The 139,244-nt window shown below is 38.4% G+C and overlaps 15 protein-coding genes and 1 long non-coding RNA gene across 28 annotated transcripts in view; 10 read left to right on the top strand and 6 right to left on the bottom strand.

Annotated features, from left to right (window-relative positions):
- The window catches only part of LOC131321879 (uncharacterized WD repeat-containing protein C2A9.03-like), a 5,192-nt gene extending 2,242 nt beyond the window's left edge, over nucleotides 1–2,950 (bottom strand). Inside the window, exons 1-5 of one of the 2 annotated variants that reach the window (XM_058352863.1) lie at nucleotides 2,714–2,950; nucleotides 1,268–1,425; nucleotides 932–1,099; nucleotides 737–823; nucleotides 1–123 (exon numbers count right to left, since the gene is read on the bottom strand). The exon at nucleotides 1–123 is cut by the window's left edge and continues 12 nt beyond it. In XM_058352863.1, the coding sequence (XP_058208846.1) occupies nucleotides 1–123; nucleotides 737–823; nucleotides 932–1,099; nucleotides 1,268–1,405 (516 nt within the window). In that variant the 5' untranslated portion in view covers nucleotides 1,406–1,425; nucleotides 2,714–2,950. The remainder of the gene's footprint in view (nucleotides 124–736; nucleotides 824–931; nucleotides 1,100–1,267; nucleotides 1,426–2,713) is intronic. The other variant, XM_058352864.1, reaches the window with a different exon arrangement.
- A 5,662-nt stretch (nucleotides 2,951–8,612) lies between these two features.
- LOC131321878 (high mobility group B protein 10) lies at nucleotides 8,613–15,217 on the top strand. Its single transcript, XM_058352862.1, has 6 exons — nucleotides 8,613–9,007; nucleotides 11,715–11,793; nucleotides 12,808–12,970; nucleotides 13,063–13,143; nucleotides 13,456–13,817; nucleotides 14,927–15,217. Exons 1-6 carry the CDS (start codon nucleotides 8,805–8,807, stop codon nucleotides 15,014–15,016), a joined length of 978 nt encoding a protein of 325 aa, XP_058208845.1. The 5' UTR covers nucleotides 8,613–8,804; the 3' UTR covers nucleotides 15,017–15,217.
- Nucleotides 15,218–20,134: 4,917 nt separating this feature from the next.
- LOC131322572 (uncharacterized) lies at nucleotides 20,135–21,652 on the top strand. Its single transcript, XM_058353932.1, has one exon. It carries the CDS (start codon nucleotides 20,135–20,137, stop codon nucleotides 21,650–21,652), a length of 1,518 nt encoding a protein of 505 aa, XP_058209915.1.
- Nucleotides 21,653–25,649: 3,997 nt separating this feature from the next.
- LOC131321877 (WPP domain-interacting protein 2-like) lies at nucleotides 25,650–29,448 on the bottom strand. The gene is made up of 3 exons (XM_058352861.1): nucleotides 29,244–29,448; nucleotides 27,832–29,042; nucleotides 25,650–26,528 (listed from the first exon to the last, which is right to left on the bottom strand). Exons 2-3 carry the CDS (start codon nucleotides 28,934–28,936, stop codon nucleotides 25,792–25,794), a joined length of 1,842 nt encoding a protein of 613 aa, XP_058208844.1. The 5' UTR covers nucleotides 28,937–29,042; nucleotides 29,244–29,448; the 3' UTR covers nucleotides 25,650–25,791.
- A 7,858-nt stretch (nucleotides 29,449–37,306) lies between these two features.
- On the top strand, nucleotides 37,307–43,182 carry LOC131321873 (uncharacterized). Of its 6 annotated transcripts, none has more exons than XM_058352853.1 (9): nucleotides 37,307–37,411; nucleotides 39,419–39,908; nucleotides 39,981–40,082; nucleotides 40,236–40,317; nucleotides 40,436–40,455; nucleotides 40,584–40,644; nucleotides 42,477–42,556; nucleotides 42,783–42,890; nucleotides 43,006–43,182. In XM_058352853.1, exons 2-9 carry the CDS (start codon nucleotides 39,432–39,434, stop codon nucleotides 43,066–43,068), a joined length of 993 nt encoding a protein of 330 aa, XP_058208836.1. In that variant the 5' UTR covers nucleotides 37,307–37,411; nucleotides 39,419–39,431; the 3' UTR covers nucleotides 43,069–43,182. The 6 variants fall into 6 exon arrangements, with proteins under 6 accessions (XP_058208836.1, XP_058208839.1, XP_058208837.1 ...); XM_058352856.1 differs by having other exon boundaries at nucleotides 37,340–37,411; nucleotides 39,423–39,908; XM_058352854.1 differs by lacking the exon at nucleotides 37,307–37,411 and adding an exon at nucleotides 37,447–37,554.
- A 3,295-nt stretch (nucleotides 43,183–46,477) lies between these two features.
- Nucleotides 46,478–57,409, top strand: LOC131321867 (chloride channel protein CLC-f). The gene is made up of 9 exons (XM_058352840.1): nucleotides 46,478–47,257; nucleotides 49,263–49,665; nucleotides 53,013–53,207; nucleotides 54,013–54,467; nucleotides 54,562–54,666; nucleotides 55,455–55,688; nucleotides 56,147–56,359; nucleotides 56,536–56,768; nucleotides 56,925–57,409. Exons 1-9 carry the CDS (start codon nucleotides 46,895–46,897, stop codon nucleotides 57,004–57,006), a joined length of 2,283 nt encoding a protein of 760 aa, XP_058208823.1. The 5' UTR covers nucleotides 46,478–46,894; the 3' UTR covers nucleotides 57,007–57,409.
- Nucleotides 57,410–57,938: 529 nt separating this feature from the next.
- On the bottom strand, nucleotides 57,939–63,844 carry LOC131321869 (probable WRKY transcription factor 2). 3 transcript variants are annotated; one of them, XM_058352842.1, is made up of 6 exons: nucleotides 63,505–63,844; nucleotides 62,007–62,502; nucleotides 61,328–61,513; nucleotides 60,325–61,040; nucleotides 58,807–58,965; nucleotides 57,939–58,679 (listed from the first exon to the last, which is right to left on the bottom strand). In XM_058352842.1, the coding sequence occupies exons 2-6, from the start codon at nucleotides 62,415–62,417 to the stop codon at nucleotides 58,142–58,144; spliced, it is 2,010 nt and encodes a 669-aa protein (XP_058208825.1). In that variant the 5' UTR covers nucleotides 62,418–62,502; nucleotides 63,505–63,844; the 3' UTR covers nucleotides 57,939–58,141. The 3 variants fall into 3 exon arrangements, with proteins under 3 accessions (XP_058208825.1, XP_058208827.1, XP_058208826.1); XM_058352844.1 differs by having other exon boundaries at nucleotides 62,007–62,204; nucleotides 63,505–63,811; XM_058352843.1 differs by lacking the exon at nucleotides 63,505–63,844 and adding an exon at nucleotides 63,349–63,498.
- A 6,579-nt stretch (nucleotides 63,845–70,423) lies between these two features.
- Nucleotides 70,424–73,006, top strand: LOC131321875 (putative 4-hydroxy-4-methyl-2-oxoglutarate aldolase 3). Its single transcript, XM_058352859.1, has 2 exons — nucleotides 70,424–70,602; nucleotides 72,376–73,006. The coding sequence occupies exon 2, from the start codon at nucleotides 72,381–72,383 to the stop codon at nucleotides 72,879–72,881; it is 501 nt and encodes a 166-aa protein (XP_058208842.1). The 5' UTR covers nucleotides 70,424–70,602; nucleotides 72,376–72,380; the 3' UTR covers nucleotides 72,882–73,006.
- Nucleotides 73,007–74,159: 1,153 nt separating this feature from the next.
- Nucleotides 74,160–77,896, top strand: LOC131321870 (F-box protein At-B). Its single transcript, XM_058352845.1, has 4 exons — nucleotides 74,160–74,479; nucleotides 74,922–75,127; nucleotides 76,105–76,195; nucleotides 76,331–77,896. The coding sequence occupies exons 1-4, from the start codon at nucleotides 74,285–74,287 to the stop codon at nucleotides 77,717–77,719; spliced, it is 1,881 nt and encodes a 626-aa protein (XP_058208828.1). The 5' UTR covers nucleotides 74,160–74,284; the 3' UTR covers nucleotides 77,720–77,896.
- Nucleotides 77,897–83,886: 5,990 nt separating this feature from the next.
- LOC131321874 (COP9 signalosome complex subunit 6a) lies at nucleotides 83,887–89,607 on the bottom strand. Its single transcript, XM_058352858.1, has 9 exons — nucleotides 89,116–89,607; nucleotides 88,727–88,815; nucleotides 87,967–88,060; nucleotides 86,802–86,863; nucleotides 86,643–86,721; nucleotides 86,431–86,523; nucleotides 85,853–85,953; nucleotides 85,390–85,445; nucleotides 83,887–84,161 (listed from the first exon to the last, which is right to left on the bottom strand). The coding sequence occupies exons 1-9, from the start codon at nucleotides 89,384–89,386 to the stop codon at nucleotides 84,080–84,082; spliced, it is 927 nt and encodes a 308-aa protein (XP_058208841.1). The 5' UTR covers nucleotides 89,387–89,607; the 3' UTR covers nucleotides 83,887–84,079.
- Nucleotides 89,608–91,401: 1,794 nt separating this feature from the next.
- On the top strand, nucleotides 91,402–109,646 carry LOC131321868 (peroxisome biogenesis protein 5). Its single transcript, XM_058352841.1, has 15 exons — nucleotides 91,402–91,794; nucleotides 92,933–93,061; nucleotides 93,136–93,310; nucleotides 94,704–94,897; nucleotides 95,902–96,153; nucleotides 96,705–96,827; nucleotides 97,692–97,856; nucleotides 98,744–98,937; nucleotides 99,583–99,829; nucleotides 99,927–100,011; nucleotides 100,264–100,373; nucleotides 100,534–100,758; nucleotides 108,059–108,124; nucleotides 109,047–109,141; nucleotides 109,229–109,646. Exons 1-15 carry the CDS (start codon nucleotides 91,675–91,677, stop codon nucleotides 109,305–109,307), a joined length of 2,259 nt encoding a protein of 752 aa, XP_058208824.1. The 5' UTR covers nucleotides 91,402–91,674; the 3' UTR covers nucleotides 109,308–109,646.
- A 670-nt stretch (nucleotides 109,647–110,316) lies between these two features.
- On the top strand, nucleotides 110,317–114,691 carry LOC131321872 (uncharacterized). 2 transcript variants are annotated; one of them, XM_058352849.1, is made up of 4 exons: nucleotides 110,317–111,239; nucleotides 111,576–111,860; nucleotides 112,959–113,204; nucleotides 114,090–114,691. In XM_058352849.1, the coding sequence occupies exons 1-4, from the start codon at nucleotides 110,814–110,816 to the stop codon at nucleotides 114,267–114,269; spliced, it is 1,137 nt and encodes a 378-aa protein (XP_058208832.1). In that variant the 5' UTR covers nucleotides 110,317–110,813; the 3' UTR covers nucleotides 114,270–114,691. The 2 variants fall into 2 exon arrangements, with proteins under 2 accessions (XP_058208832.1, XP_058208833.1); XM_058352850.1 differs by lacking the exon at nucleotides 114,090–114,691 and adding an exon at nucleotides 113,501–113,897 and having other exon boundaries at nucleotides 110,354–111,239.
- A 228-nt stretch (nucleotides 114,692–114,919) lies between these two features.
- Nucleotides 114,920–124,620, bottom strand: LOC131321871 (uncharacterized). Of its 2 annotated transcripts, none has more exons than XM_058352848.1 (9): nucleotides 123,466–124,620; nucleotides 121,412–121,541; nucleotides 119,153–119,643; nucleotides 118,697–118,777; nucleotides 118,461–118,559; nucleotides 118,078–118,191; nucleotides 117,919–118,002; nucleotides 117,314–117,385; nucleotides 114,920–115,664 (listed from the first exon to the last, which is right to left on the bottom strand). In XM_058352848.1, the coding sequence occupies exons 1-9, from the start codon at nucleotides 123,793–123,795 to the stop codon at nucleotides 115,392–115,394; spliced, it is 1,674 nt and encodes a 557-aa protein (XP_058208831.1). In that variant the 5' UTR covers nucleotides 123,796–124,620; the 3' UTR covers nucleotides 114,920–115,391. The 2 variants fall into 2 exon arrangements, with proteins under 2 accessions (XP_058208831.1, XP_058208829.1); XM_058352846.1 differs by having other exon boundaries at nucleotides 121,376–121,541; nucleotides 123,466–124,595.
- Nucleotides 124,621–126,292: 1,672 nt separating this feature from the next.
- On the top strand, nucleotides 126,293–127,961 carry LOC131321876 (photosystem II 10 kDa polypeptide, chloroplastic-like). Its single transcript, XM_058352860.1, has 5 exons — nucleotides 126,293–126,584; nucleotides 126,870–126,928; nucleotides 127,360–127,415; nucleotides 127,551–127,603; nucleotides 127,697–127,961. The coding sequence occupies exons 1-5, from the start codon at nucleotides 126,455–126,457 to the stop codon at nucleotides 127,789–127,791; spliced, it is 393 nt and encodes a 130-aa protein (XP_058208843.1). The 5' UTR covers nucleotides 126,293–126,454; the 3' UTR covers nucleotides 127,792–127,961.
- A 4,406-nt stretch (nucleotides 127,962–132,367) lies between these two features.
- On the bottom strand, nucleotides 132,368–137,788 carry LOC131321865 (NAC domain-containing protein 21/22-like). 3 transcript variants are annotated; one of them, XM_058352835.1, is made up of 5 exons: nucleotides 137,650–137,788; nucleotides 137,259–137,358; nucleotides 136,218–137,164; nucleotides 134,211–134,485; nucleotides 132,368–133,023 (listed from the first exon to the last, which is right to left on the bottom strand). In XM_058352835.1, exons 3-5 carry the CDS (start codon nucleotides 136,381–136,383, stop codon nucleotides 132,586–132,588), a joined length of 879 nt encoding a protein of 292 aa, XP_058208818.1. In that variant the 5' UTR covers nucleotides 136,384–137,164; nucleotides 137,259–137,358; nucleotides 137,650–137,788; the 3' UTR covers nucleotides 132,368–132,585. The 3 variants fall into 3 exon arrangements, with proteins under 3 accessions (XP_058208818.1, XP_058208819.1, XP_058208820.1); XM_058352836.1 differs by lacking the exon at nucleotides 137,650–137,788 and having other exon boundaries at nucleotides 136,218–136,375; nucleotides 137,113–137,164; nucleotides 137,259–137,559; XM_058352837.1 differs by lacking the exon at nucleotides 137,650–137,788 and having other exon boundaries at nucleotides 136,218–136,375; nucleotides 137,113–137,587.
- Nucleotides 137,725–138,010, top strand: LOC131321866 (uncharacterized). The gene is made up of 2 exons (XR_009198644.1): nucleotides 137,725–137,796; nucleotides 137,861–138,010. It is a non-coding gene; the product is annotated as an uncharacterized LOC131321866 (long non-coding RNA).
- Nucleotides 138,011–139,244: the final 1,234 nt, after the last annotated feature.

Raw genomic sequence — 139,244 nt, 5'->3', positions numbered from 1 at the left:
CACATGTCCCGATACATTGAGAACCTCAGACTTGTTGCAAGTTAAAGATGACCAATGCACGACTTGAAAATGTGACATGAGGTAAACATCGTGCTTCGATGTAGCCCATACCAAGTTTCTCAACTGCATTGCCAAAAAACAAATTCATCAATCTGCCAATCACGCTCCAGATTAAAGAATCAGCTCTACATGGAACAGTAAAAAAAAAATGAATGTGGAGCATGCCGATGTATGTATGCAATCGATTGAACATTTGTCCAGAACCATCATATTGTTGAGCCTCGCATCCCACACCCACGGTGCTCAAGAAGTCTTACCATTGATGCTTGCTCCTTAAAAATCTCAAATGTTGCTGCCCCTTAACCCATCCAAGTTCTCAGTGATTTCAATAGTTCAACAAATGGCATCAGCTTGCACCTAAATTTTGAAAAATTCCTAAAGCTATGAACCGACTTCTACTTTCAGAAAACACATTAGAATTCAGGCAAATGACTGTAAACTCTATCAACACATGTCACATTAAATTATACATAGCCAGCCAAAAAAAATTAAATTATACAAAACCCTGTGTGTCAAGCATGATGAAGAAATACAGGATTTACTTGTAGAAGAATCAGTTAAAGGTAGCGATTAGAAACTTGTATAACTGGAGGAAGCTAAAATCACAATCAATGCACAAAATGCATATAATCAATAGGCTAAAATAAAAATGGGCAAGGAGTAACTGACAGCTAACCTGGAAATGAAGTATTGTCGACTTGACAGATCTAGAATTGCGTCTGAACTCATAATACATGCCCCCTTTCTGCGTAACTTTGCATTCCTTTTGACAAATATCAACAAAATTAAAGATTCTAGACCATCATTGGCTCATTGCAACCAAATGTGAGGTATTATCAATTGAGAGAAAAAGGAGACTTAAACAGCTTACTTTCTCCGAACCCTCACCAGATTGAGGGATGTTCTCATAGTTCTTGTACTGTTCTAGCCTAGTTTGCCGATACTTCTCCCTTGTGATACTAAGCCTCTCCCAAGGAATTCCTTGGATATCTTTGCCTCTCCTTGCTTGAGCAGCAGAAGTATCTGCCATCTTAGTATTCTAGGTAGATAGGTACCCAATAATTAGTAGTTCACACATTGTAAGTTTGATTGAAAACATCTAAACACAACTTCCGAAATAAAACAACACACCACCAAGAAGAAGAATCAAATTAGCAGTTGTCAAGACAAGCTACCATTCTAACTTAAACAAGTTTATAAAACAAACCAAGTAGTCATATTCATCCACATCAGAATCTGAGCCAACCATCTCTCTACCAAACTCCTCGTCCATTTCGTCATCCACATCCTCCATTCCATATTCATCATCCATGTATTCAGCATCATCCGCTGGTTGATGGGACATGGTCTTGACAACAAGTGAACCTAAACCCACAAAGATTCGAGCAAGAAACCAAGAATTAAGAAAACAATGTGAAGAGCTTCAGTCAAGAGTCCAACAACCAAGCTATCATAGGCAAATAATCATGAACATCAGCCCTATAAACCTGGCCCTATGCCACTCTTGGCAAATTACCCCCTATGTCTACTGCTATTGTTTCATCCTGGCTTGTAGCTTTTTTTCTTCTTGTTTTTCCTTTATAATAATGGAAGGAATGCCGTCATTGTTCCTTCTATTTGTTAGTTCTTTCAATAAAACTATCAGTTACCAAAAACAATTACTATACACTCTAATTTCTGCACTGTCAAGTTGGTTTTAGTTCCACTGAATACAGCCACAGCACGATAATGGAGATAAATCAATCAACTTCAAATAGTTGACTAAACTTTACCAGCACTCTGCAGTCCACTCACCACAATACCAAAAATCAGTGGGCTGCAACAAGAAATGCACTTTCCTTTAGGCATGTGGAAACATAATCTGATTAGTACCCAGTACCTTTCTAACCTAGGTTATGGGAAGCCCGGACGGCAACATAATTTTGCAGCTATATGGGCAGTTTCTGGGGCCATCGATCCGACCCAGCTGTAAGAGGTATGCTATGAAGTTCTACTTTACAATCTTCCTTGTCAACTGCTACTTCCAGTTTAAATTTACAGTTCTCCCTGCACTTCACAAAATCTTCTCGAACAAGCACCTTGTCCATCAAACAAAGCCTAAACACTACAGTTTCCCATTCCATAGCTGAAGATACGACTCAAAAACGCACAAGCACATAATCCTTATTATTACCCTTTGCTCTCACTCTCAATCCTCTCTCCCCAATTTTAGTAGTTTGGTATGTTTCCGAAAGTCGCTCTTGTGCTGCCGCTCATGCACGCTGATTATGTAACTAAGCTCACGAGTCTACTTCGATTTCTAAAAGACATCAGTCGTTCTTCATACATGTTGTAGCTAGCTATACAAAACAAATGTCAATGGAGAGGTACATATATCAAGCAGGATTCCAACCGTGTGCAAAAGACACAAAAACCTAGATTGTGCACAGCAATAACAGGATTATTGTCTAAAGATGGATACTTTGCGTGAATCCTGAAAAAAATATATATAATAGAAACAAATTCATTTCCATGGCATGAACAGTAATAAAGATGGATACTTTGCATGAATCTAGGTGCCCAAAAAGGGTCCAGCTTTCGCATAGCAAAGGTCGCACAAAGATCAAACACATAAACCCTAATTACGTGATTAATAAAAAATATATATTCTGACCTTCCAATAAGGCGGATCGAAACAGTGATCGAACTCGTTCGATCTGGAATTAGTTGTATCAGAGATTAATCATATCATAAATTTTTCCATGAAGACAACAAATTTTCTGGAAAATAGATCCCGATGTATACCGAGGAGAGAGAGGTAGAGAGAGAGAGAGAGAGAGAGAGAGAGATCTATCTCTATCCAGTGGTTCTCAGAAATGTGAACGAAAGGGATGGGTCTACACTTTACGGGTTATTAACGTGAAAATTAGAATTTCGGTTGTTGATTAATGTATTTCCTCATTAATGTGTATACCTGCTGATATTTTCAGTACCACCAGATTGCTTGTAACTTGCGAAAAATCGTGTAATTTTTTAATTGAAAAATTGAATACTTTTGTTCGAAATTATAAACAAAAGTATGTTTATTTTAATTCAAAAAATTAAATTATTTTTCTTGTGAAACAAACAGTTTGAAATGGAGGTAGTACTATTTTAGATTGTTAGGCTTTCGGCTAACAATGATAGGTAATGTCAAGAAAATACTTTAAGTTTTTAAATATTTTTCTAGTTGGCATTTTTTTTATCATAATCTGTTTTATTCTAGAATTTTGTAATGCGGTTGGGACATTTTTTTTGTAGAAAGTCAAAGCTAAAATTAAATACAGTAGATGGATAATATAAAGACAACTCCGCTTCACTCTTGTAATTTATATTCATAAAATTCCATGGTAAATATATACTTCTAGTGTTGTCAATGGAGTCATTTAGATGGTATTTGGCGTAATTCATATTTTTACTTGAATTTAAATTATATCTATTATTTTTCACAGTCAAATATAAAGAACTTCAAAGGGATTGGGGGGGGAAAAATCGTATGGCTGTGAGTATAAAATAAAGACTACATAAAAATGTGAATTGTGTTATTATGTCACCCTCTATTTCTGGTGGCAGAGTAGTGGAGAGGGGGAGGTGGTGGGTCACCGTGGCCTGGCCTATGCAGCTTAAACCTTGATTTCGAACTAGATATTCTTTAGTAGTTCTTAGTTAGAAGACCAAATTTGAGGCCAAAAGTAGATTTGATCAAGAAATGAAAATGGATAAAAGATAATTGAACAAGTTGTTCCTCTCCCATAACTCACTCGTAATATCATGTGAAAAATAATCGTAGCTCACCTTTTGCTTATTTTGACCATGTAAAAGTACTGAGTTTTTTTTATTTGTTTTCCCAATTTTATCCGATCTTCTGATTTAGTTTGAACTAGTGTTAGCCCGCATCCCGGTTGAAAGGGGATGACAGTTGTGTGATTTAAGTGAAAACCATGGGCACTTAACCGGAAAGTGGGATGATGCACTACAGCCTTTAAATCAAATGAATCTAAGCCGTTCTAACAACTTGTCCTCACACCCTTCTGTTTTATAATAGAGATAATAAATGCCTCGGAGGCAAAACTTTTCTACTCTCCCTCTCTCTAGAAATCTTCTCCCTCTCTCTCTAGAAACAGCGGCCGCATCTGGTTAGGGTTTGGGGGAGGCTCCGCCTCCCCTGGTCTCCTCCCCTCTCCTCTCTCTCCTCCTTCTCTCTTCCATCTCTCTCTTTCTCTATTCTCTTCTCCTTTGTGCTACTGTTTTTCGCCCTTTGATTTGGGGGTTTTGTGCTGGTGCGACCAGCATGGTGGTCATGATTTCTGCCAGGGATCCTCCATTTGCTTGGTCTTCTTCGGGCCTTCTAGATCTGCTGGGTGTTGGTGGCGGCGCTGGGATGTGGGTTGTGGGATGGTGATGTTTTGGGGGTTTTCGGTGGTGGAGGTGAGGGGGTTGGGGTTTTTTTGTTTTTATTTTTCTCTGGCGTTGCCGGCTCTCACCGACTGGTTTCCCCAGTTCGGTTTTGTTACCAATCCGAGGCTTCCTCAGATCTGGTGGGTAGAGGTGGTGGGCGAATAATGCTTACGGGGTTTCACTTCAGAGTATTCGGATAAGGGCGGGGGGACCGGCCCTGGTGCTCGTCGTTCCAGTTTTCAGCTTGGGGCAGCATCGACACAGGGAAGATTCACAGTCATCGGCGTCGTGGGCCGGTGTTTCGGAGTTTTAGCCCAGGCGGATTTCTTCTTCGTTTCTCCGTGCTCGGAGCCTGCTCGTGCCAGCGGGGACTTGCCGGAGAGTTTCTCTCCACTGCTCCAGCTCAGGATCCAGTCGGTGCCTCCATTTTCGGCGGCGGGTGGTTTTTCCTCAGCCGGGGTTTGGCCGGGATGCATCAATGGTAGTTTCCATGGTGGTTGTGTTTTTTCCTTGTTTGTTGTTTACTCCTGTTTCCATCGGTTCAGTCTGTGTGTCTCTGATTGGGTGCGTGCTCCAGGCCGGGGCAGCTAGGGGATTCGCTGAGGGCCCCTCGTGACCCGACCCTTTGAGGCGGTGAGACGTGCCAAGGCCTGTCCCCTAGTGTTTGGTTAGTTTTGCCGGTGCCCCTTTGTCACCTATTTTCTTAGCTTTTCATTTGTGATGGCTTGTTGTTCGTTTTGCCCATTTTTTGTTTTCGGATGGATTCGCTGTTGTAACGATCCGAATTTTTGACCCAATTTTTTTAATACAAATTTATATTTTTAAATTCCTAATTCAATAATTAATTAGATTGAATAATTAAAATATATTATTATGGGTATAATTGATATTATTTGTATTATTGTATAAGATATGTATTTAAACTTTAGATATACAGGGAATCAGTGATTCATATTCATCTCTTATCTTTTCTATCTAAACCCTAAGTAGAACTCTATTCAAACTAACTCTCCACTTCTCTATCTCTCATCCTATACATAAAAGCGTCCAGATACATTCTCACCATGTACATACATGCGTCCCCATACATTAGAATTGAAACACCCTCCCCAAATGTGGCACTTGTCCCTTATCTTTTTATCATTATCAGTATCACTCTCCTTCCTCATTCCACCACTTCTACACTTATCATCTCACATTCTCACTACTTTATTCTCTCTCATTATACATACCCACATAATCCGAAAATTGAATACCAGTATATTATTTCACTCCCAATTTTATTGTTGAGTCTAGAATAGAGAGAGAGAGAGAGAGAGAGAGAGAGAGAGTTGTGGCCGTAGGTGTGTGCACACCGCTGATGCGGGCCCTGTTGGAATGCCGCCGGACGCTGCCCGAGATTTCAAAACCACCATGGCGATCTACGGACACCGTACAACACTTATCCGAACTTAGAATCGCGTTTGAGGTAGTTTTCCGAAAACCCAAAACCTTTATTTGCATTTTAATGGAGTTACTTAGATTTAAAGTTTATTGAAGATGATGATCTGCTGTTAAATTGTTAATTTATTTTTAGTTCTGTTTATATTAAAATTCAGTTCAGCTGTGCTGGAATGATTAGTGTTATACCCTGTGAAAATTTATGATCGTTTAACAAGTGTTTGATTGTGAAATTATTATTGATGTTGCATTGTTAATTTGTATTTGAGTGGACGTTTACGTGTCTAATAAATTATTGGGGTAAATAAATATTTATGAAACATTAACAAGAATATTTTATAAGTAAAAATTTATTTAGATTGTAAACAAGAAATATTTTAGATTATATATTAGTTAATCTTTAACTCTAATAAATATTGACTAGAATAGCTTCGCATAATTTTGTTGTTATAAAAATCTCATATTAATATTTAATATAGTTAGTAAATACTAAATTTAGCAATAAGTATTTTTTAAATAAAAAAAATTTGTTTGTAAAATTTATAAATAATATGAGAGTTAAAGAAAATGTTTAAATAGTAGAAATGTTTTATAAAATTTCTAAACGAGAGAAATAGACTTAATTTTAAGTGTAATAATTAATTGTTTGACTGAATATTATTTTATTACTCGCATGATTAATTCTATGACATGATTAATTTTATCGCATGGTTATGTGTTGTTAGTACTTTTAGTTGAAATGTTGAACCGTGTAATATTTTGTTGTGGCTGTAGATTGGACAAATAGATTCCCTGGGTGGTTACGAGTAGTGACTCATGTAGACGATGTTAAGTAAATGGAAATTGATAAAGTGTTGGAAGTGTGATTGTGTGGATTGTGATTTGAGCCATGGTGATGGCAAGGGTAACCTATGGGGCCCTGTGTTGAAATGGGTTACCTGAGGGGCCCGGTGTTGTGACGTTAACGTATGATACGTCATGGGAAGTTTCTCTTCGAGGAAGAGAATGGGTCCCATGAGACGATTATAGTTAGTGAGACGTTAATGTATGATACGTCATGGAAAGTTTCTCTTTGAGGAAGAGAATGGGTTCCATAAGACGGTTATAATTAGCGTGGGGTAGTGGATGTCCGACCCTAATGTACGATACGTCATGGGATGACTCGATCCTCCTGTTATGGTCTTAAGTGAGAACATACTCGGTACATAACTTAGATGGGCTCACCTAGGACCCTGGTGCAGGACAAGCAAGAGGAAGGGTGGACCCATGAGACGATTGTAGTTAGTGGATGTGGGAGGAAAGGATCTCGCGGAGAGAATCCTTAGATTACATGTAAGATGATGGATAGTAAAGAAAAAGACGATGTGTTATTATTTTGTACCTTCGGTGTATTATGAATTATTATATTGTTGATCTGCATATTGTGGTATTGGGTTTTAGGATTTCTACTTAGTGAATTATCACTCAGGATACGTTTGTATCCTGGCAAATCGTTTGCTTCGGCGTTCAATTTGCCAGAGTGTGCAGGATTCCACAGTGGAGCAGTTGATACAGGTGGGACCCCTGAAACGGAGTCTGGGCCAACATTGCTTGAAATTTCGTGTCAAAACTAGAGGCGCTCTGGAGTTGCTTTTGTTAAATAAATGTACATAGATTTTTGTATTATTTTGAAATTGTAATTTTTGTATAAGGATAAATAAGGGCCTAATAGTTTGTAAAATTCAATGTATTTTAGGGTTAATGCTTCCGAAATTTCTTGAGAAATCGGGGCGTTACAGCTATAATCAGCCTTTTTTGGCTTTAATGAAATGTGATTCGGATAAAAAAAAAAAAAATGCTCCGGAGGCCAAAAAGGTAACACAAACATTAAGATTTAAAGTAATTCAGGCAAAATTTAATTTTTAAAACAAAAGACAAGCTTATCTACATTTTTTTGTAACGCAAAAAAATTTTATTTCAAAAATCAAACAATAGTTACCAGGGATTTTAACATAAAACTATGACGGTACCTACGTAGCCAATCTAATGGAAAACCCTCCCCTTCAAACTTGGGCGCGAGCCTCGTGCTCCTTTCTCAGCACATACTTCTTTCGTCTCCTTTTTAAAGTTTAACGTTCTATTTTAAGTTGTCCCTTAATAAGTATTATTTATTTTGTAAAGTTAGTGGATAAAAATTAATACATTTTCTATTTTGTCCCTAAAAGTAGATCTCATTTTAAAAAGTTAGTGAATAAAAGTGTAATGACGATGTCTCCGTAGAGGGTAAGTAGAGAAAGTGAAGGTAAATGATGATGTTTTCTTAATAAGTTGGACCGGGACATTTAAAAAAAACGGAGAGAGTACGTGACAAGCCTATCAACACTAAATTTCATAAATCATTAGATTCACGAAATAATTTTTAGTGTCTTTGATTCTGTCTATCATACAACAGAACACCTCTTGGAAATATAATCCAGAACACCTCTCGGGATAAAACAGAAATATAATCCAGGCAAAAACCTAAGGTCACTATGTTTGCAAATCAAACTATATCAATTTTACACAAGGTTTTAGACCATCCGGACCGTCCAATCCATCATCTACAACTCCTCTCGGAACTTATCCCACTGGTAATTTTGACGGCAGCCATGAATTATAAATCACTACCCATATATGGTATAAAATCAAAATCACAAATCTTTCCTTATAATAATAAACTCCATCGTTATCAGCGATTTATACCCAAAATCTAGCTTCAGATTCTAATTTATATGCCCCTTCCGAGTGAAACAGGGTTCATCCGTGTATTGTTAATTGGTTATCTGCTTCTGTTATTTACATAAATAGATCTACAAGTATATCATACCATCAAAGTATATATAATCTGTTGATTTACCTCTAGAGTAAAAATGTCGACCCTTTCGTCCAACGACCCGACAACAGTCTATCCATTACAGGGCGAGGGCACAGAAGGGCAACCCAACTCCTCTAATCACGAATACAAGAAGTCTTATCCTCCTGCTGAAGCTGAGTATGAAGAAATCGCTCAAAACCCATTCGTTTTCAACGAAAAGCTCAAGGGTTTTCACGAATCATTCGGTACCAGGTTGAAGTAAGTTGTGGGTTTTTTTATTTGCTCTTTTTTATTTGTTCTGGGTTTTCAAGTTCTTGTTTGATGATTGATCATCTGCGGGGTGTAATTATTGGGTATGATTTCAGGTAGATATGGGTTGTTCCCAAATTGTTCCAACACATTTTTCGCGTGCGTAACTAGAGTAATTGATCCAGTGTGAGGTGCATCTCTGTGGAAATGTCTGAATTTGCACCTGTGTAAGATTTTGTTGCAACCATAATAGAGAGAAATTATATATTTCCGCCAAACAATGAAATGGCCGAGGGATTGATGAAAGGATTTGTCTAATCTTGATTTATCTGTAAAAAGCGTATTGGTGAAAAATGTGTAGAAACATGTGAATGTGTACGAGTACAAGTGTACAGAGGGTACGAATTGTTTTGTCTTTCTCATTTCAGAAAGACCCTTGGTAAAGTTAGAGACTTTGAACTGATGTTAGTTATGATCCCTTACGCTGAAAAAGAAATTTCCTAAATTGTATAAGTCATTAGTGGTGCGGTGATATCTCTCGACTCTCACTTAGTATCGACGTTTTTAATACCAACTTTGTTTCTATTGTAGAGATGTGCATAAATTTTCGACTCATAATGCTGTTACTGGAGAAAATATCTTCTTGCTAATATCTTCAAAATACAATATTGAGATCAGAGTTGCCTTTTCTAAAAGCTAGTTGTAAGTTTTTCCAGTGAGTATAATCATCTCTATGACTTGCTACAGTTGCTTCCCTGCACTAAGCCCTTGGACACAGGAAAATAGATTGTGTTATATTCTCAATATATTTCACTCACAAGGTCATTGCACGGTACATAGATGCCACAGAAGATAACAACAGGAGCGGAGCACAACGGAATAGGTTAATGTGGTTTGCAATTCGAATTATGTTCGTCGTGATGCATTTCGGATGCTACATTCATCCCTTTGTGGTACTGTGATTTCTGGATCTTCTACATTCTATTGTTTGGCACAACCAGTTAAAGGCTATCCATTAACATCTGAGAATCGTAAAATAACTGTATTTATTATCTTTCCCTACAGCAAGAAATGTCTGTTCGGCTGTTCCTTAGGAATTGTGTAAGATATCGTGAGAAGGGCATTTCCCTGATGTAGTTGGAGTCAGGTGACTCAGTTTACCGAACTGTCTCAATAAGGTGATGTTGGAAAAATACATTCCCTTATAGAGGTGCAAAATTAATAGCCAATGTATGACCATTACCTGGCTCCATGGTTCGTTCCTTCCAATTAAAACGTGGCGTGTTCTAGTTCTGACCCACGTGAGACGGGACCGCCTGCTTGGCCTCTGTATTCCTAAATGACCTCTGGCGATAAGTGAAAATCCCTTTTTTGCTATCTAAATACTTAAACAAGCAAAATAATAGGAATTTAATAGCGATAAACGATGAACAATATTGAACACAAGGATATACATGGAAAACCCCTTGAACGGGTAAAAAACCACGGGAAGGAAATCATGCACTATAACTCATTGTACGGTTACAAACAAACCTATACTTACGACCTAGAATCGCTCTCGGTTGACTAAGGTTGATTGCCGAATCACTCGTTCACTGCACCCAGTGCTTGATCGCCGCTGCCTTGAATCGCTCAAGCCTTCCCAGATACTTCCAGAATCCACCGGAAGAACAAATCACTCAATAGAATCAGAGTTTGAAAAGAGCTGTTGGAGTTATTCTGAAAGTCTAATGATCAACGAATCATATGTTTACTCCAAAAGACAAATAAAATCTCCCTTAGGTATTTCTCAGTTTGGGAGCAAGAGAGGAGCTGCACTCATATATTCGGTCGTCTTAAAAAAATGACTAAACCGTATATAAATAGGTAGAGATAGAGCTGTCAAGTTGCTCAAGCAACGGCAAGGGCTTGTTCGGAGTTTTCTCGAGCAATCACAACTGATACAGTTCCCTTATTTGCATCCCATAGATTTGAGATCCCCTTGATTCCCTTGATACAATTCACTTGATTGCTTCCATTTCCATCTTGCCATACACACGTGATTTCACCATCCCATATTGCCTTGACAATCTTTCCTTTTCCTGATATGGATTTTCTTCCAAGCCAATTTCCTAAACAGTCTCTACCACACTAAATTACATAATGTTTGATATCCTTCCACTTCCTAAACAGACACTCTAGAAATAAATAAATAAATAAATTACAACTCGATAAATAGGGATACAATTAAATGTGTGTTTTGTTGTGGAATTCGCCAAGTTGCCAACACAAAGAGACCATGACCCATGGTCCTAACAATAAGCATGAAAGTTCTTTGAGAGATCTCAGCACGGAGTATAGCTCATGGCATCAACAGTTGTCCCTATCATACGAGAAGACTGGGATGTTAAGAAAACTGGGACATTTCCACTTTCCTTATAAAGAATTCCTCTTTAAGTGATTGGATAAGAGTGGGTTGACCTATGGGAAGTTGTTGCCTTGTGGTCCAGGGGAGGGGCATAAATATGGCCAAATGACCATATGCATTGGTCTTATCATGCTCTTTTTGGCTCTTGTCACGGTCTTAAATATTAATTTCTGTTGTGCTGCATAATACTAACCTGTACATGTCCTCTCCGCCATGCCTGCAAGAAGAAGGGGTAAGCCGGATATATATAAGAAGGGAGTGATTAAGTGAAGGTCATGATTTAAGTTCCTCATGTTTATGTTCTCTCAGGGTTCCTACTATTGGAGGGAGGGCTCTAGATCTGCATCGTCTGTTTCTAGAAGTCACATCTCGAGGTGGCATTGAAAAGGTACGTGTTATCATCACTCCTGTAATTTAACTCCAAGTCCAAGAATCCTTATTGGGTGGTTAGTTGTGATGACTGATGACACGTTTGATATCAGTCCGTGATTCATTTACACCTAAAGATTATGGTTGTAGAAAGCTGAAATCTTACAAGCCGAGGATGGTACAGTACAGGCATGTGTCTGTGCCCTTTCCTGTAACAGTGGAAGAAAATATCTCGATCCACTAAGAGTTCTATGAGATTCTATGATAAATTTTTCATTAGCTCAGATATTACAGATGAGGGTATTTTCTCTATCAGCATTAAACACTTTGGTACATTGGGAAATTTGGAACTTTAGCATTTATATCAGGTCTTGTGTCCTAAATGTACGAGTTTGCTAAATTTGGTGGTGAGACGAGTGCCTATTATTTGGGAATCTTGAAAACCTACTTGATTTTGCATCAAAAGCTTTTGCTTGGATTCTTTTTAAAGTTTATTGGGGTGTGTTTTTATAGATCAAATGTTATGCCGCCTCAACTTCTATATCTTGGATATTGATTTGGTTGCATGTCCTTTGATTTTGTGCAAATTATCCACGAGGAGTGGAAACACATTTCTTTGTTTGAACTTGAGATTCTCGATGGTTTTCCGGCATTGGGAAGAGTTCCGGTATCTTTTATGTCATATTTACAAGGAGGACGGCTGAGTTGAAGATCTGGGGAACGTGACCGGATATAAAGTTCTAGCTTCATCATTCATATTTTCCATAGATACATCTGGGGCTATTCTCAATTTGTTTCATGTGATTTTATATACCTACAAACCCCTTTATCAGCATCAAGTCAGTAAGTTCTAAATCTGTCCACACTCAAGATATGCTTAGGAGTAGTTACCCTGGGAGCTTCCTTTACGGCATGTCTGTATGCTGCCAGGTCAACCAAAGACCGTATATACGTTTAGTTTTCCTATGTGTGCTTGTTTCACCCTGTTTTTGAGTATTTATAATGCCAATGTTTTCCTTTGAACTTATTGCAGGTTATCAGAGATCGTAAATGGAAGGAAGTGATTGCAGCCTTAAATTTCCCGTCAACAATAACAAGTGCATCATTTGTCGTACGGAAGTACTATCTATCGTTGCTCTATCATTTTGAGCAGGTTTATTTCTTCCGGAAAGAAATCCCTTCTATTCCACTGGATGGTATGCCAAATTTGAGCCTTACATATTATTTATGTTGTTTTAAGTTTCTTGCAGACTCATATAGCGATATTTCTGTTTATTCTATCCCACAGATCCTGCAAGCAGGAGTCCCGAGAATGGATCACCAGCCTCACATTTATTTGAGGAGGGCACCACTATGAATCAATTGGCAGGTCAGCATTGATGTGACTAACACTTCAGTTCACCGATTATTTGACCATGTAGTTTCACTTTCACCATGGTATCTCAATTTCGGAATTTCCCTTTACATTGACTTCAATTTAAAATCACACAAGATTGCTGAAACTGCTGTTGTTACCGCCATCGTTTCTATTGTGTTCATTTGTTATCTCTATAATGAGAAATAAGCCCTTTATTACCCTCTTATGTTCTGCTTCAGTTGTAACATCTGGGGCAGCAATGGTTTGATAAGCTTATCATGTTTAATTGTAACAAGTTTTTTTTTTTGTGTGTCTCTTATACAGTGAATTTCATTGTGGAGCCTGGGAGTTCTGTCACTGGAACCATTGATGCAAAATTTGACAATGGGTATCTGATAACTGTCAATTTGGGTTCCGAGAAGCTGAAAGGTGTCCTTTATCATACTTCTTTGCCCCCACATGTGTCTCAGAATTCTAATGCTTCAGCTGAGCCTCCTCATCAGAACCCCAAGAGTTACCAGCTGACATTTAAGGATCCCTCCAGGCCCAAATCAAATAGGAGTGGTTACAACTTTTTCTTTGCGGAGAATTACAACAGGCTCAAACCTTTGTACCATGGGCAAGAAAAAGAGATCACCAAGAAAATTGGAGATTTATGGAACAGGCTCACAGATGCTGAAAAACAGGTACCATATACACATTTCATCATTATATTCTACAGCCCTAATTTTGTGAGTGAAATTTTCTGATGTCATTGGCCTACTGAATCCCGTAAAATTCGTAGTAGAAGGGAGATTGGTAAATCTGCAGTCTTTATTGTTGCATTTACAGTCCTCCCTCACAAGGTGGGCCACGTGCTATGAGAGACGGTGGTGTAGGATGAGTAGGGGATAACTCTCCTTCAAGTAGTGTGCCCAGAATGGATATTCTGGCAGTAGCAAAAAGCAGGCTTCGGGGGTTGGATTTACTGGATTTTTGTGGCTAGAAGAGTGGAAAAAGAGTATAGGGAAAGTAGGGTTTTGAGAAGAAAACAGAAGGATTTATGGGGCTGTTTTGGGTCCGTTCTGGTGCAGTGAACAGTAGCAATAATAGAGTGCAGAAAATAACATCAAGAAGAAGAAGAGAACTAACTCTTGCAAGAGTTCAAAAACAACACCGGACCCGACCCTTTTTCCAAAGTGTCCTTTTCTTTTGGTTGTGTAGGAGTATATGTTTTTTGTGATGTTTTCTTTTCCTTGTCAAAACTTTGAATGTGCAAAGTTTCTTGTTTGGGCATTCTGAGATTTCTTATAACTTGAAACGGAAACATGTTTCGGTTGTGTATCCAAAATTACCCTTTTCATCCCCCTTTTTGGTTCTCAGTGGATATATTTTCAGGAAAAGCCAACATATTTTCTTTTCCCTTATCAAAACCTGTCCTAGACAGGTTTGCATTTTGGGTGGGTTTTATTTCGCTTTGTTTGATCTATTTTTTTCCTAATTAATTCTACAGCTATTCCCTATAGTGTTTGCATCTAGTTTTGTCAAATTGATTAAGAACCATCTCCCCTCCCATCGAAACTCTCATGCGTAGAGAGTTCAGCTGATTGCTTCAACAGCTTTATTACCAGATAGTACTTGCTTCTTAATTTGAACTCACTCAGTATCTCTATGATTTTACGGGGCTACTAGTCCATTTCCTGTTAAGTGTTTCTTCACAAATATCTAGGAAGCTGATGCTTAACAACCGACACACAGCACGGTAATTCTCACTATTTTTCGGCAACTTTTTGTGATATCTGGTGTTGCATTGTAGGTTTATCAGGACCAAGGGATGAGAGACAAGGAGAGATACAGGAGCGAAATGTTGGAGTACAGATCTTCCAACAATTCAAATGCTCAATAGTTTAGACGTCTTTAGGTTAATTTTGGCCACATATTTCTCTGAACATCATCAACCTTCTCCTCTCGTTCCTTGCTTGTACTGTGTTGTGTTGTTGTTTTCAGTCTTATTTCTCTGTTACTTTGGAGTTCCAACAGACAAATTAGTCCCTTTATGGGAGTTTTTAACGGGGAAATTCATGTAAAATATAGGTTAACTTTCCTATCTGACAAATGGTGTTTTTGCATATTTTCTTTCTGTTTTCTTGTATTTTGTTCGGACCTACGGGGTCCTTTGTTGTATCTGTTGTTTCTTATGCCTATGGGCCAGGCAATTTTGCATATGATTTTATCAATGTAAGTTGCGTTTTCTAGTAAAAAGGAAAAAATAAGGTATGCCGATTCACCCGACTCTTCTAAAAACTGAAGCAAAAACCATGTTCTCAGGTGTTTTTAAGACTTAAATACTAGTAATATTTTTCATTAATATTCGTTGAAAACAGAAAAAGAGGTTTTGTTTTTATACCAAAACAATTTTTTTATTCTTTCCAGCCTCTCATAACACACCTTCGGCTGCCAGCAATCGCCTCCGGTCACCTCCTTCAACTTCCTTCCGCCCAACAACCACCAGTACTCCACTATCACCCCCGCCTTCAGTCGATGAATTTATTTTTGCTAGTGATCATCTTTCTAGTATACCCTCGTTTTCGATACAATTCTTGTTTTACCGAATATAAAAAGTATGTGGAGATCAATTTCTCTCCATACCCCAGCATACTGGCTCTCACCCCTAAGCCGATTGACACTAAGAGTCGGAACTGTTCACCTTGGAAAACTCGCAGTTTGCTACGCGTAGGAAAAAAAATCATAATCATCACACTTATAAATGTGTAAACAAATCACATTTTGTTGCAAACATTGGACAATTTAACTTTATAGTCACGTAGCTTTCCATTTTGTGAAACAAAAATACAGTTTGTTTATAAATTTATATAAATGTCCAATGAATTTGATTTTTTCCACAGACGTAAATAACTGTGGATTCTACGGGATGAACAATTCATAATATCGGCATTGGCTCGGAGGTATGGAGAGGAATTGATCCTGATATTAGGCACCTTTTAATCTCCCTTAATCTGGGCCCAGAGTAGTATATCGAATTTAATTTACAATTTTAAAAGGCCAGAGCAAATTCTCTCTCTCTCTCTCTCTCTCTCTCTCTCTCTCTCACATAAAATATGGATTTTCAAGAAAGAAAGGAACGCATCTCAACATAGTAGTAATAGCTAATTACATGTTCAATTGAAATTGAGGGGAAAATAAAGTGAGATCGAAGAAGCAGCAATAACGAGGGTGCATGCATGCATGTCTTTGAAAATCCTGCACAAAATAAATCATTTTATTTGCAAATTTATGTCATGCTTATCAAGACATGCGCCTCAAAAAAATAAAAATAAAATTAAGGATCCGCATGTAGAGTTCAGTTTGGATCACCCTCCTTCCTAGTTTCTATCGGTTGAAATGGTATAGATCTTACCACAAGGTGATGTCGTGCTTATCACAAAGTTTATTGCATGGGTGAGACTTACACTGTTTCAACCTATAAGAGGGAGGGTAATGTGAACAAAATCGGACTCCTGCATGTACGTGGAATATAAAGATTGAAATTTCATAAATCGAAATGCCATTTCTCAAAGCAAAAGACAATAAATTGGTCAAAGGATATACTCCTGCAATTACGCCTGCAATTACATCATCGTATTTTGTTGAGGGCGTGGAAAGAAAGAAAGAAAGATGGAAATATCGTTCTATTAACTGGACTTAATTCGGGTTGGTTGCAGTGAGGTGCCTAGCACCGTGTTACGTACCTCCGAGCCGTCGGATCATGTATCTAATAGCTCGGATCTCATCTCGGTAACCAACGATCGAGAGCTGTTCATTGTCGAAATGAGATCCAAGCCGTCAGATACGTGATCCGACGGCTTAAAAAGTGCGCAGCACGGTGCACCGTGTTGTGCACACCACTGCGTAGCACCCTCCCCAATTCCTATTAACTTGGGTTTGATCCCTTTTGTGCGGTGTTAAATGTTAGTAACACGGTTAGGGATTGCTTTGTTTTCATTTGCCTTTAGATGTATTTACTGTCGCACCATCGTTTAAAATACCAAATTATGCTGAAATCTTGAGCCATGTTACATAAACAAATGGACGTGAATGATGCGGGACACCCTGTATTACTAAAAAAAAAAAAACACCAGATAGACATGAATATTTGGAGATACTCAATGGATACCGCTAATTCCACATGCCGATTCATAGGGACGATGAATGCATGATATACATCTTTAAAAAAAATTGTGAAAAGAATTTTGGTTACCCAAAAAAATAGGTAAATCACATTGGAAAAAAATGCGTAACTAATTAATTTGGGGTGTGCGGTACACCATTGTTCGCAAGATAAAATATAGTAAGTCAAAAAATATGCGTACCATACACCAAAAACACTTGTAACAGGCACAAAAGATATGCGTATTGTCGTCCAAAACTATCATAGCCTTTCAAGGTGCACTTGTTTCCCAACTTAATTATAACCGAAAACAAATGTAAAATATATGCACTAAAATTACGCATAACATACACCCAAAAAAAAAAAAAATGTAACATCCTACCTAGCTTTCCTCAATGATTTTAGGTAGTTTTCAAAAGATACTGGGAGTGGCCGGTGAACCAAAAGAATTTCAAATATTCAAGAAAATAGTAGAAATGGAAATTTCCCGAAACTTGAGGCGGTGGTTAATCGTGGCCACCCTTATTTAGGTCCATTTCTTGGCTACAAATATGTTTGCTGGTTCTGCCTCTTTCGTCTCAAGAGTAGTTTGTAATTTACTCTCTACTCATTTGAGAGAATTCGTCTCCAGCTTGAGTTGTGTTTGCCAAATTAATACTACTCAATCTTAATTGATTCGACTCGCGTTCGGTTCGTTAAAAACTTGTTTGGAATCAGTTCATTGTACAAACAAGCAAAACTTGAAAATATTTGGAATTATGTTCATCAATTTTCCAAGCTCAACTTCATGAATAAGCAAGTACTTGATTCGAATAATGAAAAAAAAAAAAAAAAAAAACGTGTGCCCCCCCCTATAAAGAATTAAATCATGCAATGCCTTCCCTTATTTTCGAGAGTTGGTTTAAAGTTTGAAACCAATTAGTATTATCGTAACTTTGGAGATATAACAGTAGGATACATCTAGATGATGTATTTAAGAAGTGGCAGAGATTTTCTTTACCTCTTTTTACATTGAAATCAAACTATTTTTGACCCAGAGATTTCTATAAAATATCCCAAAAAAAGGGACTAAAATTATTTTATTTCCTAAAAAGTGAAATATTATGTAGGTATTTGATCCCACTGTTCAACAATAGTGACAGTGCTGCGCAGGGTGGAACCATGTTCCCCTCACTTAAATATCCTCTCATTTTCTAATTTCCTTCTAATTCACATGCATCACGGTTTCACGGTGAGAATGTAAACGAGTTGAGCAAAACCAAGTTCAAAACCGTGTGGAAGGAAGTACAGTAACTACGATATTAAGAGGCAATTAATTGCGGTGTTATCGAATATAATTAATGCACAACGCCATAACTGAGCTGGTATAATGGTTTCTAATAAACAAATTCCAGGGCGGATCGTGACCGTGGATTAACAATCTACGTCAATTACCACATGTATAATGACAACTCATGCCTTAACGGAATGAATCTGAAAACAAACCACAATGCCATATATAACTTAAAACTAGTATAATGGATCTTAATGAACAAATTTCAGAGCAAATCACGATCATTGATTAAGGCGTAATCATAAAAAAAAAAGTAACATATGTATAATGACAATACACGCCTTAATAAAATGGACCCAAAAGAGAATATTACCGTGTAGAAAAATAGTTACGCCTTGTAGATAGAGATAAGATAAGCACTAATTTCCAAGTTGAAGACTTGACAATTTTTATGGGTTTCCTTGATAATAATTATAATTTTATGAAAAAATTCGTTGATCAAATAAAACTGTGTGAAATTGTGGAACAATCTTTTATTTTGGAAATGCATATGGAAATCTAATGGCTAATTACAGGACTAATTACACAGAGAGATTTTCGGGTAGGTGACGAGGGCTATCCATAAAGGTCGTCCACTCTCCTTACCCTAATTCTCAAGTAAAAAATCACTAAGTACTTTTTAGTAGCATAAAAACGCAACTTTAAAATACAGCAACATCTAGAGCCGTTCGATACATGTGAACCCTCACACATCATCGAAAGGTTCACATGAATCGAACGATTCCAGATGTATAGTTTGTGTTCGGAATTGTGACCAAATGTTGTGTTCCTAGAATTTTTGATTTTTTAATTGGTTATCAAAAGAAAAGTTAGAAAAGGAAGAGGAAAATCCTTTCCTTTTTCCACATAGAGGAAATCTTTTTCAAAGTCCTTCCTTACTAGCACTGGCATATCCTTCCGTTTTGGTGGCCATTGTATTCAATTCAAAAGTGTGAAGTCGTAGCTTATTTTTGGGAGTTTGAGGGGGAGAGAGAGAGAGGGGGAGAGAGAGAGAGAGTCTCTGAGAAACCGGAATAAGAGGCAAAGGGTCGAAGAACGTGACAGTCAATTTCCACACACTAGCAGTTAAGAAACAAAGACCCTCCCCACCCCTTGAGCTTCCTTTGATCTTCTTCTTCTTCTTCTCACAATTTCTCTCTCTTCTTTTTCCAGCTTCTTTTCTTGATTTGACGATCTGTGTTGATTTTAAACACTCTCATATTCTGATTGGTCGCATGACGCTTTTGGGTTTTTGGAGTATAGCTGATTTTCCGAGCTGGGTTTTGTGAATTTTCGTTCATATTCTCTTTCTATATTTCCCTAGTTTCCTTCTCCTGCTTGGTTCCTTTTGAGCTACGGAACCGCCTCAATCTTGATCCGAATGTTTCTCTCCCCACTCCCTTAGTCTTTTTTCTCTCTCATCAGTCTTTTTTAGCTTACTACTCGCAAGATCATTAGCTCTTTTCACATACGCACAAAACCCCCCACATACACACATCTTCATGAGCTGAGGTCGTTCTTCGTTTTCGATCCTTTCTTCTACAATGGACGATAATGATCAAGAACAAACCCACCTCCCACCATTCAAGAAACCCAATCAGAAACTCAGGGTAAAGCTCAAGTTTCACAAAATCAAACAACAAGAACAAGATCAAGAACAAGGGGATTTGGGAATTGGGCCACAGATTGGGCCGCAGAAGAACGACGAGCCACGGGTGTGTCACGTGTGCAACAAAGGGTTTAGCTCCGGCAAAGCATTGGGGGGTCACATGAGAGTTCACGTCCAAGCCAACAAAGAGGAGCAACAGATGAAGCACAATGACGATAGTGCCCATGCTGGAAACAGAGCAATCTGTTCCCTCTGCGGGAAGAACTTCCCGTCAATGAAGTCGTTATTCGGCCACATGAGGTGTCATCCAGAGAGAGAATGGAGGGGTATCCAACCACCGCAACCACCTCCGGCTCCAGCCCCGGCGGTGGCCAAGAACAGCTCTCCGGCGTCCTCTGTTTCCGACCAGATTGACTTGGCTGAGTCTTTGAGGGGTTGGTCTTCCACCGCCAAGCGCGGCCGGAAAGCCCTAATCGCTGATGATCCGCCCGCGGAGGAGGAGCGGTTACACGAGGCCGTACAATATCTCATGAAGCTAGCTCACGGCGATCCTTTCGATTCGGGTTTAAGTCCGACTCGTGAAAACAGGGTTGATGATCACGAGGGTGGAAACGGGAATTTAACCGAAATGGAGGTGTTTGAATCGAAGAAGAGAGGAATTGAGGAGTCATTGGGTGGATACAATGTGGGTTATGATCATCCTGTGAAGAAACTGAAAATTGAGGAATTAAGTGGGTCCCCTGAAGGTAACAAGAATCTGGAGAAGGGCAAAGGAAAGGCTATTGAGCTGGGTGATATTCAAGATTGTGAGAAATTTGTAGAAGATGATGAAACTGAGAGCCAAAACTCAGATTACAGTATACCCAGTGGAAATCTGATTGTGAATTACAAGGGCAGTGGTCAGATGAAGAGTAAGAAGAAGAGGAAGAAGCTGAAGTTGAGAGATTTGGGCAGTCCTGGTGTTGATAAGCCAAGCCCAGTGTACAAATGCAGCACTTGTGATAAGTGTTTCCCAACTCACCAGGCATTGGGTGGCCACAGATCAAGTCACAACAAAGTCAGGAGCATTCATCACGAGGATAATGATATCCATGTTCCCAATCATCCTCCTGCAACCGGAGTCGATGAGTTGAAGGAGAATGAAGAAGGTGGCGGTAGCGGTGGAGGTGGTGGTTTAAAGGTGGTGGCAGAGAGTCCTACCCACCAATGCAAGATATGTAACAAGAATTTTCCCACTGGCCAGGCTCTTGGGGGCCACAAGAGGTGCCACTGGAGTGGCCCACTTGAGGCCCCGCCAAGTCAAGTCGGGTCACCTGGTGAGGCAAGTCATACGGGTCGGAAAATTCTAGGGTTTGATCTCAATGAAGTCCCTGCCATGGAGGAGGAGGTTGAGTCTGAACATCATGCGGCAGCTGGTTATGGTCATGCTTCTTCCTCATATAACTCTCAGTAGCTCAGTTCTTAGCTTAGTTGAATTTCGCCAGTCTCTTGCAGCTTGTAGGACTTGGAACTTTAGTTCACTGAGAGGTCAGTTCCTGAAAATTTTAGGCATGTTCATATTTCATTCAAATTCTTTCTTAGTCTGATGATGCAAAAATCTCGAAAATGCGACTATCGAGGTACAATTGCATGATTGAAGTGCATTGAGACAAGGAAGCCAAACGATCCAGTGAAGAGTAGTGGATACACAATTGCATAGATGAACCATCTTGGTTCTTTCTTGTTTTCCCCCTAATAGGGTACTGTCTTTTTGTGATAATATTTTGTTCATGGAAATCATGATGGTCCCTGTGAAGGGAAGTTCCAAAAGGTCTTTTGTTTGTTTCTTTGGTAGGATTTGATGATCTAAAGAAGCTGCATATACAATATGGTTTTTTGTAACTGAGGCCTTTTGCAGAATTCTTTTTCTTCTTATAATGTGAGTAGCAAGGACTGTTGAGAGCTCTGGTATTGATGAATGTGGGCTTAGAGAGTTTTCTGACTGTTGAGAGCTTTGTTCTCTAGTTTAATGTCATTTCTAGTTTGTTTTTTCTTTTAAGAATTTTCCCTCATGAGTTTGTTATATGATTTAGGGTCGGAAAAATATGACACTCTAGGAGTTCCATTTTGATGCTTTTTACTTCAATTTTTCTAAAAATATTTTATGAGAATTTAAACCGCAACAGATACTCACTTCAATGTTCCCATTTCTTTTGTTGGTTTTGATGAATTTAGTGGAGGGATGTGACACCAGGAAAATATAGAAGTAAAAGTGGGTAGTGGAGGGGTCCAGAACAGAGACTGTCACCTGGCTAAGAAGGAAAAAAGGATGGGGCAAAGTCAAGAAACCCCTCCATTTGCATAAGCCTCACCCTTGAAGGTTTCCTTGCAAGTATCACCTCTTTTTCTTATTAATTACTACTTCTACTCAGAAATGTAAAAGGGTTAAAAACAGGAAACTCCTGCAAAAGGTCCTTTGTAGAAGAGTTCAGGAAGTTGGTAGTTGGTGCATATTCCTCCAAAGAAACTACATGTGGGGTCTATTGAAAAGGTCTGGTGAATAGACAATGACATGGGTATAGAATTATCTTCCAATACTAATACTAAATGATATACCAGGAAATGGGAAAGACCATAAGTCAACCTAAACAAATACTAGTTACCTGAGGACAATTGTTAGTTGGGTCTTTACTTCTTGACTTGTGCCAATTATTTTTAGTGCACAAGACCTAGTGTCTTCAGCCATCAGCCAATTATTTAGTGCACAAGACCTAGTGTCAGTGCCCCACGACACAGCTTCTCGCTTTTTATGATTTAGCTTGATCTTAACCTGATGATCATGTCACAGTTGAGGTATCCTAACAGATCGGAGGGCTTGAGAACCCACACTCAAAGGAGGACCACAAGCTCGGGGCTCGACATTTCTTGCCCATTTTTTCTTCTTGAATTAAGTGAAAAAAAACACATTGGCTTGCGCGCAACCCCGCTTGTATGTTATGGAAGAATTTAGCTTCTTGCTCTCGGTTATTAAAAAAATCAATTGGGATCTATTAGATGAATGTTGTGTTTGCTAAATAAATTTATTAAATTCGTATATTTTATATATGCTATCATAGTAGGAGAGAGGAGCAGGGGGGAGGGGGAGTGGTAGGCAAGACAAAAACACATACCACAGCTGCTTGTTATAGCTGTGATGTGAAAGAGTTGGAAAGCTCAACTGTTTTCTTGATGCATTCTCGTGACCAAATGAAAGCAACTCTATTTAAGTAGTACATATGAAATTATTTTGCTTTTAATTACATGGTACAACCTTTCTCACCCATTTGCTTTACTTCCATTTTCAAAAGAGCAGTACTATACCTTTCTCACCCATTTGCTTTACTTCCATTTTCAAAAGAGCAGTACTATTACCACTTCTTTTTTTGCTAATATTGCGTACGTTGGCCGGAATTAACGGGGTGTTAATAGATTAGTTCATAAAAAGATTTCAGAAGTTATCCATAGTCCTAAATCACAAACGCCCACGACGGGGCTCGAACCTTGGCCTCCCACATGAGAAAGACCGGAGTTACCAGCTAGGACAGGAGCTCACTGTTGAGTAATTACCACTTCAACTTTACCGGTCTTTACATTTACATCATTACTTGTATATATGGTTAATCTTCAAGTATCTTTCTCATTTGATGTCACCCAACGAGATTGTGTGGTAAAGGTTTTGTAGGAGGCTTTGGAGTAATATGTGGAAAGGGGCAGAGAGACACGAATAACAAGTGGAGAGAAAATTTATTGAAAATTGTGCTAACGGAAACCCTAAGTGAACAAAGCCACCGTTTTCTTCCCATTTTGTCTAAAATGAGTTTGTTTTATCCTTTGACACTATAATTTTCTCTCCCCTACCCACTAGATATTCAATTTCTTACGTCCCAAAACTCAATATTTTGTCAAAAATGGTGCGATTGATTTTTGCTTGTGTTCTCCGAACGGTATATGCAGAGAGAAGGATTTTTTTATTTATTTATGTGGGGCAATAATCTAATTACCGAAATTGTGGGGATATGAGATTGTAATCTGATTCCTCAAAATCTCTTCCTAGGATTTTGCATCATGAAATTTCGGTAGGATAATTCTCATGCAACAGATTACTCCCAACTCTATTCAAGTTTGATTTTTTATTAAAGGTGATATATTATGAGAGAATAACTTGTTTCGTAAAGCAAAAAATAAGTGCTTAAAAAATAAGAACCTTAGCTGAATAGGGCCTACAGACAACAGTTGCTTTTCTATGTTTGGCTATGCAAAGAAAAAGGAGGAAAGAGGGAAGGAAACAGCTTTTCTTGTTTTGTTTTTTTATAGAAGAAAAAGAGATAGAGCTTTATGAGGTGCCATAGAATAACAAAAGAACAGAAGAAGAAAGAAAATCAAAGGAAAGTTTGGGTGAATCGAGGAAAATAACCTTGCAACTTATTTCCCCTTTAAACTTTTTCCTTTTCTCCCAAAGGTGGAAATAAATAAAAAAAGAAGAAACGAATTTTATTATTTTCTTTTCCAGTTTTCCTCTTAAAATTATTTATCATCAAACGTAGCTGAGAGACACTAAGCACAAAAAATATATGAGCAGTTTCATTTCTCTTGACAAAATCCCATATTCAAACAAAGCCTAAAAGGTGACCTCTTCATCACCAAAAATATAAGAGAAGGGCGCAGCCGGCCCTGACTTTTCCGAGGCCTAACTAAGTAAAGATCAAAGATGAATATACGTTTTTGTTGGACTAATAAAAAGAGTACAAAGTACGAGGAACCCCTAACGATCTATCCGTGGAAAATTTATCCTCAAGCCCCTAGCTCCGTGGTTATAAATTCTTACAACTGCAATTATCTTTTGAGAATAAGTTTTCTCCGGATCAACCAGACAAGTGTGGGCCCCCTTCGCATGTTTTTTTTGAAAAAAATCCGAACCGTGCATCTTGTAGGGTCCGCAAAATAATGTATCTACGCAAAAAAAAATCAGCTTGTCTGAACATCGATAGATATGTCAAAAGTTGAGCTTTTACACGGAAAAATGGACGACTATGAACAGTTTAACTTTAAAAACAGTTGACAGATTACGGTCGTCCATTTTCCGTATAAAAACTCAACTTTTGACATACTTATCGATGTCCGGACAAGCTAATTTTTTGCGTACACACATTATTTTGCGGGCCCTACAAGATACATGATTCGAATTTTCCAAAAAAAATGCACGAATGGGGCCCACACGGGACTGTCCTTACAGCCCCCTTGTCCGGTTGATCCGGAAAGAACTTTTTCTCTTATCTTTTTCCTGTTCATAAAATCTTTCACAGGTACTCCCTAATCCCTATACAATCGTTGATCCAAATTCCAAAACAAAATTCAATAGTCGAAATATTACAAACAACGGTTAACAGGTGACATCTTCAAACACAACAGAGAGTACATGCAAAAAATACACAATACAAAAATCACAAAAGCTATGATTTAAGAGAAATGTGATACGTCTAATCTATTACTCAACTTCGAAAAAGAAATAAAATGTCACTTTAAAACATTCCATTTAGGATGGAATAATACTAAAAGCTGAACTGTTCACAAAATTTAGGTGGGTACAACCCCTTCGTAATGGGGTGATAACTGCAAGAGCAAAAACACAAAGACTAAAACTAGAAGTATCAACTGCATGAAAAGGCAAGAAGTAAGATGATATACCCTATTCTGTAGCCTCAAAACCTCCTCAGTCACCACCACATCTTCATATTTTGTCTCCAAATTTTCAGCTTGTCTCTTTAGCTTTACAGCCTTGCTTTCTACATCTCCGAGCTCATTCAACACCTGAGCTTGCTCTGAAGCTAGTGTCTTCTGTTCTTCGAAGAGTGCAAAGTGATCCGCTGCATCAACTTTCAAATTTTTGATTGTTCTCGATATTGCCAGATACTCGATCTCAGCTTCAATCTTTTGCTTGAAGAGGCCCTCAAGTTCAGCCTCCATCTCATTATGGTTTTTTTGAAGCGACTCTATTTTCTCAATTGGTGATTCATTACTCTTTAGTGCACATTCAAGTTCAATAACCTTGGCTTCCTTCACTTTGAGCTCAGCGTTTGCCTCTTCAAGCTTGTTTTCCAATAGATTCATGTTCTGTTTTAAGCTTACAACCTGGGTTTCCAAGATCTCAGAAGAATTTTGTGTTCTCTCTCCAGAGTGCAACGGATCAGATGCGCATGCCTCGTTGATGCTTGAATCTCCAGAGGCAAATTCTGAAGGTAAAGCAGTTTCCTCAGTTGAACCGTCAAAAAGTGACACAGGTTCTGTCCCTATCTCCCTTAATTTCTGTATTTCTGCAATAATACGCACCTCCATGAGTGGAATTTCTAATGGGAAAGAAAATTACAACCATTCAGTTCAGTACGAAGCAGAAGGTTGGCATTCCTTCAAAGGCCCCTTAAAATAGCAACCACAACAAAATACTCAAAAAACAAAAAATAACAATTACTCCAGAAAATATTCGTGCAAAAATTCAGCACACAAACAGGACCACCAAAAAAACAAAAAACAGGACCACCAATACAGCTTATGAAAATTTCCAACCGAATCCCAAACCACATTGCATTTCTGACAATAGAGATCGGTATAGCAAACATGATTAAGTCATAACAAATTTTATTATGGCAGAGTGAACAAGGTTCACTGAAGAAGCTTTATTTCAAGCACTGACGGCAGGATTTCAAGTGCGTTTACCTTTATTTCAGGAGTTGATATCCGGAGTTTCTTGGCTTCCTACAACAGCCACCACAAAGATCATACCTGGCGCAAAAGCTAACATAATTTTGATCTATCTCAGTAGCCTAACATTGGCCTCAATGTGGACATCAGAGAGAGCCATCAGGTTGCACTCGGGACTAGGGAGGAAACCTACCATTGGCTACAATGTGAACATCAGAGAGCCATCAGTTAGCCTACCATTGGCCTCAATATGCACATGAGAGAACCATCAGGTTGCATAGGATGCTTCTGTACGGTCCTGGATCTAATCTGTTATTTTGATTCATGTTTGATTTATTTCAAAAATAGACTCCCTTTTCTCACCAGGAGCCCGTCCTTGATCCCAGTAAACTCTTCATGCCAAACCAAAATGGATTGAAGCCCTCCATTTACTACGTTAAGCGATTCTCTCTTACTCCGGAACATTTAATTCTTCATAATGAGCTAAATTACCATCTTCATGACTATGCTGTCTTTAATCAATTTTTTCCTGATCTTACCCTCAGTACCTGCTACCTCTACTCTATCTTCTGCCAATGTTACCTCCACTCCACTTCTCGCAAATTCACCTATTCCTACCCAATTTTTCCTCATCCACCTTAGCATCCTCACTCGGGCTACGGTAATATTTTGAACATTTTAATTATGACCCAAAACAAATAAGACAAATTTCATTTGGAAATCAAATGCAATGTTGGTATGATTCTCTAGATAGTATTTTAAAGAGTGGAAATTCTCCATGCTTCCATAGGTTCTTCAACTTCCTTATTTTCAATCTTAGAATGTACCAATGTCCAAGAGTTGCTAAAGCAAAGTGTTGCAAACAAGACAGAGACAAAAACAATCTGAAAATGCTGGCAACCGAGGAAGTATACCAACCTTTTTCAAGTTCTTCCTGCGCAGACTGCAGGGTGTGGATAGACTCAACTAGAGAATCTGGATCTGTTGGCAATCCATTGTTCTCAACCTTTTCTTCTCTAACCTCCCAAGACAAATCAGCAGCTAAATCTTCTTGAGAGAGAGTTTCAAATTCTCCCACATTTTCTTTGTTGTAACCTGTTTGCAGCTCTTCATCGAAGTGTTGTTCACCATCCTGAGCTTCATAACTGTTTGCTCCATCATAATTCATTGACTTCCCACTGTGTCTCCTGTGTCTCCCGTTACTAGTGACTGAAGTGGTGCCCTGCATAAAGACAACGTTGGAGCTCCGCGAGTCAGATTCCATGCTGGAATGAGAGTTTTCCTTCTCAGTTTTGACCCTTTCTCCTCTATGCTTCTTACTGGTTTCAATCCGACTCTTTGCCGGCTGGCTTCGTTGCACTGAATTAACCAAATTCTTCCCACTCAAAGCCCTCATCCTGTTCTTTGGAACACTGGCTGCAGTGGAAGATTTGCTACTCCGATCCTCACTGTTATCAGAATCCGTCCCAGCACCAAAACTAGGTCCTACCACCCTAGAATCTAAATTTGAGCCATGTGTGCCAGAACCATCAGCAGCAACACCCATACTTTTCAAGATTGCGTTTGTTGATGATGAGGAACCCTCGCTCGTTTGCCTCGTCTCAATGGACACACCCTGAGGCTTACTTGAATTTACCACGGATGTTGAAAGACCCCTCTTCAGTATCTTACTAGCATCTACACTACTACTTCCATCCTTACTAAATTCCCTCCTAATCCGTCTCCATTTCTTCAACCCGTACCCCTTTTTTGTGGCCTGTGGAGATGACCCAACAGAAAGAGAATAGCCGGCCGACCGAGGTGAATCACTAGTCGATCGAGGAGTACTCAGTGACTCTACAACTCTACCATCCTCGGCTTTCGAATCAACCAACGGGTTATCATCACTACCATTAAATTCACCACCATAAGATCCATTACTTGCAATCTTATTTCCATCAACATTAGCCAATCCTTGAGGGGTTATTATTACTTCATTGTTTTCCACAGATTCAAGCCCTGAACGCTCACTTCTCAAATCCATCACTAAATTGAGGTTTGCTTATCACAAGATTATGCTATCCAACCCCTCCAGCTTCAGATCAAGATCGAGAACAACAAACCATCATTACAGCTCATGGGTTGGAAATCTAGCAAGAATATGATGAAATCAATTATCTATTCGGATAATTCAGAAGTCAGAATCGAATTTTTAAATTGGATTCAATCACAAAAATTTCACATCTGAACAAGATTCATATACTGTATAACCACGGAAGAACAATTGCAAGTACGTGATCAGTTGAAGACAAATTAGGTGTAAATATAAATGAAATGAATACTAAACGTACCTTTTGCGCCATAAATGAAGCTCAATTGTGTGGGTGGACTGAGATGAAAATCTTTAGGACGATGGAAACCCTAAAATCGAATTGAATTTGGATTTTTATAGCCATGGATTATTTTGAGAAAATTAGAAGTGGAATTGTGATCGGGTGGATCGTGGAAGGAAATGGTCGGGCCACATGGAGATATGGCCCACACAAATATTAAAGCCGTATTTTGTTGAGTAATTATTCAGTGCTTATGGGCAGAGATTAATCCTTTCCCATGACCACATATCTGTGGGTTTCTTTTTTTATCCGTGCAGGGCCCCTCACATGAATGTGTGGTGGATAAAAGTTTCGGGACAAAACCCTGTTTGATTTGAATTTTGAGAGAGATTTTTAAGATTAATGAGTGTAGAGAGATAGATAAAAAATATTTATTGGAAACCGCATACAGAAATTTTGATCCCCTAAACGAACAAGCCCGTAACGTGACGATGCCATAAGATGAAAAATTATTGGATTTTCTTTAATTGAGGCACTGTCATGTGGTGTTGTAACATCTCTTTTAATCACTAATTTATGTGAAGTCCAACCCCACATGAATCCCACATAATTGTATATAGGAGTAGTAAAAGAAAGTGTTAGGTCACCGCCACTTAATAACTACTCTATTCTCAGATGACTATGGGAAATAAAATAGACCATGCCTTGGAGCAATGAATAATTTTCCTAGGATGTGTGTCGTGTCATGGTCGGCAAAATTGGTGTGGCCTTCGAAAGGGACATTCCCCAAGCGGTTCAATGACAAAGGGAAAAAAAAAAAAAAATCTATAATTACAAACACATAAGTGTATAGACACACAAATAAACACACACGTATGTGTATGTGTGTTTGTTCGTGGTTGTAGTAAAGATGATTACAAAAATGTCTTGTGAGTGCGATATATTATACGGTGTGAGCGTGACGGTATGTATTATTGATATTTCTATGTGCGTTTGGTGATTGTTTAGAGCATCCGCAATGTAATAATCAAAATTAGATAACCAAAAGTTGTCACATCATTTTTTGATTATCCATTTAAAACATTGCTAAAGTTAGCAATGTAGAGGTCCACAATGTAATAATCAAAATTGGATAACCAAAACTTGTCATATCACCTTTTTAAACTACAAAATTCTAAAAACTAAATTTTTTGACAATAATTTGAATACTCTTTTTGAAAAAAAAAAGAGTTTTTTTAAGAAAATAGTTTAGTGAAAAAAAAACAGTTTTTTTTTTTTGAAAAACTGTTAGAATCCGTTTTTTTTTATAAAAACACTTATATTTTTTTTAATTTTTTTAAAAGTTTCTGGAAAAAAAAAAGTTTTTAAAAACAATTTTCTGGAAATATTGTTGAGAGAGAAGGTTTTTATGTAATGATGGATGTACTTGATTGAGAAAATGTGAGGACCATTAAATTTGATTATTGGCAAAAAGGTTGCTAGTTTTGATTATTCAAAGGCCAAAATTTGATGAGTTACTAAGAGCATTCACAATGTAATAATCAAAACCAAAAGGTTGCTAAAGTTAGCAATGTTTGCTCAAAAAAGTACTTACATTGTAATAACCAAACTTAGCAACCTCTTAGCAACTCATCAAATTTTGGCCTTTGAATAATGCGCGTGACAACAGTTGTTACCGGCCTCCGCCCGAAATGGATTAAGAGCGTGAAAGAATAACTTGTCTCGTAAAAAAAAAAATTAACTTAAAAAATAAGAATATTAGCAGAACAGGCCTAAGCCCAAACGCAACTTCCGGTTCCAACTGGTCTATTTTGATCTTCTGTGATTGGCTTGTGGTCAGAGCATCATTTTAAAGTTTTTGAAGCTTTTCTTCTGATGGTCATAGCATCAACTATTCAACTAACTTTTTTTTTTTTGAATTGGAAACTGTTCAATTAGGGAAAGACTACAATACACACCTCTTATTAGAGTGTGTATCATATGTACCCCCCAAAATTATGAATTATAGAGAACATGTTACGAATCATATTGCTAAAAAATTACGAATCGTATAAAAGTTACGAGATACACCAAAATGTTATGAATCATAATGAAAATGTTACGAATCGTACTGCTGAAAAGTTATGAATTCTAGGACAAAAGTTACGAAACACGCTAAAATATTATGAATAAACCATAAAATAGGTGCATATGGTACACTCTTTTAAGAAATGTGCATTGTAGACTTTCCCGTTCAACTAACTTTATATTCACTCCCATTAGTTGGAAATTTGATAAGGAGGCAACACTCCAAAACCCATAGTAGAGAATATAACGACAAGGATGAGACAATAAGAGAAAAAAATATAATACTCCGTAGGAGTCAAGATGTTGATGCACTCCAATAATTCATGGGTAAAATTGGATGAAAATAAAACCGATCGACCAAGTCAACGCACATAAAACCGAGCCCAGAAAGATTTTGGGTTCGTTTTCTCCGTGGAACAAGAGCATTGTTGAGCGCATCATTTTCTTCGAAGTAGTACTCCAAAACAGAAGGATTCTAGTCCAGTCTAGTGTACAAACGACAACTTAATAGAATGCTGGTGTTATCCAAGTGGGTGGACAAACACGACTCGAAGACTCTTTGTCTTGGTAGAAAGGTGTCCTCCTCCTTCGGTCTTCCAAATCGAAGATGCTTGTGTCTTTGTCTCCTCCACTACAACAAAAGGGGTATTCCACGCGTTTGCATAAAAACCCAAGCAAAAGCCTCTCTTTTTTTGTCTAGCAGATGTAGGATAGAGGTCCGAAATCTGAGTGGAAAAATACCCCTTAGGAATAGATGTGCCGGAGAGGTTAGAATAGTCTATGGAAAGGAATGAGAGGAGTGATCTAAAATGGTGAAAAAAAAAAAAAAAAAGCAGGGCTGAACAGAGAGGGTAAGCAGTGGAGACCCAAACTCAGAGATCCCGAGGAGGAAAGACAATAGAGTCCATGAAAGAGGATAAGACTTCCTTTAAAATCAGTGTTCACCAACTTTCTCTCTCTAGGGAATGTTCACAATGTGCTCCATCTCTCTGGGATTCAATGAAGAGACGTTCATATTTATAGACCACACGAGCTAATGCTTGGGCACCAAGTGGCACGCTGATAAAATGACACGTGTCCGGTGTCCCTTCTGTACCCTTTGACAGCCGAGGTGTCGCTATCCTTGCGATGACCGCGAGTATGACGGTAAGCGTATTCCCTTATTCGCAGAGAACCTCTTCTTCTTTTACAGCCACCAAGCCACTGGATCCCCTTCATTCCCGTAGGACAAGGTTGTGACCTACTCAGTTGCATCAATACCGCTGCCAAGCCTCAAGGGGCCCCTCGGGTCCTGCCTAAAGGCCGGAGCAGACATAAGAGTCTGGGCAAGTTCTTTGTGCATCTTGGTTAGACCGCGTCATCGTCTCCATTAGATTGGGACCGCGCCAAGCATCCTGTAACGCCCCGACTTTTCGGAAGTAAAATAAAATAAAATTTTAAGAAAATTTGCTAAATAAGTATAATTTTTCAAAATAAGGTTTAACTATTACAATCACAAGATAAATTTGTCGATTCAAAATACATTAATTTCAGAGCTGACTCTAAGCTTGATACAAATCTGAAACATACTCGATCTTCGTTCCTGATATTCTCTCCGTGTTGAACTGCAACATCTTCGAATCATCTCCAGTGAATCCTGCGCCCTCTAGCAAATTGATCGCCGAAGCAAACAATTTGCCAGGATACAGACGTATCCGTGAGTGATAAATCACCCAATAGAATAATCCAACCCAACCACCCCTCTTACATTACAGATAGCAAGCAGCAGGATAATAATAGTGCGAAAAAGCAAGACAATGTTTGTTCCACATAAACCAGTTTATTACTATCCATTAACTTGTCGTGTAATCTAAGATCTCCTCCGCGGGATCTTTCCTCCCTCAACCGCTAGCCATGCTCGGTCCCATGAGATCACTTCCCTTTGCTGTCGCAGATGCATCTAAGTTATGTACCGAGTATGCATCCCAATAACTACAACAATGGGAAAGCTTATCATGCCTGAATCACGACTAGGGTTCGCTTATCTTATGTACCACTTCACAAACCACATCACAATCACCACTGGACACCCGCCAGTATATCAATTCATCACTGGACACCCGCCAGTTTCAATCTCATCACAAATCTCAACATCACGCCTGCAGGCAATCTAGAAATAAAACTTTCCAATTCATCCATTATCTAGAATCGTCTATGTGAACTCTATTCGCATACCACCCCATGTCTCTAGGGTCCAATCTATCACTCAAATCGATGCAATATACAACGAATCAATAATAATTAAAACAATTAATAAACAACGTAATCACGCAACTTATTATGAACGGGCCGTTGCCCTTAATCTTGTATGGTCACAATGTCAATATCAAGTAAGAGTTTTAAAAAGAATTAAAAGGAAAATTTTATGGGCTCTTATTAATTAATTTTAAGATAATATATTAATTAAAAACTAATTAAATACATTAAATAGATAAAAATATTGAAATATTTATCATGACCTTAATAAGAGTCCTAAAGGTTCTATTCAATCAGTTGAGTGCCAAAAGTTAAGTTCGGAGGGTCGCGGGATTATTTTAAATAAAGATATTAAATAAAGTGGCCGAAAGTGAAGTAAATAAATAATAAATAACTTACTGATTAAAATATATTGAGGTTAACAAAGTTTCATCTTTGGAATATAGAGAGTCGAAATAAAATTATTCGGGCATTTATAATAACGTTTATAAGGTCGTAAAGAATTTTTGATTGAAAACGCTATAGAAATAACAATAAATAGTAAATTAAATTAAAAAAAATATTATTTTAACAAGATATCATCTTTGAGATGCAAGAAGTCTAAAAAAAATTAGTTTGGGTATTAAAACGTTGTTTGGAAGATCGCAAAGATTTTTCGTTAGTAGACTTGATAGATAACTAATAAATAATTCAATAAATAGATAATTAAATAAAAAAATATGATTTTAACAAGTTATGATCTTTCAGGTGTGAAAAGTCTAGAAAAAATAGTTCGGGTGTCAAAACAATGTTCGGAAGGTCGAAAAGTTGTTTCGAAACATTTAAAAACAACTAAATCTACCAGATAAATTAAACTGATATTATTAATACGTTTTATACTAAGTTGATATTACATTGTAAGAAATTAATATCAGATCAGTAGTTTTTCATAATAATAATATCAGAAGGATTGTAAAATAAATATCAGAAAGGTCATCTTCTTTGCAAATAATTACAAATAAAGTGTTGGGCTCAAAAATAATATCAATTTGGTGAATACGGCAGAAAACGCGCGGTTAACTATATTTTTTCGTTCGGGACATAGGGTTAAGCATATAAACACTTAATATACTTGGAGAAGAGGTTGGATAGGATTATAATACCTTTAATCGGATCGAATTGATTCAAAAACGAATCTTGAATTTTGAGAAAGAAGACTTCGATTTTGGCGATCGGGGGACCTTGGGTTCGAATTGAATGATGCTTGGGGATGCTTGGGGTTGAGGGAAGTGATTGGAATGATCAATTCGGGTCTCGGTTCGTCGGGGCTATGAAACCCACTTTTCTCTCTCTTTCTTTCTCTCTCCAGAACTCCATGGATTGAACTTGGTTTTCTCTGGTTTTTCTCTCTCTTTTGGACTGGTGGAGCGTGGGGAATATTGTGGTGTAAATTTCGTGGGTCAAGGGGGTGGGGTATTTATAGGAGAATTTTGGTAGAAGATGATAAGAGTTAATTTAATGGGGTTGGGTTCATGGGATTTGGAATGGACGAATAGGGCTTGATTTTTGGGTTAGGGAGGAAGTAGAGACGGAGTAGGAGACGGGGAGACGGAAAGAGTTTGAGGTGAGGGAAGAGAAGGAGTATGCATGTACGCATGTATGTGTAGGAAAATTAAAAAAAGAATGCATGTATATATTGTACGCATAATTATATTTAAAAAAAAGAATTGCATTAAGGAAAATAATTCTAATATTATTATATTTAGAAAAAAAAATTGGGTCAAAAATCCGGGTCGTTACACATCCACCTGAATAAATGTAGTTCTCTCCTTAAGGGAGGAATTTGGGCTCGCGACCTTCACATGGGTGCAGCATAGCTATGGGTAGCGCGTGGCTCCCACGCGAGGGGCCACGTGTCGCGTGACTGAGGCGCCACGTGGCGAGCTAGGGTTCATCGGTCAAACCGTCAACCTCGTGAAGGATGAGTACAGGTGTCGCATGCCCATTGGCTAGTCAAACGGTCAACGGTCGCGCCTATTGACCTTTCCTACAACAGAAAACAAAAAATGCACACATGACTTGCCTACTTTTTCCCCACCAAAACGACGTCATATTGTCATGGGCCAATGGGCCTCCATACGGGACAATATAGCCATGTCAGCACATTCCGTTACAGGTTGGACAAACTATAATGCCATGTGCCTAATTTAGTTTTTCGTTTTTTTATTTTGGGGTGGTTGGGTAAGGTATATATAGATGACTTTTCTCTCTCTCCCTCTACTGGTATGTGTTGGAAATATTAGTGAATTAACTTGAAATATTCGGAGGGTCTCACGAGTAAACCAAAAAAAATCCCTCCTTCGTTCATTGTATGCATGTGGACAACGCGCAACTCAATGGCCAGCAGTTTTTGCTGGTTTATTGCCCCATGTCTCTAAAGTTAATTGGCTGGAATCAATTCAGGAGTTTGACGAATTCATGGCACATGCACCATATGTTGTGAAGTTGAGTTTGAATGCAAAAGTTTTTCTATTTGCTCGTAAATTAATATGGGTTGCTAAAACTACAAAAACAATTACCGCTAGAAATGAAGTTTAGAGACTGAAAATCAGCAATGTAAACGGGTTGGAATTGTGTTACTATTACCGCTAGAACTTGAAACTGTACTGTTTAGTGTAGCTGCACTTTGGTGGCTTGAAGTATTGGGTACGTATAAGTGCGGCAACTGTGATTTAGGTGTTGAAAAGTGCGGCAACTGTGATTTAGGTGTTGAAATTTGGTTTGGTGCTTAAATGTGGAAAACCAACCGAACTTCATTTGCGTTCACTTGCTGAAACTTTAATCGAGAAATTAATGCTGATGAGAACTATGTTTTTCTACTTACAGTAATATTTTTACTGTTGCTGCCTATCACAAGGGCCAGGGGATGGAAAAACGACCATGTTCAAGCCGCTCTTCTGCTCCCGCTGCCCGGATACGTTGCTGCGTGCTATGCCTTCTGGAAAAAATTCAATAAAGTTGATGCCTTTGATCAGGTGCATAATAGGCGGGCAGGAGAGTTGACAGTGCACATGCAGTGCATGTCATAACAAATTTAAGGCATATTTATCGGATATCGATAGGTACATCAAAAATTAAATTTTAGTTTATAAAATAGACGGTCATGGATTATTTAACTTTAAACTTATCTACCGTCGATTTTGTAAACCCAAAATTCATTTTTTTTATATACCTTTCAATGTCTGATATAGCTGATTTTTTTGCCAAAATATACTACTCTGCGAGCTCTACAAGATGAACGATTCAAATTATTAAAAAAATACACGGCGGTACCCATAATTGATGGCGGTGGAAAATCTATGGTTTCCACCTAAGGTGAATAGAATTTATAATATATACATACAATTAGGATCTACTGAGGGATCCTGTTTTTCAAATTGGTGCGGGACTGTGTGCTCAGCCCTTTGATTTAATCCAAGGGCCAGGAAAAGAGAAGGGATTAAAATTGCAAAAATTACACTTTCCTCCCTCCAAACCCACACGCCGCTTTAGAGAGAGAGAGAGAGAGAGAGAGAGAGAGAGACATGCGAACCAGGAGTTGAGTTCACTCTCGACGTAGGAGGGTGAACATTACCCTCATTTCTATTAATTGAAATAATTTGGATTCACTACAAAAGTGATGTCATGCTTACCCAAAAGTGTATTACATGGTAAGCATGACATCACTTTGCGATGGGATCCACACCATTTCAACCAATGAGAAAGGGTAATGGTCACCCTCTTAAAAGAGGGGTGAATAAAATTGCACTCCGCGAACCAGTGAATGAACGAAGCAGCGAACCAGAGAACGAACAAAGAACGAAAAACGAAGACGAAGACGAATGATGCATCGATCTCTCTCTCTGGTTCGTTTCTCTAATCTCTCTCTGTGGATCGTTCTCTATCTAAGAAATTAGGTTTTTTTTCTGTTAGGGTTTGATTTCGATTAAGAACAAGATACAAAGAAGAAGAAGAAGATCGACTGGAGAACGTGATTGAACCAAATAAGGTATTTCTCTCTTTCGGTCGTTTGACTGATTTGAGAAACCCCTTTCCATCTTCGAATCTATGTTTATTTTGTAATCTTTGGTTAGGTTTAGAAATTAGGGTTTGGGCTTGTGACATTGGCTCTCTCTCTCTCTGTGGATCAAAAATTCTGGTTTAAAAAAACCCTAATTCTAAATTTTTACATTAATTTCTAGAATGGTGTTAGGGTTAGGTTTTTATTTTGATTAGTATGGCAATTACAGGAGAAAAAGAAATGAGACGCACAGTTGAGTTAGTTATACTCATCTATCCTTTGCATTGTTATTATTAGGAGAATAAGGCCCCATTCCGGAAACGGAAATAAGTACTTATTTTTTAAGAAGGCAATTTCAAGCTCAAAAATCATGTATTTACGTAAATAATTTTTCTATCAATATGGATCTTGTTTGATAGATCTCATTGAGATCTTTTATACGGTGAAAAAAAAATTTGAAAAATAATTTTTCATTTATATTATTTTTGAGTTTAAAAATGTAAAATAAGTATTTATTTTTTAAAAAGATGTTCTGAAACGGAGCCTAAGACTCATGATTTCATAAACCCTTCTGATACAAATCCATGACCAACTGAAGAACTCGATAGCATGTTGGAGGACCGGATAATCGGGTTGGCGGGCTAGAGAGCGGGTTGGCGGATTGGGCTTGCGGGGTGGGCTTTTGGGCGGGCCAAGCTTCAATCACCAAGCCCAACCCATAGCAATCTTTCTACCTTCAATTTTTGCTCATCCCTTCGTTGAAGTATGCGTCAGCCCTTAGTAATCGATCAGAATACCACCCCCAAAATCCCCAACTTTTTTCTCATTGAACAGCTCCTCCGACGGTCCGCGTCTCCGGTGACGATCAGGTATCATTCTCTCTCCTCTCCTCTCCTCTCTCTCCTCCGGTCGTCAATACTTATGTGTGGCATCAATAGTAAACTTAGTAAACTTAAAATGAATACTGGCTGTTAATAGTTAACCATCGTTCGGTATCCGGTTCGAAACCTTAGAGGTGCTATCAACTCATTTAAGGCCATGCCATAGGGGGCTTTGCCACTGCTTCAATTAGGCTCCCGCTAGGGGATGGTGGGATTGGTCTTCGAGATTAGTCGAGGTTCACGTAAGTAGGCCTGGACACTTGAGTTATCAAAAATGAAAATAGTTGACCGTCGTAATTGGGCCTCCACTAGGGGATGGTGGGATTGGTTCCCAGGATAAGTTGAGGTTCGCGTAAGGAGGGCCGGACACTTGAGTTATCAAAAAAGAAAATAGTTTAGCGTCGTTTGTTATGAGTTGGGCTTGGAGCTATGGAGGATTGTAGAATACCATTGTAATTACTCACTGAAGTAGGGATAATTTCTTCTTGTTAAAAACATGAAGGAAAACAAAACTGGAGAGTAATTAGACAGTGTACTGAGTGTAGATTATGAATACGTGTGTACATGCTGAATGCATTCATTATGATATTCTATTTTAGGACTAGAATGCATAAACACTGCTTCATTCAGTTCCTATTATTCTGAATCTTATACTAGGTAGGACTTTACATTTTCGAGAACGCAATACAACATATATACAGTGGAGCAAACAAACTATATTTATCTTCGCTCCCTCTCCCTCCTCTTCCTTTCCTTCTTTTTTTTTTACTCTTTTTTTTTTTTGCTTTTCGTGTATTTTGTTGTATTGCTGTTGTAACTGCCAGCATGTTTGGACTTTAAAAGAATACCTATAAATGTAGTTGTATGCAAACAATTTTCGTAGCCAGTATTTGTTGCGATTGACATTTGAGTACACTGGACTAATACCCTTTTCGTTTTCTGTAATGCCCTGACTGTATTTCCTTCGGAAGTTAGGGCTTCTAAATGGCTGAAGAGGTACATACACAAGAAACTGGAAATGGCCCGAATAAGAGGAGAATAGGGCACAAGAAGGGTGGCAAGGCAAAGAAGAAGCAAAAAGTGTTTCAGGGCTCCAGGGAGAAGAAGGTTAAAATAGACAAGAGAATGCAAAAACTTTATAGCAAAAGGGCGAGGGACTACAATTCTGATGATGATGATGATGATGATGATGATGATGAGGATGAGGATGATGGTGATGATGAGCCTTCCCACGTTGCTAGAAATGGAAATGAACAGTCATATGGCAGAAATAAAGTGTTTGATGGAAAATCTTCGGACGAGGAAGAAGAGGAACCCCAAAATGATGACATGGAACATGAAACGTCTGAAGATGAAGATGGTGAAATTCAGCCAGGAATTACGAAGTTCTCAGAAGGCTGTAACGCTTTCCGGATGGCATTCAAGAAAATTACAAAGACGAATATTTCAGATGATCTGCTGGTAATTAAGCTGCTTGGTTTATGTTCTTACTTTTTAATTCAAGGGCTTTTGTAATGTTCACTATCTTTTCAGGGCCCTGTATTATCAGCACACAAGAAGCTACTGGCAGAGAAGCTTGCTGAAGAAGAAACTGAAAGGAAAGTCAAGGGGGAGGCAAAAAAGGAGAAGCAGTTGGTATTTCGTTTGACTTCTGTATAATGTTCAACTGTCATGACTTGTTTTTTCACCTGTCCTTTTTATGTGCTTTCAGTTCTATGTGCCACATTTGTTTTCTTTTCAATGCAATTATATTTCCTTTCATTAACTTGGTATTTCTTAATCACGTAGATAAGGGAGAAAGGGCACGTGAAGCCTGCTAATTTCTTGGATTCCCATGAGAAGTTTCTTATTGGAGTTGCTACAAAAGGAGGTACTGAGACTTGTTTATGTCAAAAAGATTTATATCATCAGGAAATAAAGTTCTTAGTTGTATTAATTTCCAATGTCAAAACTAATGAATTCCTCACCATGCATTGCTGGAGTTTCAGTGGTCAAGCTATTTAATGCTGTAAGTAGCTTGCGTTCCTTTTAAATCAACATCCTTTTTTGGGTTTTGTTTTATAAGAGGTTTTGCTTTTGCTGCCACATTCAACTTATGCTTCATTTTGAACTGATGTTGATGGGCATCTCATACAGGTGAACAAAGCTCAAATTGCTCAGAAGGGATTGAATCCGTCAAGGTCTAAAGATGCAAAAGGTATGCAGGAGAAGTTGGAACAGAAACTTTGGTTCATTGTGATCTATTGCTTTTTGGGTTAGTGGTAAATATGATTTGAACTGAGATAGCGGTGTAACCATGGAAGATAGTTATTCTACTGAAGTCCTGCCCTAGCTGGCTTTCTGTTCTTGGTTGATAATTATTAATTCCTACTTGGTTTTGCATGCTAAAAGACCTACTTCTTTGTTGGGGCGAAGGCAAGCAAGACAAAAATAATAAGAAAGGGGCTTTTCTTGTAGGCAACTTTACTTGGTGCTTCTTCATTGGTGGAGGAAAGTGGAGTTAGAGAGAGGAGGAATTGACATGGGATTACTTCTTAGTCCTTCTGATATTTGTCAATTAAGAACTATCACACTTCTGAATATTGAAGAGCCACACTTCCAAGGCAGGCAGGGCAGATTTTCTAACCATGCTTTATGCAGTGATTAGGTGAATGTTAACCCTTTGAGCCTTTTTATTTTTGGGCTAGATAAGGGTTTCCATCTGTTAGGTTATTTCTTGCTCCTTGTGTTTGGGCTGTGCGGCCATTGGATGCCTTCTTAATCATCGTGTTGTTTCATATAAAATATAAATTGCCAATCAGAAAACTACAGACCCATAATCATTGAAACCAATAGAGCTTACCACTGCATATCTATGTAATCCACTAGTCCTCATGTGTTATCTTACTTTCCCAAAATGTGTCCTTTGAATTGTATGAGCATGTGGACTATAATTGGTATGGAAGCTGAGAATCTAAAACTTGTCCACTAGTCCTCATGTGTTATCTTACTTTCCCAAAATGTGTCCTTTGAATTGTATGAGCATGTGGACTATAATTGGTATGGAAGCTGAGAATCTAAAACTTGATAGCCATAATCTGTGTTTTGCTCTGCCTAGGAAATGTAACTACTTACTGATACTTAGGTATTTGGTAGTAACTTCCTTTGAATTCGCCAAAACTCGGAAAGGTGCTAAGGGGGAAAAGCTTAGCTAGAAGCAGAGAACTTCCAGGGGTTGTGTTAATGTATTATCTACACTGGATGCTAGTACTTCTCAGATAGTTCAAAATTGTTTCTGTATCTTCTTTATAAATTTGTGATTTGAATTACAAGGCACTATCCAAAGCCCAAACACGTAGCTACTTCTCTGATTCTTTGTGAACATGTTGGTTCACATCTGAAACCTCATTATGTAGCAATTCTAAGATGTAGCCGAGTAAGATAATTAGAGAACAACACAGAATGTTTTTGATACTTGAATGATACTACTTAGTATAAGAAGTGAGATACAGCGAAGGTAAATCATCTTCGACTGATGTATTACTTCATGAATTTTTTATCAATCCATACATATGAGTAATTAAGTACGATTTCATAGCCCATACTGACTGCTCTAAAGTAAGTGTGTGGGTCCCAAAGAGTTGTAAAGTAGGTCATTTACTAGAGAAAAAATTAGTGAATTGGTGCTTGCCGTCTAAAGCAGCAGCCAGCTGCCTCTTAGAGAAGAAAACCATTGGTAACTATAATTTCTGAAGTTGGCCCAAAACCCAATCTAGACCCATTTGCATCCCTTGCACTGGGATTGGCCTATGCTTAGAAGATTAATCTTCCTTATCGTTGCTGATACTAAGCCAGTTGCTATGCTTCTTGGTCCATCCTCTAGATAAAGAAAATAAAAAATAAATTGAATATGTCATGAATTGATACCCTTGACATTATCTACTGAGATTTATTGTTCACTCCGTTTTCCATTTGTTTAAATGACCCACCATTGAGTTTCTGCCATGACTTAGTTCTTTCTGTGACTCTTACTTGTCTCGAACTTGCCAGCAATAAGAAAGCGGAGGAAAGAAGCCTTCTTTTCAGAGTTGGGCAAGACACCATCACAAACAGCTGTAACTCTCGCTAAGGTTGATTCTCTCTCTCTCTCTCTCTCTCTCTCTCTCTCTCTCTCTCTCTCTCTGTACCACTATGCTGGACCTCTTTATCGGTTTTTTTTCCGAGGAATTATGAATAAATCAATAAAATGTTGCAATTAACCATTAAGAGCTGGGATCGTGGGGTTCATTTCTCCTTTTGCTAGTGTCTTGTTGATTCCAACATGTTCCAATAAGTTAATTTTTTAATGATGTGAAGGCTGGTACATCCAGAGGCACAGTTGACGGTGAAGGTCCTGCCTGGGCTCCCCTGCGTGATGGTTACATGCTTACAAATCCCAAGTTAAAGGATTGGGATAAGATGCAGGTATAACTTTGCCATTCGTGTTTACACATTCTCGCTATTTGCTACTCTCTCTCTCTCATCATTGGCTGAGGTTAAATTTTCACCCTAATAAACTCTATGTGCAATGTGCAACCAGGATACAACGGTGGAAGATGATGTTGGAAGGATGTCATCAGATAGTTCATCCGATGATGACTGATGTGTGGAAGCTTTGTTGTTCATTACTCTCTCCTTGATGCCAAAGTTTTGTAATGAGTACTTTGTCATACCGGATAAATTTTTCAAGTAATTTAATCAATAGTTTGGCTCCAAATTTTTTCCCTGGCCTAGATTTCTGTCTTCGTGGTCGGATCACTGTCCACCCCCTGGCGCATTCCATTCGCGATTTACCAGATCGATATAGCAAGTATTTTGATAAATAGTTTGGCTCCAATTTTTTCCCTGGCCAAGATTTCTGTCTTCGTGGTCGGATCACTGTCCACCCCCTGGCGCATTCCATTCGCGATTTACCAGATCGATATAGCAAGTATTTTGATAAATAGTTTGGCTCCAATTTTTTTTCCCTGGGCCTAGAATCTCTCTACATGGTTGGATCACTGGATTTTAGGGTTCACACCCAGCAGCTTACTCAATTTAATGTGTCCACGTCCAACGCAAGAAAAATAAAGAAGGAAATTAGGGCACATGCGAGTTTCTGCAAGGATGATGCACGGATTGAACCATATATTTGTGATCGTGGAATTGTTTGTGGTTTAAATGTGTCCTCCTTCGTATTTTGTCATGGTAGAAAGGATTCTAGTCTATTTTTTTTGTTTGGCAGAGAACAAAAAATGCACAGATGACTTGCTAGCTTATTTCCCACCAAAATGCCGTCGTACCAATGGGCCACTATACGGGACATTGTGGCCATGTCAGAACATTCCGTTACAGTTTGGACGGACTATAACGCTAGGTGTCTAATTTAGTTTTTTTTTTTGGTAAGGTATAGATGTTTAATTGAAATAAACTATAGGTGTATGTGTGACATTTGGGTGAAATTATGTGAGTAATTTGCCCCTTATCTTGATACTCTTGGTCCATCTCTGACAAGTAATAAAGTCCAAGTCAGACATTGCATTATGCATCTCTAGTGAGTTATTTGGGACACATTGTACAACTTACCCAGTGTCACATTTGTAGCAAAAACTTTGTTGAAATTGAACTCCCTTTTTGCATATTTACCCTGCTTACAAGAATTGACAATCATAATATTTTCATTTTTTCCTATAGAGTCCACAAATGACTATCCATCACATTGGCCAAATAGAAAATGGCCAAGACTGAAAAATCAACTAAATAAGTTTGTTTTTCATAAAACTACGACATATTATCTTCAAGATTCAAGATCATCACCTTTTAAATCCTAGACTTGATTGTAGAGTAGGCGGTTTTCCTCAAAAATTTTGTAATATGAAGAAGAGGCCACTTCAAGGTCCTTAATTTGATGTTCTAAAAAATAAAAAATGTAAAACGTTAAATACACATTGAACAATTACTTCAGACTCTGTATAGCTAGGTATAAACACAAAACGCCTGTAAGTTTTCTTACCAAGCTTTGTACATTCTTTCTACTAGCCTGCTCGACTTCTTGTTTCGACTCTTGAAAACATACAAATGTGCACAAGAAACTACGAAGTTAATTAAGAGGTTTTCTCACATCAATCTCAGACTCTTGGCCCACTCTCGTGTGCTCTCATGCGCTACCCTAGGTGGTTTATAATAAGGTCTTGTATGCCTTTTACAAGCATCCACCTCTTTAATAGAGGACTATGATAATTCGCATCCAACGACCCGCATTCTCTTTACATAATCCTCTAACAATATTCCCTTCTTTTGATTTCTATACAACACTCTAATGCTCTCCACATAATTCTAGCATATACTGCAGTCTTCTACAATCTTTTAGAATATTTTGAAGTCTTCTAGAGCTCTCCAAAACCTTCTAAGTTCTTCAGCTTATATAACCTTCTAGAAAGATCTAGCCATTTTCTAACATTTTAAATTCTCGAGCCATTTAGGATTCTGTATCTATTGACTGTCAAGTGTTGAATCTCTTGGCACATCACAAAGTGGACAAATTAAATGGAACCGTGGAAGTAAAACTAAATTACAAAATAAGTATCAAATTAGACGATATAATCTTAGTTACATTGAGTTTGGATTGTGGTACATTATTTTATTTTTATTGACTTACTTTTGTGATAGTAATGTGTTTTATCAAACTACTTAATCTTTTAGATTCATTATTAAATTAAGACGAAACTTGAAAAAAAAGTTCCAGAAAAGATAAAATAGGAAAAAATATGTTTGGACTTATTTATTTTTGTCTTCCGTAAACTTTTTTAGTTTTTTTTTAAAAACTTTTCAATTTTAATTTTTGTGAAAAGCAAGTTTATTCCTGCACCGACTAATAGTTGTTGTGTCTCCCCATCTCTCCTAAACAAAAATAGAATGAGTGTTAAAAATTAATCTAAATTTATTTGAGAAGTTGCACTTTTCGGATATTTTCCAAAATGAATGACTATTTTGAGAACTTGCACTTGTTTAGGTATAATGATAATGTTCCTTTAAATACTTGAATTTTCGGAGAGGGACTAAACATATGAGACAAAAGGAGTAGAAAAGGACCCGGTTCGTCTCCAATTCCATCAATAGTCCAACCACATTTCGGGGTATTTTTTTTTGGACCCACATCAATGATATTAATTTATTTTGGACCGAAAAGGATCTCGTCCAAATGGAATTATTATTATTATAATAATAAATTTTTTTTTTTGGGTAGTGAAAGACTCATCACATTTGTAGCTAATGTTATAAACTAGTCCTTTATTGAGGCTCATGAAGCATATATTTTAAATAGTTAAAATACTTAAAAAATTCCATGCAGTTAGGCTATTATATAAACATGCCGTAAATAAAAAAATCAGTATTAGATGTGGATTAATATCTCAAACACCTTGACATTTACGTAGCTAGTACGGAATATGTCTTTAGATTTCATAAACCTAAACTACTTTTGTTTCGATGATGTTTCGATGATGTAAATGTTGGAATCAATTGATCATTCCAATAGAATATGTAGTTTAATATGCAGTTCACCAATAAATGATCGAACAAATACTACTTATCCCAACTAAAATCATTACTACAGTATTATTTACAATAGTCAAAGAAATGGTGAAGTATTCCTTGAAAATTGTAGTACTAATTTATTTTTACGAGGTATTCTTTTTTGTATTGGACTAGGTATGCTACTCTATCTAGGAATAATTCAGCTGGGGAAATGCGTCGGAGCCGATGGAGTTTGAACCTTCACTTGGTGCAATGAATATGTAATGTTTATTACTTGACTAGCATTTTATCTGATTGTACTAGGTATTCAATTATATTAGTTTACATATTTTGAAAGATCGGTATGCATGTTTGAATATAAAGAAACAAAGCCTCGCATTTTTCATTCGCAACATTAGGTCTCAACTTTCAAGTTCAATTGAGCCACGCAAAAATTAGTCTGAACATCTAATTTATAAATAAAATAATTATATACCCATTCCTATCGACGGCGGGTACGGATATATAATACTATAATTAATTGTGATATCAATGTCCAAAGACAGTGAAAGACATTGCACTATGAATTTCCCATCGACGTGTTTGGTTGCCGAGAAAATATCGTAGAATGGAATCTCATAAAAGGTCGAAGCAACGAGAAAAAACTGTGACAAACCGTCGGATCTACGGATCACATACGCACGCAAAATCATTTTCACATCTCATGCTGTGTTGAGTGTCCGTTTCGCGGGCGGCTCGATCCGAATCAAATTCAACTCTCTGTACAATTAGGGCATTGATTGATTGATTTCAGTGCTACTCCACCTGTTTATTGCTGCTTTACGATCTCACCAGTCCTTTGATTGAAACTTATACACACAGACTTGTTGTATTATTTGTATGTATATATCATACAAACACGCACATGTATAGAAATGTCAGGAGTTGAATACGGCGATCGCGACCTACTGTTGCGGTCGAATTCGTCCGGTTCAGATGCCGATTTGGAAAGCCAACAAGGATCTCACAGGAGCAGTAAAAAAAGAGGCGTCTCAGATCTGCTCAAGCGGTTGGATCGAGGGTTTACGGGGCGCCGGCTCGGCCCCAAGCGGTCGGATAGGGATCATTCCCCCGCCGTAAATCACGCCGCCAGCGGCAGCGGCGGCGGCGGCGGCGGTGTTGGTGTTGGGAGCGATGATATTCTCGCCGATAGCGCGCCGCCGGAGTGGGCGTTGCTGCTTATTGGCTGCCTTCTTGGTCTCGCTACTGGTCTCTGTGTTGCCGCCTTCAACCGTGGAGTGAGTCATTGGTTATCACTCTCCATTTTCTGTTTTGGCGAATTTGAGTTTGAATTGGAAATTGGAATTTTGTTACACTTTAATTAGGTTATTTATTGTTGAAATATATTGCTCGTCGTGTGATGATTACTTTTTGGTATTCGAATATTGCATTTGTATATGGTCAACGATTTCGCTAAATAGCTAAATGCAATTGTCAGTACATTGCATTCATATAGAATCAACAATTTCGCTAATTAGCTAAATGCAATTGTCAGCACATTGCATTTGCAGGGGTTGACATGAGCTTCACAAATCAATGCAAAGTTTTACTAGGTGACCTAAAACAAGGGTGTAGTGATGGGTCGAAGGGGGTGATGGTTGTGAATTTGAAGTTGAATGGCCTGAAATTGGAATTTAGTTATACTAATTAGGTATTTTATTGTCAAAGACTCAAAATATCTTGCTCTTCATGTGGATGATTACTTTTTGGTATTTGAATTTTGCATTTATATACTGTGAACAGTTTCGCTAATTAGCTAAATGCAACTTTATGTACATTGCATTTGTGTGGGGTTGACACGAGCTTCACAAAAAATGCAAAGTTTTACTAGGTGACCTAAAACAAGGGTGTTGTGATGTGATGGGATGAACCGATGAAGTGGACGACGAGGGGGACTAGACCCTCATTGGTGGGTATGGGTATAGTTGTGGATTTGAATGGCTTGAAATTGGAATTTAGTCACACTAATTAGGTAGTTGTTGTCAAAATATCTTGCTCTTCATGTGGATGATTACTTTTTGGTATTCGAATGTTGCATTTGTAAATGGTCAACTCTATCACTAATAGTTTAGTACATTGCATTTGTACGGGGTTGACATGAGCTTCACAAATCAATGCAAAGTTTTACAATTTGACATTAAAAAAAGGGTGTGGTGAGGATCCATGTTACCAGGTGACAATTGCATTGCTTACTCTCCATTCTATTTTTCTGAATTTGAATGGCCTGAAATTGAAATTTAGTTACAGTAACTACTAATTAGATTATTTTTTGTTCAAATATCTTGCTCTTCACGCGGATGATTCCTTTTTCCGCTAATTAGCTAAATTCAATTGTTAGTACATTGCATTTGCATGGGGTTAACATGAGCTGCACGAATCAAAGCATGAGTCTTACTAGTTGACCTAAACAAGGGTGTAGTGGTGGATTGAAGGGGCGTGATGAGGGGACCTCACCCTCCAAAACTTGGAATCCCTCTCCATACAGTGCTAAAATTTATAAGATAATTCCAAAACTATAACGTTTCACACCCTTATTGTCTCATATTCAAGAAAGATGTGACAAAGTTGGAATTTGGTTCCACTATTTAGGTAATTTGTTGTCAAAATATCCTGCTCTTCATGTTGACGATTTCTTTGTGGTATTTGAATATTGCATTTGGACAAGGGCAACTTTTTGCTAATTGGCTAAATGCAATTGTCACTACATTGCATTTGTATGGGGTTGACATGGGCTTCACGAATCAGTGGTGATGGATCCAAGGGGGGCATTCAGGGGGCCATACCCATAAAAACTCGGAACCCCCCTCGATATGATGCTAAAATTTATATGCAAGTTCCAAAACTGTAAGGGTTCGCACCCCCATTGTCTACAAATTTTAGAACGATGGGATGAAATTGCTCCTTCTTTGCTTAGGAATGCTTAAAACAGTCATAATGAAAGATATTCTTACGATTGCAACTAAATATTACCTGGCAATTGAAATTACTAGCCTATTTGAGCTTTTCTTGGCAGATTTTCTTAGCTAGGGGTTACAAAATTTGTTAACCCAAGTAAGTTTGTTAATCTCGTGTCTGTGTGCGGTTGATTACTTACTCGACTTTGATTGATCCTGTAGTTAAGAATCATTGTTTGATCATTTCTTGGCCTTGTGAGCTTGAACGAGATTGAGCATGAGGTGCTTCTTCAAATTGCTTTTTATTTTGCAATTTGCTGACACCATGATATCAATGTATGTACTGTAGGTGCATGTAATACATGAATGGGCTTGGGCTGGTACGCCAAATGAAGGTGCTGCTTGGCTTCGCATACAGAGGCTGGCTGATACTTGGCATCGGATACTTTTAATACCAGTTGCAGGAGGAGTTGTAGTTGGAATGATGCATGGTTTGCTTGAAATATTAGACCAAATAATGCAGTCCAGTTCTTCTCAAGGACAAGGGTTTGATTTGCTTGCTGGAGTTTTCCCCACTATGAAAGCCATCCAGGCTGCTGTTACATTAGGTACTGGTTGTTCATTGGGACCCGAGGGCCCTAGTGTAGATATTGGAAAATCATGTGCAAATGGATGCTCCCTGATGATGGAAAACAATAGGGAAAGGAGAATAGCTCTTCTCGCGGCTGGTGCAGCTGCTGGGATAGCTGCAGGTAATGGAATTTTCTTGTTCTTTGCATTTTATTTTTTGTCCCCCTTCTCACTGTTACCTCTTGATGGCATTTCTTGATGAATATCAGTTTCTTGGTTTCTGTGTTTCCTTTCTCTTTTTCTCTCTGTATTTTCATCCCTAGATGCTGAGTGTGGTATAAGTCTCATTGATAATAGTTTTCTCCTTTCTCTATGACTAGACGTTTAGAGTCTCTAGACGCACACACTTTAATAGAAAAGGATGGTTTAACTACCTCCTTGTCGTGGACTTTGTCCTCATATTGTAATCTATTCGAAATCTACAATATAATTTGTCTCCTTAAATTTCCTTCTTACAGCCACTGTCTTTTCTGGAATCTTTCCGCCCTGTATGGTTTTGGTATTTCTTTTCCTCTACAAGGTGCACTTTATGTTGTCCGGTGAAAATGGCTCTTACTACCTCTCCATGGTTTATGCTGGTAGCAGCTTCAGCTAAGATAACTGTGGGCACGCGCCCCGGAAATTTTGCTTCGGGAAATTGGGGGCGGCCCTTTTTGTGTTTGGAAAAGCGCGGCGGAACGCCTCGATTCAGAGTCGCCACTCGGGTTTTAGCGGTGAAAAACACCCAAGGAACCGAACTCGAAAACGTTTGCCACGTTTGTTTGATTTTGAAAAGGCGTAGACCGGTCCGTCGTCACCTTCGATATCTGAGGTTCGGGAGCCATGTTACGAGAGGGGAAGGGTTTTATGGCACCCCTCTCGCCCGATCCGGAGATCGGTCTCTACTCGGGCATTTTATAAAACATTTGCTTTTTTCTCTCATTTGATCATTTTTTAGCCAGTTAGGGCGGGGGAACAGTTAATGGGGGTTAAAACTATAACAAGTTGTGATTTATGTGGCAAAATGTTTATGGATGGCTTGATTGCAATGCTAAATATAGATTGAAAACAAGCACTGAGCAAACCGGACAAATTGCAGTACGCTGCCCCGCAAGGGCATGAGCAAGTTCTACCAGCATGCACTGGTCGAGCCACTGCATGTTGGTTTGACTTGTGCACGCCGCAGAGAGACTGGCGTACTCCACTCGTCTAGTTTCACAGTCCTTGTTTGCAACCCTCTGGGCTCTGGAAAAGGACCAGCGCACACCCAGGACAAACCATGCAGTTAAATAAGCAGGATATATATATTTACAGACAGATGAGATGGCTTGAAGCCATGAAAATAGACAAGAAACCCCCTAAACAGAGTGGGGACAGGAAGGAGGCCAAGATCACACTAAAATGCAAGGGCCAGCCACTGGGTCGCGGAACAACCGCCGTACGCCAGTTATGGACTGCCGTACGCACGTTTGACCCTAACCCAGTGCTTGGCTTTTGCATCATCTGGGCTCTGGAACATGACCAGAAGGATCCCAGAGGCCTTCTAAATAGACAAAGAATAAGCAATAACTACTACATCTAAACAGTTCTCAACATACAGAAGACAGTAAACTGGTTGTTTAGCATGCAAGGGTGATTGACAGAAAGATAAAACAAAAGAATGACGATCCTTGATCCCCACGCCAGTTGTGCTCGTACTGCCATGACTGGCGTACGGCGTATATAAACTGGCGTGCGCCAAGTATCGTCGCATACGATTGTTGTATTTTACCAGTTTAAGGCCAGGACTAGTATTGTTTACTAGCCTGGGCCTTGCTGGTTCCCCTCAGGGGCCGAAAACAGAAAGGAATGCAAAGGTGGTATACCTTTTGGGTGTTGAAGTTTGAAGGTGGTTTAGAGCGTAGAGGTTGAAGATGGATGTTGTATGGTGACCGGATATCAGTGGAGGTATATGGAAGTGGGCTTCTTTTCTTTCTCTTTCAATGGAAGAAGAGAAAAAGCAAGAAGATAGGAGAGGGGTGCTTTTGCTTCTTGATGATGCTAACCCCTTGCAAATGAATGCAAGGGGGGTATTTATAGGGGAGAGAGACTGAGATCAGTCTGGGACCAAGGCCTTGTTTGGCTGGTTGGAAGAGGAAGGGAGCCTTCCATGCATTAAATGCATGGGACTTGGCTTGATGGGGGGTGTAGGAGAGAGGGAACGTCTCTGCCGGGAGTAATCATCAGGGACGCTGTAGCCGACGTCAGGGTGGCACAAAAGTCCTGCCCAAGTGGCTGAATAAAGTTGATTTGACTGGGTTTGACTGGCGTGCGCCACTATTAACTGGCGTGCGCCAGTAAAAGCTGGGCCACTGGTCGATGACTGACACGTGGCAGATAACTGGCGTACGCCTCTAGGACACTGGCATAAGCCAGTTTGGTTTTGCTGAGGCTGTTTGGCTCTGGTTTGAAGGGTTTGATATGGGTTTGAAAGAGGTTTGGGACGCTCAAAGCTCAACCACACCTTTGTCCGTAAACTGTTTTCGACTAAAATCATCATTGGGGAAAAGAAAGACTGGAAGATAGCGTTATCTGGACAGTCCAGAATGGGGTGTCTACAATAACAGGTAAGGAGGTTAAATTTGTAAGAACGAAGAACAAGGGGAAGAATGGTGAAAGTGAAATAAAGAAACAAATCACATCCTCTCCAAGTTTGATCATCCCGATGTTTATGGGATGTGATTTACGGACAAGGAAAATGGGGAAAAAGATAGTTACAGGCCGTGAATTTGTGCCTACCCTTTTTTGAGTTAAGCCCTTGGGGGATATGGAGGCTACTGAGTTGTGTAGCCATTTAATGACTCGTGGGAGAAAGCCAGAACATCATTGATTAGGTTGGCTATTGTTCATGTAATTCTCCTGGGAAGCAGCCTCCTAGTCCTGCAATGTCACCAATCTGGGCTTGGCAAGTAAATCTTTTCTAGTGTGCACTTGATTGTACTTGCAGACTCAGCTCTCATGTGCAGTTCAGTCAATTAAAAATTTGAGAGCACTATTGCTTTGGTAATTTACACTTTTACCGTTTGCAGCAACGTATTGTTGCAATTGAACTTCCATCTTTTCCATCCGTTTTTGTATGATAAGGAGGAGCTTTCAACATAGAGGGAAAATGGCTATGGATTAACATTGTTCACATATCTCCTCTTTTAACGAGATGTGTACCACTACTTATATTAGTGTGCTTTGACTGGGGATATGAAGCAGTACAGGAGGCCGGTTAGAGTATCACCTTCATTGAATATTTGGTTCTCTAATGGTTTGATTTGATAATGTGTAGCTAGTTTTAGTATTTCCATCTTCTTCATTATGTGCTTATTAGTTGTCACTAATCTGCTTGGCCCTGTCCATATCTTTGTCCTGATGATTTCTTAATTCTAGCTTTATTCTGCTTTTCTACATTTATGGTGTTGACGCGGTGGATATGTCATAGTTTTTTTTTTCTTTCACTCAGGTTTCAATGCAGCAGTGGCTGGTTGTTTCTTCGCCATTGAAACTGTTTTAAGGCCTCTGTGTGCAGAAAATTCTCCTCCATTCACAACTGCCATGATAATATTAGCATCTGTTATTTCATCTACTGTATCAAATGTTGTACTTGGAGAGAAACAGGCTTTCACAGTGCCCACGTACGATTTGAAATCTGCTGCTGGTATTTTATCTGATTCTTGTTCAATTTCATAAGATGAGAACATTCTTGTGAGCTGCTAATTATTTTTGATTACTCGTATACTTCTTGGAATTTGTGTACTGGTATTGAGAGAGTAACTCAGATGGCCCAATATTCCAATCCTTTCCAACTTTGCTCAACTCAGCTTCATTTGCTCTTCTTAAAGAAGAGATCGTAACTCAGATGCCACAATGTCTTATCCTTAGCAACTTGATTTGTTTCCCCAAGCATTTTAAAGTAAACACTCTTGGAAATTTTAAGATAATGTGATTGTTGAATTATTTGAGTACTGAGGGTGGAAATAGTAGCGTTTCCCTGTTGTTGCATACTTGTTTTTGCAATTTTCCCAAAAGTTATGAGTTGTGACTTGGAGGTCCGACTAGATTTCATGTTTCGTGTTATGAACTTGCATTGAAGATTCAGTTGGGCCAATTATTGCGACTAGATTTCATGTTTCGCGTTGTGAACTTGCATTGAAGATTCAGTTGGGCCAATTATTTCCTATCCTGCCCTTCAGCAACATAAATTTTTTGCTGAATGGGGGAGGAGGAAGCAGTGAAGTTCTGTTGAATTTACAGGACAAACACCCTGTTTCTCCAGCTGATCTCTAGAGTTAGGTCCACATCTTCATGGATATTTATCAGAGTTTCTATCATTTGCTGTTGAAGAAAACTCCAGTCAACTTTTTTGCCAAAACCATTGTGGGCTGCATAATTCCTGGAGTAACTTAAATTTCTGGATTTATGGTTGCCTACTCTCCTGACTTTATGCTGTTTTTTCTGTGCAGAACTACCTCTATACCTGATATTGGGTATGCTATGTGGGGTTGTAAGTGTAATATTCACTCGCTTAGTAAATTGGTTCACTCAGGCGTTTGAGTTTATGAAGGAAAGATTTGGCATACCTGCTGTTGCGTGCCCTGCTTTGGGGGGATTAGGAGCAGGGATCATAGCTCTCAAATATCCGGGAATACTGTACTGGGGATTCACTAATGTCGATGAAATCCTTCATACTGGAAAGAGTGCTTCTGCACCTGGAATCTGGCTCCTTGTTCAATTAGCAGCTGCTAAAGTTGTTGCCACGGCTCTGTGCAAGGGATCTGGGCTTGTGGGTGGGCTTTATGCACCAAGTTTAATGATTGGTGCTGCTGTGGGTGCTGTATTTGGTGGTTCGGCGGCTGAACTAATCAATTCAGCTATTCCTGGAAATGCTGCTGTTGCCCAGCCGCAAGCATATGCCCTGGTAAGTGGGCAGTGCGTTTCTACTAGTTTAATTTATCTGATTGGTCAAGATCGATTATTATTCATACATGTTTTACTCTCTAATTGAACTTCAGGTTGGAATGGCTGCTACATTAGCTTCAGTTTGTTCAGTGCCTTTGACATCAGTTCTACTGCTGTTTGAGCTTACTAAAGATTACATGATTTTGCTTCCTCTCATGGTAATTCCTTCATAATCTGGCTTTATAAGGTGTGAGGTGCTGTTAGTGATGCGTTTCTGAGTGTGGAAGGCTTTATTTAGTGAGGAAGTTAGATCAAGCCAACATGTGCTAAGTTTAAATTTCAAAGATTTAAAAAAGTAGGGCAATATGTGTTGTTTACCTCCATGCGCGCAGGCTGTAATTTTGATATTTTATGTATTGACCTTGAATCGCTTGCTTCTTTGTACAACTAATTGCGATCTAAATAAACCAGTTTCTCTAGATTGCGGCTGCAGTTCAAACTTTTTGTTACTTGATGCATTAACTGCTTGTCATTTTCCTGCACTATTGAAAAGTAATACTGGCTTGATTTCTTCCCTGAACTTTTCATGCTTACAATTTGAGTCGACGGCATTGCTAAAGGTTAGTATATTCATGTTTTCTGAAGCAGTTGTGACACTGTAGACAAAAAGTGAGGAGAAGAAAAGTAAAAGAGAGGGTGATGAGAAAAAGGACAGAAATGGAAACAAGAAGAGGGTGTGCATGTTTGTGTGTGTGTGTCTGAGAGAGAGAACAAAAAGTCCTTTTCATAAAACCATTAAAACTCCTAAACCACGATAGGAGAATCAGCAGTGGTATTCCAAGAATTGTAATATAAGCTGTGTGAATTAAGAAATTGTGCTTGTGAAGATTCCAGAAGACTGTGCATGCTTGTCCAGGTCTCCAAATATATGACATCTTTCCAACATGGTCTCTGGAGTCAATTCACTACTTGTTTTAATGCTCCAATTCATTATGTTTGCAAACAGGGGGCTGTTGGATTAGCGATATGGGTACCCTCTATAACAAACCAGTCCAAGGAGACTGAAGCCTCTGATACAAGGAACATGACTAGAGGTTATTCTGCTCTCTCACCAACTAATGACAAAAATGCGGGTATTTGGAGACGGGTGGCTAATGGGAATGAGTTAGAACTGTCTGTTATAGGAAATGTTGAGAACCTTGAAGCAATCGATGAAGATATTATCCTGGAAGATCTAAAGGTTTGTCCTAATTTCTATTTTGTTTCAGTTTTGATTGGAATTGATTCAGGGGGACCGGGCTTCTCTCCAGTCCATACTACCATGCTGTTGGGGCCCAATGACGGGCCCCATTTTGTCCATGAGGTCTGTTCACTTTGTAGGGATGTGAAACAAATCAGGTTGATCCGACAACCATAGCCACATTATTATCAAAATTATATTTGTCCTCTTTTTTTCAGACCAATGTGTTAAAATAAGGTGGCTACTGTTACCGAATGGAGCTAATTTTTGTTATGATCTGCAAACTTGGGGCTTCAAAATGAACAGGCAGACTTCCGAAATTGGGCCCGTGGTGGTGCCCACGGACCCTAACAACATGGTCCAATTTGAGAAGCTTCTTCTGACTAGGATATGGAATGAAGATTTCTGTTTTCTTGTAGTTTTATATGTAGCTCAACTTCTGCACCTTCTTTGATCAGGTTTCTCATGCTATGTCCAAGAACTATGCTAAGGTTCCACCAAGTGTAACCTTGAGAGAGGCGATAGAGTCTATGTATGACAACCAACAGCACTGTGTACTGGTGGTTGATGCTGAAGGTTTCCTAGAAGGAATTTTAACTTTTGGTGACATCAAACGATTTCTCTCGAGGAAGTTTGGTGATGCTTTGGACAGTGATTCATCGCTTCACGAGGTATGTAATGAGAATTCATGTGATTATCTGGTTTGTGGTACACATACAATTTAGTAAACATTTTATGCTTTGAACTTCTATTGGTTTATTGTGTCAATTTATGGTAATTCTATTTGTTTATTTGTGGTTTTTTTTTTTTTTTTTTGTAAAGTTGATTAAATACGAGTTCTTGACAGGTAAATACATGCCTTGTTTCTTCAATGTGCACTAGAGGGATAAGCTATCGTGGGAGAGAGCGTGGGCTTTTAACTTGTTATCCAGATACTGATTTGGCAATCGCAAAGAAGTTAATGGAGGCCAAGGGAATCAAGCAACTGCCTGTGGTCAAGCGTGGTGGAGGTTTCCAAAGAGAAAGAAGACGTAGAATTGGTGCCATTCTCTATTATGATTCAATCCTATATTGTCTCAGGTTAAAATCCCAATCCTTTTTACCCTTCGGATATTATATGCTTTGTTTATGCCACTCTGAATACATGGAGTTCCCCATTTACTCTTTTTTCCGTTGTGTAAGAAACAATATTTCAAAGCAATGCTGATGAATTTTGTCCTCTCCATGCACATGCAGGGAGGAGATAAATCACAGAAAATCAGTCCACCAGCAGAGAAAAGACGGCAATATTCACCAGATGATTGGAAATGGCCACTAACAGGATTAGGAAGTGGTTTTGAAACTCAAGTTTGGTTTTCTGCCATCATACAACCAATCTTGAACTACCGACACGGTGGTAGCAAAGTAAATATTTTTCTTGATATGTGGAATTCGTTATATTTTGCACACCACATTTTGTACCAGGAGTTAACTCCAAATTCACAAGTTATCAGAGATGCGTTTGGTTGGGAACAAAAGGAAATACATATATACTATTAAGAATCAAAAACTTGCAAGTGTACATGCTTGGAAAAATTCTGGGTGGTGTTGTGTTCTTGTATTCCCTCTGAAATTTTGTTTACTTCTTTCGTTGGCCCTGGCAGGCCTAATAAGCTCTTGTATAATGATTTTAGACTTGTATAACATGCATGCTAGCAATTTGATTCTCAATGGTTATTGTATCTTGTCATGTAGAAACTTATGCTGCTGATCAAAAAAAATGTACAATCTATTCATAATTCCTCAGCGCCAAGATAGATGCAATTTCCTTTCTGTTGTTCGCAAATTCCCTTGGATAATTGTACATTCCATATCAGAGTATTCTCAAAGAATAACTCGTGGAAGCTTAGGCTCTCTTCTTGTTTTGTCGGAAGATAACCCGGGTCAAAACTAACCTCGCACAAATATTTCGTGAAATAAATTGCTGAAGTTTTCTGTGTTTGGCGGCAATGTGAATTTTTTTTTGGAGAACTATGTTTCCCCACCACACGAGATGAGAGGAGGGATGGCAAAAGCTTCAAGGGGAGGAGCATTACAGGATTTCAATGGACATTATCATCAATCCAGAAGAGAAACAAAGACAAACTACCAAAGCCTGAAAAGCACAAACAGACGCAAAAATATTCTCAGGAAAATGTGGACAGAAAACCACACCAGAGATACCAAAGCCAAAGAACTCAGAAGAAACCAGCATCCACAGGGATTTTAATATAATGAAATATACTAGTATATTATGATGAATACGGAAAGATAGAGCCTAAACGTCAGTTGCAACAACAAAAAACTCTTAACGAAACCCCGACAAAAATTCATCACCAATGTAATACCAACGCAAACATAGAAACGTTTAATCTTTTCTACTTTCCTTTCTTTGGTAGAAAAACGGGAAAAAAAGAAAAGAAAAGAAAAATAATTTACATCTGTAACCTACTCATGAATTGGCTATAAACTGATGATGACCCATTTGGGAGCTGGTTCAGGGGAGGTTCTGAAAGAGGCTCTACCTTTGGTTCGCCTTTTGGCAACATGAAACCCATTTCATTCACCAAGCGTTGCTGACCTAAATACGGATGGATGGGCAGCATGCCTTGGTTGTGGCCCAGTCCGGCCATTGCCAAATTGGCGAGCCCTGGTTGGTTCATTCCATAAGCAAAGCCATGGGGAGGTCCCAACTGCTGCTGCCTTCCAAATGAACTCATTGCAGGAGTCCTATCAAATCGAGCCATGTTGTTGTGGACTTGAGACGCCTCGGGCCTGTGAAGATGGGCTGGACCGGAAGCACCAGGTTGGGCTGGCCCATTGGTTGAGTTAACATGACTGCTGTTACGAGCAGCTGGAACATCGTGGTTGTGCTTCCCCTCGTACGTAGTGATCACCGACTTGAGGTCATGCGAAGCCCTTTCCACATGTTTCCTTACTGTGCAGCCGGCACTAGTGCACTTATAATAACTCCTGCAACAAACAGTAACCATTGATTTTTCCTTCCCTGTTCCTTCCTTTCAAAAACGGCAATTGAATTAATTCTACAATTTTGTGGCATAGGTATGTGAGGGAGAGATTGACGAAGAATTGAGATGACCTTGGATTTGGATTTCCTTTCACAACTTTCTGCCCGTACTTGCGCCAACGATAACCATCTTCAAGGATATCCACCTCGCTGGTCGTTTGGACCACGACTCTAGGCTCCCTAATAGCTCTGGTGGCCCCACTCATTTCTGTTGCATACGCTTCGATTTTCCTGCAACAAACAAAACAGTGGCCGGTATCACCCACCTGGACAGTATAGAAAGTGGATGGGAGGCCGGATAATATATCACGCTTCTCCTTAATAATCATAAGAAGCCTTGAGGAGAAAATAAATAATTGAACGACTGCTAGGGACTTTGCCCCGGTTTTAATCTGGCCCCCAAGACTGAACGGTGCAAAAATCCATGCTAAAATCTTCTAGCAAGACGTCATGCTCAAGGAATTTAGTTCAGGAAAGTCCAAGTTAGTTTCATCATTTAATTTCCATCCTAGGCTAGACTCGGTCATGTGACTCATGTGTCCTTTTGTGTGCCCTTTAGGGGAAAATGCACTTTATTGAGCTTCGTTCTAACTTCTAAGATTCCTTCTTCTTTTTTTAATAAATTCTATCCGGATCAGCTGGAAAACCAAACTTTTCTGCCCCACCAATCAAGAATCACCAACTCAGCAAATACCTTCTTCTCCCACCCTTCCCTCTTTTCCTGCCCTTTCGCTCATTTCCACCGCCTCTGGGAAGAACCACTGCCGCTGGCATGACCTATCTATCGTCCACCATCAACCTCCTCCACACTACTCCCTTTAAAACATAACCTTTGCTACCAAAATCACAGTTTACCAGCTAAACCAGTAATCCCAAATTAAGCCAACCACCAAGGGCAAGCAATACACACATTCTGCTTCCACCGAACAAAATTCAAACTCTTCTATTCGAACCAAATCGGCACCACTCCGTGCGAGAAAATGAGGATACCAAAAGCCGCTAAAATAGCCAACGGAACCCATATCCCTAACTTACCCACACACAATAAAAAACCCACATCCCTTATCTAAAAAAGGAAACCATCCCTTTAGATGCGTGGACACTAAATCTAACCAAATTGATCATCACCACCGCATCAAACATCAAAAACTGTTAAATCATAAGAATTACGTTCTTTTAATTATGAATCCTAACTTCGAATCAGAGATTTCCATCTTTGTCGACAGTCAATATCCATAGGTATCCCCAAAATGAACAAATGAGAGAGAGAGAGAGAGAGAGAGAGAGAGAGAGAGAGATCATGTGGCAATTGTTGTGGGAGAGGTGTTCAATTGGGGCTTTTTGTCTTAATTTCTTCTCAGATGCAGTGGAAATGAGAGAGAAAGGGCAGGAGAGGAGGGAAGGGTGTGAGAGAAGAAAGTATTTGCTGAGTTGGCGATTATGGATTGGTGGGGCGGAAAAGTTGGTTTTCCAGCTGATCCAAATAGAAATTACTCTCTCTATTTTTCTTTTTTTGGTAATAAAACACTAAACAAACAGGGTTTTATTTTGTAGAAGATGCTGAAGTGCATGACAAAGAAATGTAATTACCTTCTCTTCGAGTCAGATTCATCTCCTTCCCCATCATAACCTAATGATTCACTGCCATGTGTCCCTCTATCATCTTCGTCTTCTTCGTTCGTAAAAGTAGAACAGCCATCCACTGCATCACCCGATTCGAAGTGAACGCCAATCTGACCTTGCAAAGAATTAGGTCCATTAAATTCACCACCAACCTCGAGATTTCCATTCCTCCAGTCATGGGATCCACCAGCAGTTTCCTTTTGCATGATTGTCCACACTGGATCACCATCAGCACCAATCTGTGTTCCTGCTTGATCAGCAGTGTCAAGTTGCATTTCTGTTGTCAGATTGGAGGATCCAATGACTGATCTGCGATTGGGTGGGGGTTTCGGGTGATTGTGGGTCCCCTTGTATATGATTTCCGTAATGTGGCCCTCATGAGACCGTTCAACCTTCTTCTTGACTGGACAATTTGGATGCGTGCATTTGTAGTAACTTCTTGGATACTCGCTACCTTTTACTTGTTTTTGTCCATATTTTCTCCAATTAAACCCATCCTCTGATGGGGCACCACCACCGGCCATGGTGTCTCCACCACCTCTTTGATCTGCATCCTCATCTTGCTGGTCATCAGGTGGAGGTGAATGTTCTGCACTTTGAGACTGTACTTTAGCAGGTTCTGCACTTTGACAGCGAAGAGTGTTTTCGGGCTGAACAGAAACCTCAATGCTGGGAAAGTTTTGCTGTAAAAAGGCAATCATACGTAAAGAGTTGAAAATGGGTAATTCCTTATACTTTAGACAGTATATCAATCGAACAGATGCAGTGCTGGCTTCCTCTCAGCAAAAGGCCAAATGGAGGCAAGTAGAAAATCCTGATTACTCAACAAAAGCTACGGCATGTGGCTGCAATATTTGGATGTGTATGTGCGCATGCGCGCATTTCGGTGTGTGAAAGAGAACGTTATAACAAGTCTAAAGGCTTCCGTTGCATGGTTAAATGTAGAACCGAATTTCCGGAGCATACTCACTTTGCTTGCAGCACCAAAAAATAGAGAGGGGCTGGATTCTGCGATGGGCTTGAATGCAAATGATGAGGAACTAATGTCCTCAAAGAAATTTCTACTTTTATCAGAGGACTCTGTGATCAAGGTTGAGCTTCTGCTGCTACTACCAGGGGCAAAAGGGATCTTCCCCGTTGTTGGAGATGGCTGAACCTGCAGTGAAATGGGAATGGGCAATAATACTTCCGTAGATGCACAACAGGTTCAACTGTCAGTAAGTATAAATAAAGTCCTGTTGGCCATGCAATTTGAGGTGAAATTCAGGCCCATTCAATTGGCTGAATTAGATGTTCTACTGACCCAATGGAATTTCATTTCCGGCATCTGAATGCAACAACAGACAGAGGGATTAAGCCTCTGTGGCACAACCAGTCCTACAAACTGGGATAAGCAATACCTTGGGGAATGTAGAACTGCTATTCCCACACTAAGTCCATTGGGATTATTCATCATATAGGTGTAAATCCCCTCACGATCACTCCAGCCAATCAAACATGGCCATAACATCAAGGAAAACAAGAATTCATCCATAAGCTGTCTGATCTAACTAGTCACTACCAAAATAGGTTGAATTTGGCTCTCAAACCCAAGACATGTACTCACAAAAAACTACTAACAACCTAGTATTAGACAATTTTAAGCTTACCAGTGAATTCGCGAGGAAAACTGGAGATTCTAGCAGGGATGTCGGACTGAGACCAGGCGGAATTGTGAGGTAAGGAGACCTAACATCTGGGTCTAGTGACAGGTCTGCAGGTCTGATGCTTTCTGTATTCAACCTTGGAGCATTAAACCCAGCTCTAGCAGCCATCCGTTCCAAAAGACCTCCGCGTGAGCTCATTTTCTGGTCAGCAAAAGGATTTGATTTAGTCAATTGATCGCTGGCTCCACCAATTCGCATCCAATCCTTGTCATCGGTTTTGTTTTCTGCTGGAGATTCTAAAATTGATCTTGAGCTGATATCATCGCCCCACGCGGCTGAGAAAAAAGCTCTGGGGCTTGGATTGGGGGGCATCCAATCTCCCATCATAGCAACATGGTCATCAAACCCACCCATTGTATTTTTAATCCTCCTCCGCAGTTTATCAGCTCAAAATCAGGCCAGCTATGGAATCACGGTGGTGTGTGCAACAGAAGTAATCCTGATTTACATCATATCATATCCGAAAGATCAGAGCATAAACATTGAGCCAACAATCTATAAAGACTTCATAACTCATACAAATGCAACAAGGAATCTCTAACCACGACAGATATAGGCATGTCATTAGTAGATCAAATTGAAGAAATCTTTATAAAGTGTTATTAGATATGATGAAAATGAACCGATTTTAGCCACGAAAGACTCCTTTTTTGCCATTTTTAGAAGCTGGGAAGTCATAGTATACAATCCAATTATTTTAGTAGATTCAGGTATAGATTCCAATCGAAACAACCAAAACTGAAGGCTTTGATCAAGTGCAATTGCATAAAAATCAACAGCAGGCAAGTATTGATGCGAAATCCCGAATAGGTGTCTCACACTCTCACTTAATCAAATCAATTAATCCAAGGAGTGATTGTGGGACTCTACAGGAGAATCAGTCTAATAATTGGAAAACCCATGAAGAAAATCAACCAGTGGAAAATGATGAAAACCCTTAAAAGGGCCCCAGATGCACGCATGAAAACCACTTAAAGGAGATGTAATCAATCCGAAAATGGTTAAACCCGATTATATCATAGTTTTCAAAATGAAAGTTTAGCAAGGACATATAACTGCAAATAAACAACTAAATCTGGAAAATTGAAGAAGATCTCCAGGAACAAGTAATAACCCATCAAATAAGATGAACTCCACTGTCAGATTATCTAGATTATTTTTTTTGGGAAAAAAAACAAACGCAGAATCTTAGAGCTTATCAGATCTAGTTCATAAGGAGATTAAACGATCTACAACCATATACATCAAAATCCGCAAAATTCCTTTACAAGGACCATAAGAGTACCTTAAATCAGACAGGGGAGTCATAGATTACTCAGACAAGACAATTTCCCCCATAAAAAGCAAGACCCAAAGAAAAGGAGTAAAATTTGAAAGCAAGAAAACCCAGTACAAGACTCAATGATTAAAAAATGATGAGCAAAGATTAGTAGCTAAGTACCTGACAGCAACATATAAAGAGAGACAGTCAAAGCAGATATGGATGGGGAGGTGAGAAGACCCTCTTCTGAGTCCGACCTAATCTGATGAATTCTGCTTCATGGGTTTTTTTCCTCGTCTATGTGGTGTTACTAGTCTTTCTTGATAGGAAAATGAGAAACATCCCACTTTCCTTTTAGTTTTCTCTCTCTTGCTTCTCTCTCTCAACTCTCAAGGAGTATGATTGATGATGATGGAAATTGGAAAATTACAAAGGAAATACAAAATGAAAAGGAGAAAAAAGTGGGGTTTGTTTTGTGTGTTATGGTGGTCCAGAAATGCATGGGATCTTTGAAGTTAGAAAGAGGAGACATTACAGTTGTATACCCCTCCATATTTTCATTTGTTTATTTATGGATTTGTCCTATAATTTCCACTTCCTTGTGGGCCTTATATGAATTTTCACGCCGATAATTCGAGTTGTTTATTTTCTAAAATTTATTAGGTAAATCATTTTTAATTCGAACGAATCCTTTTAGTTGACCACAAATGCTAGCACAATCAATCGCATTTGTCTTAAGGCAAACGATGCACTTCCAGTCAATCCTGTTCACGTATGCAAATTAGACAGGGGAGACTATCGATTGGATTTTCTTAAAAATTATAATGGCAGAGGAGCTGAATCCCTTGGGCTATTAATGTCACATTTTTTATTAAATTTTTTTAATGCTAATTAAGCTATAATTAGTGGCGCTTTGACCTGCCAATCAGAGGAGGCAACATAGCCACCTACTGGATTGGGTTATTTTAACAAATAAATACGGAAATTATTAATTTACCCAAATCCGGAATTTCCGGCCCATTGAAGTTATTACTAAAAACTTCTCCATTTTTTTTTTGTCCAAAATTTGAATTGAAATAAATAAGCAATGCATAATCTTAACGAACCAACGTTTTAGGCAAACTTTGTTAGAGTTGTTACGCAGCTTACGCCTTCTTAGGAAAGCAAGGATTCAACTTTTGTACGAATTTTCTCGTTTATATATATAATCACTCAAGTAACTATAAACTACTACTCGATGTAATATGAAAATAATTTTGAAAAAAAGATCGAGACCGCTCCCTAATCTTGCTAAGAATCCATCCATAGTCCATACTATGTGACTCGGCCGGTTTTTATTTGGTTGGTTGTGTGTCCATGTAACACAATTATGATAATTAGTAGTATTGAATTTTACATTATGATATTTGTTGTAATTACTTGTCCAGAAATGTTGGTAACAATACTGGATTCGTTGTTAATATTGCATAATCTTTTCTCATTGAGCCGCATTTAACATCGATATAACCTTTGATTGAAAGCCTATGTCTTGTGGATTGTGACATATATAATACAGTAGCTTTTTATATCCTTCTTTTTGGTGTTGTTTGGATATTTTATTTACAAGGAAGTTCAAAGCTAGTCCCAGATATATATTTCATATCTAATTAGAAATTGAAATTCATGATTCGTCGTATACAAGTTGTAGATTTTGGTTAGCTAAAATAACTCAATTGGTTATTTGATTATCACAAGAGATTGGTCGAGTAAGAGCACTACAACCAATAACCGTCAAGCTTCCAAATCCGACTGTAATCGCCGGTAAATAAATCTTAGGATTATTGCAAGATGTGTAGTTACTATTACCTTCAGGACTCCATAATTGATCAAGGTCTGCGCAAACTAACCTAAATATCCTGGTTAAGTTCTTAGATATTATCAGGAGCTCAATGATTTCAATTGATGGAGAACGTGCAAATAGATGACTTGCAGGACTTGAAATTCCCATAAAAAACAAAAACAAAAACTCTACCAAATCAATATAATGAGTAGAATCAGGTATCAAATATATATATATATAAATAAATATAATGAGTAGAATCAGTCAACGAAAATGAGAGAAGATTACAAACATATAGAGATTGAGAACCAAAACCGTATAGAACCAAAATCTGGCACCGAAAAGATGGACATTACTTTGTCTGATTGTGGTGGCAAACTGCCAACTTAACTAGGGGATGACGCAATGACCAAAACTTCCACGCCCCAAACAGAAAAATTGTTCGTTGCAACTCCATTTTAGAATTCGCGTTAAGGTCAATTTATGCGTCCTTCGACTAATTTTAAGAGACTAATTCAATAACTAACATGGTATAGTATAACAATCGAGTCCAATTAATGACAATCGTTACTGCAGCTGTAGTACTAGCAAGCAATATATTAGTCATGTTCATCCAACTTTGTCCCTGAATCCAAGCTTGAATTTTGAAATAAAGTTGGATGTATCGTAAACACCATTACCGATATCCAATTAAGTTTTTTTTTTATACAAAAAACGTACATAAAGTATTTTAAACAAAAAAAAAAAAAAAAACGACTCTGATCATTTTCTAGAAACCCAAAATGGGTCCAAAATAGATCTATACCCACATGTACTACTTAAAATCTGTGTCAATATCCTTTATGTAGTAGGAATATATGTTCGCCAAATTTCCTATTGACCAAAAAAAAGGAGTATATATTTGCCCAAAAGTGCTACTACATACATAATAATCCAAACACAACCTCTCGCATACATGTAGGGTCCACATATACTAATACTTGTGGGTTCCACATGTGTGTGAGAGGTTGCGTTTGTGTTGCATGTACCATGAACAGATATCTATCTATACAGATTACAGACCCAGTCTCTCATCAGAAAAGCTAGTAATTAAGTAAGAGGCACAGGATGAGTAAGGCTCCGTTCCAGAAACCTTCTTGAAAAATAAGCAGCTTATTTCACATTTTCAAACTCAAAAATAATGTAAATAAAAAATATTTTTTTAATTTTTTTTGCATCGTATAAAAGATCTCGATGAGATTTTTCAAACAAGATCCATATTGCATATTTTTAAATTTCAATAAAATCATAATTTTTTAGCTTGAAATTGCTTTCTTAAAAAATAAGAGCTTTTTTTACGTTCCGGAACGGGGCCTAAGATTTATTTGACCAAGTCCTTGTCTCTGAGTATTGGATACTCCCCCCTTAACACCTCTGGGGTCATTGCTTTATTTTAGGATCAAACCTCGGATTAGGTGACGTGGCATGGACATAGTAAATCTGAAGAAACTTTTGTGTCTAAAAGTATTTTTCTACACACTTATTATTATTTTTCCAAATACTAACATCAATATTCAACTCAAAACTTTAAACTATTATTATTATTATTTTTCCAAATACTAACTCTCATGAACACATTTTTTTTATCGAACTCAAAAACTTAACTACGAGCATAGTCAATCGATCAAAGATTATATTACGTCATAATTTATTTGATAGCGACAAAATGTGGGATTCTGTAATTAAACATTCAGGCAGGAAAACAAAAGTTTATAACATTTTTTCACTCCCGGAAATTGTAGTAATGAAAGATTAATTTGCAAAATTACAGCACAGGAGGCGTACTACTTAATTGTGAACTCTATTTGATTTGGGTGGGAGGTTTCGAATCCTAGCAACTTATTCAAAAACACGTTGGGTCCTCTTTGGACACTGTCACGCGGTGTTTCAAAATTCTTCTTCATCACTAATTCATGCGGGATCCAAAAACAAAATAAATAAATCCCACTTTATTGTGTGGTAGAGTGTTAAAACACAACGTAATAGTGCTCCGAGACCAGGGCCGGCCCTGAGAATATAAGGGCCTAAAATGAACTTGTAGAACGGGTCCTACTGTTGAGAAATTCAGAATACAAAATAAACTTAAATATGATTTTTGTATTAATGTTGTTTTCTAGCTATGATATCCACTTTGGCATGGAAAGCTGTAGAAGCCTTTTTGTCTCAAGTTGCAACTGCTTGAATTTTCAAAAATAAAGGAGTTGAATTATTTACAAAACAAGCAGCAAAACACGTTAGCAACACTGGTCAACCACAAAAAAACAAATGTCTGGGCCACAGCTCACACAATACTAAAAAGCTAGACCTATGAATCTATAAGAAACTTAAAATATTTATTATTTAATCGAAACTGCATTGAAAGAGGGCTCTAGTTTTTACACATTTTTAGGAAGCTTAAGGCGTGAGTCTGTTGGACCTTAGCCCAATGCCGGCCCTGTCCAAGACTACCCAATGTTCACTAGTCACTCCTGTACTTGTGCATGTATATAGCTAATTAGTACGAAAAATGTCGGAGTAGTGTATTAGGAAAGACTTGTACTCAAATGTCCAATTTTTATAAAATTTACAGTACATATATATTGTTCATCCCCTACAGATAACATCATGTCATCAACAATAATTTTCTTGAAAAGCAAAAGCATATTGCAACATGGAATGGAAGACTAGAAAAGAGTACAAATTCTTCTTTTTCCCACAAAGAAGAAAAAAGGAGCGAAAAAATCAATTCAAATAGTATAGTTTAATCCCCTAGTTAGCAAGTTCTCAATTTCTTATTAATTTTTGGGTAAAGAATCCAAATTAGTGGAGAGGAGGAAGACCCAAAATCACCCATCACTATCCCTCCAATCTCTCTCAAGGGAAAAATAAGGGGTAAGCCTGTGTGATTCCCGGAAAAAGTGGAGAATGCCAAATAAAGCAAAGGGAAAAAGAAACCAAAAGAAGAGAAAGGAATAGACTCTTTTTTTCCAAGTTCAAACTAGCAAACCAAACTGGTCTTCCAGTCAATCGGACACCTTGACTGCAATTTATCACCTCCCAATCTCCCACCCACCTTTTTCTCAGTTTTCTTTTTGGGTTTCAAAGAATGAAAAATATACTCCCCTCAAAAAATAAAAAAGAATTAAAAATACAAAACAAGTTTTTAAACAAGCGTAAATGAAAAATGAGATTTCTCGGGGGCAATCAGAGGATTTGCCCGTTGTTTGTTTCAGGGTCTCAAAACTAGTCGAGGTGTGCAGAAGCTGACTCTGACATTTGGTTATAAAAATAAATAAATAAATGAGGTTAAGTTGAGCCAAGTAGAAGTTGCCAGGTCCATCTCTCCACCGCTGCGGATTGGCCTATGCTCATGGATAAGACAATTATTGGGCTGAGACAAAATTTCATGGGTCCCAAATTTGTTCACAAAAAGGGCAAGTATGCTAAAGCTACCGAATTTGTGCAGTCTATTCACAACAATCAGATGATTCTACCCATGAATAAATTGTGTGTTCGAAAATCAAATGAAAAAGAAACCCTATTATGGTTTCTTAACCATTCTTTTGCTAAATTCTTCAACAACCTATTGCTAACACAATTATGAATATTAAACGATATGGATCATCATCGCCACAGAACACAAACACACACAAATTTTGCTTCATAGTGTTGTTTACATCATAACTAAACTAACTTGAGTTAGAGTTAGAATACATTAGGGAACTGATTTTCGCGCTCCAAGATTTACTGCAGGCGCTCCACATTTTTGTTTTTATACTGTGATGTTGCTTGCAACATCAGTGTATATTTTGTTTTTACACTGTGATGTTGCCAGCAACATCACAGTGTACAAACAAAAAAGTGGAGCGTCTGCAGTAAATCTTGGAGCGCGAATATCAATTCCCATACATTAAAGTCAACTATATAGCATGAAAAAGAGCACATGGGCACATTCTGTTGAGGAGAAAATGACCAAAATCAAGGGGAGAAAATATTGGACATATCCGCAAAAAATTGTTGGTATTTGCCACACATAAATGAAATCAAAACTCATGTTGTCAATAACTTCTTTCTATGAAGCCCCTTATAAATTACGTAACAAAGATAGAAAGAAACTCCTCTATGGATACAATATTTTTGGATGAAAACTTCTCAAACCAGCCCAGCTGGCTTTGTGATGTGCACAATTCACGAAAACACACAATAACATTGTTGTGCAATCATAATGAGCCTATTTCGGGATCACTATAAGCAAACCAAATTGTTCACATACAAAATCTTGTCGAGAAGATCATCCCGGCGAATCACCCTTCCAATGGAGTACCTACTTTGGAAAGAACAATTGATTGTTTGACAGATAGTAGTATTTGTATTAGTTTGTACAAAAAAATGAATTTGAATCGGCAAGCCCAAATGGACTGAATCGGCAGGTAGGCCGTGGGCCTAATGGACAGCACGTTCAGAGCCCTACAACTGTGTTCCCGAATAACTGTTTTTCCCATTGGCCCATTGCTAGCCAAACCAAGCTTTAAGGTGGTCGAGCTCGGCTCGTACGAACCTAGCCTAGCTCAAGCAACTCGAGCCAACACCAAATACTTGCACTCGAGCTTGACTTGTTTAGTACTTCGGGTGGATTTGGCTTTAAAAGTCAAATATTAACTTATTTTGTCTTTATTCAAAAAAAATGGCATTTGTTAGTCTTGTGCTAAATTTTTGTGACTTATTGATTTGTCTCGGCGAAAAGTATAAAATTTTAATCTAAACTCGTAATTTTTTAAAAAAGACAAATAAGTTTAAAAAGTTGTCTTTTTGACTTACTTTCGTCTTTATTAAAAAAATCATAATTTTTTACTTTTCCTATTCGTCTTAATAAGTCACAAAAATTTGATCCAAAATAAATCAATGCGAATTTTTTTGAATAAGAACAAAAAAAATAAGTCGCTTAGCCTTTTAATCTAAATTTACCCTCCTCCATCAAGATTTACGAGCTCGATGTCAATAACGAGTTGAGATTTTGTAATTGAGCAGAGTTACAAACTTACAAGTTACTCGAGCTCGATTCTTTGTTAGGCTCAAGCTAGAACTCCACTCCGTTGACAATAGAGATGAGCCAATCCGGAGTTATGACGAGCCGAACTCTCGAACTGTTTGCAAAAAGTTCGATTCGTTTGCGGTCTGTTCGCAAAGAGCTCGAACGGTCCCCCAAGGGGACACACAACCCAACGAGATAGGGGGGCCACCTTCTTTTAATGGTGCGTTTGAGTCGCGATGTCACTTTCGACTTTCTCGTGGGAGGAAATTCTCATCACATGGTATGCATACGTCACCCACTTTAGACAGGTGAATTTTCCGAGTTTGAGAGAAGCTTTTTTGATATCGACGATTTCAATCAAGAGTTCCCAGAATCAAGTGTAAATTGATTCGCGCAATTAATTTCCGAGGTAAGGCGTCTATTTGTGCCAATTACGCGTACTTGTTGCATCTCACTTTCCCTGTTGTCTGTCAAACATTGAATTTGGGTAGAGGAGGATTCGTTGTTTTTTTTTTTTTAATTTCACGTATTTATCTAATCATGGATTTCACTGGTTAAAATGACGAATTTTTGGTTTACCCATTGATTGATGAACTTGGGGAGGTTTGGAAGTTCTTCGGGTATGGGACGTGGCTAATAATTTGATAATTCGGTTTGAATGGGTTTCTTTTCCTATGTTGTGAGAGAATTCATATACTAAAGTCCGAAACTTTACCAAATTTGTTTGATAACCCGATGTTCAGTTCGGCTTGTGCAACTCGACTAATCTCGTGGCCTCGAAGTTAACAAACTGCAAAATCCTCCAGCGGCCCCAAGACATGGAATGTATTATTTTAAGTTAACAAACTAATCTCGTGGCCTCTGTGGAATTCGAACATTTGACTCGTGGAGGACGAATACTTTTTGCTTTCTCCTGCCCACTTGGCCAAACACATTGGATTGAAACTTAATCAATTTAATGGCATTATTTTAAGTTAAGCAAATATCTAGAGAAGTGGTGGAAATGCTTCAAGAAAAGAAGGAATTCATGGAATCGAGAATCGATGATGCTTTGTCAGAAGATAATATCTTGCAACTTCCCTAGGATATATGTTTCGTTTTCGTGTTCATTTGTGAATATTATGATACGAGCATGCTGGTTAACTTGGAAGGGACTGTCGAGTGTCGAGGGGGAGATTAGGTTGGTGGGTATGTTGTTCGATTTGCGCTAGGTCCATTGGCTTTTCTAATGTTAAAACCGTAGTTGTCACTACTTTCATATCTGCTTATAGAGAAATAATTGTTCATTTGTTTTCGGGTCCTTACTTTTCTTAAAGTTCAGTGAGCCCTTGTCCATGCCAGTGTTCGTATCTGTGTTCATGCTTTTTAGCTCCTTCGTGTTCATATTTGTGTTTGTGCTTCTTAGCTCCGTCGTTTTCATATATGTGTCCGTGCTTCATAATTGCAGTATAGGGATTGATCTTATATGTTCTCACACATCATTGGGGCTTTCTTGAAGCTGTTCAATAAAAATAAAAATTAAAAAGATTGGGGGGGCTTTCTTTTTTTTTTTTTTGATCCGCATTGGGGGGGCTTTCTTGAAAGTATGAATCTGAGCAAGGAATCATAAACGGAGACGAGTAGTTTGATCCTATCTACCTGGCCGTAAGATGTTGCTGGTTTGTTTATGACAAACTCCATACAGCAGCATTTCATCTTTTTTAAGCAGATACATATACACCCTAGATCCATTATTCTATCGGATGTCCCCGAACCCGAAGGGACATTCTAGATCCATTATTATGCACATGTAGATTGTCATTGCCCCTGAAACTGTGTTTCCTCTCTTCATCTTGATGATTCTGTCTTGATTTCAAGGCCCTGGCCAATTTTAGTTAACCAACTGAAAGGTTGGTGATTGTTGGAATTAAAATTTCATGTTCCTGAATTTCACATTTAAGGTTACATTTCGAGAAGAAAAAAGATAACTCTAAATGATGTTGCTAACTTGCTGGTAAATGTTGTTTGTTTGTCTTCTCTTTGACTTCCTCTGTGCCTTTCGTTTCCTTTAACCGGCTGTCTCAGCTCACAGGCAGACCGAAAAACTAGTATCTTTAAATTGTCTATAAAACTTGAAAACCCACTCCATGAGTTGGAATTATCAGCTTCTACTTCTATGACATTTGACCAATACTTGCTGCAGAATACATGGCTTCTTTAGCAACCGCTGAAGCTTGTGATTCAAATGCATCCCTTCTAGCAAGTGGTGATTTGCGCTGTCTGCAGCCTATGTTCCAGATCTATGGGCAGTGTCGGGCGTTCTCAGGTCCAATTGTGACCCTCAAGGTATTTGAAGATAATGTGTTGGTTAGGGAGCTTCTTGAAACGAGAGGTGAAGGCAGAGTTCTCGTTATAGACGGCGGAGGAAGCATGAGATGCGCATTAGTGGGAGGGAATTTGGGACAACTGGCTCAGAACATGGGGTGGGCTGGCATTGTGGTCAATGGCTGCATTAGAGATGTAGATGAGATCAACGGCTGCGATATAGGGGTTCGAGCTTTGGCATCTCATCCCGTGAAGTCAAACAAGAAAGGTGTTGGTGAAAGGCATGTTCCTATTCATTTTGCAGGGACCTTGATTCGCGACGGAGAATGGTTGTATGCAGACAGTGATGGGATTCTTGTGTCAAAAACTGAACTCTCTGTTTGAAACTTGCAGCAAAGCTGGTTTTTGTCGAGATTTAAATTTGTCGGGCGTAATAAGGAGTACTTTGATATGAGGACCCGATGTAATAATGCTACTGTGAAATGAAAAGGGGAATATTTTTGTTGTCTCGTGTGACCGTGTTGTTTGTATGGCAGATTGTGATTTTTTTCCTGTGCGAAATGAACTCGAACAAGTTTGCAGTTTTCGTAATGATCATGAAGGAGGTAGGTTGAAATCTGTGGTTTAACAACATATTTGCTTTGCAAACTCCATACTAATGACCTTTGTTTTCTGATTAAACCTGTCATTGGTGCATAGTTCATAGGCCAGCTGCTCAAAAACGCAGGCTGTTTGTTCGTATCACCGTTCTGCAGTTTCTCCCCCTCTACCTCCTGGCCTAACATCATTCAAAACTTGATTAGCATTTGAGTAATTTTTTTTTTGTTTATCTGTGCATATTAGTAATGGTTGATCACGCAAAGTGGGTGCCCTCGCACTCTCCAAATTTAACATTACGATAAACCAATTATTTTCCTGAGAATGCGATCACGTGATGTGCCTAACTAATAATGAGTAGTCATGTATTCACCTTGTCTTTTTTCTTCCGACAAGATAAACACGTAACTGACTAGTGTTAATAAGAGACACCACGTGACTGTGTTTTCGAAAAACCAAATAATGTCTCATACCATTCAATATTATAAGAACGCCACTACATTATAGCATTGGAATTTTACTAAGTAGTGCTAAGCACAATAAATGGTATACTATTTTTCAAATAAAATGTTCTATGGCACTACAACTTACTATGATAAATAAACGAGGGCCTAGTTGATTTGTTATTAACTAAGTTTAAGGGAGCACACAAATCGTATAAGTACTTAGACACATCCAATTCATTTGAGTGAGTGTGCGTGGTTAAGATTTTTTAGAGTAAAAATTTCTGTTGTCTCCAACATTATTGTTGGTTATGTATGACCACATATATATCAGTGTTGTGAATCTCATATCGTACCGGCCATAAAATGGTACACATATCTTGGCGTTTCGTACCGGCCTAGAATTGTTAGAATTTATTTTATTTTTCTATTTTAAGCTTAGCAATTATTCATAAGTATAATCCAAAAATGTATATTGCGATAAATTAAAAAAGTACCGAGATACAAATTGGTATCGGTTCGCTCTATCCCAGACTCCCGATAGAAAAAACGGTAGGCTAATCGGTACGGAATTAATAACTTCGGTATATATGGTACTATTTGCTTGGATATGGACCGATTTGCCGTAGAGCAACGCTAGGGACGTTCGCAATCGTGCTCTCTTTTCTCTGTTTTAGGCTCCGTCAGTTATCGGAATCTATTACTCGTCTCTGGCGGACGATATCTCCTTTACTTTCCCCTTCCACTATGAACAAAAGAACAGCACATGGCGGGGGCGGCGGGGAAGGATGTGGCTTGTTGGAGAGACTCCCAAACAGCATAATCAACGAGATCCTTGGAAAATTGGAATTGGAAACACTCTGCTCCGCAGCTTGTGTATCCCGTACCCTCCGCTCCTCTGCCTCTCAAGTCCTTTCCTCTCTCACCACTCTTGATCTCTCCGTAAGTTGCTCTTCGCTGGTTGTTTGGGGTTTGACTAGTTTATAATAATATCTTGTACTCTCTTCATTTGATTAGATTACATAGTAGATGTACTCAACAACACAGTTGGATTCCCTTGTTAAGGACCCTGTCGACCCTTGGGTGTTTTGGGCTTTGCCCTTGTGATGTTCATCCAACTCTTTGTTGGATTCCCTTCCCCTTTTCCCCTTTTTTAATAAAAATTCATCTTTTGCCGATCAAAAAAAAACAACACAGTTACACGGTTGGGGAACGCGTTGACATTGGTGTTTTTGCGTTCTTGTTTTATGTTCTTTGATTGTTCTTCGCACTCGGGTGTTTGTTGGTTTGTCCGATTTCTCAATAATTTGCTTTTCTTTTTAGTCCTGAATTGACGTGGTTTCTCATTTCTGTGTTGTTGGAATTTTGGGGGTGGTGGTTGCAGTCGTTTTCTCCAGATGTGCGGACTCTGGAACACATTCTGCATCGGTGCAGTGCCCTCAAAAGGGTTACTGTCGATTGCCTCCGTCTTGGTGATTCTTCCGTTCGCAGTTTTCTTGGAGAGCAAATCGAGGAATTGAATTTGTTGAAGGGTTCCTCGTTGTCTTATCAAGTTCTCTTTTCCATTGGTCGAAAGTGCCCTAATTTAAGGTATGGGCATAACCCAAATCAATTCAGAATCTTAAAATGGATGCACTCATTTGATATTATGGATGCTGTATTGCTGTGTACACATTTTGGACCATGGTGGTTCTAGTGAAATCAATGGGATGGTCATTCCATATTGTCAGAACACCATTGTCATGGGATTTTTAGGGACTAGTAATTTAAACATTCAAAAGAAAAGAGTGAATGTTTGATCTGAGTTACTTTAGAGCCACACAAGTCAAATGATGTACCTTTAATTCATATGCATGTAGAATCAGCATTCATTTGACATGATCCATGTAAGTTGGAAATGGAAAAAGTCCAACTTTTTTGAAGTTGCAGGCGTATACTGTTGGAATTACCTCACGTTGCTTTCCTAAGGCACCCAAGCTTAGTTAGTAGTGTTTAGAGGCTACTCGATCTGCTCCCTTTTAGTTTTGAGTTGCATGTTGTTATGTGGTATCATAGCAAGGTTGTGGCAGCCTTGCGGGCCTAGTCAATGCCTGATTCTATTTCCATCGTCTCTTCTATCTCTTTGTCGCCTCTATGTCAAGGCTACCGGGCTGCACATGAGGAGGAGTCTTGTACTGCTGCAATAATGCTTGGTAAATATGTTCTAGAGGCCGCTTTACCTAAGGCTAATTAGTTTTAGGTTGGGACCCTCTTAAATTTCTAATATATACTGGCACGAAAGTCAAGGTTTACTAAATTATTTGGTTGTGTTTGGTGGATTTATGAGGGAGTATGTGGAGGGAAAAGGAAAAGGAAAGGAAGAAGTCAGGAAAATAAAATCAATTAGCAGTTTTTTCCTCTCTTTTGTGGTTGGATTATGAAAATGAGAAGACAACACATATATGTATGTGGATATATTCATTTTGTTTTGTTTATTCATCCATAGAACTGAATTTGTATAGTTAGTTCTATTTGTCCTTCACTTCACTATCAAATTTCATACTTAGTATATTTGTTGCTTGTGTCAGGGTACTGGTGGTAGAATTGGCGGGCTGGGACGTTCCAAAGATATTCACGAGATGCTTTATGCATATGCTTAATAGATGCTCATACTTAGAGGTGAATTATCGGGGGACAAATCTTATCTTCATCATCATCTTCTTATGCATTTTCACCAAGTTTTGTCCAACCATGTTTTGCTCTGCACAATAGTGTCTTGCTAATTCATGCGGGTTTGTCTTTAACTTGGTACAGTCTCTTTGTATAAAGATTCGAGGGTCAGAGCTTGATGCAAGTGGTTTCCGATCCTCTGTACTGTCTGTGCCCAATACTGTCAAAGTTCTGAAGTTGCAGCCACTGCTTATAGAAGATGCCATCAGTTTCATAAACGACCTCCCATATGGAAGAAACGCTTTGAATGACTCATTCGATCTCAGCATCCCCTTCTACCCACTCTCACCTCGATTCACGCTGCAGAAGTTATCACTTGTTGTGGATGTTATATCCGATGAGCTTATCATCTCCATTAGTAATTTTGTCCCTTTGTTGGTTGAGCTGGATCTTGAAGACAGGCCATGCTCAGAGCCGCAGCTGCCCAAGGACTTGACAAACAGTGGGCTCCAGCGCTTGGGGTCTTGTCAGCATTTGATTGCTCTCTCTCTTATACGGAGTAAACTGAACTGCCAAGTATCTTTCAAGGCAGTAAATGATATGGGCATGTTTCTCCTTTCTGAGTCCTGCAAAGGCCTACAAGCAGTGAGACTTGGTGGATTCTCTAAAGTTAGTGATGCGGGTTTTGCGGCAATTTTACTCTCCTGCCGAAACTTGAAAAAATTCGAAGTCCGCAATGCATCACTGCTATCAGACTTGGCATTTCTTAATGGGGCCCTGCCTTCCCTTGTTGACATGAAATTGTGGTCTTGCAGTCTTATAACTAGCGAAAGTGTTAATGAATTGGCTTCTTCTAGTGACTTGGAAGTACTTGACCTTTCTGGGTGCAGGAGCATTGCAGATTCCTGCCTTAGTCGTGTCACATCCCTTCATAGACTGACTACGCTCAATATAGGGGGCTCTGATATTACCGATGGTGGTCTGGCTATTATCGGCAGAGGGAATTCTCCCATCACCCATCTGTGTCTGAGCTGCTGTAAGAGGGTAACTGACAAGGGGATTGCTCTTTTATTTAGTGGTGGAGAGAGAATCAGAGAGAAGTTGTTGGCCTTGGATGTGGGTTACATTCCAGGAATATCAGACAAGGCTATTTTCACTATTGCTGAATTTGCTCCAAGTGTTACAGAACTCTGTATTAGGTATTGCTATTCTGTGACCGATGCATCGTTGGAAATATTGGCCACAGAGAGAAGGTTTGAAGATGGAAAAAAACTAGTACTTCGGAGGCTTGATCTTTGTAGCTGCGTTGGGTTGTCTGTTAAATCATATGAGTTGCTGAAGAAGCCCTTTTTCTCTGGTTTGAAGTGGCTTGGTGTTGGGCGCACACAATTGACTAGTAAGGGAATGGCAATTTTCACAGAGATTCGCGAGGAGCGACCGTGGCTGACTCTCTGTCTGGGAGGCTGTGAAATGGGATGTCATGATGGGTGGCAATTCCACAGAGCTGATTGTTACCAAGAAGGACTTTCCTGAAGTCTAGAAATGAAACACAATAGTCCCTTTATGTGGCTGCGATTCGACGCTCCTTTATTTTACCCATTTCTCAAAATCGAAAGTTAATTGAAAGACGGAGACTGAAGTGAATTGAATTGTTCGAAACCATCTTCATTTAGGATTTGATTGACAGATCATCCGACTTTGTTTTGGTCATTGGTTTTGGTTGGTCCGAGTTGTTGTAAACTTGCAAGGGAAAATGACGTGTTTTGGTTATTGGCGGGTATTAATTATCAAAACACGTCATGAGCAGTCATTTTCCCGGGAAAATAATTGTGGGGCCAACTCCTCAATACGTACCTGCTGCTGTGGCTGACTGGCTGTAGCTGGGTTATGAATATTCGAGCCCAAATGAATAGTAGCAGGATTGGACCGAAAATGGAAAATAACAGACAAAACTAGGCCCACATGGCACAACTAATCAGAAAAAAATGTAATTGATTTTTACACTCTCCTTTTATCTATATTGACACTTTTTTTGTCTTTTATTTATGTGAAATTACTGAAGTACCCTTACGCATTGAGTTACTTTTACTTGAATAAAAAAAAAAGGAGTGCCGATAGATAAAGAGGGAGTGTTAAAATTATTCTCCAAAAAAAGGGGAAATATTGCTCATTTCAAAAAAAAAAAAAAAAAAAGAGAGGAGACATTTGAGAATCTGGATTGATGTTTGAAATTTTTTTTGAAAAATAGTAAGGGTAATAAGTGAAGAGAGATAGAGAGAGAAATGTTGAAAGTAGGAGGAATTTAGGAAAAATCTAAGAGAAATTTTTTAAAAAATACTTTTTGAATCCTAAAGAGAACAAGGCATGAACCATTTGTGGTATGTCCCATCTAAATTCTCCTAATAATGAATAAACCAAGTTGCTCGTGTGTTTGCTGATAAAACTTGGTACACGAAAGTTCATTTGAGATTAAAACTTGTAACATAAATGAAGCCTAAACATTTTTTTGAAACTAGTTAATCTTTTCATTTAAATTTGACCATGCAAGTTAGTACTCGACTCATTCAATTTATCATATCTTCAATCATTAAATAATTATGTACTCTTTCTCGAGAAACACAAGAAAGCCACTGCACAAGTTGGCAAGGATCGAATTTCGCCTAAGAGACTAGCTAGGCATATGGCAATGTGCTAGAATTTAGGGACGGAGCCAGGGTGGGGTCAGTAGAGGTGGTCGCCCCTACAAGAAGAAGAAGAAAAAAAAACACTACTATTATATGTATAAAAAAAAATCCTATGAAAATATATAAGCTCGCCCCTGTATAGAATTTTGAAAAAATAATAATAATTGTAACCTTTGAACTACAAGGATACCAACATTAATTTTTAAAGGCTAAGGGCTAAAATAACAAAAAATAAAACTATAGGGTTAATATTATAAATATTCAAGTAATAAACTTCCACCTTTTGTTAGATGGGTTTAGTGTTTACAGTTTTATTTCTTTTTGCCCTAAAATCTCAATGACACACCAAATCTCCTCTCTCTCTCTCTCTCTCTCTCTCTCTTGGCACAAACATCCTCAATTGTTAAGACCTTCAAAGGCAATTTCGAGAAAATAGAGACAGAGGAGAAGAGATTTTGGAAACCCTGAGTAATTTTGGTGAAATTTAAGTTGTAGGTATGTCTTTTCCCAATTGTTGTTCTCGACTTCTCCTAATTCTTTGTTTTTTGACTGGTAAAATCAAGTAACATGAAAACCCATGTACCAAATTCGTCTAGTTATGATGAATGAAAAAAAAAAGAGATGAACAATAAAGAAAAACAAGACACATACATCAAGATCGATCACATTAGTTAAACTGATTTATGTATTTATGTTATTTTGAGTTTTAATGTATTTACGTGATTATGCATGTGTATTTATATTTTTTTCTCGTATGCACGGTCGCCCCTGCGTGGTGAAATTTCTGACTCTGTCCTTGGCTAGAAATAGTCCAAGTAATATGATTCACGTCTAATTTAAAACCTCCTTCAAGCAATGTGCATGAAATACCAAAGGAGAAAAGCTACACTACTACTGTTTCTATTTGTCCCAACAAAGGGGACTTTCTAACTCTACAGGAAACTTGAACTAACCCTACATAATAGTACTACAGGAAACTTGAACTAAGAAGTGTGAGAAATGAAAATACTAACTTGCATTAAAAATGGAAGACATGCATGGTTGAAGAAAGTGTTTACTAAGTATGAGGAAAACATACACCCCAACCACCCTACTACCCGTTATATATATAGAGCAAAAATAGGAGCCACCATCACGTACTTATTGGACCATGTAGCTCTGAAACATCTCATGTGTTGCCACACACCCCTTGACTTGGTCCATATTTCTCTTTATTCTCTCCTGAACGCGCTGCCAAGTGTCTCAGATGCCAAATGATCAAACGCATTTTCTCTAACTACCCTCAACGCGCAACACCTACCAGGACCACTCCACACAGCCAAACAATATTGAGATCTTTAATTTGGTGTCAAGAAATTTTAAAAATTATGAATGAAAGTGCCTTATATTTTGTTTCGAAAATTGCACGTAAAAATATGGTGGACTGCCATTTAGGAACGAATGGAGTATATCTAATACCTTGAAGGAAAAGAAGCTCTCAGAGAAATTGAAGACTTGTTATAATATGGTCGATTTTTCCAACTTTATCCCCTGATTGGAGTTGTTGGGAGTTTGGTCTTGGGGTAATCTCGTCTTTTCATCTTTTGCCCGTGCTCACGTCATACTTGCGTTTCGTGCTTCTTTCTATGGCAGAATAATAAAATATTATTGGGAATAAAATGGATCGAACTACGCGCTCAATCTCATCAACACATAAAATTAAACAAGATCTTGGATGCTATGAATCACAAAATAAGTACGCAAGAGAAATCAAAAGTAAGGAAAGATCCAATTTGACCACGAGCATCTTGCGACTTGCGAGATGGCGAGGTACCGTGGGATTTTCATGGTTCCTGTCGTACTCATTACAATGGGATGAAGATACTTGTTCGTTAGCTTTAGAGAGGAAAAATCTTTCCCTGTTGCCATCCCCCTTCGGCAGCCAAACTGTATCCAATCCCATGTCCACGCCACAGAAACATCTTGGACCTATGGATGCAATCCTCTCGGTAATGAGTATATCTTACTCCAACCAACCCGATTACCAAAAGATACATTGCTACTATCAAACCAGATGACATTGTTATTTCGGAAGTCAAAATCACATATGGTCATACTGTACCCCTACCCTACGTATCCTCCCCAAACCCTGTGTGAATATATATGTTGTGTTCTATCCCTGCGGAGGTTTACAAATAGGGTTGAGGATCAAAGTATAGTTCATCATTGTTTTCTTCCAATTCCAGCGATGGCAGCAAATGAGTACACCGGTATTCAAGTTATAATTTATCAATTGTCTTGTATTATTGTCCTCATCAAATGATATAAGCAGCCAACCGTCGTACGAGTAACCTTCGATGATTGCACGTTGATATTGTGGAAATGGCAAATGTGAGGCGACTCTTGTTTGAGGATGGAATATGTTAAAGTAGTCGTTACCTCTGCGCTTGGTAACAAGCACCGGGAAGTCCGTGCTTAACCTCTCCCCAATTGGATTCACCATCATATATGAATGGACGCTTGGAGCACCGCAGCCTAGGAAAGAGAATTAGTCGAACCAAAGTAAGCCAAAATGACCTGGAAAATTAACAAGGATGAAGCACAATCTTAACCTGCATAAATTCCCAATTACAAATGACTTAAGTGCGAAAAAATACGTCCTTGCGTTGAGAGCTAATACGCTCCTCCATTTAGAAGGATTTCTTGTCCACAGATATGAGCTTCTTGTTCTGTGCAACCTCCAAAGAATTGAAGCTCATAACCAACCGGCTACAAGATATGTAAGTGTGTGACTATACTTTTACTTGATTTGAATAGAAGAAAAGATGAGAGGATTATTAGTTTTGTAGGGCTAGTAATGTTGGAAAGAGGAGGATTACTTGGGTGTGCTGGAAGGATTTTTTTCGGGAAGAGGGAAGAGTACTTGAGAATGAAGTGGGGTAGTAAACACTTTGTATTACAATTGAACAAAAAACAATCGGCTTAATTTGAGAAATTCGTACAACAAATATCTAGGATATTTCTTAAGGTTTTTCTAGACATCTTATAAAATCTTGATATTCTAGAACTCTTTTAGAAATTACATATTTATATCTCCTTCCAAAATATCTTCTATTTTGGGCTTCTTGACTTGGGCATCATAGAAAAATTCTTGGACATAACATAGGATTTGTGTTTGAGTTGGGGCATACAATGGGGTGTTTGGAAGCATAAATTTTGACTTTTTCTTTTCATATTTTCTTTTTTTTTCCTAGCTATTTGGATTTCATACATGAGATTGCATTTTTCTACAATCAATTCTCAAAACTGAATTAATGATAAGGTTACAAGGAGTAGCCATGTTCAGCTTAACATTCCAAAAAAAAAAAAGGAGTGTTTAGGGGTAGCCGTGAGGTATAGTATTGAGATATACTTTTTGATCACATTCATTATAAAGTCCGGAAGGAAGAGCATGTAATCCCACAATTGTGCATCTATAACAACAGGTCACAGACCTAGCTTATGCTTGGCCAATCCATGGCTTTGTAGTGCATTTCACTATTGGAAAATTCTAACTCCACACCCATCTACACACTCACTTACACATCCATACTCACAATAGGGGTGGGTCCCACACACACTGGGTGTGTAGTGTGTGCGGGCTCCACCCTATTATGAGTGTGTGTGTGTAATTAAGTGTGTAAGTAGGTGTAGAGGTAGAATGATTGATCACTATTTCCCTGTTTCAATTGCACCTTGTTGGTTTAGCAAATATGCCAATTAGATCACACATATTGCACTCTTCCCTTGCAAATTCGTTTTTTGTTCTCCCCACTTTTATTATTGTATTCCCACTGTTAAGAATAATATCTTGAACTGTATGTTCAGGAATTATCCAAATTTTAAAAAAAAAAGAGGCACAAGCACCAAGAATTATCCAAATTTACGGCACCGGATCCCCTGTCCTATTTTGTCTGTCCCACTCCCCTGTCCCAGTACTCTCCTTGCGCCACGTATTCGCTTCTTCCTCCCCTCTAACACCCAGTTAAACTCCAACTACTCCCTTTCACAATTTAGGTGTAATTATTAAACAATTTTTTTTATAAAATTCGGTTTTTGGTAAAAAATTAAGTGTTTCAAATTTCAATCTGTTTGATCGGGTGGAAAGATTTTAGTTTTCTGATTATTTTGTCCTAAATGGTCATAATTAAGTTTTGACTCTAGGGCTCTCGTTGATTAGCCCTAAGAGATATTTGATTCTACGACTTTCTTAGAGTTAATCAACGAGAGCCCTAGAGTCAAAATTTAATTATAACCATTTAGGATAAAATGATCAGAAAACTAAAATCTTTCTACCGGTTCAAACGAATTTAAATTTGGAACACTTAGTTTTTTAACCTCTTCAGACAGTTTATATATTAAAAAATATGATTAAAAAATTAAGTGTTCCAAATTTCAATCCGTTTGAACCGGTAGAAAGATTTTAATTTTCTGATCATTTTATCCTAAATGATCATAATTAAATTTTGACTCTAGAGCCCTCGTTGATTAGCCCTAAGAAAATCGTAAAATCAAATATCTCTTAAGGCTAATCAACGAGAACCCTAGAGTCAAACCTTAATTATGACCATTTAAGATAAAATGATCAGAAAACTAAAATCTTTCCACCCGATTAAACAGATTGAAATTTAGAACATTTAATTTTTTTATCAAAAATCAAATTTTATAAAAAAAATTATTTAATAATTACACCTAAATTGTGAGAGGATGTAGTTGGAATTTAACTGGGTGTTAGAGGAGAGGAAGAAGTGAATACGTTGGCGCAAGGAGAGTACCGGGACAGGGGATCCGGTGCCATTCAACAGAGAAAGTTATCATTACCAATTTGAACTTTTTGAAAGCGTCTGTACTAGAAGCAAAACACAAGGCCTCGGGAAAGAGTTCACGCAAACTCCCACTCCAAGGCATATTCAGCTCCACTAAAAGAGATAAAAATAATAATAAAAAATAAAAAAAGAAGAAAGAAAAAAAATCAACCAAAAGAAATAGAAGGCGGCATGCAAACAAAAAAGAAAACATAAGCAACTCTATTCAGAAAGCAACTCCACATTTTGTCATGCCTTGTAAGGTCCAAGGCTATACAGTTTCCTAAATTTCCTATGGCAGTGCACTCATGCACTCAAAAGGGAGTGCTGCTACTGCTAAGAAACCAATCCCAGGCATGAAGGGTGGGCTTTGACAATTGCACATCTCAGAAAAAAGCAGTTCGTCCTCCCCTTCTACTATGCTTCTCATATGCAGTGTTGAATTTGTCGACCAGTTCATTCATCGAACTGCAAGAACGAAGAAGAAGAAGAAGGTGTAATGACAAACTAATGGCAAATGGCAGCAAATAAGAAAGTAGCACCTGACTCCACAACAAACATGAATAAATAGATGAGTGGACAACCATATCCCATTAATGTAAGGATGGATTTATGATTATTAGAAGAAACAATTTCCTTGACTTGCATCATTGGGTCTTATAAGTTCAGAGGTAGAAGAACTATACAATCTCCTTGACCCGACAATGTCATTACTTTACACACAAATCTTTCCTTCATTGAGATGAACTGGCAAAAATCAGAAGAGGCAATATTTGATACCAAAAGCTAAAGATGCGCACATAGTACTAAAGTTTAAGGTTGGCAAAAGAATGGTACATTAATTTTCTTAACCTGCATTGAATTTTAGATCATCATGTGTTTTATCAGCTTTTATAACATACTGCTGACCAACAACCAAATTAACACGCTGGCAAACAAAATTCATGTTCTCAGTTTATTCTTCCAAGGCATGACAGAGTACGAATAATCTTTTGATTTCCCATAATGAATTACCTTATCAATGCAGAGCTCCATAAACCGAGAGCATAATCATTTAAGGAACTAAGATTTGAAAAATAACAGAAAGCAATTTAAACACATGCAAGGTTGGACACAAGTTGTTTCCACAAATAATAAGCTATGAATGAGTTTGATTGTCGCTAGTAATGCTTATCTATTGTGCACAAACTTTTCATGAAATCATACTGATACTAAATCATTTCATTTAATTATATTGAGTTTTTCCTGCACAATTATACTGCAGCAAATGTCTGAACCATGTACCATGGTATTTTTACTGTTAGTGGTCAGATTTACGAGGCAATAAAGTGTTTCGTTTTTTTCGTTCAAGTTATCCATGAACAACTATACTAGGCTTAGGATTATGCATATCTAGTCCTTCAAGCTTGCAGGTTTTCCACAAGAATTTGGCATACTCTCATCAGAAGCACCACTCCATCTATTCAGTAATTATCCTGATCATAAATTAAACAGTTTTTGGCTTTGATTTCACCAAGCATGCAACAGTCCTAACCCAACCACCAAAAGGGAACACAAAAATGAAGAATTGCATATTTGGTGGTGGTGGGGCATGTGCGTATTGAGAGAGAGAGAGAGAGAGAGAGAGAGAGAGAGAGAGAGAGAGAGAGAGAGAGAGAGAGAGAGAGAGGTCCGTCCAATAGTGCACAATCCATACCTTGAGCAGTTGGTCAACATGGCAAGGTAAGTAATCAATAACGTGTCATTGTATTCCTGCAAATAGTAATGATGGAATCAAAACAAATGAAAGAGATGATGGTTCAATTGGGAGTCCACAACAATAGCAATCAACATCCCATAATCAAGTACTTCGCATTGGCAAAAAGGAAAAAGGGGAAGGGCTGAGAAGCACATAGGCCATCAAATTTCTCTGAACCCATCCCCTCTTTGTACCGGTGGTTTTTCTTGGAAACATTACTCTGTAAAGTATGTACAAACACCTAATAAACTGAAAATGAGGCCTCCCAGACAATATAAAAAGAAACAGAATATATATGGAGTTCTTCTCCAGCCCTATGGATGAAGATAAACTAACTGAACATATAGATTACTAAGATTAGATAAGTAAACGCACTCATACACAACAATACTCTGTTGGCCAAGGAGATCAAAACACTGACCATCAAGAAATCATCTTGAAATTTCTCTGATTCAATAGCCGGTAATCTCCTCAAGAGACTAGACACCTGTCTAAGCAACGAATTTTCACAAGGAATGTCACCTGCATTTTACATACATTTTTTCAGTTAGATTCTGTATATTCTGCCACAACATCACCTACTTCATTCGTGTTTCCTAGCTGCATGGAAAAATCAAGTGCTCATACTATTACTCAGGGAGGAGATGGATCCAACAATGGTGGAATCACTCTACGGGAGACTCCCCACCCATTTCATAAGATGCACTACATATTTCCAGATCATTGACTTGTTTCAAATGGCCTACGTGCCAATTCAAAATTCAAATGGCCTATATCAACCAATACCAAATCAGTAGTTGTGAGTTTGGACTTTTTTCCCCTCAGAAAGAAAATTAAGAATTCAATGCCTACTAAGAACTCATCATTCTAGTTCATTGTGGCTTTACTTCCTTTTCTTTTTTTACTGCTGTCACTTTCTTTCCCACGGTTTGTCTTGACAGTGGGGATCCCTTTACTTTTACTTCTTTCTAATGAGGTATGAGTCCCCAATACATATACCTTTCTGCATAGCAAGAAGGTAGTGGTGAAGCACTCTGATTCTACTGTTCAGCATCTTTATGGCACTGTGTATGCCCGTAAGGTGAGCAGCCACTGCAGAAGAAAACAAATCTTTGTCAGTCATTTACACTCACTCCGGAGAATTTTTATTGAAAAAGGTTTAGAGGCAGGAAATAACATAAGAAAGTATTTGAAAAGAGATGAGGACTCACACTGAGTTGCAGCAGAACCTCCGTCAGATGGTTTAAGGTGGGCTACATGGTCAACAGAGATCCGTTCTGCTTCTACTGTCTTTGGAACAAGAAGATACTAGTTTAATCATCTATTGTGGAACATTTTGGTGCAGTGATATAACTTGAAACAGGACAAACCTCAATCGTGTAGCTTGAACGAACAAAAATAAGCTGTGGAATCCCATCTATGACATGTAGCTCTAAAGTTGCATTGATTAGTCCACAAGAACAGAAAGTGTTAGCAACTTAGCACATCCACAAAAGTAGCACAAGCAGAAGTATAAAGTAATGATGCTCCAACTTGGAACATATTCGATAGAGGTTTTTTTTTTTTTTGCCCAAGTATACTTTCATTAAAATGTCTCCATTACATCCATTGAAAAGTGGCCGACTAGGAAATGTGCTCAACCAAATCAAGTCTATACCAAACTAGCACTAGACAATATACTAAAAAAAATAGGTATAAGAAAAGATATTTTCCAGATGAGAATAATCACAACATTAAATCCTTGGGTCATTGAGATCAGAACTACTTTCAAGCTTTTGAAACAGCCCACATACATGCTTGATACCCGGCTAAAACCTTTTCATTTTAACTATTATGCTTCGATAAGTCACATGAAACAAAACAATTATCAGCCTTTAACGCTTGAGATATTTTGAATGTTTCCAGCCTTTGCAAGATCTACAATCAATGCTTGTCATAGAGTCCCAAATTGTTACTCCTAACAATACTAACAAATGGCAAACTGATAATTTGATTAATGCTAAAAGAACAATACTGACAGTGACAGCAACAAAAGCAAAATAAGTCTCCACTATGCACTAAATATGAAGGAATGTAAGGGACTAATCAGATTTCGCAAGGAGTGAGAGGAGTCTCGAGAGACAATGAGCTTAAATCCTAACTGAAAGCCAAGACTTCAAACGAAAAACATTTTTGTGCTGCTGACAAGTATGGGTAAGGACAGGGATGGTGATCGGTAACAGAACACAACATGGAAAGTAAAGAACCAGTAAAGGATACAAGAGACAGTGAGCTTATGCTAACTGAAAACTCAGACTCTCAAAAATGAATCACTATAACACTATTTTTTTCTGCTGACAAACTGATTAAACTTGCAAGGCCAGTGGTCCATTACAAATTAGCGTATCACTCTTTGATAGGGCATGCTCTCAATACACAAGTTGTAGAAGAAAAGCTGGCAAACATAAAGCTAATAAGGAAATAATGAGCTTGATTGCATAGCATCACTTATTAGAACGACCTGTGAAATATAAGGTAACAATACAGGTTGCGTACCGCTTTCATATATAGTCGCTGGAAGATCCTTCTGTGCATGATTGATGGACGGATTGAGAAGGACATAAACGGGGCTTTCATTAATGTCCATCAGCTGTTACAGAAGAAGCATTTTCCACATGGTTTAACCAAGCAACAAATTTTCTAAGCACAAAGCAGTTTCAGCGATTCCCGTGCTCAAAAATATTTAGTGAACTATATCAAGGCATGAGAATTCTTCCAAAAGGGATGCAGCTCAAAAGAAAGATAACTTGGAATAAACAAGTTAAGGAATGTAAACTGAACCACAATTCTATTAACTTGTTAAACCCTGATTCAAAATACGAATACAATTTCATAGGACGATGGCTTCCATATTTCAGTGTCTTCCACTTGTGCAACACAAGCTCGCAATCAGAGGCAAAACCACTTAGAATCAAGGCACAAACAATTAGTCGTAATCACAAAGTCACGGAGGTCTTAGCATTCCGGATTGTAGATGTATGACACACAAATGATCGAAAATCTCATGTATTTATCGTAACCCACTTCCAAGCAAAACACATTCAGTTTGGCAAGAGAAAACAGAAATGACCAACTACACAACCTCATAAATAAATCCCAGAAAAATATGACCCTAATGTTTGATAATACGTTAACTAAGCAGTAAGTACATTCAGTTTGGTGAGCGGAAACAGGAATAACCAACTATACAACCTCATAAGCAAATCCCAAAAAAATGACCCTAATTTTTTATAACTCGTTAGGTTACAGAACTTACAGCTTTGTGGATTTGCATATCTGATTCCTCAGCTTCGCTCCCCGTCGAATACCATCCCAGTATATAGTAGTTCGGAAATACTTTCTTATCTGGTCCATTTAACAATCATTATATTCAAAATCACACCAAACCCTAGAGTGTACTACAAAACGCCCTCAAAATTAAACAACAGCTATGCACGTTTAAAATCGAACAGATTGAATATAGTAGTTAGGAAATACTTTCTTGTCTGGTCCATATATCAATACGAACATTAGATTCGAAATCATATCAAACCCTAGAGTCTAACACAAGGCCCTCACAATAAAATAACATGTATGCATGTTTACAAACGAGCACATAATGAATATGTAAATAGGGGTAACTGGAAAGAGTGTTAAGGGACTGACAGAGTTCCTGTTTTTTCTCGAGGAAGGAACGGTCGAGGGAGTGGGAGGAGGGGTAGTAGAGGAGCTCGAAGCTGTTGAAGATCTCGACCGTCCGTCCCCTCTGAACGCCGATGACGCAACCGAAGACCCTGGGCGGAGTCGAGGCGGTCGATTCGGCGCCGTTTTGAGGGGGCTGGGACTGAGACTTGACCCTAGTGTAGTGGTCGGAGATGTTGAGTATTACTAGCGGGTGGAGCTTGAATGTCAGTCCGCTGCTCGACGACGACGCCATTCTTCTTCCTCTCTCTCCAATCGGACGGAGCTTTTACCCTCTTTTGGCCGGTTGATTCTTGTGATTATAGCAGTGGGTTTTGGGCTTTCCGGAGAATTCTTCTTCGCCTGGGTTTTTATAGTGATCTCCTAATCTCCCTTTCGCTGTGCCGCTGTGGTTCTATTCTCTCTTTCTTTGGGGTTATTAATTGAAGTATGCCCCCTGTAACTCTGTAAACTATCACTTTGTGGCCTAAACCCCAAAAAGGTTCCCATTTATGGAGCACGTTGAAATTTGCACGGGGGAACTAATTTGCAGGGGAAATGAAAAGAGTGGAAAAGTTTAAGAAGAGTTTAGAGGATAATTTATTGTTCACAAGCTTTTGTTTGATTATTTTCTTCTCTTTTTCCTCCCAAGCCAAACAAAGGAATAGGGATTTTTTTAAAAATTTTCCTTTCATTTCTTTCTCATAGGTACCAAGCAAACTTTGAAGTGGTGAACGAAAGTGCAAAAAAAAAACGGCCAGAAAGGTTAAACAACCCTAAAAAGATTGCATATATGGTGCTAAGAAGGTGAAGGCATCATCGTGGCAAAGCCAGGATTTTTCTTCTGGAGGCTCCGGCTTGATAGACATATAGTTTTTATCGTAACATATACCTATTATATTCTAAAGTTTTTATTTTTCAATACGTAATATTTGTACATTGAAATAATTCTAGAATAATTCAATTTTTTTTTTTTGAATATGAAGAATAGAATAATGCAGTTAAAGTATACCAAATTTTTTTTTTTCTTTAGGCTATTTCAATTTTCACGTGCTTAGTATTTATGAAAGAAATTGATTAATGAAAATGTAAGATAATCAAATTTTTATCAAATCAAACCAAAATTATTCAGATTATAAGTAGTTATACATGAATAATTATCAATAATGTTCAAGAGAAATTTTCAAGTGAGGGATCTCTCATTTTGTTAAAATGAGGGACTTTCATTTTCCGAACAAATTTTGAAAATCCGAATCATTCAATGTGTACAGAACGTAATTTTAAGGGTCACCGAGAGAAATCAGCAAAAAAAATGACCGGGAAGAGCGTCATCCGAGCAGTTTTTATAACTGTTCAATGAAAACTGCTCGGATGAAGCCCTTCCCGGTCATTTTTTTTTGCTGATTTCTCGCGGGGACCCTTAAAATCACGTTCTGATCACTTTGAGAGGCTCGGATCATCGAAATTCAATCGGGAAGGGGAGTCCCGTATTTTAATAAAATGAGGAATCTCTTACCGGAACCTAACTCTAATGTTCAATATGTATACATGAAATAAAAATTTAAAATTTGGGAGCCCAGGCTCTCCAACATAGCTTCACCGCTGACGTAGGGTGAGTTAAAACATTACAGAATGATTCAGTGTAAAGCATCGTTTCCACTAACAAAATATACTAAAAATTTAACGCATTTTACCATATCATTTCCGCTAACAAAAAAGTTTAAGCATTTTACCATCTTGTTTTCACTAACAAAAAAATTGTCAACAAAACTATTTTTTGCTACAATAACTATTTTCACAAACCCATCAACAACTTGGACTTCGGGTTGGTCTTGTGTAGTGAAATGTCCAGCCCCCTGCTGCAAACCTCCAAGCCGTTGGATCGTGCATCCGACGGCTTGGATCTTATCTCGGCAACCAACGATCAAGAATCATTCATTGCCAATATGAGATCTGAGCCGTCGGATGTACAATCCGATGCCTCGGAGGTGCGCAACACAGTGCTGCGCACACCACTGCACAACACCATCCCCATTTCTAATAATTTATTCACTACCGAAAATAACTTTTCTCAACAGCTTATTCACTACAAAAAATACCAAACAAGTTCTCAACCACAAAAAAAAAATATACAAATTGTTAATTACCGGAAACATCCCTAAATTATCCACATGCTTGGTCGGAATTAGAAACACGACGTACCCCGGGGAGGGGAGGGGAGGGGAGGGGAGGGATAGAAATAGGCCAGCAAACAAACACAGGGTAAAGTCTATCGCGGGGGGTCGCAATAAATTACTCTATCACACAAACCGAACTACTCCCAAATAGACAGACGGCGTTTCTCCTTCTCCTTTCTCCTTCTTCGTCGTCATCTTCTTCCTCTACTGCATATGCCTTCCTCCTCTCCAAATAGATAACACTTAGAAGTTTATCATCCATACGTATACAAAATATATATCCAGTGTAAACAGGAGTACGGAATCGAATTACGGAAGAAGAAGAAGAGAGTTGTGAATTCCGAGGAGGAATAAGAGGACAGAGAAAATGGCGATGCGCGACCTCGTCACCGGTGGGGCGGCTTGCGCTGTACCGGGCTCTTCTTCTTCGTCGAATCCCTTCGGTGCTTTAGCCAACACCCTGATCGGTTCTTCTTCTAAAACTCAGGTTACCCTTCCGCTCCCTCTCTCTCTATCTCCATCGAATTATGTGTCAACATATAATCGTTTCGATAATTCTACTAGTGTTTATGATATTTGACCTGGTTTCAACGCGAAAACATCTGTCCTTCGGCTTCTGTATCGCTTTGGGAATGCGGTCGAGTTAGTTTCTTATAGAGGCATGCAATTTCTGATCAGTTTCAGCTGGCTAGTACGATGTTATCGAGGACTGAACTTATTGCTCTTCGGAGAATTGTTTGAACTTATTTATTATTGTGGTCTGTTATCTGAGATACTGTTTGGTTTGGCGTATTAAAGAAGTTGAGCAAAAATTAGAGCAAATCTTTACTTCCAAATGCAGAACAACTGAACGAGTTCTCGAACTGCTATCCAAAATAGTAATGATCTTAAATCTAAATTATCTCTTAAAGTTAACGGAGTCGGTAGAAGTATTGTATTTGTATGTTGAGCATAAACTGTAAGAAGTTTCTAGGAGCATTTGTAAGCTATTGGGCTCCGCTTGGATAGGCGTGGATTCAAAGGAGACATTTGACGTTATTTTTCAACAAGAATAGCTCAAATTTAACTGAATTTCGACATTGCGTGATCTTTAATTTTGTGAGCTTTTTCATGATTGATTTGAAATACCTTCTATTAGGAGTGATTTGAAATCCGTTGTCTTTTGGACTGCAGTTATAAAAGGACTATAATGAAAAACGTCTCTTCTACATCTAATACATCTTTCGCTTTAGTTTCACTAGCAACCCATAGCTAAACTTCACATACAAGTAACTGGATTTCGACATTGCGTGATCTTTAATTTTGTGAGCTTTTTCATGATTGATTTGAAATACCTTCTATTAGGAGTGATTTGAAATCCTTAGTCTTTTGGACTGCAGCTATAAAAGGACTATAATGAAAAACGTCTCTTCTACATCTAATACATCTTTCACTTTAGTTTCACAAGTAACCCATAGCTAAACCTCGCATACTGTTGTTTAAAGTGAACATTAATCCCTTCGTTTGCAACCCACATCTCTCCAAACAAAACCGTCCATTGTGGTATTGTAGTCTTGGTCTGTCTGGGGTGGTTGCATTTGTACTCATGAACACTCATTCATGTTATACGTGGGCTAATCAAGCAGGAAAGGCTGAAAGAGATTCCTACATCAACAACCACCTATTCGGATGGTAATGTTTACGCAGGAACTGATGAGCCGTTGACTACACTCCCAGGTTCAGAGTTTGACCGTCCACTGCAACCTAATGTTCAGGTTCGATCTTGCTTTTTGGTAAAATTTCTTCTTGAACACATTGGGTTACTCTCATGAATTTCAATATATGTCAGGGCGCAGAATTTTTCCGGGGCTTCCGCAGTGCAGATCAGGGTAGACTTGCAGACGTTTGGGAGGAGATACACAATCCTCAGCTTCCTTATTCCCAAGGAAGAGGCAGTATAACCCATTTGCCTGCAATAGAACAAACAATAAGACCTAATAATCAATTGCAACCAGATTTTGATGGTAAAATTAAACCCTTTCTACTATTCTGTCATTTTATGGTGTGAATATAGAATTTGCCTTGTATTCATGTGAGGGAGCAGTTTCTAGAGATCTTGCTTCTCACAGGAATTGACCCATTATAATGCAACGTCATATGGGTAGTCTTTATTATGTTCTGGTTAAAATGGAGTTCCACTTTGTGGTCCTGATGACATAACTTGATGAAATGTCGTCAATTTTGCAATAAGTGGTGTTTTTTGTTTGTTGTTGTTGTTGTTGGAAAGTTAAGCATTTTATAACCAACCAAAAGAAAGGGGAAAAAGGAGCAAGGGAATGTCTTTGAACTCCAACAGACTATACAAGTAAAGACCAAAGCTCCTACCCAACAAAGGGCCAGGAAAACAATCAACTATACGAGAATTTAACACAGATCCGGAAACAAAAAGAGGAACCCCCTAAGCCTCAAACAGCCGTCGATTAGCTTCAGATGAGTCCACATTACACCATCCATATAGACAAGCTCGAATGCTTTCAACAATCTGATCGCCCAAAGCCCGTCACTCCACACCTCTCTGCTGAAAAATTCTATTTTTCCTTTCTCTCCAGAGATGATAAATGGCCGCTGCAAAAACTAGTTTGAAAACCATGCATTTGATAGTTTTCCCCTTACATAACTGGATACTCCAAACAATCTCATCCCGCAAAAACCAAGAAGCTCTATAGATGCTACATTTTGACAAAAGCAAGCGCCAAACAGCTGCAGAAAAGGGACAGTGGAAGAAAAGATGGTCATGGGATTCCTCTCCACCCCCACATAAAACACAGCTCTTCTCACGGGTGACCCCCCAAGCCATAAGCCTATCTTTTGTTGCCAGCTTCCCATGGAAAGCCAGCCACTGAATCAAAGCCCAATAAGTGGTGTTGATTTCTATATTTTATTGTGTGGATTAATTTGAGTGTGATTGTGCAATTTCATGATCTTCCCCATTGCTGCGTGGAACGCCTGTGTTTGGACGAGTGGATTGTTTTTGCCGTGGTTCATATACTATGGAGTCGAACTTATTATTGTTTTTGTCATTTAGTATTTTGGAAAAACTAAACAGTGGTTGGTTGGATAGATGTTTCTATTCTGCTTTCCTGATGCTGGCTTTGAGAATTACTATAATTTCATTAAAGAAAATGATACCCAACTTCTAGCAAGGTATCTAGTTCTTGTTAGCAAGGACATGTACTATGCAAATTCTGATGAAGGTGAAGTCTACTTTAAGTGTCAGAAGAGCAAGACTCGATTAGCTGAGTTAGCTGAGAGGACTTTGACCTGTAATAGTGCATTATGACCTCTGGAAAATGATGGTTTGCAACTTTGGACATGGGTCCTGTAAGGTGAACTTTTTTCTTCTGCATCCTGTTTCAGGGCCACCACAAAGAGTTTTATCAAGTTTTCTGCATTCATTTGTAAATAGCAACCAAGGTGGTATACCATTTCGTCCCACTCCACTTCCAGTATTGGGATTGTCTGAAGGTGACAAACAATGCATACGTGATCGCAGCAGCATAATGGCTCGACATTTTTTTGCTGATAAAAGTGAAGACTTCATCGATGCACAGGTGAGTACTCATGCTGTCCATAAGGCTGCATGCTTTTCTTCGACTTTTGGAATCAGGTTTATTCTTAACTTTTGTTTGAAATCATTGCATCCATAGTTTCTTGAAATTAAGAACCGTGGGAAAAGTAGTGCTTTTGAATAATGAACGTATTTGGGTTTTGTAGATGCCAAGTTCTTGTGTCAGAGTCTCTCTTTCAATAGTTTTGTTCTATAAAAAGGTCCAACTTGACTAGCTCTATTGCTATCAAAAAAAAAAAAAACTTGACTAGCTCTACATCTACTATCAGCACCACTTAACTGATCCTAGTCTAATGCTGAGTTTTCTAAACCATTGTGCTAAGTGCTAACTCCTACGGTGCTATTGTCGTACTTGGTTATATTCATTCACCCCATTTCCTCCAAATTTCTTCAGCTTACGTTTCGTCATTTCAGATCCAATCAGAGTCTCAGACTAATCCTCTTTGACCTTTCACCCCACCATCACTTTTGGCTACTTTCGTTGGATGATTGTCGCCTCTAGAATGCATAACTCCCTCCTATTTAGCACACTACCAGTTGTACCTGGAACCACCTCAATCTCCGCTGAGCTCTGCTCCAGCGACGCTAATTCTTCCAAACAAATGGAATTTACCTACTTAAAAATAGATTCAGACCTTTTTTGTGGTGACTTTTCTCCACTGAACTATTTACTACTTAGTTATCTAGCTGTTTCAAAATTACCTCACCAGCCTACTTAGATGCCTATGGGCTGAGGGGAGGACGTAGGGCACTGCAGTTCGCAAGATTTCAGAGTAGTCCCTTTGTCATCAAGTCCTGGATACCAATGAGCATCTTAGTGGAGTTGGAACTAATAGGATTTGGTCGATGAGCATCCATTGATGTGATAAATGTTGATATCTTTTATGTGATTATGTCAATGGAACTTCCATATAACTCCTGCTTTGATCTGTGTATTTTGGACTTTTTTTCTTCGTCTGTTCATTGCTTGAAAGTTCATTTCGTCAGGTAAATGCATTATTATCTTCCTTGGATATTGATGGTGATATTCGGGCAAGGGGACCGCTGCCTGGTAGATTTCGTGAGCTTGAGGACTATTGGAATGAATCTCAAGGTATGATGAAACCTGGGCCTCACGCTGCCGATGGATGGGTTGCTGAATACACGCAACGCAGAGTAGAGCACAGTGATCCTAATGCATGGGCTCATTCATTTGAACTACAACATGGTGCTAATGGTTGGGCTTCTGAATTCGAGCATGTAAGAAGTGATATAAGAAGTATGGGATTTGCATTGGCAGTACCATATTTTTGTAGCCAATGTCTCCTCTGTAATTTGAATTTACACAATTTTTTTTGATATTTCAGCCGTCTAAGTATTACAGTTGTTAAAGGTCAAGGAAAATTGAAGATTCCACTAGAATTGGGGTAACAGGCTAGGAACACTCGTGTTGCTTTCGAAACCTGCATAATGAACCTTGATGGGCTTTCAAGTTAGGCTAGGGTCCAGGACATTGAATTATGTTGAACATGTAATTGGAAAATTCAGTATAGTCATTCTTTTTCAGTGTCCTCCAAGCATAATCAGGAATCCTCAGTCGTTTGTCCTGCTCTAGTATCCTTTATCCATATTTAGTTCTCGTAATACATGTGTAAAATGTTGTGAAGCCTTTGTTATCCCGTTGAATTTGTCTATCCGTAAGTACAGCTCTTGTTCTTGGATACCCTAGGATTGTACTAAATATATTTGTTACTTCTGGTTCCGTTTGTTGTTTTTATGACTCCAGTATGCACTTATTTGTTGTTTTGCAGGAACAATCTCAGATTGCATCACTAAATCAAATGAAAGGTGCAAATATTGCAAATTTGGCTGCTATGGAGCAGACTCGTATGTTAGCCCACACATTAGCACAAAATAACGACCCTAAGTTCCAGGTATTTGCTGCCCTGATAGTTGTCCTTCGAAATGAACACATGGTGCTTGTGCTTTTGTGATGGGCCATGTTTGTTGTCAGGCGAGTTCACGAATATGATTTTTTTTTTAATTTCGTTTGTGGAGAACCAGAGCTAGTTTATGTGAAGAATGAGTTGCACGTTTATGTAAATAACAGGAACCAGTATTTATCTGAATTGTGGCATGAACTATGGAACATTTGTTAGCTGTTAAAGATGTAACGACCCGACCCAGCTGACTTGCTAACCCTTTACCTAAACACGTGGCTCAAAAGGTTAACCTCGGGTTATTAGTAGCTGGAGGGCCTTTACTTATATTCCATTTTACACTTCCCACATCCACCGATGTGGGACTCTTTCATTCCCATGGTGGTGGGTTCTCACAAAAGATCCATTGATTCAACTGTAGCAGACTAGCAATCACTTACTGTGGCGTGTTCCACATGTGACTGATAATTAGGTAGCCTATCTTTTGATGGAGTAACTAGGTACATTATTGCGCTAATTTATAGTTCATCAACATAGACCAAGATGCCATATCTATCATGGAAGATTACCATCATACCGCCAGCGGAAATCGTAGGAGCTGCTGGATCGAGAAATCTAAGGGAAAAATATTCATGCCAAGAAATACTTCACTAGCTGGTAAAGATGATGAAGTTTTGTAATGAAGTTAGATGGAGACATCATATAAGAGAATACATGGATTACAGTGTACAGATATTTCCTTTGGAATTTGAACACGATCTTAAAAGATTGCAGTGAGTTGTGAACCTGTTTGTTGATTATTTTATGAGTTGTTTTGTTGCCTTTTAATAAATACTCATTGGGTTTATGGGCATACAGAATTCAAAGTTCCTCCAGTTTGTATCGAAGATGAGTCGTGGGGAAATAATTATGGAGGACAATCAAGTCAAGCCAAATGCAGTATCTGCACCTGGGGATTGGGCAACTGAATATCAACAACAGTTTAATGGAGGTCATGCATGGGCTGACCAGTTCGCGCATGAGGCAAGTATAAATAATTGTCAAATGTTCAAGTTTTACTAGTCAGTGATATGAAAATAATAATGGCTGTGTGAAAATTTCTACTTTACTTGCATTGAATGTGTTGTTCATTATTTCTTATCCACTGTGTTGAAAATTTAATGAGACCCGTTCATGAAGTTTGAGATTATGAGAACTTAACTCTACTTTTTGTGAGACCAAAACTAAGGTAGGCAAAGTGAAAAAGGCTTTGAAGAAGTGAAATTTGCACCAGATGGTATTCCTGTCAAAGTTTGGAAGTGCTCTAGCAATGGAATTGTTTTGTGACTTATTTTCCTGACAAGATCTTGCATACTAAGAAGATTCCTGGTGGATGAAGGAAAAGTACTACCACCGTTTAAGCCTTAAGGAATTAACGTTATCTTTAAATTCTTTTTATAAGTTTCGAATTCTTCCTTTTGCTTTGGTTTTGGAAAATCTTGATTGCAATAATTTTTCATGTCTGATGGTCAATTTATGTCTTTTGTTTCTCGGACCAAATTGGAAGTCTAAACCTAATCCTCCTAGTTACTTATACCGTGAGTTACAGTTAGATGTCAGTCAAGTTGCTCCAGACAAACTCCTTTTATGTTCCTTTGTGCTCCTATAGTAATGCTTTGTGGTTTTCAGAATTCTTTTTATAAGTTTCGAATTCTTCCTTTTGCTTTGGTTTTGGAAAATATTGATTGCAATAATTTTTCATGTCTGATTGTCAATTTATGTCTTTTGGTTTTCGGACCAAATTGGAAGTCTAAACCTAATCCTCCTAGTTACTTATACCGTGAGTTACAGTTAGATGTCAGTCAAGTTGCTCCAGACAAACTCCTTTTATGTTCCTTTGTGCTCCTATAGTAATGCTTTGTGGTTTTCAGATTTCTCGTGGACCAGATGGGTGGGCTAGTGAGTTTGCTGCAGAACGTGATCAAAATGGATTAGTTGATGACCAGTGGGTCAATGAATTTTCCAAATTGCATGTTCAGGACTGGGCTGAAGAATTTGGGAATCAGTTCGGTGAAGGGGCATTGGGAGAGAATTCTGCTGATAACTGGGCAAATGGCTATGATGAGTAAGTGCATTTACCTTGAAAGGAGGGATTGTCATTTAGTGCTACTCTCTTTAGTGATTAAATATTTTTAACTAGTTGATTTGAAATTTTTCGGCCACATGAAACAAACACGAGCTGTTGTGTTTTGTCGTTCGATCGATTCTCTTCAAACTGTTTATGATATTATGTTCCTTGTTTGCCGATTGCCTAAACTCCACCTGGAAGCTTGCTTCTAACTTCAGTAGTTATGACACAACACGTATAACAGTGGAGTTACAATAGATCATTAGAATTTCATTATTTAATCCTTTCTGTATGTTCTTTTAGATTTTTACTTGTTACCATATGTTATCAAACATTTCGTAGATATTGTTTGTGACCACTTTACTCCAAAGGAGCATGCTCGAGCTTAGTAATTATGAGTCCTATGACAGAACAACGATGTAATTAGTTCGATGCTCTCTTCATTCTAGGCATTTAGTGTTTTCAAGAGGGGAGGAATACATTCAACCATCAACGTTTGTTTTGCAAAGAAGTATCTTACGATGTTCTTGAGGAGAGTTTCCGTTCATTCATTGTTATGTAATCTTTCATCTTCGAAATCTACTCTGAGTTTTATGTTTTTGTTGTTTTTTTTGCATGAAACAATTGGGAATCAATAAATAGTTACTTGAATGAACAAATAGCTGCCAAGCAACGGTCAGAGACTTCGAGGGGGGTTTATGAGTTCTCTGATATGAATCCTTACGTCGGTCACCCAAATCCCTTGAAAGAAGGTCAAGAGCTGTTTCGCAAAGGTCTTTTGAGTGAGGCTGTACTTGCTCTTGAGGCTGAAGTACTTAAAAACTCTGACAATGCTGAAGGCTGGAGGTTACTTGGAATAGCCCATGCTGAGAATGATGATGATCAACAGGTTCGAATAGTTGTTACATGGATTGTCTGATTTCCTTCCTGTATATGTTGGTCTTGAACCTGTTACACATAATCTTCTAAAACTGTTCTTGTTGCAGGCTATTGCAGCCATGATGCGTGCTCAGGAGGTTGACCCAACAAACCTGGAAGTTCTTCTTGCTCTTGGCGTGAGTCACACAAATGGTTAGTGATTGATTCTCTCCTTGGGCACAGGGATGTAGTTAGTGGCTGCCAGATTACATTTGGCTAAACCTCATTATTCTCGCTATTTTTCTAGTAGAATCTTCATGATTTCCACAATTGAATTTTGTTTGGTCATAAATTTCAAGTTCCTAGAAATTTATTTTGTGAAAAATGGCATGGTTGAGAGTCTGTGAGAGGCCCAATTTTAGTTTCAAAATAACCACACCAATCGTATATTGGCAAATGTTTCAGAGTTGGAACAAGCAGCTGCATTGAAGTACTTGTATAGTTGGCTACGCCATCATCCAAAGTATGGGACGCTCGCTCGACCGGAGATGTCTGATTCTCTGTATTATGCTGATGTACGTGTTTATTTCATCAAGTTTGAACAGATAGTTCACCAAACTCCTGTCAACAGTGCAATGCACATGACCACTGAAAACACTCATCTAGTTGGTTTCTTTGTTTTGATGGTTTTGTTATTTTGTCTGAGATCCTGTACTTGGTTTGAATATGGCACAGGTTGCTAGATTATTCAATGAGGCTGCCCAAATGTCACCTGAGGATGCTGATGTACATGTAGTTCTTGGTGTTTTGTTTAACTTATCCAGAGAATTTGACAAAGCCATTGCGTCATTTAAGACTGCTTTGAAGCTCAAGCCACGAGATTACTCTCTTTGGAACAAGCTTGGTGCGACACAAGCCAATAGTGTCCAGAGTGCTGATGCAATAGAGGCTTATCAACAGGTAATCCTTATTTGATGAGTGCTCCCTCTTTTTGGATATCTTGGTTAAGCTAGATAAATGTCATTGTTTACAACTTCTACGTGCATCCATGAACGACATTGAACTTCCAGTTCCAGCTGGGCTGAAATCTTATGAAACGTGAAACCTCTTTCCACTTTCAGATTTCCTTGTATTGGTTGAATTTACTCTTGGTTTCCATGTTAACCTACTCATGCATTTACTTCGTTTTTTCCTTTTGAGAGCTATCTTTGTTTATTGGGGTGTTTAACACTGAGCACGACGCAAGCGATAAACCATACCGGAAGGACGAGAGAAGCCAAAAGGAGGCCGCATATAAACCTCTTCAGAGAGATTGCCATTGAGAAAAGCATTCTTTACATCCAACTGAGAAAGAGGCCACTAGTGCACTACGGCCACTGAGATCAAGGTGCGAAAAGTGGTCATTTTGGCAACGGGGGCAAAAGTTTCCTCATAATCAATCCCATACTCCTGAGAAAACCCTTTAGCAACTAAGCGGGCTTTATACCGTTCTAAAGAACCATCAGAATGAGTCTTAACCTTGTAGACCCATTTGCAACCGATTAGATTCTTACCCTCCGGAAGTGAAACCAACTCCCAAGTCTGATTGTGAGCAAGAGCAGTAAGTTCAGCTTGCATGGCATCCACCCAATTGGGATCATTGCAAGCTTCTTTATAGGACCTAGGCTCAAAATAAGTGTGAATGTGGGAAAGGAATGATTGATAAGAGGATGAGAAACAGGTATTAGTAAAGCCATATTTTACCGGTGGTTGACGATTGTCGCAGACGGGATACCGGCGGGCAGGCGGATCAGGATCCGCAGAGGCAGATTGGGGAGCAGCTGTAGAAGTTGGACGACGGGTGTAGACCTGGGTGATCGGAGCACAACGAGGTGATGCTGAGGGGGCTGTAGAAATATCAGATACCTGAAGAGTGGAGGTGTACTCTTCGGGAGGCACATCCATATCCATAGAAAAGGGGTCAATATGGATCGAGTCTTCTTTGGCTACTAGAGCAGTGCGAGGTGGAAGAGTAAAATAGGGAAGACGCTCTAAGAAGACAACGTGCCTTGAAACATAAAGCTTTTTGGTCACAGGATCATAACACCGATACCCTTTTTGATTAATGCCATACCCTAGAAAAACACCTAAGACACAACGGGTGCTGAGTTTAGTGCAGTCTTTCTTGGGGAGGAGAACAAAACAGGTAAAACCAAACACTCGAAGAAGAGAGTAATTAGAAACCTGACCATAAAGCTGCTCGTAAGGAGAGCTACCAGAGAGAAGAGAGGTGGGAATCCGATTCAGGAGATAGGCTGCAGTGAGAACAACTTCTCCCAGTAACAGGACGGGACGGAGGAAAACAGGAGTAGAGACCGAGCAGTATTAAGAAGGTGACGATATTTTCTTTCAGCTCCACCATTTTGGGCAGGAGTGTCAGTGCAAGACGATTGGTGGATAGTCCCAAGCGAATTTAGGAATTTATGAAACTCTGAGAATGAATATTCCCCACCCAAGTCAGATCAAAGAATTTTAACTGATATAGATAACTGATTTTGAACCATGGTATGGAAATTCTTATAAATCGTAAAGAACTCAGATTTGTGTGTCATTAAGTAAACCCAAGTATACCGACTAAAATCATCCACAAAAGAGACATAATAGACAAAACCACCTTTAGTAGCAACCGGAGAAGGGTCCCATAAATCAGTGTGAACAAGCGGAAAAGGCGAAGTAGAAAGCTGACATTTTTGCAAACTTACAACCACTGCATCCTGAAATATTACTGACTGAAATATGACCCAAATGACCTGACTTAACTAAAAGTTTTAGACATTCACTAGACAAATGTCCTAATCTAGAATGCCAAAGATAAAACGGAGATGATTTATGATCTAAACAAAAAGATGACGTAGTAGTGGAAGAATGTTTTATTGTGAGATGAAAGTGCTCCAAAAGATAGAGATCACCAACTCTACGGCCTACCCCAATCTGCTTCTTGGAATCCCGAACTTGCACAACACAACCAGAGGAAGAGAAAACAACATCAAAACCAGAGTCGGATAATTGGCTGATTGAAAGTAGGCTCAAAGACAACTGAGGAGTATAAAAGACATTAGGAATAGACAGTGAAGGTGCAGTAGAAGATAGAATGGAACGAATAGAAGCAACATGCATGGGAGAACCATTGGCTGTGGCAATACTAATAGGAACAGCAGGTGGCACACAATTATTAAGAAGAGACATATCAGGAGTCATATGATGAGAAGAGCCAGAATCAAAGATCCAAGCTGTGGGTTGGATATCTGAGGTGGGAGAACCATGCAAACCTGAGTGAGTGGTAGTCATGGCAGAAGCTTGGGGGGAACCCCCTCGAATGGCTTCCATGTAAGCCTGAAACTACTGAAATTGTTCATAATCAAACTCTGGATGTGCACTACTGGAGGCTGGTGTTGCCAAGGCTGCAGGAGGGCGAGAATGCTGTTGTGGTGCCCAAGACTGATGCGGGGCGTGAGGACCAATTGATTGAGTAACATTTCGTCCCTTTGGCTTGGGACGGTTAGGGCATTGATGCTTCCAATGACCCTTCTGATGGCAGTAGTTACACTCATCTTCAGGAATTTGAGGCCTTGGCTTGGCCGCAAATTGGACAGGATGAGATGCTGGAGTGGGCGAGTGATGTGCCGGATATTGGCCAGATGGAGCAAATGGGGCAGCAAAGACAGACTATGAGGGAGGGGCAAGATTAGCCACTCTAAACCGCGTTTCCTCAGCGATAAGCTCATGAACAGCACCATCTACTGAGGGCAATGGAGACCGATGCAAGATAGCCCCACGAAGAGGCTCAAACTGAGTCCGAAGGGCCATGAGAAACTGAACAAGTCGTAGCTCCTCACGAAATTTGACATAACTATCAAGTAGTTGCATTTTTGAAGGTTCCATGAGAGCTAACTGATCCCAATAAGTAGTCATTTTGTTATAAATTTTTTGAATGGATTTATTGTTTTGGGTGGTATTTCAGATAGACATTTCAAGCTCATATCGTTTAGCAAAATTTGATTCAAGATACAGAGCTTGTAGATAATCCCAAACTTTCTTTGCTGTGTTATATTTCGAAAATTTCATGCCAATACTTGGTTCTACGGAGTTGTGAAACCAAGTCAAAATTTGTGCATTCCCTGTGTTCCATTTTCCCATGGCAGTGACATACCTTGGGTCTTTTGGATCAAAAGGAGGTAGCGTAGAACCATCTACGTATCCCCACATTTCTTTACCAACAACAAAAACTTTCATCACATGAGCCCAGTAGGAGTAGTTGTTACCGGTCAAACGAACACTAATAACCTGATTTTTATCGCCAGACATGATGCTTACAGAGAAACGCAGTCAAAAAAGAAAACAGAATACCAGAGTACTAATCTGCCTTAGACTGGTTCGTCAGAGCTGTAACAGAGGTCGCCGGAGCTACTGTAGTGCCGGCAAGTGCTGCTGGAGGTTGTCGGAGTGTGGGTAGGTCACCGGCGGTTGGAGATGGATAGGTGTCGATTGCTGTGGGTATTTCTTGTGATTTGGGTTGCTGAAAAACAAAGAGAGAGGGAACGATAGTAGCTGACAGAGGGAGAGAGATCTAAGGATAGAAAACAGAGATCTGAGCAGGTTAAGGTTTCGGAACCCGCTCTGATACCATGATAGAAAATAGAGAAACAGAGACAGAAAATACTAATGTTATTTCTGAATGAATTACAATGAGGTGAGTACACTTTTAAATAGAGTAAAGCTTTGCCTAAGAAAGAAAGATTACAAGATTTGATTACAATATGATTACCCTATGATATAATTACGATATGATTACCCTATGATTATGCTATGATTTGATTACGATACATGTCCTAAAATAGCATATTACAAGAAGATACAGAATATATATTCAAGATACAGAATATATATTCACAGAATACAGGGAACAACTGTCTGAATTTGTTGTCATGTATTTTTATCTTGGGTACCTAGTTTGATCAAGATAAGATCTATGTATGAAGCAAGGGCTATTTTGGCACGCTTTTAGGAAAAATAAGAATCAAAATAGAGACATAGGAATACCAAATTTCTGATACAAATGGAGCAATTATAGATGATTGGAAGGGGAGAAAGTGGAGGGGGGAAATATGAGTACCTTTTCTTTTGGGAACAAAAAAGAAGCATGGGTGATTATGAAAACTTAGAGAATTTTAAAGTTATGGAGAGACATATGTACTGTTGCTCGCAGGAAAGTGCATTTAAGAAAACCATTTTGGTAGTAAAAAGTAGGTAGACCAGGGGATTTTCCAACCTTCATCACAAACGAAATAGAGGTTGCATTCGAGAATGAAGTGCATCAAACGTTCTCTAGTATACATGACCTAGTAGTTATATTAGACTTTTTTTTTGTCAGCAAGTTATATTAGACTTAGAAATGTTCTTGCGTGGTTACGTTAAGATGTTGGTTTTGTTTTTCACTGTGCTAAGATAAGGTGATTGTAAATCCTAACAGTAGGATGCCAATGAGAGTGTTTGCACTGCCAAGGCTAAATTTAAGGAGAGGGAGAGAGGGAGATTCATCATATTTCATCCCAATGAGAGGATCCTCATCCGATATAGAGAGAAGGGTATCAACAACCACTTTAATGTTTTCTTGTTTGGCATGGGTACTTATTTGCTCTAGACCAACAAAACAGATCAACAGAATTTAAATGCAACACCGTCATTTCTCCAAAGGCTTATGATATCATAACTAGATCAATAGAATTTAAATGCTTAAACCATTTATTTCATTTTAAACCATATAATGGATCCAACCATAGGCCATCTATTGTGACCTTCTTACCCATTAGGAATTTTAGTGTTAACTAGCATCTTTTAAAGTAACATACATATCACAAGCTGCAAGAGATGTACTCAACTACGAGTACAAGAATAACTAAACCTTGTAGCAGTGTTCTAAAACAAGAAATTAATCGCTGGCGGGGTCTATCAGATTAGGTCCGACAAACGATTAATCGCCGATTACTAATTAATATGCACCGATTAATCTCTCGAAGGTGGCCGACCACCCGATTAGCGCCTAGCAACTCTTAGAACATTGCCTTGTACGCACCATCGGGTGTTATCCCGTACAAGAACAACTAAACATTGTTTAGAGAGGCATCATCAGATGTTATCCCATATTAAGGTCCCCCCATATTACTTTCTGCAGTCCAGTGTCAAGAAAAGAACACGTGAAAGCAAATATTCACCTAAAGAAGATATGTTAGCTTCAAATTCTTGAATGGAACATGCTCCGCTTTCTTTGCTAATACAGAGATGACACCACTCAAGCAAGATAGACTTTTATTGATTGCTTGACAATGAGAGCAAAAGCATGGTTGGAAATATGTAATGCAAGTAATGTTGTTGTATCGTGGTTTCTAGTTTCATGCATTTTATGGTTTCATGCTTTAGTTGATTTGTGGCGAGACTTGCATTTTGCGTTTTAATTTCCCTGTAAAACATGTAGGCATCAATGCTTGAAATCTACAACGAGTCTATCTATGATTTGCTATCCAGTGGCTTAACACGTGCATAAAATTGTGGTGTGGGAAAGTCATATGCCATTAAGCATGATGTCTGCAACGTGAATGGCATATGGCTTTCTCACACCAGAACTTTCTGCACGTGTTAAGCCACTGGATAGCAAATCATAGATAGTCTCATTGTAGATTTCAAGCATTAATGCCTACATGTTTTTCAGGAAAATTAAAACGCAAAGTGTAAGTCTCGCCACAAATCAACTAAAGCAGAAAATGCTAGAAACCACGATACAACAACATTCCTGCATTACGTATTTCAACCATGCATATTTGCTCTCATGGTCAGACGATCGATAAAAGTCTATCTTACTTGAGTGATGTCATTTTTGCATTGGCAAATAAAGCGGAGCATGTTCCATTCAGGAATTCGAAGTTAACATATCTTCTTCATGTGAATATGTGCTCTTTTCTTGATACTAAACTGCAGAAAGTAATATGGGATAACACCTGATGGTGCCTCTCGAAACAAGGTTTAGTTGTTCTTGTATGGGATAACATCTAATGGTGCCTCTCGAAATAAGGGTTAGTTATTCTTGTACTCGTAGTTGAGTTGTGATATGTATGTTACTTTACAAGATGTTAGTTCAGTTAAAACTAAAAACTTTAATGGGTCAAAGGTCACAGTAGATGGTCTATGGTTGGATCCATTCTATGGTTTAATATGAAATAAACACATGAAGTGTCCTTTTGAATGGTTTTAGCATTTAAATTCGGTTTATCTAGTTATGGGATCATAAGCCTTTGGAGAAAGGATTGTGTTGTATTTAAGTTAGGTACATAAAATTTCTCCATTTTGAGAATTGCATGTGCGTTCAATTAGGATAACCGGATGTCCGGGCTAGATTGTGCAGGTTTGAAATGTTTGGCCTTCATGGGAATAGAACCTGTGACCTCATGGAGCACATATTGATTTCTCACAATCACTTGGCCAAACCCCTTGGAGTTACCCAAAACAAGTAAAAACAAAAAATAATGTTTGACCTTGTTTACACTTGTTATATGAGGCTGTGATGATAAACTCAAAATAAAATCGTGTTGAGGCCCTAAATTTAGACTTGGTGAGGCAAACACAGAGGGTCTTGTGAAAGATAGGGGTTTTGTAAGATGACTTTACTCTCTCTCTCTCTCTCTCTCTCTCTCTCTCTCTCTCTCTCTCTCTCTCTCTCCTTCCTTTTATGATGATTTTGGGGTTCTGATCTGGTTTAAATCAGAAGGGGCATTTAAATTCCGTGTATCTGGTTTTGAGATCACAAGTCTTTGGAGAAAGGATGGTGTTGTATTTAACTAAGGTATAAAATTCCTCCATTCTGAGAATTGTTTGTACGTTCAACCCATGCCTAGAGGGTGATTCCAAGACATGTTTGTCAACATCTCTCTTGACCCTTCATCAATTGGCGAGCCGATGTGCTCTCTTAGATTTGCTGCCAATTGGTGTGTGAGCCACTCGTTTGGTTCCCTAGTTTTGGTATTGTAGGTACGCTGTGGGATTAATAGTTTTGTACTTGTGGTGAACAATAGTCATGTACTGCCCAAAGAGGAATATGTAAAAGATCCTATAGTTGTGATTTCAATCTGCAATGTGTAACTATATTCACTCCTTCATGATCAAGTTTCCATATTTCTTTTCTTGCTTTCCATTTTGTGCTATTAATGTAGTGATGCTATTGGCTTCTCAGGCACTAGATTTGAAGCCTAATTATGTTCGTGCATGGGCTAACATGGGGATCAGTTATGCCAACCAGGTTATTACATGTTCTTCCTTTTTAATGGTTATTAATTTAATATTATCCAACTTTCAGTATTTCCGTTGAGAGATGTACACAATGTTCTTTTTTTATTTTTTACCCTTATATATATATATATATGGTGGGGAGGGCACCGGCCATGACCCCACCAAAATGTCGAGCCTCCAGAGGGCTGGATGGATTTCTAAAGGTACTACAATGTTGGTTATCCAAAATAAATAATTTTTTCTGACTATTTTGTGTTAAATTAAAACAAAACAAGGAAAGTCATCCTTCAACGCCCCTGTGGTCTAGAAATTTACTCAAAACCCCCCATATTGGTCTGGATTGAGCTGCAGTTTCCATCTGTGTCAGCAATTTTGCCAAAAAGGTTATATTGCTCCAAAGTTTCTTATTCTGTTTTTTTTTTTTTTTTTTTTGTATGTTTTCTATGCATCCCCATCTATCTATCTCTCTCTCTAAAAGAATGACTGCTCACATTCCCACAGTCTTCCTCCCACTTTTTCCCGCAAAACTTAACCCTCCAGATACATTAATATCCTTACCTCTGTTAATAATTAAGCTTGTCTTGAGTTGAAGACATTCATTGAACTATTTTCGTTCCTGTTTTGTTTTTATTTTTGTGTTAGTTTTGGGATTTCCAGATGATGTATCTTCCTCAGAAAGGAATAAGCTCATATAATATGCCAAGTTGCACATATGTGCTAGAGCAATAGTGCCAAACAATTTGTTTATTAACATGAACATGCATGGGATGAATGACCTATATGAGAGGGAGATCAACTTAACTCTGTCATGCCTCCTATGAAGTGTTGAACAACCCGCCAGTCAACCAAAAATCCCTCCTATGAAGTGTTGTTGAATCTTCTATGTAATCATTTGTTGTCTGTAAACATTGTTTCTGTTTTCCCACATTTAGGGTATGTATGAGGAGTCCATCCGTTACTATGTCCGAGCTCTTGCAATGAATCCAAAAGCAGACAATGCCTGGCAATATTTGAGAATTTCTTTAAGGTATGTCCATTGAATGGAATAACTCTTTGTTGCATCTATGCAATTCAATTATGACCCATGGGTGAACTATCTTTATCTCCTCTGCAGTTGTGCTTCTCGGAATGACATGATGCAAGCTTGTGATTCCCGGAATCTTGATGTTCTCCAAAAGGAGTTCCCACTGTGATTTTGCTTTATTTGATTGGAAGCTTCCTCGTTCTTCATGTTTAAAAGGAAAGAGCGATTGGGGATTACAGCTTAATCTTAACAAATAATCCGGCTTTATCATGAATGGGAAAGCTGTCCCAGTGTAGGGAGACGAAAGATTAGATGTGGCTAATCTTGTTCCCTAAAATTTATTCCTAACGAATTGTACCATTGAGCTCCTACTGGTGTGACTGTACAATGTTTATAGTACTATAAAGGCGGCCATTGTTAAAAGGGGAGAAGAATAAGAATAGTGATGAGAGTTGTATGAATGGTATTTGTAATACAGAATGTGAAATTACTGAAGTTCTTGCAGACATGTTCATGGTGCATCTGCGTATTACTTATGGGTTATGGCCAAACAGGTGTTTTGGTTCGAGTTGATTATAGTAAAACCTTTTGGACTTTGGAAACTCATTCATCCTCCCTTTCGACAGTTTTACCAGCAATCTGCAGCTGCCCCCCTATCGACCAGGACATACAGAAAGCTATACACTATCCGTCCCAAATAGACCATGATACAAGTACGCTGTTTCTTTCAATGCAAAAATTACTTGCCCGGTGCACTTTCATGAGAGTTATCCAAATCTGTAAACTCACCCGCTGATGGCTCATTCAATCCCTGATTTGGCAAATGTAATTAACTAGCTTCAGAAAATATAGAATGAGCTTGATTTATTTGTCATTCTAGCCGAATTCAAACGAGTGACTTTTGGTTCTCTTGGTACAGTATAAGATTATCCAACTGAATTTTGGATATAGATTGTAAGTATTCATGTTTGATTTGCCTATGTAACGATTGATTTAGTCTAATCATCTAATAAGTGGAACAACAAGTGAGTGCTCATCATTATCGGGAAAAGAAAAAAAAAAACAATTGAGAGCTCATCTTGTCACCCACACTCTCCAACAGTTGATGTAAACGTTCTTCCCCACACCGTCCATTATCACAACTTCCTCTCCAATTTGAGGTCGAGGCATCTCCATTTGCTTTGAGAACTAGTAACCTTTATGGAGAGGTTTTTTTTTATAAGCCCTTTATGGAGAGGTTGTTCCCTCTCTTGTTCTCTATCTCCAACTCTTGAACTTAGCCAATCCTAGACATTATGAAAAAATATTTTCATTGCGAAAATCAACAAATTCCGTCAATTGACTTAACAAGTGGAGACACGTCATTGTACGACTCAAAATATCAACATAGGATGTAATTTCTAGAAGATAGAAGATCATAACGCATTACTCAGAAGCCTCGAGAGAGGTCAGTGTAATCAACCTAAACTATACGTAGTTAACACAGTCACATAAAATATTTCGCTCTTGCTTTCGATTCTTGTTCTGTGCCGGCGGTCTCAATCTTTACCGTAATCCCACGTTCCCCTCAAGTTCCCCCGCAGTCCCGCACCGCCTGAGCATGTGAGTTTAAGCTATGCACTGTACTGATTACTGAGAATTTGAGAGAGAGAGAGAGAGAGAGAGAGAGAGAGAGATGAGACTGGGCTTGGCACGTCCGTCTCTCTCTATATTCCCTCCCATCCTCTCTCGCGCCAATTCAGTACGACCCATTTCCTGTTCAATTTCCCCACCACCCACTTCGCTAAAACCCCATACCCCACTCTTTCTCCGGCCACCCATTTACTCAGCCACCCTATCCGACCTCCAAAAATGGCAACAATGGGCCAAGAACCTCGCCTCCTCAGTTGGGTCCCACTTCACCGACTTAGACAACGGCCCCGACCCCACCCTCTTGCACAGAGAAATCAACTGGCTCTTGCAAGACGCGCTTGAAAACCCCAAACTACGCTTAACCCACTTGGGTACCGACGACGGTGACACGGTTATGAAGATGAGGGCAGAAATGGAAGATCTTTATACGTTATGGAAGCAGAGGATTGAAGACAGGAGACCGTTTCAGGTTCCTTTGGCCTAAACTTTTGAGTCCTTTTTTACCGTGTTTTTTTTTAAACTTTAATTTTTACAAGATTCGGGTCAAATATTTTGGTTAATATGTTCGCTTTGAGAAGAAAGTATAAAAATATAGACGAAAGTTGAATTTTTTTAAAGAAACGAACAGAAAAAACAGTCGATTAGCGTCTTTTAACGTCTGTCTTGTATGAATTTTCTTCAACTTTGGTCTATATTTTTTATTCTTTTATTTACGGTATGAAAATTGTGACGAAAAGCTTAAAAAAATAACTAAAAGTTAAATAATGCCGTGCAAAATATTAATTTCGTTCAAACTAATTCTCAGTATTTGGTTGGGTGTGAGCATTGGAGGGACATGGTGTTGAGTGTTGAAGAAGGGGTTTTGGTACCAAGGCCTGAGACTGAGTTGATTGTGGATTTAGTGGGTGATTTGGTTAAGGGGAATGGAGAGTTGAGGGAAGGGTTGTGGGCTGATTTGGGGACCGGGAGTGGTGCACTTGCTATTGGGATTGCGAGGATTTTGGGGCCTTGGGGGAGGGTCATTGCCACTGATTTGAGCCCTATTGCTGTGGCTGTTGCGTCTTACAATGTTCAGAGGTATAATTTGCAGGTCAGTGATATTGAGTTTGCTCCAATCAATGATTGTTTATGTGCTTTATATTAATCTTTCTGTTTTGTAGGCAATAGTGAATTTCTATTGGTAGTGGACAGGAATGGTTTAGAATTATATGGAGTTGAGCTAATGCTGCCCTTTTCTTATTAACAGAATTGTATATGACTAGTATTACAAACACCATTTACTTAAAGTTTTTTGTGTTTGATGAGTCTTTATTCATCATGAAGCCCACACTATTTGGTTTAGTTTTTATTCGAGATGGTGTGCATACAAGTGCGTAAAGTGTGCTAATTTTCAACTTAGTTTACAATTCTATAATTTCTATCATCAGAAAATGAGCATACATTACAAATGAGTCGTGGTGCCTGCAAACTTCCGGTTGATGCTGAAGTGGACCTACCATTCAGAACAGTTAGTGTAGGTTCTGAAAGGGAAATGTTTCATGACATTCAAAACTTTGAGGTCCTTTCATTTTCAGACTAAAACGCTCATCATGTGGTCTAGGATTTAAATATTGACACTGCCACATTGTAAATAGGGGAAGGAACAAAGAAGGATAGGGGAGTAGCCTAGAGAGATAATGAGAAACAAATGTGAAAAAGGTGAAGCTCGTTCAGTATGTAGCACAAACAAGTGATTGACAGCGTAAAAGTGAAGAATATGCAAAGCCTAGGCAACTGAGGCAAAGGAGTGTTTAGCCTTCCTTGTACACTTTCTCATGGTTTGACTGCAAAAATGAGTCCCTTCTTGTGGTAATCCTCCAAAATGAGCCCAACTTCAAAATTCTGAAGATCATGAAATTGGAAAGAGATTGGGATATTTTATTATGTGTTCTTTGAGCATGAGTGGTGCTCTTAAAAATCCTCGTGCTCTTTTCTATCTCTAATAGAAATTCTCCAATCGTTCCTTGATGGCTATTCCCCCATTGTACGTATGACGTAGGAACGTTATTATGATCCTGACTTGAAGTTACTCCTTAGATCATGAATGCTTCATATTTCTCAAAGAACAACCATCAAAAGTTACCTTGATCCAATTCTACATAGCGTTATATATTGTGATTCTGAAGCTTCCGTTAAATCTCTAACTCAGGATAAAATCAAGATAAAGCTGGGATCTTGGTTTGAACCTTTGAAGAATGTTGAAGGACAATTTGTGGGTCTTGTGAGTAATCCACCATATATACCGAGCGATCATATTATTGGTCTACAAGCTGAAGTTGCCAAACATGAACCAAGACTTGCATTGGATGGGGGTGCCAATGGCATGGATGAGCTACTCCATCTGTGCCATGGGGCTGCTTCAATGTTGAAACCCGGTGGATTTTTTGCATTTGAGGTATCAAACTTTCTCTAAACTTAGAATTTTCTTTTCCACTAATATGATCACTTTCAAAACCCACAACATTATATACCTTTGAGGTTGTTTTGAATGTGCTTATAGTCTCTCTCCGAGATTGATCTTGTGCCCATAACTTGATGCTGGTTTATTAAACCTCTGTTAATCAAGCATATAAAATGTTGCAAATGGATTTGGGACCAGGGGATATACATGCATGCATGTTTAGCAACCAGACTCAATTTGTTATCTCTCTTCCTAATAATCCTATTCATGTCCATGGTGGGTCTATATAGAGTCAGGCCCATCTTAGTAGGTTAACAGCATTTCTGCTGAAATCTGCACGTCTTCCAAAGCACGGTATGTCATATGGAGGATCTCCAAACACTAGAAATTTCTTTTAAGTCTTCTTTATTAGGAGAATGATGTGGATTTCCAAGATCTATGAAGCTATGCTTCCCTCATCAACTCGAGATATGTGACCTGCATGCAAGTTGGGCTCGTGATGCCTGCCCCACTCAACCAGAACAATGTTGATGATACATGCAAGTTTACAATGTCCAAAATTTTGCTACTTCTTCCGTACAGTTGTATCCATCTTAAATTGTGCTGCTAGTTAATGTATTTACAGACCCAGACTACCGACCGGCTAGGAGTCCGTCCACATTGATTTAGAGTTTCAATTTTTTTTTTTCATTTACTCGGCAAATTCTGCAACGTAGACATTTACTAGGCAACTATGTGTAATTCTTATTCGCAACAAGATTCAACAAAAGTTTGCTTTTTCTTTGTGGTCGAGGTCGTGGACATGGTTTGAATCTGTTTCACCAGGATGATGCCAATGCATTTTCATAGTTTTAAATGTTTTTCTCGGTCTTGCTGCAGACAAATGGTGAAAAGCAGTGCATGGTTCTCGTGGATCACATGCAAAAGGAGTCTAAGAGCAGCTTCAGTGGTGTAGACATTGTTTCAGATTTTGCTGGTAACAAGCGCTTTGTGACTGGATTCAGAGCAAAGTCACATAACCCAACTAACCCAAATGAGTGGACCGTAAAAATAAATTGAGGAATGTAGAACAGCAAGTGATAAATTGAGGGCTCAGCCTCGGCTTATGATATTGGGCTTAAGATGGGAGTCTGGGACGGGCGAATCTTGATAAGGGCCTATACGTTTCAGAAAAGGCCCAATATCATGGCTCGGTTTGATTTCTTGGATGGGCTCGGCTTGTTGGATCAATTCAGATGCCTCTCTTGGCTCGGCCCAAAAAGTTTTCGTAGGCACCTTTTCTTTTTCCTATTTTTTCGGTGCTTTGGAAATTATGTAGGCACCGTCTGTTATATTTGAAAATTGTCCTATAGCTTGTTTAGACTGTTATATATAGCCCGAATCTCTGTTGCCTTGAAAATTTTAGCTCGCAAGCTTTGAAAGACCAGTTTGGCCTGAGATCGCCTGTATATTGAAAAATTGCGTAAAAACTTTTCCAACTATTTTGACGACGCAGCATTTTTTTGGCTTTATTTGAAAGCATTACTCAATTAGTACAATCTCTTTAAATAATAGCGGTAATCACAATTTTCCCGAGATTTCTCATGCTTATATGCCACATCTCTATGCTTGGCCTTTGCCCCCTAACTCTGAATTTGCACGATAGCCTTACTATTTGCCGGATGGAAACCATGAATTGTACCAGCAAGAATTTGGCCCATAGCTTTCTCTACCGTCGTAACTTGCCTAAACCTTTATATAACACAAATAACGAGTACAAATTTCCATTTTCCTTTCTCTTACAATTACAACTTCATAGCAGAAGCTAGTGAAATGAGTACAAATTTCCATTTTCCTTTCTCTTACAATTACAACTTCATATCAGAAGCTAGTGAAATGGAATAGCGTATCTTTCACTGACTAGCAAGTACAAATCTTCTCGGGGACAGACAACTATTCTGCAAGAGAAGTCGAAATGCCACGAGAGAAAATTTAATGTTATTTACAGGCACATGGATCAAGTAGTTGGTTTCAATTTATGCCTATCCCAAACCCAACCATCTCCATTCTCATCTCTTTGATGAGGTTATCAGAGGCACCTTTCGGTCAATCTCCCGTGGTAACTGTATATCTTATATCCCCCATTAAATTTGTCAAAGAGTTGGGGGAATCAGATCTCTCCCTACGAAATCTCTCGTGCCTTCACGAGGATGTTCTTCGCCATTGTTTCTTTCCTTTCTTTTGAGGCAACTTGAAGGGACTCCAGCTCTGGCGGCGCTTTGATGTCTCTCCAAAGAAGCCAGAGGCCAGAGCTTGCTGTAGCCACAGTTCAAAATCTTCCTCTTCTACATCCATCATTTCGGCATCTAAATCCCATGGATATCTGCTTGAGCTGGATCTCTGAGTAGTTTTCTCCAGCCCAACCATGTTTACATGGAAACTGGGCCGATGAGTATTCGGCCTACAAGCCATTCCCTGTAAAACAAATAAATTTGAGCTCTCAAGTTAAATGACAGGGAACTGAGAAGGATAACTCTTGATTCTTCTAGCATTTACAATGTTCTAAATGCACAAAACAGCCAGCCTTCTGACAAAAAGAGAAACCAGGCATTGCTAGGGTCAAGGATTTTTTTTATTTTCTTTATTTCCTATTATTATCCATATTATTTTCGGTTGGGGGTGTAGTTGTTGTGGGTCCACAAATGGGGTGGGGTCATAAGATCTCCAAAAACAAGAAACTGCAAGATTACCGTAATGCAAACCTGAAAGTTTGATGGACCAATTGTCCAGACTCCAGACCCTGTTAAGCTCCTAGAGCATCCATCAGGTAGATATACTTTGATTTGTATCAGAGATGGAAAGAGGTGGACATGACTATAGCTCAAATACAGTTTTTTCCTCTTTCCTCTTTCAGAAATATATTGGGAAACAACTCACATAGTCTACTCAATACATAGCAACTCGGATATAGTACGTGCTATGCACGGAAGCATTGAAAAAATTATACTGTACTGCATCATGCTTACATTTTTCAACATAGTTGTTTTTTTAATCACTCACAAATACTATATTGTAAAAGGAAAAAAAACATGATAAATCATAGAAAAGAAAACTGTGTTGAGAAAACTTTAGAGTCGCCATTTAAAAAACGAAATTAAAATTATGAAAATAATTTGAAAGTTATATTGACCAATAAATGACTTGGAAAAGTGAAAGGGTGGAGGAAGAAAAGGGAGTTAGATGAGAGAAGTGGTGAAGGATAAATTAGTGCCTAGGGAAGTAAAATGGAGGAAGAAAAGAACATGAGATGAGAGAAGTGGAGACAGTGATGTGGAATTGTGTGATATTTGGATTTTCTTAAAAAGAGAGAGAGAGGTAGTGTCTCGTCGACTACACCTCTTCCGTGTATAGTATAGCATAGATGGATGGATAGATAGGTGGGAAATCACCAAAAGCAAAGAGTGAGCACTGCATGGACAACAATACAAGAGTCCTATGGTCCTCACACCTGGGGTCGGACATGAGTGACTTTTGGAGAGACTCATGCCTATTAGTCCTAGCTTGTCAGCTTCTTGCTACTATGCACTTGGGGGTGGGGGGCGCGCTAAACTATGGCTTAAGACGCGCCTGCAAATCCCCCATATGTTATCACCAAGTTCGTTCACCATTTCCTCCACAAAAATGTTATATTCGAAGTCCCGTATTTTCTACAGTGACAAATGGTTCTTGCAACTAGAGCAAAGGCAGCCCATCCAATTTAAGGTTCTTTGTTCACAAATATGCACTCATGGTCACATATTTTCATTTCAAATGGGTCCTCAGTGGCTCAGTGCACTCAGGTTCACAAACAAATCACATATGAAGACTGAAAATTCAACTTTGCACAAATAGTACATAGTTACATAAAACACAACCCCCTTTTCTTTGGCAATTGAAATACTTCCCCAGATCCCTACCAATATTTAGAAGATTTCAATTCTTTGCATGCCGGGTATGATTGGCAACATTCATTTGCAAGAATATAATTGACTCCATCGAGCAGACATACTTCAAGTACATATTACCAAACAGGAATTCACGACAAGCACACACTAGCTATAGGGGTTTGTTAAGTGAAAACTGACCTGACAAATAGCCCACTCTGATACATCAAAGATCTTGCTCTCAGCACAAACAAAAGCACGTGGTATTTCCACCTAAAAATGGCAAACAAATCACTTGGGTACCATAATAATGTGTAGTGACAGAAGTAGAGTAAAGAGCAACGAAATAAACAGAGTCAGTGCATAATCTTTGTGACCTGAAGAAAAGCACTACATGCTACACACCAATATGCAACGAAGGAAGCATGGGAAACTCCCAAGACTCGTTAACATGTACCAATCATAAGCAATAAATTGCAGGAAAAAGAAATGGAAACAGCATTAATGTACTATTTAAGTAATGGAAAGTATGACATGCAGGAAAAAACACAATTTTGCTCCAGAACCAGCATTAAATGAGTGAAACCTACTAGTGCTCTGAAACTATAAGTTGGGTTCCATATATGTGGCATGTGGAAGAGTTAGAAGTTAGAACCAAATCAAACAGGAGCTATTGGTATTTTACAAGCCAACACATTAAAATAAGAAAAACCGTTGGAAGATCCAAAGAAGAGAAGCAATTTTTTAACTTAATAGACAAGTAAAGAATGAAAAAAAAAATCAAGAGTCCACTGTAAGGAAGATACCTTTTGAGGCCGATTGAAGACCAGTGATCCTTTATATTCAACCCACCCATCACCATCCTTGGCTTGATGATATTGACAGCAATCCTAAAAGCAAAATACGAAAAGGATTTACCATAACGATTGAATGGAGAGAGAGAGAGAGAGAGAGAGAGGTCCTACCTGACACCATCTTGCCTTGGCTTTAGTCCTATTAGTGCAGACCCAAATGTGCGAATTGCCACATTTTGTGCACTGGATACGCCTTGACTCCTCAGAGCAGAAATCGGGGACATCCTGCATATTGTGAAGGTATGATTAATCAAATATCCCATCAACAAGACAGGGATGAACGTTCTTCTATTTCATTTCAAGCTCCTGCTTTTCATAGATGGAAGGGACAGAGGAAAAAAGAAGATGATTGCCAACAAAAACAAAAAGAAGAGCTGAATGCATGACATATCACATCTATTCTAAGGAGGCACAATCAACTCTTTCACTTTTTGACGATATTTCTTGTTAGCTACAAAACCATTTCTCCTTGAGAAGGACATGTAATAAAGTACCTGATGTGGAGTATTATGTGACTTGTGGGAGACACTCTTAGATTCTTCTTTCCTCAGTTGGTCATCATAGTCTCTCTTCTTTACAGAATCTGAGAGAACCTGAAATTTTAAACCACTGAGACTTTCATGCAGAACAGAGGGAACACCACAATTTACATTTGACACACCCAATTGTTTAAGATTCTGAAGATGCTAACAATAAGGAAATTAATAAACTAATATCAAGGCATAAATACCTCATAAGCACATTGCAGTTTCTTGAAAGAGTCACTTGCCAGTGGACTTCCCATATTCTTATCAGGATGCACAAGCATTGCCTAGCCCAATAAAAGGCAACGGTAAGCAAACAGAACTAGAATGACAGGGGAGAGACATCACAATCACAGAAAATTAATCAGGGAAACTGAAGACAATTTTAACAGAATATGACACAAAAATACCATCTGTAGGATAAATTCTCAACTGGTAAGTAGAAACAGTAGTCTTCTAACCATTTAATCCTGAACCAAATGGTTGGTGTATCACAAGATCATCCATAAACCAGGCAAGTCTATTGGAAAGTTTGGCCTCACTTAGGATGGAGAAAAGGAGTAATAAGGCCCACCAGAAAAGAGAGTTCTACTAATCACAAATCATATGCTTCAGTTAAGCAAAGGTTAACAGGAAGACCAATACAGATGAAAGTAGCATACCTTTTTCCGATATTCCTTTTTCAACAGCGCAGCATCAATTTTCTTGTGCCTGGGAAATCCCAATGCATCATAGTGATTCAAACTACTTAAAATCCGCTTCATCTCATTGATTGAACTTGTATCTTCTATGACCACCTGTTTACCAGAAGATTCTTTTTGTTTGTTGACAAGAGACGAAGTAGGAGGTGTTTCGCAAGAAGATTTACAGGAGTTCAACTTTTCAGCTTCATCAATAGGAACAGAATATTCGCCCTCTCCGGAGAAGTTATCTTCTGTGAATGTCTCTGGTACCTTCTGCTCCTCAAAATGTGTGGTCTCACTCAGATTATCACACCATTGAAGCAGGTAATTGAGAACATCATTTGAGAAAAAAGCAAGGTGTATTGAGAGAGAAACTCCTAGCCATCCAACTCGGACTTTAACGCAATATATAGCATACATAGTTGCCATTAAGACTACTAACCGGGCGTGATTTAGAGAAAACAAATAGCCTGCATTTTACAAAATCGATTCAGTACCAAGCAACAAAGCAGGTACGAGAAATGGTGAAGGAAACAATAACTGCAACCGATCCCACCATCTACTGGGATTAGATAAAGATTCAAAAGAGACAAAATGAAGCATGTAAGATTTGTTTCTTGAGAGCTTTAAAATAACCATAGAGCAGCTGAGAATCAAGCAACTATCAAGGCAAGTAGTCGATCAACCAATTAAGACTAAAACAATGATTAATAACCAACTGTCAAATGTGATAAACTAAATATAAAATTGCTCCTGTGGCGCTTCAAACTGTGTTTCTTACAAAAGCACTCCCAGAGTTCATACTTGCGTCACATGCAAAAAGACTGGAATTTTTTCCAAACTTTATCCTATAGGCCTAAAATAAGGAATTTAAAAATTAAATTGTTACAAGCGCATTGGCTATTTTGATATGAAAGTGTTTATTTGCTTATGGTTATGTCATATGACTCATATACACTTTCTTTCAATGTAAGCCAGCATTTTGTTAGTAAGGATCAGTTGAAACATCCAAAGTGTGACTTACCAACTGAATGTTATATACCTTCAGACCCTAGGCCACAGACTCAGTGTTTTTTTCGTCAAATCCATTATTAGTTGGGAGATCATTCAAAGAATTCAAACTTGCTACAAGTCAAACCGTCTTTAGATGAGAGATAATCTACTGTCATATGTCTTTATGATATGCAACACAAGCCTATGTCCAACACAATTCCAACCATCCATAGCAGTTTTTATCAGAGTTGCTATATTCCTGTGTGTACTGTTTCCAACTTTAACAGTAATATTTTCTCTGGAATCTATATTTAGCTTTTGTACTTCCTGTTGTCAAAATGTGAGTCATTTTTGGTACTACATGTGCAGGTGGCCGTAGGGTAACTATCACAAGGTTTGAGGATCTTTAACAGATTCCTAGCATGCGAACATAGAGGGGTCCTTCATGCCAATGAGCAGTTTATAAAGTGCCTTCTCTAGACAAAGAATAAGGATGATCTATCCAACTGCTTTATGTGAATCACAATCCCACTTCTCTTTGAATCATGATCTCTCTCACACACTCTCTCATTGTAACAGGCCTTCGCATTACTACAATATGAACCCAAGGCTTGAAATGTCGTCCCAATCTTGGATCCAATAGTACAACTACGACATATACTACTGAAAGTCCCAAGCTATATGTTTTCTTAGTATCCCCCAACACCTCCATGCCCAGGCAAAACAAACTCACACAGCTTCCACGGCGAAATACATGTCGAATGGGTCTAAACACAGAAACTTTGCCTATCAAAATGCATAGAGAAGCATTTTCAATTGGATGGAACGCCAATACTATCTGAATGTCGAATGCAATTGTTTTAGTATCAGCTTACAACCTTCCAAAAGGAATATAAGAGCGTAACTTTGCAACTAGAAAGTTAACAAAAGGTTCTAGGTCAACTTTTGTGCCAATTTTCAAGATTACAGCTACATAAGTTATTTAACACCTTACTCATCATTAGACATAATTTATTTGACAGCTATATTTAATGGAATTGTAATTCTCCCCAATAGTACTGACGAAATTTCTCCCTCAAAATCCTCTAGTTGATGGTGTATTTTCTCCCAATATTTAAGGAGATAATACAACTCACTAATAAACTATGTAAAGAAAGAAAAGAAAAGGAGGAATGCAAGAGAGAAAGAAATACCATGTCTCCATAATACCTAATTTCAAAATAGTCAGTAAGGAACATGACGTACCTCCAACTATAAACAATGTACCCGTTATCCAAAAGTTAGCATACATCCATAATACTAAAATAGCAAATAGCCCGACAATAAAAAGCCCAGGAGTGTAACCCAAATACTGAACAGCAACCCCAGCAGCTCCCTGAGATAACAGATGCAACTGTCAGTGGCATAACTACTCAAAATCATTTGAGAGTGACAAATATAATACAGGACAGCAACGAAACCTTTTTCTAGAATAGAGATCCCTCCATATTGGAAAAAAGAACCAAATTTTCAACATTAAGAGAACCATGAGCAAAAGTCCACGTGGAAGAGGAAGTAATAGAGCACAAGACAGATTGTATTGCTGACCTTCTTGTCCAGGTTTAATATCATCACGTCTTAGTTTTTTTCAAAACTGTTAGTTTAAACAAGATCAATATCTAATGTTTCATTCTTTCCACTAAGTAGGATTCTTTCTGGTCACTGTCAAAAGGCTTTATAAGAAAATTACTGGTATCTATAACCAGTAAGGAAAGAGATCCTGTAGATTAAAATATAATATCAACCCTGAGTGATCCTATTCCTCTACAAGCTATAACGAGAGAGAGAGAGAGAGAGAGAGAGAGAGAACCATGATTATCAAACAACATCTGTGACTTCAACAAGTTCATGAATTCAAAATGCGTTACCACAGGTCTCCATTCAAGACCTCAAAGTTAAAGGATTTCCCTTCGTAATTTTATGGAACTCGCAAAAATTGATAAAACCAGACATACATGGGGTGAGAACCATGATAAACTTCACAAGAAAGTCCTCTTCATTTGCTTCCCTTACATGCTGACAATCAAGCAACATCTGTGACTTCAACAGGTTCGTGAATTCAAAATGCATCACCACAGGTCTCCATTCAAGACCTCAAAGTTATAGAACTTTCCTTCATAATTTCATGGAATTCGCAAAAATTGATAAAACCAGACATACAAACTACCAATCTAAATGCTCTATTAGCCATAATCCACTTCTTCAAGGACTAATCAGGGTCATGTGTAAGCAGACAGGCCAATCTGGAGACTTAAAGTTCCTGGACACTCTTCGTAACATCTCATCTTATAGAAATCTAAGAAACCAAAACAAATAAGCAACTTACTCTACCACTAATTTAGATAGACTTCAAAAACGTAAACTTAGGGATTCAAAAAAATGAGCATTTCCACCACAGAAAGCTATTAAGCATTCACCACCCACAGAGCATTACTCTCTTGTAATGCTGCCATGACACTGTGCCATGCAGCCTTCCTTCTTGAAAGCCAACCAGAAATATAAACATGCAATTCAGTACACATAATAAACAAGTTAAAAAACTACCCAAATTACGTATACTTATGGTTCATTAGTAGGAGGCGACCCTTTGCTAAAGAAAATAACAGAAGTATACGCTTTATATCAACATATATTTATGTCTGCTCATAAAGCGGGAAGAGTAATTGTCAAATTAGTGGACGTTCTTACGTAGAAACACTTATGATACTAGACCTCATGCCTTATCAAGCATGTCTCCCATTTTAACTTTGGTTTATTCCACAATCATTATGGCTATGATTAAAAGAAATGACTAACAACCCCCAAGCATAGTAGTCCAACTGTTGTTGAGTTTCATGACTCATGACATGCATTACTCCACTTGAGCACCATGTATTAGTCATGTAACAAGTCAACAGAATGTCAAGTGCAAATATATGGGTTCGTCTTTTGGGCAGAAGAAGAATATTTTGCGGAAAAAATTGTGAGTTTGAATAAAGGTATGAGGGTATCTGGAGTTCTGCGAGTAGACCATCTAAGAGCCTATAGTCTGAAAATAGGTTTAACCTAAGATATGTGATGTAAACATCAACTGCAAACTACAATTACTAAAATATACTTCAGCAGATCAAACAAGCACCCAACAGTAGGTCACAAAAAGCATGCCATGATATCGAAAGAAGCCAACAAAAACTCTTCAAAAAGACAAGGATAAAAAGCAAAGCCATCAGCACCATTCCAGAACTACTAAATGCGCAAAGGAAAAGAATTTGAACCCTTACCATACTGATAAGTACATAAACAAGGCAAGACATCGACGTCAAACTCAGAAAGCAACTCCACATAATAACAAGCAACGCGACAGATCCCAGCTTTACAAACGACCGAACCCCACGGACAACACAGTCCTTCCAATAAACCAGCAACAACAGCAAGAACCTCCCAAGTCTTGCACATCCACTGCAAACCAGCGGCCAATTACGCTCCATAAACATCCCGATTTTGTCCCTGAAACAGATCACCGCAGTTCGCACAACTGGATAACAATGCCTCTTGGACTGCAACCACTTCCAACCTTGATTGAACAACCCAATATCCTCCATAGCAACCATAAAAGTTCAAATCCCAAAACCTATCTAATGGAAAGAAAGAAAAAGAAAAATGTAGAATCTGCTATCGATACCCATCGATATTGTCACATACTAATAGCTCATATCTCCACAGTTGTGATGTTAAAGCCTCACAAGTTCCCATAGTCATAGATGCACACTCCAATTCACCAAAAGGGGGTAATAAATATTCACTGAATCGAAGCGATGCCCACATAAATTACTACTACAATCTCCGAGTAAGAAAATGGAAAGAACAACAAGCTTCCATCTTAACTACAGCAGTAAAAGTAGTTGACTCAAACAGTTAGAGATCACGAAAACAGTAAATTGCTTCACATGTACGTCTCCCGAAAGTAATAAATAAGTCCACTTTATTTTCCCCCTCAGGATACCAACAGCAAATTTTCACCTTTAGCTGTTGAGACCTGATTCACATCACATGTTCGACCTCGAAACACAACTGAACGGAAACGAACAAGAAGGTTAGCAGATAGAGACACATACATAGGTTTTGTATGTAATAAGAAATCACCGACAGGGGGTTGGGAGTTAGGAATTCATGGTCCAAAGGGAGAGAGAGAAAAGAGGGAGAGAGAGAGAGAGAGAGAGAGAGGATCTTTAATGGTGATTCTCTCTCTCAAGGGGAATGTCTAGGGTCTTGACCTTTTCTGTGAGGAAACCCTAGCTTTTTACAGGGAATGCTCGTGAAAGAGAAAGTAAGGTTAAAAAGTTCAAAAAGGCGTTGAGAGAGAGAGACAAGAGTGATGAGGAGAGAGAAAGTAAAGTAGGAGGAGAGTGGGGGAGAGAGGGGGGCAGATTAATTGTGGATTAAGGGTGAAATTAGGAAGGGAATATTTAACACTAATAATGAGGAAGTGGGACCAGTTGAGAGTGTTAATTAAATTCTGGTTGGTGTTCCACTTCTGTTAGTAGGTAGTAGTAGCAGTATTCGTATAGTACAATTCCACCTGGCACCCTCCCTGCTGTCTGCGGTTACGTCACTTACGTGCTGTAATGGGTTTTATTTGGGCCTGGCCCGTTAGCCCACGGATGCTCCAAATGGGCCGGGGGGGTTTTGGGGGGGTGCACACCAAAATTTTAAAATGAAAATGATAATAAAAAATTTCATATTTATCTAAAATTTTTGTGTTCTTTCGCATGTATATGAGTCCATTATCACTGTTAAGTGAGACTCTCTCTCGATGAAAAATTGGGTATCTTTCTCGCCATTTTTTATCACGTGCATACTTGGATAATTGTCAATGATTTTTACTGGAACATGTTCATCAGAAACATTCTACCAAAATACAATACTTTTATTGTTTATCAACAAAAGAAAATTTCTTTATTATCAAAATAAAGAATGTAATTTGTACAATAGGGGAATATTATAGAAATATATATATACTCCAGTATATGTTACGCGACGGGCTGGTATAAAAAAAAAACATGTTACATAATTATTGTTTTTCATTTGGGCTAGCTATCATTTGATGTAACACTTCCATCCATTGCTCTTATGTGTGATGTGGGTTCATGAAATAATAGTAGCTAGTATTGTGTGTGAAATTGCATTACATATGGCAGTAATTTTACGTATACATTTTTCAATATGTAACCCAACCTCATTAATTCGAATTTTTAGCTAAAGCTATATATAGTTGTATATCTCGATTGTGTTCCATGCCAATTTTTTGTAAAAGTACATCTGATATGCTTGTCATGTTCTTTCTAATCGTTGCGCAGATAATTTAAGTCATCAATCTTACGCACAAATTATTATTCTAAGATCTAAAACAAGTCATTCTCGTACTTCTAAAAAATATTAACATAGTCAGAGAGAAAGAAATATAAAATAAGAAATAGCACGTGAAGAAACTTACATTTAAAAGTAAAATAAGCTTACGTCCAACAAGAAATTCACCCCTAACTCAAGCGACACCACTAGAGACACGATGTGTACATTTTGAAGGTGATGCACCGTTTAAAAAGTCACCAAAGCAAAATAAACTACGCATTAAAAATGCTGCACGATAGGATATTCAAATTTAGTAAAAATGCATTATTTACTACTAATTCAGACATGTCATGTGATTTGATCTTAGAAAATCTATACAATTTAGCTGATAAATACAAATATTCTTTTCTCTCATTAAAGATAGTAATAAATCCTGCAACACCCAATTCTTCAAAGTGGGCTCAATTGGTGTGTACCTTGCTTCCAGAGGTGGGAATTCAAGCCCTGCGAGGGGCACGGGTGGAATTCAGGACTATAAATAGCCTGTGAATTCACTGTGAACTAATTTACTAACTCCCTAACTCCCCCGCTGATGTATAAAAAAAAAAAAAAAAAAAGAAGCACTTGGAAGTCTCTTTCCAATTCCATGCCTAGCTAAGGATAAGAGAGAATTGGTTGGTTTAGTTTGAAAGAGAGAACTCCAATTGGATAATCTTGCAAAATATCTAAGACAGCCACAGGAAGAGCGCCACGTGTGACTTGGCAATATCAGCAATGCTTGGTTCTTGTTACTATCATTATCATGAAATACTGTATTTCTAGCCAAGTGAAGTGACCTTTTAGATACTTATATTACATTCCATTACAGATTTGAAGGGCTCAAATATCATACTGTATCTCACCCCAAAGCAGAAGAAAGTAATGGCAACATCCTCAGTTATGATGATGAGTTCAATGAGTCTAAAACCAGCTCCAAGAGGCCTCCCCTCACTCGGTACAACTTTCAGGGTTGTAGCCAGTGGGAAGAAGATCAAGACTGCCACACCTTATGGTTAGTAGATATATCCGTATATGTGTATTCGTCTCGAATCGATCAATAGATTATTATTATGCCCATGCATGAAATTTGTTACGTACGTAAAAACTTAGTAATTGGGTTTGAAGCCATTTTTGGGAGTTTGCAGCCCTACGTTTGGTGTGGGTGATTTGGTGTGTTTTGCAAAACCCAAATATTGAAGTTACAGAGAGAGAAGAGATCAATATTGAATTAGCTAGGAATTTTGTGGATATGTAGGAATTTTGTGGATATGTGGGAATTATCTAAATACATGATCAGGTACCGGTGGCGGGATGAGCTTGAGGGATGGGCTCGATGCTTCTGGCAGGAAGGGCAAGGTGTCTTTTTTTAACATTTACTACTGCTTGCCCTTTTCATCAAACATGTAATTTTATTTTGATTACCCGTTGTCCGGGTCAGCTAGCGTGTGCGCAATTTGACTAATTTCGTGGAGTTCGAACATATGCGATCTCATCGAGGACGAACACCCATTTGGGTCATTCCAAACATGTAATTAATTGATGCAGTCAAATTCCCTACTACAATGTTTCTAATAAATGGAAGAAGAAGAAGAAGAAGATTGTCTTCGTATGAGTACTCAGTCGTAATCTGATAGAAAATCCTATTAATCTAATTTCATATGCTCTCTATTTGAAACAGAATACAGTAGTAATAGCTTTTACGCTTCAAAAAACAAATAGAGGAGGAGTATTAATTTCCACATACCTTGCCGTACTAAGTTTTCCTCTTAATTCCATTGCCGATTCAGGGGAAAGGTGTCTACCAATTTGTGGATAAGTACGGTGCTAATGTCGATGGATACAGGTACGTACGTAGCCGCACAATTAATCTTTTTGTCACATGAAAGATTGAATTCTTAGCATTATTTGTAATCTTGTTACGCCTGCCGCGATCTAGTTAAATATATCGAAGTATAGATTCCTGATTATGGATTTACAGTCCCATCTACAACACTGATGATTGGTCCCCTTCTGGTGATGTCTACGTTGGAGGTAATAACAATCTCTCTCTCTCTCTCTCTCTCTCTCTCTCTCTCTTGATTGACATATGCTTAATCAAGTACTGTGAATGAATATGAAATGCAGGTACAACTGGGTTGGCAATCTGGGCAGTGACACTAGCTGGAATTCTACTAGGAGGTGCCCTCCTTGTTTACAATACAAGTGCTTTGGCGCAGTAGTAGAAATTAAACCCCCATGGATGACTGTTAAAGTCTTGTCTGTGTGTGTGCGCAAAGACACAACATTTACAAGATTATGCTTTTTCAACTCTTATACTGCATGTTGTACTCTGTATTATTGTTTGCCTATGCATGGGTTATCTATTCAAAATATTGCCTTGTCTGTATTAGTTATTGTTTGCTTTATGTGAATTTAATTAGCCTTTGTTATGTTGTAAAGCTTTCGCATTAACAAACAAACTACTCACTCGTGTTTCATCCGTCTTGCGGTCTATGCTAACCTTTTTCTTTTCTTTTTTTGAACGGCAAAATAATATTATTAGGTAATCTTGTCAAAGGTTACAACAAGATTGGGGGGAAAGGGGAGGTGAGTCCAACCAAAATTGGACAATACACCTGAGAGCCAAATAAATGCCCAAATAAAAGCCCGATTGCTTAAAAGTCTAGATAATACAATAAAGCCCATCATATGGCCTAAAAACCCAATCTGAGAAGCCCAAAACCAAACCCTAGTTTCCTTGGTCACATAAATCCTTCAAAATGTCCCGCGCTCGTCAGGGGCGGAAGCACATGGGTACAAGGGAGGACAACCGACCCTACTGGCTGCCAAATTTTCGTAGGGATAAGTATAATTTTTATCTTAATTTAACTAATTTGACTCCAAATTTTCATAAGAATAAGTTTAATTTAGCTATTTTGACCCCACAAAAAATCTCTAAATCGCCCCAACTTGTTTTAAGTGCATAGAAATTTCAAACGTTCTCTTCTTTTCGAGAGTTGATAGTGCTAGAAATGAGACTATCATGTATTATTTTTCAAATATAACAAGTCTTTTGGAGACTAATTATGAGGCAAAAATGAATTATTAGTACATATCGATCTTATAATTAACCTTTTAATTTAGTATTTTTTGGACTTGTTCATAGAAAAAATATATTGCATATGAATCTAATTTTTGACCCCACTAACCAAAATTCCTAGCTCCGCCCCTGGCGCTTGTGCTCTTCATCCTCGCTTTCGCGGATTTTAGTAAATTGAGATGTGTTTCAAAGAAACTTTCATGTTCTCTGTTCTGCTCACGCACGCGAATTACGTGACTTTGGGTCTAACATTCTTGTTGTACTCACATTATGTGATCCAAAGATAGGACATGAATTGTAAGACCACTGGATCGAATTTCGAGCGTATCTAGCTAGCTAGATGTGTGGGGGAGAGAAAAAAAAAAACAAGGAAAAACAAAATTAATGCTGAGAAAAAACAGACATCCCAAACATAAAACTTTAGTCAAACTCAGCCCACTAAATTCCTTTGGTCTGGGCCATAACGTTTGCGAAACCCGGTGGGCTTGAAGTCAATTAGCTCCATACGGGCTGAACTGAACCACTTTCCCCTTTTAAAATATAGTGAAATAAATGGAGGAGTCACTTTATAATGATAAAACGAGAATGATTTTGTTCACCATCCCTCTCATTGGTCGAAATATTGTAGGGATCATAGAATCTAGTATAGAGACCATAAAAATTCTGTTGTCCATGCACCAAAAAGTGTAATAATTCTGTAGTTCCTATACCATTTCTACTAATAAGAGGCAAGGTAATTTTTACCCCCTAAAATAAAATTATTCACCTTGTCCTAGAACAAAAGAAAAGAAAAGCATTCGAACTAGCTCCTTCATATTCTCATATACTGTATAAAATTTCCGTTTTTTGAATGACAATAACACAGCTCCGATTTATGTCTCTCAGCAGTTCTTAAGTTACCACAATTAGATGAATAGAACATGCTTCGTCAGCAAGACTCATTTTCCTAGAGGAGTGCTAGGGACAAAGAAATTTGGCAAAGAAAATACCTTTAAAGTGTACATAAACGGCTCATATTCACTGTGCAATGAATCTGAGCCATTCATGTACACTTTAAAGATATTTTCTTTGCATATTTTCTTTGCACCTAATATTTCTCTTTTTCCTATCGTGAAATAAAATAACAGAATGCTGGCACACTTGGAGATGCCTCGGGATATGGTATCAAAAAATCATGTAGTGGCCTAATTAAACAGGTGAATGATTTCACCCATTTAACTTCCAACTTCGCCTGAATGCAACTTTTTTTCTTTCACTTTCAGTATTTCCCCTTCCAATAAATAGTCAATTTTTTTACTTTTATTGGCTTTAGTGCAGTTTTGATCATTGTTTTATTCACAACCAAAATTTGAAGCTGGAGAAAATGTAAAAGCTGAGGAAAAGTCAGCTAGAAGTTGGGTGTCTAAACGAGGGAAGTTCCTATAATATAAAATTATAAGTATAAATGAATTCCCAATGTTAGTCAAGTCTTCAATCTCTTTAGAAACAAACATATTCAAATTTCGTGGAGAGATATCAGGGAGGAAATTATTGAAATCTATTATCTTGGGATTGAGTTTGGTAATCAGTTGCTTTCCATATCCTTTCAATTGGATTATATAATGGGAAACTAACATTCTAATTAGACTTTTTTGCTTATATTACTCACCTAATTATTCTGCATATAGCTCTACCTCAAACCGCGTATTGGGCTTGTTTTATACACCAATCATGGCTTTGACAACGTCCATAATACTTGGTTGGGTTTCTAATTGTCTACTTGATATTACAAAAGTTTTTTCGAACGTTGAAACCCAACCGTGTGGCAGATAAAAAAGAAAACAAAAAGAAAGAAGAACCGGCAACGACACGGTAATGACACATTACATTTTGATTAATATGTGATTTGTTATCAATGCATTGATAAACTACAGGACAAGTGATTTCTATTCTACCAATCAATATAATGAGAATCCATCACATGATATCCAAATTATCCTAATCACCAAGTATGGTCATCATGGCATTGTTGAAAATGAAAATGAGTATTCAATCCTTGATTTGATCGAATATTATGTAACGAATTACATCACATATTTTGCAAATTTACTGGTTGTTGACACCACATTGGACTCATACTCAATATTTGTTTCACACTGAGGATTGTACTGAGTCAGCAACCGATAAAAAAACTTTTGGCTTGTATGTTTGCATGTTTTATTTGCTCATTTGTTTGTGTAGAGTTTGAAATGTGTCTAGATTCAGACCTAAAATCATGTTTCATTTGCTCATTTGTTTGTGTAGAGTTTGAATTGTGTCCAGATCCAGATCTAAAATAAGACAACACAAGACAAATTATGATAATAAAATGAGATCGGTTTTGCTATTGTCAACCTACTGAGCTGACGATAAGCACACTAGAAGACAAGAAAAATACGTATTTCTGTGTACTTTTTATACCCTTTAATACACATTCACATACTCATTATTATCAGCCCACTGGGCTGATTTTAGAATTTTCCAAATGGGATAGCCATTTTAGATCACGTGGTCATACTGTAAACCGAATCTCCCAACCATGATAAGTTCGGCAAGAATGATTCAGTAATTATTTTTTCTTTTCTTCTTTACAGTTCTCAATCCAACCATCTTAATACTCAACAGTCAAAGTATGTGCTTTTACGTACCATAATCTTTTATCTTTGTTAACTCGTGAGATCAACTTGAGCTTAGTGGAACTTATTACTACTACATGTGGTATACTAAACTTGAGAGTTTTACTGCTCTTAAATCTTTTTAATGTCTATTTCAACTTTTCAGCAATAATAGGGATTACCCATCTAATCATTCTATCAATACACGCCTTAATTGTGAATTATTCCCCGGCAAATCCAAAAGTTTAGTGAGTCAGCAAATCTGTGGTGGGCAAGAAGAGAGTGACTGTCATGACTTTATCAAACATGGCAGATCGTTGTCCTGCTTCCTTCTGTTTGGCATTACTCTATGGTTATGCAGTGTCCAGTTCCATTTTTCCCCCATTTTTTGATCACTCAGTTGTCTGGGCCAGCATATACGTTCGTTTTTTCCTATTTGATCTCCTTTTTATAGAATCAGTTGTAAAATGAATGAAATTTTGAAGAATGAGGAAAAATGCTTGGATCCTTCAAATGCCATTTCATCAATCATTTTTCAAGTACACGAGCTATTAGGTGTCATTGTACATATAATAGGTGTTGAGCCATGAAGACTACATTTTACTGTGACAGCCCACTTTCTTTTAAGCTAATAGGTGAAAACTTTAGAGAGAATCAACTAATTAACTTCTCCATTTCATTTCATTTGTAGGATATATCAGTTGTTACAGATTACAATGAGCCATAGCTCTATTTATACAAACATCGAACCGACTTCATCAACCAATTAGATTACAGATAATCACCGCTTAAACAACCTCTAGATCATTAACTAACCGACTAATAAGCCACTTGACTAATAACAAACTAACTGAGCTTAACTCACTAATACTTAAGAGAATGAACTAGCCCCAGCTGTCTGATCAGCTGGCATTGGAATGGCTTCAATTGTATAGCTTGCTTTGAGTGACTTGACAAAGACTACTACTACAAAGGCAATTCCGGGCCTACTACAAAACTGAGACAACAATACAAGTCATCATGAGCGATAGAGAAGCCAAGCCGAGAAAAAGAAACAGAGCAGATTTGACTCGGTTTCCGCAGGACCTCCCCGTACAAAATCATCACATTTACTTGACAAAAGGCCTCCGAAGAAAATTGCAGGCATACATTTTACAAAAGAAACAGAAGATCCACATACAATCAATCTAATGAAGAAATCAACAACCATACATTACAAAAGACCCAAACTAGAAAACCCAAACCTATATAATCAAATCCAAATTCAATCATAGTTGTAGGGAGTAGGGATTGTTTCATAATCAATACTGATTCCACATGATGGGTAGATCCACATCAGATAAGAAGCTCTCTGACATTATTCCTTCACCCAAGCTTGGTGATCCTTTCTTGTTCAGATGGTTTAGAACTGATTTAATGACACCTTTTTCGCAAGAGGAAGTGCTTATTTCTGGCCTACCACCAAAGGTGAAGGTAGGTGTAGGAACTTTGATTGGGTCCACGTGGGTGATGTCCAAAAAAGTTGGGTTGGTTTGGTAGTTTGGGGTGAAAATATTGGAGAAGCAGGGCACATGTTCGTATTGTTGACCCTTTGAAATATTGGTTTGGTCGAAGGTGATGTATGAATCCAATAATGGTGGGAGAGATAACGAACTTGTGTCATCATAGCCAATTCCCATGCCTTGCTTGGCATCAACTTCTATATCTTTGTTGCAAACTCTACATAATACCCAATCTCCCTGTTCGAACAAAAATAAGGAACATTAGTGCTTGAAACAAATGAACTCGAATTTTACGATGGATCTCGAAAATAAGAACGCAACATATAGCAACCGGCAATCGCACAAGATTCGAAGGATAAACATGGTTTGGCTTATGTCAACACTCTGAAAGAGAAGAATACAACGAGCCAAGTAGCCAACATTGTCACATAACTATCTAACATTAAATCTTATAGCCCCAAAATACAACATGAACACAAACCTTGTCATATGTCCATTAAGCAGGTTGTGAGGGTGGAAAACAGGTTATAAACATAATCATGCTTAACTCGAGACCCCCATCACAACTGTCAAATATATTTTTGTTAGAATCAAGGAGCTTATTTTTTGTAATCTTGTTCTCTAAAAAATTGATTTTCCTTGGTTTTATGAAAGTCAAGAAACTTCTACACTCTACTATGAGGAAAGCTCAGATTGTAAAGGATGTTTAAAGACAAGGGAGTAGGTTTGGCTTTTTCCATAAGAAGTCAAATGGGAAATCATGTTGTGATCAGGTTTTGTGGAAACATCAGCTGCTGTCTGCTGCTGTTTTCTACTTCTTGTAAGACACTGTTGCGCGTTACAATTACTAACACTGAGTAACAACAAGGTTCGTCACCTTCCATTCTACTTATTGGATTAGTCTGCTTGTCATCACTAATGACAACTGGATTATGAAAAGACAAGAACTTAAGATCTGCTTAGAAAAGGACCAAATGAACACGTACTTGAATTGGTTATGGGTTTGAAATCAGCTCACCCAGAAGACGTGAAATCTTTAGAATTATGTAAAGAGAAATTTATATCACCTCAAAGATCCTAATATTTCATAAACTTCCTCTAACTCAGAACCACAGGACAGTTTATGTTAAACACTTAAATCCAATGCCAAAAATACCCACAAGTTATGTATTTCTCAATTTGTCTCAGAACCCTCAAGTACTATTGGATTTTTTATGCTTCAATTTTGATCCCTCCACTACTATCGGAGTTTTTATGCTTCAATTTTGATCAACTGCCCGATTGTTACTATCTCTTCCCGAATGCTTCGATTCAAATTGCAAATAATTATGGTTTGGTTTAATTTCCTAAGATTTTAGCAACGCACAACTTCTTGTATAATTAGATGAACAGAAGCAACAATATGGCAAAGGGAGAAAATTAACCTTGAGAGAAGGGATTTTGGGAGGGGCAAGGGGTCCTTCAAGCCGGAACTCGTGCATGACCCAGTTGGTTTTTCTTCCCTTGGGTGCCCTACCTTGGTAGAACACTAGGGTTTTCCTCATCCCAACAAGGGTACCCCGCCGAAATACTGCCTTGTCCTTTCCGGTGGCCTTCCAGTAGCCAGATACTGTGGCCCGGTTTGTTCGCAGCCCACTTGCATACTTCCGATCACGCTGACTGTAAAAGTACCACTCCTTGCCTCCCACACACGCTGGTTCTGTTAAAGAAAATGCATAAATGTACAAAATAACAAATTTGTTAAACGGAACTAGAAATGTGTGCCTCAATCTTTACTCCACCATTAATAATCAAGACGCAAAGCATATATGAATAAGAACCAAATGAAAACAGCTTAACAGAGTCTCTCATTTTTAATCGGGCGCCCATAAAGATTAATTTTCATCTAGCAGTACTCAAAGGGCAAAAAGGTCAGTAAAACTTCATTGTATACCAGACTTGTTTAGGTTACTTAAAGCCTAGTTACTAAGGGAATACACTATGTAATGGAAGTATACACTTATTTGATTATAATTTCACTACTGAGAGCTTATGCTGTCAATAGTGTTATTACAGAAAGTCTACACTATGTAATGGAAGTATACACTTATTTGATCATAATTTCACTACTGAGAGCTTATGCTGTCAATAGTGTTATTACAGAAAGTCTACCCACACAGATTTTGTGTGCACAACGATTGTGCACAGGCACAAATCATGGTGTGAGGCCCACTCCGAGTCTCACACAAACTATCCGAGCCGTTCATTAAATGTACTCCATAAAACACCTCTCAAAAAAAATTAGCTCAATCCAATACCTATAGGTGCTCAATCCAATCATTCAAATTTTCAAGATCCTGAAATCTAAAAGTTACATGATTGGATCGAGCACCTATTGGTATCGGATTGAGCTAATTTTTTTCACCGGGGCCCTCACAAAAATGTTTTAAATTTAATGAACGACTCGGATTACTTTTGTAGAACCCGAAGTGGGCCTCACACGATGATCTGTGCACAATCGCTGTGCACAAAATCTATGTGGGGTAGCATCTCTCCTTCCATATAATACTTGTCTTTTTATCATATGCAGAAAATTCAAGATTACTAACTCAAGATAAAGCAAGAAAGTCAAAGGCAAATCTGAAAAGAATATGTTGATGTCAGCATATTGATGGTGTCATGATGTTTAGAAGTCACAAGAACCTATCAAGAACTAACACGTGGCCGAGCGTTTTGTGACATGAGTTGTATGTGACTCATCATTTTTTTTTATAGGTTTCCCGTTGGTAATACGTGATACATGAGGTTGCAAAACGAAGGTAGAGTTTTGCCCACATAGAGCTTGAAAACAAGTATTGAAAATGAAGTATAACAGATTGATGACAAAGGAAGCCTCATTATTCATTTGAAATACTTAGAAATCCGTCTCATTTCAACATTCTGTTAAGTGTACACGCTTGAGGTTTACAAAATGCAAAGGCATAGAATATGGCTTAAAGTTTATGATGAACTCAGACTTATTGTCACTCTCTTTCGTTGCGACGAGGCCAAGGGTGTCAATTCTTCAGAAAAGTACCCCCCAAAAAAAAAATTGAACATAGAAAAGTAACAACTGAAAAATTCAAATTGAATGGGAGATTCACCGCACACAGTCAAACAAGCTACAATAACAAATTTCTGTATGTGACACAAGAGGTAGATGTACAGACTAAAGAGATGTGAGAATGAAAATGAACCCTACACAAACTTGAAACTACACAGGAAAACAATTTATCTATAATTACTCAATCAGGGACAAAAATCCACGAATACTGATCAATTCTACTGGTCATGAATAATCCTATTGCTATCACTGCATCCGCATTCAAAGAGAATATATCCCACCAGGATAATACATCTCTCTGCCTCTCCATACAGATGCATATCAGGGTGAGAGGCAGCGAAAAACTTACCCGGAATATCCCAAGGTTCGCACTTGTTGAGGTCAACTTCGATCATGAGAGAGCATTCACAACATGTATACTTGTTTATCAAGTAATCACAGACGAGTTCTTCATCTCTAGGATGAAACCTGAACCCTGGAGGCAATTTTGCCTCCACCATCCTCAGACTGCTCATTTTAGAGAGAGGGCAAGAGATAGAGGGTGAGAGAGAGTTTTAAATATGAAGTATGAAATCCCTACGAAGAACCCCTGGTGGTTGTAGTTTATATTCAACACGTTTGTAAAGTATGTACTAGAATAAATATATAAATAAGGGGTTTAGTCAATCAGAAATTCCGTGTAAGCGAAGGGAGTGAGGTTTTGAAGCTTGGTCTACGTGTCACGATGACGTGGACTGACTGACAACTGCCAACCAGATGTACAATGGAGTGTGTGGGTGTATGAGAGAGAGAGAGAGTCATTTTTCATTTGCTTCTCTCCTACACCTTCGGAATTTTAGCTGGTAGAGCCTCCGAGACTTTCGCCAATTTAGATGGATAGAATAACAATTCTGATTTCCGACACCATTTTCCACCGTCATGACATAGTATTGAAACACTTTGTGCATATTGCCTAAGGTTAGGTCTGTCTCCAATCTTCCCCCACCCATATCCCCAATGATTGGGGACTACATGGGTTATGTTGTTGTGATGACATAGTATCGAAAGATCATACAATGAGTCCAATAATAAGCATCATGCGAATAACCAGCTGGGCCTCATTAACATTTTCAGCTTACAAGAATTGTATGGGCTGGGTTGAACATTTTATCTGAATTCTGATGCTAAGACACTGCAAGTATTTCATTATCTTTTACCAATCAAGTTTTGCTCAGTAAGGCCAAAGTCAAGGATGAGATATGTACATCTGCCCGTTAATGATGGCCCAGCTTCTCACTAACGAATGAGTCTTTTAGGCTGCCATGAAAGCAATCAAACAGTTATCGTGCAAGATTAGGAAAACATAACAGATTTATAACTAAAGAATTATAAATCATTGCTTCCAACTTACTCATACTGTAGAAGAGTTCCGATGCCAATCCTTAGACTGTAATGACAGTGACAGATAGAATTCAACTCACGACGGAGTTATATATTTTATCTTCTGGATCCTGCAACAAGAGCCTCATGATATTTTTGACAAGAATAAGGACGCTATCCTTTAATGCGAAAAGGAATCATTAGGAAGCCACTTTCAAAATGTTGTTTAAACTTATGACAATCTTCAGGAAATGACACATCTCAGTTGCTGAAGTAGAGATATGGTGGCGGAGCCAAGAATTCTCTAAAGAGGGAGCAACTATTATACACACCTTCACAAAGACATTTCCGTATGGTAAGCAGTGATAAGATAAGAAAATAATTCTGCACTGTAAAATAACAAAACTGATATTTTACAATACCTGATGAGTTTGTATATTCTTAAATCTGTACATGCTTCAACAAGGAAGTGACTAAAGATGTCTCCTTATGCATACAACCTGTAACATATAATATGTACATAAAAAAAGGCATAAGTAATTTTTAAATTCAATGAGACCACTTATAAGGTCTCTTTTGAAAATTTAAGTAAATTTTAAGAGCCAAAAATTACCTTGGTGGGGACATATGTAGATGCATTTTGGGAAGGGAAATTACAATAATCTTCAAAACTTGTAGGTCAAAGTGCTACAGAAGATTACAGTTAGGGCAGCTGTTTCACGTTGTAGATATGTCGGTCCATATTGTGCACCAAGTAATCATAATTCAGTAATCATTGCATAACCAAAAACAAAAGAATAGATATTACCAAGCTCTGAATTCCATTATTTCCGCAGGGTGGCACCCTTGTGGTGTCATATGCCACATCATGTTCAAGCAACAAAACAATTGCCAAGAGCTCCGTCGATAACCGTGGTATTCCCGTCTCCTGTCTCTCAAGATAACAAAGAAAAAATAACAATATTTAGATGAACAAAAGATATTGATCGCAAACAAAAAAGATAAAAAGTTGTATTGCAAAAAACAAACATCACCTCAAGCATTACATCATGGCAATCAACTGATTTCATTCACTCACACAGGGGGTTTCGATAGAGTCAAAAAAATGTGCGTAAAAGAACAGGGCTAGTGCACACTAAGAATTCCTATGTAGTTCATTTAATTGCTAAAATATCGTCTCATTTGGTCCAAAACCAAGAGGGCAGTTTCCAGTAACAATCTACGCTGTGTATAAACTGGGACAACAAGCTTGTTGCCTGTTGATCATACAAAATGAGTTCCCAGGCTCTTCATTTCTACAACTATTTTGACAAGCAGACTTTCCCATGTTGAGCAATTTCAAATAAGGTAAACTATGCAGCGTTGACACTTCGTTGGAGGTCAAATACCAGTGTCGGACACCCGTCAACCACTCAAATTCAAAGTGTCCTATTTTATCTCAATGTTTTCCGTTTGGACGCCTTGGGGACACCTTTAGAAAGATACACAAATGGTGAAATGCTTTTTCTTCAAATACTTTTGTGAATGATATAGTGATGAATATAGCTTAAGGTATACTTGGTGTTGCATGTTTGCATAAGAGCCTAACTTTTTAAAGTTTTTATTCATATGATAGTACCCATATATGTTTTTGAAAATGTATCCCCCAACGTGTCGTGTCCTCCAGTTTTTTGAAATTTACGCATGTCCGTGTTGGTGTTACATGGAGTAGAAGTTAAAGTTTTTTGGCAGTTCGATTCCGTGGAAACTGTCAATACTTTCAGAGCTGCTACATTCAAAGGTCAATTTTCAGCCTATGGTTTTCAAAATGCCCTTTCATTGTTTTCCCCTCTAAACCTCCTTTTGGCAAATCCTCTGTGTTTGCCTTCTAAAAGAACAACATTACTCATCAGAAAAGCTTGTAGTTTTCAAGTTCATAGCCAAAGACATGAGCATCAAGTACAATGGAAGATTAGCTTGTATTTCAGAAAATGCTAAAAGGAGCTTGCTTTTGGCGGAAAGCTTAGGTTGAAGGATT

This window comes from Rhododendron vialii, chromosome 4a (genome assembly GCF_030253575.1).
Source record: "Rhododendron vialii isolate Sample 1 chromosome 4a, ASM3025357v1".
NCBI lineage: Eukaryota > Viridiplantae > Streptophyta > Magnoliopsida > Ericales > Ericaceae > Rhododendron > Rhododendron vialii.
Note: the sequence above shows the minus strand (reverse complement) of the source record. Positions and strands in the feature narration are given on the sequence as shown.

Bases quoted from the DNA above. Each gene is read 5' to 3' on its own strand.
- LOC131321871 (XM_058352846.1), bottom strand. From the start codon at position 123,795: ATGGTTGCTATGGAGGATATTGGGTTGTTCAATCAAGGTTGGAAGTGG. The intron at 117,386-117,918 runs GTATCTTCCTTA...TGCCATTTTTAG, and splicing joins TCTTCAATCGGCCTCAAAAG to GTGGAAATACCACGTGCTTT. The intron at 115,665-117,313 runs GTCAGTTTTCAC...TTTGTTTTACAG, and splicing joins CAGAGTGGGCTATTTGTCAG to GGAATGGCTTGTAGGCCGAA.
- LOC131321869 (XM_058352842.1), bottom strand. From the start codon at position 62,417: ATGGGTGGGTTTGATGACCATGTTGCTATGATGGGAGATTGGATGCCC. The intron at 61,041-61,327 runs GTGAGTATGCTC...GCCTTTTTACAG, and splicing joins TTTTTGGTGCTGCAAGCAAA to CAAAACTTTCCCAGCATTGA. The intron at 58,966-60,324 runs GTAATTACATTT...TGTTTGTTGCAG, and splicing joins GAATCTGACTCGAAGAGAAG to GAAAATCGAAGCGTATGCAA.
- LOC131322572 (XM_058353932.1), top strand. From the start codon at position 20,135: ATGGACGATAATGATCAAGAACAAACCCACCTCCCACCATTCAAGAAA.
- LOC131321873 (XM_058352853.1), top strand. From the start codon at position 39,432: ATGGCTGAAGAGGTACATACACAAGAAACTGGAAATGGCCCGAATAAG. The intron at 39,909-39,980 runs GTAATTAAGCTG...CTATCTTTTCAG, and splicing joins ATATTTCAGATGATCTGCTG to GGCCCTGTATTATCAGCACA. The intron at 42,891-43,005 runs GTATAACTTTGC...ATGTGCAACCAG, and splicing joins AGGATTGGGATAAGATGCAG to GATACAACGGTGGAAGATGA.
- LOC131321870 (XM_058352845.1), top strand. From the start codon at position 74,285: ATGAACAAAAGAACAGCACATGGCGGGGGCGGCGGGGAAGGATGTGGC. The intron at 74,480-74,921 runs GTAAGTTGCTCT...TGGTGGTTGCAG, and splicing joins TCACCACTCTTGATCTCTCC to TCGTTTTCTCCAGATGTGCG. The intron at 75,128-76,104 runs GTATGGGCATAA...TGCTTGTGTCAG, and splicing joins CGAAAGTGCCCTAATTTAAG to GGTACTGGTGGTAGAATTGG.
- LOC131321865 (XM_058352835.1), bottom strand. From the start codon at position 136,383: ATGAGCAGTCTGAGGATGGTGGAGGCAAAATTGCCTCCAGGGTTCAGG. The intron at 134,486-136,217 runs GTAAGTTTTTCG...TTTCTTTAACAG, and splicing joins CGAACCTTGGGATATTCCGG to AACCAGCGTGTGTGGGAGGC. The intron at 133,024-134,210 runs GTTAATTTTCTC...TTGTTCGAACAG, and splicing joins CCAAAATCCCTTCTCTCAAG to GGAGATTGGGTATTATGTAG.
- LOC131321874 (XM_058352858.1), bottom strand. From the start codon at position 89,386: ATGGCGTCGTCGTCGAGCAGCGGACTGACATTCAAGCTCCACCCGCTA. The intron at 85,446-85,852 runs GTCAGTGTTTTG...TACTATTTGCAG, and splicing joins TTCAAGATGATTTCTTGATG to GAATACAATGACACGTTATT. The intron at 84,162-85,389 runs GTATGGATTGTG...TCGTTCTTGCAG, and splicing joins ATGTTGACCAACTGCTCAAG to TTCGATGAATGAACTGGTCG.
- LOC131321872 (XM_058352849.1), top strand. From the start codon at position 110,814: ATGAGACTGGGCTTGGCACGTCCGTCTCTCTCTATATTCCCTCCCATC. The intron at 111,861-112,958 runs GTCAGTGATATT...TCTCTAACTCAG, and splicing joins TTCAGAGGTATAATTTGCAG to GATAAAATCAAGATAAAGCT. The intron at 113,205-114,089 runs GTATCAAACTTT...GTCTTGCTGCAG, and splicing joins GTGGATTTTTTGCATTTGAG to ACAAATGGTGAAAAGCAGTG.
- LOC131321876 (XM_058352860.1), top strand. From the start codon at position 126,455: ATGGCAACATCCTCAGTTATGATGATGAGTTCAATGAGTCTAAAACCA. The intron at 126,929-127,359 runs GTGTCTTTTTTT...TTGCCGATTCAG, and splicing joins CTTCTGGCAGGAAGGGCAAG to GGGAAAGGTGTCTACCAATT. The intron at 127,416-127,550 runs GTACGTACGTAG...ATGGATTTACAG, and splicing joins GCTAATGTCGATGGATACAG to TCCCATCTACAACACTGATG.
- LOC131321878 (XM_058352862.1), top strand. From the start codon at position 8,805: ATGTCGACCCTTTCGTCCAACGACCCGACAACAGTCTATCCATTACAG. The intron at 11,794-12,807 runs GTACGTGTTATC...AACTTATTGCAG, and splicing joins CTCGAGGTGGCATTGAAAAG to GTTATCAGAGATCGTAAATG. The intron at 13,144-13,455 runs GTCAGCATTGAT...TCTCTTATACAG, and splicing joins CACTATGAATCAATTGGCAG to TGAATTTCATTGTGGAGCCT.
- LOC131321877 (XM_058352861.1), bottom strand. From the start codon at position 28,936: ATGGATTTGAGAAGTGAGCGTTCAGGGCTTGAATCTGTGGAAAACAAT. The intron at 26,529-27,831 runs GTTGGTATACTT...GTATTATTGCAG, and splicing joins GCAGGAAGAACTTGAAAAAG to AAATACAGAAATTAAGGGAG.
- LOC131321868 (XM_058352841.1), top strand. From the start codon at position 91,675: ATGGCGATGCGCGACCTCGTCACCGGTGGGGCGGCTTGCGCTGTACCG. The intron at 93,062-93,135 runs GTTCGATCTTGC...AATATATGTCAG, and splicing joins CACTGCAACCTAATGTTCAG to GGCGCAGAATTTTTCCGGGG. The intron at 98,938-99,582 runs GTAAGTGCATTT...ATCAATAAATAG, and splicing joins TGGGCAAATGGCTATGATGA to TTACTTGAATGAACAAATAG.
- LOC131321875 (XM_058352859.1), top strand. From the start codon at position 72,381: ATGGCTTCTTTAGCAACCGCTGAAGCTTGTGATTCAAATGCATCCCTT.
- LOC131321867 (XM_058352840.1), top strand. From the start codon at position 46,895: ATGTCAGGAGTTGAATACGGCGATCGCGACCTACTGTTGCGGTCGAAT. The intron at 49,666-53,012 runs GTAATGGAATTT...TCTTTCACTCAG, and splicing joins AGCTGCTGGGATAGCTGCAG to GTTTCAATGCAGCAGTGGCT. The intron at 56,769-56,924 runs GTTAAAATCCCA...ATGCACATGCAG, and splicing joins TCAATCCTATATTGTCTCAG to GGAGGAGATAAATCACAGAA.